Source organism: Cucumis sativus, chromosome 3 (genome assembly GCF_000004075.3).
Source record: "Cucumis sativus cultivar 9930 chromosome 3, Cucumber_9930_V3, whole genome shotgun sequence".
In the NCBI taxonomy this organism is placed as follows: Eukaryota; Viridiplantae; Streptophyta; class Magnoliopsida; order Cucurbitales; family Cucurbitaceae; genus Cucumis; species Cucumis sativus.
Window position 1 is genome coordinate 7,473,757 of NC_026657.2, and position 103,799 is coordinate 7,577,555.

The following is a 103,799-nucleotide window of genomic DNA, read 5'->3' on the forward strand; positions in this document are numbered from 1 at the left end:
AAAAACTGAAATTGAACAAAGTTCAAAGTACACGAACTCAATGTTATAGAGTTAGGTTAGTTAACAAACATGCACTCAAGCGCTAATATATACTATATGTGAGTTATACTCGCTTTAGCTAGTGAAGTTTAAATTACAAATGATATCTCTTTAATTGGATAATGTAGTTGCAATTACATGTCACACTTGTAAAGCAATCTTCATTCAATAGCAGCTGACATCCTTTTTTCAACATTACCTCTTGTTTTCATGATTGTTGTACTAAAATAATTACGATAACCTATACTCTCACACACTTTTTTTTCTTCTTCAAATACAAATTTGTATTTTCAAGATAATCATATATTAAAGAAAACATAAAGTCATACAAGTATATTCCTTTAGTTTTACTTTTCTAATAAGAAAACTTAAATTATCTCAATTAGTTGAACACAAATAAATAAATAAATCTATAATATAAACATAGAAACTAAGGATTGAGTTATAAACTAAGATATAAACCTACTCTTTGAAATAGATGCATGTGATGTGATCCAATGCATATAGGGGAGTACCCAACTAACTTAGCCAATAAATAACATCCTTCCAAACTCTCCATTCTCTTCTCAATTATTTTTTTACAACAACTTTCTTTAATTTCTCTCATTCTTATTTTTCATATAACTACTTATTTTGTGAAAAAATTATTTATCTTCAACAAAATTAGGAAATAAGTATTTTATAACTTGACAATAAACGAGTTTCTTGTCAAATCCATTGATTCGTTATTGTATTAAATATAGGAGAATTTTATTTTATTTCTTAATAAAATCTTAGAGACTAACAAAATATTTTGAAATTTTTAAGGATAAATATATAACCAAATTCAAAATTACGAGGGTAGAATTAAATCTATATTATTGAACGAAAAATACTAAATATATATTTTTTTTTAAAGTAAATATTTTAGTCTTTTTCGAGAGATATTTTGGTCAAAAACAAAAGAAATTCATAACAATGGGCCCGGGTAGTCGGGTCGACCACGATCATTATAAATAAAGCAATTATTCCATGTTAATGCAATCTTCAAACGGCGACGTTTCACGTTGCCGACACCTATACAATCGAATCTGACTGACGTGGCGAAATTCAATTGATTACCACGTTTTAGCTGTCCATAAAGCTACGATTAAAACGCGTAGTCGATTCCAACGGATCGTCGATATCATCAGACAACACTAACCGTCAGATCAAAGATTGACCACAGAACTCACGTACTCTAACAAATCAACGGCTGCTACATAAACGCCGCATCGAAAATAATGGACCTCACCTGCAAAACCCACTATCAGTTGTAAAGTTTACACCACCACCGTTTTTTCATTAGCTCTTTGAGCTCAGAGAGTATATATATAGAGGCCCACAACGGATAGAGATTATCGTTGTTGAAATTTTTTGTAGAATTTTCATTTTTTGAACTTTTTTTCTTTTTTCTTCTTTTTGAGAGGTAAGAATTTTGAGATCGATGGTTACGGCACCGGAAAATTCCGTTTCTACTCCGGCTCCGACTCCACCGCCGGCGTCAGTTCCGGCTGGAGTTCCGAGTGAGGCTGTGGAGGATAAGGAAAAAGCTATGGTTACAGTGCCTATCGTTAATAGTAAACTCTCTTTCTTTCTTACTTACTTTCTTTCTTTTTTTTTCATGTTTGTTTGTATGTGTTTGTGTCGATTTGTTTCATTCTGTCTCATTTCTTTCCTTGATCGGAGATTTTGATGGTGAATGATTTATTACACAATATTAGATGCTAAAGTGTTTGAATTATACACGCTTAGGTGAATTGTGAGATTCGTTTTTCTTCATTGAGCGCGAGCTGTGCATAGTTTAAGAATTCAGGCCGTCGTCGTATTGTTCCTTTTCTCGCTCTGTTTTATCGTTTAGAAATGGATATAGTCGTAGGGAGAAAAATCTGTTCAAATTTGATGTTGGCGAAAGATTCGCTTAGTAGAGTTGTCTTTTACTCTGAATTAGAACCAGAAGGAGTAAGGAACAATTGAGAATCTATGATTTTTTATGTCATCGGCAGGATCAAAACACATAGGAAAGGTAAAATGTCAATCGAACGCTGTTTTTTGAAGTAACTTACATGTTATTTCTTCTTTTCTTTTTTGAGTGTTGAGTTCTTCAAATTTGTATGTTAAGTTATTGTCTACTACTTTTAGTTCTAGTACTTTCTATCCTGGATAGAGATTGGCGGTGACGTTGATGTCTAAACATTTATTGCAATTCAGATTGAAATGAACTGTATCATATTGATATTCTATCTCAATTATATTATCATCTTTCCGATGATGGCGTTGCGTTGGGAAAAGTTAAATGAAAGCCCATCGCCTTCACATGTATAGAAGTTTTGAATGAGTACCTGTAATCCCCGTATGGGAAAAATTGTCTTATTCAATAATATGCTGCAAATGTTACTTTAAAAATAGTATCGTTGATCGTTCGTACTTTTATCTTTCGTTCTTAGTTTGTATCTTTTTCTGGTTCATCTCTGTTATTTTTTGTTTACACTTCTATTGCCAATTACAGCATAATAATACTCACGGAAAGTCTTGTTTCACAATTTTTCTGAATTTCCAGAGAGAAGAGAAATATGTTTCGCGCCCCTTGAATAGCTTTTCCTCCCTTTGTTTTCCTATTAGTGAGATGTGCTGTACTGGGTCCACTGGCGTTTCTTCTATTTCTTAATTTTTTGTTTTCAATATGCGTAAAGTTGTAGATAAATCTTCTTCAAAAAAGTTTTAGATAAATTGAAGATCGTGTTTTCGCTTTTGATTACTTGCTTCCTTTATCGTTGTAAAGGAAGATATTTTTCAAAAAGAAACTATAAACATATACTAATTACAGCTTTTTCTTAAATGGTCATGATTATTAATCAAATAGTTGTTTGGGTAAGGTGGAATCAAGCTCTTTGTCCTTATATATATACTTTTAAAGATGCTAATGATGCATATTACAGCTGTCTGTCGTCACCTTGAAGAAAGACATCTCATCTTTGCCCTTTATGTCATTTGATTCTTTTTTATTCATCAAAACTGGTCAAAAAATTCTATTATATTTGTTTAAGTTTCAACTTAACAACAGTCTACCCTAAGCTTTTAACTTGCCATCTATTTAATTTCCTTAGTAAAGGTGGGTCATACCGATCTTTTAATTGTCAATTCACCATTGAAGTTTCTTTCTGGTTTTTCAATTATCATCAAAGCATGCATGTCATAATTATCAATTAACCATGAATGAACAATGTTTCGCCATTGTGGTGCCAAATTTACATGGAAATGAGTGCAGGGGAGAGAACAAAAGTGATTTCACGCAATCGGCGAACTTTTAATAATAGTAAAAGTTAACATACCATTGCTCTTTGTCCCACCGTAGTAACTTTATCTTTCAACTTCTATTATGGCTAGTGTGATTTTCCTTCCAAGTTCAATGGCTTTACATTGTTTGATACCGTTACCTTTATTGCTTTAATCAGCCTGAAAACTTTTACGATGGGAGTTTTCTCATTTAACCTCTTTTTTGCTCCCTCTATTTTTGGATCTTAACAGAAACTAAAGAAGATACTGTACCAAAGAAGGCTTCCGGTGGATCTATTGATAGGGGTGAGCATACAACACGCATCTTACTCATTCTATATCATCTAATTTTACAATAACAATAAAATATTTCAAAATAATGGTGTGGAAGTTCCAAACTTACAAGACTGACCCGATCCTCATTTTTTTAATTAGATATTGCTCTTGCTGAGGTTGAAAAGGAGAAAAGGTTCTCCTTCATCAAGGCCTGGGAAGATAGTGAAAAATCCAAGGCTGAGAATAAGTAAGTCTTTAAATGAACTCATACTATTTGCTAACAACTTAGTTAAGTTTCCGCAATGGTTGTCATTTGTGGATAAGACTTGTGTTTGATATGGATTTTAATTCCCAACATTCCTTGCATTAAATCCCAAACTATCATCATAGAATACAACTTTTTGCTGTATCACATAACTATTTGTCAATTCATGCCTGTCATGATATGAACTTAATGATAGTTAATGACAAAAATATCTGTGTCTTCACTATTTAATAGGGCACAAAAGAAGCTCTCTTCTGTATTGGCATGGGAGAACAGCAAAAAAGCCAACCTGGAAGCCAAGTTGAAAAAAATTGAGGTAACCATTTTATATATTCCTCAAATTAGGGAAACCGACCTCTCGCAATAAATAGATTGGTTCTTAGGTCAAAAGTTAATAACTTATGTTTCGGAAGCATTGTCTTTGTACTTGATCGTTTGAATGAAGCTAACAAATAATAGATTCAAGGCATAACCAATGAGTGGAATTGAATTTTCAATACAGGAAGATTTGGAGAAGAAAAAGGCTGAATATGGAGAAAAGATGAAGAACAAAGTGGTTTTGATACACAAAGAAGCAGAAGAGAAGAAGGCGACAGTGGAAGCACAAAGGTCAGAGGAATTGCTGAAGGCAGAGGAAACAGCAGCAAAATTCCGAGCAACTGGAACCATTCCAAAGAAATTTTTGGGATGTTTTTGATAATGAGAGGTTTCATGAAATTTATTGTGAAGCTTTTGTGTTGTTAATGTTAATGTTAATGTCACGTACGTATTAATATTCATATAAGTAATTAGTAATGTGCCATTGTCCTAATGTATTGTGTTTATTTTGTAAATGTTTGTGCCTTTGGTTGTGGCCTTGTGTTGTTTGTTTTGTTTTGGCCAACAAATCTTCAACTGTTTATTATTTCTTTTGTTTTTGTTTGTATAAAATGTGTGAGAGAGAGTGTGTGTGTGTGTGTGGTCTTTGCCATTTTGTTTATGTTTCTTCTTCTTCCTATAGTATAGTTCGATAGTTCAAATTTTAGAGTTAAAAATTCAAAATTCTCGACCTTCTTGCATTTTTAACATTATACTAAATATACTCCAATCATGAGATTGTTTTCAAAACAAAAAAAAAAAATCATGAAATTTAGATTGAGATTAATATTAAGGTTCTCCAATTTTATGTTTTCTATTTTTAACAAAGCTTATAATCTTTTATTTTAAACAAAGGTTATCTTTCTTTAGTTCATTACTTTATTGAGATTAATAGTAAGGTTCTCCAATTTTATGTTTTCTATTTTTAACAAAGCTTATAATCTTTTGTTTTAAACAAAGGTTATCTTTCTTTAGTTCATTACTTTATTTGACCATGTATCAAAAATTTTGTATCAATTTTAGAAATATTTATTAAATAAATTATAGTATTTTTTAAAAATTACAAATATAATCAAATCTTTAAAATAAATTGTTTTCTGTCCGATTTTTTTAAAATGTTATATATGTCTATTCAATCTTGAATAGATGTCGAGTGTTTTTAAAATGTCAAATTTACTTTATATTTCTATCAATCTTGAATAGATGTTGAGCATTTTTAAAGTGTAAAAAATGAGTTTTGAAAGTGTAGATATGTTTGAAAAGTGAAGAAAGAGTTGTTTATCGATTGACTTTTATTTTATTTTTGTTTTTCTTTAAAGAATGTCCATGAACATTGCTTTGATAAATTGAGACCTCTCAATTCTGTGTTTAGTCTAAATCGACGTTTTAAACGATCTTGTATTTGGTTGGGAAGGAATAGCTTATTTTCTATGTTCTCTTGAAACACTACAAGAGGTAAAAGTGGAAGAGAAGTCGTAAAATAGTGTAATAGGTAGATAGATAGATAGAGTTAGAATAGAGGTGTAAAATACTAAACAATAATCACTAATCAGTGTATCATAATTCATAAGGCCCTGATTTCAAAACCATATTATATGATTATCTACATACTTACTCAACAATTGCTGCTCACTAGAAATCCAAAATCCCCTTTTCAATTGCTTTTATAAGTAGCAATGGAGATAACAACCTCTTTCTCTTAACACAGATTCCTTCCACTTTAAAGCACAAAAAAAATTGGTTTATCTTACCAAATAGTTTTGCTAACAAACCACAAAACTTGGGACCTAAACTACCAAAGAAACTTGAATCACTATCCCCATCGAAGAAGGTTGATGAAAATAAGGCTCTTAGTAGATCTACTAATGCAGATGCTGCTGTGTGATTATGTTGTCTTCTTCCAAGAAGCTCATGTCATTGTTAATGGGGAAATCCAGAAGCAGTCCTAATGCACTATCCGATGACTCCTCGAACTCGTTTGCACTGGAAGAATCAGATTTAGACATCACAATGTCAGTCATGGATTGGAAGTTTTTGTACTCTGTTTCTTCGTTTTCATTGTTGCTTTCCATGGCTGAGGAACCGGTGTAATCAACTCTGTTGTGAGTTGCAACAATGAAAAGTGATTCACATTTAACTGATGAGGATAGGGGGCTTAGGCTTTGGCATGTGGTTTTGTCATCTCTGCACCTACGGAATGATTCGCCAACTTCGGAGTTCCATATTTGAAGAAAAAAGTCGGAGTCGGTTGTTCTTTCCATGAGAAGTGGGGTGAAAAGAGATGACTCTCTTGAAAGCCGCGCTTCAGCTTCGAGCCGAGCACTCTCCCACTGCGCCATGTGGCGGGTGGCTGGAGATGCTGGTGCTGTAGAGGATGAGCAGCGAGAGTTGAACGGTTCGTGCGTCTGTGGATCAATGCCAATGCAAAGAAGACGTTTCTTTAGGTGAGTGTTCCATAAGTTCTTGATTTCATTATCCGTCCTTCCTGGCAGTTGAGAAGCAATGGCAGCCCACCTGCAAGAATTTGATCAGTAAAACTCCATCAAACGACTTCCATAATGCAGCAAGTAGTTGAAGACAAACAATCTCCCCATTGCATCCTTGTTCAAGAAGTAGAAGAAGATCGATTTTTTTTGCTTCAAACCTCAGAGAAAGCAAACAACCAATTAACATGATTGGCCTCCAGATTCTACAAACTACTATTTAGAGTCAAAGACTTAGCCTCAAGTTTTTTTTTAAAGTGGTTCCAATGGCCAAACACGGACTAAATATCTCTCTCTAGAACCGAAAGTCAGGAAGAAAGACCACTAAACGTAGTTAGCTCTTTCCAAATATCTCATTGTTGCTCATTTGAATTGAATTAGTATTTTAAAGGTGATCAAAGGAATGATGACATTAATTTAATCAGTCAACTTTATGATAACATCCAGGAAGAAACAACGAGGCATCACCTGTTTCCAAGAATTCCATGAAGCTGAATAACAAGCTTCTCTTCCTCAGGGGTGAAGGGACCACGTTTGATATCTGGTCTTAGATAATTTGTCCACCGTAAACGGCAGCTCTTCCCACACCGTAGAAGACCTAAAATAAACAAATCATGCAGACAGACCATTCCATCCAATGTGAGAGACAAATAAGAAAAACGTAAGAACAAAGGATAAAAATTGTACCCTCCCAGTTGTGCATGAAACTTTCTAGTGTGGAATCTTATAGATTACACTGGAGGTGAAACAGGAAACTAAAGATAAAAATAAATAAATAAACCAACTATTCCTTATTTCGAAGGATAGTCGAGGCAGGCAAGCATTCCTTGACAGGAGAAGAGTTTTCAGTGGGAAAAATCAATTATTTTATGTTCAACATCATTTGCGGGGAATACAGAACGATTATGCAGAAAATAATTCTCAGAACAAAAGATTTAAAATGATGCCAAAACCTTCTCCGGCACATTGTTAGGTAACAAAGCAGAGACATAGCTGTCATTAAATCTATGGATCGGCGAAAGGAGAACGGTGGGGTATTGGGAAAGTGAGAAGGGAAATGGCAAGGTAAAGGACTAACTACACAAGCTTCGTCTTCCTTCTTTTCCTTTTTTCTATCATTCCATTTACAATAAATTTCGAAGTTATGAACGAAGGAACACTTTCCAGAAGTTAAAATAATAAAAAGAGAATGCTGAATGAGAGATGACAAATGGGGAACTAGCGAAAATTTTGGATCACTAAACCTGCAAGCTTGGGGAGAGATCTCCAACTACCGTGGCCATTGTTTTCCCTAATATAGTTAATAAGGAGTTCATCTTCTTCCGATGTCCACGGCCCTTTCTTTAGCCCCTTCTTATCACAACAAGGTGTCCTCCCCATCTCACAGCTTTCACTACCAGAGGCAGAGACACTCCTTCAAGTGGCCAAGAGTGAAAGAACAAAATCCAGATCCTTTCTTAGCACATCAATTTCTTAGAGCGAATTCACAAATGGATGAGGAAAGCCATGTGAAGGGGTTATCTCAATGAATTGAAATGAGAAGAGGGAAATTAATGGCTATGTGAGTCTGAATGGGAAGGACAAGGATCAGCTAGTTTCAAGCTGGTTCTTGCAATAAATACTGACATGGTTGAGCATAGTAAGAATTGAATCATCATTGAAAGTAAAATTTGTCCAAAAAAATTGAGGGAGTTAATGCAGAGGTTTCTTATTCTGAGGTTTTACAATTACGCACAACTGATATAAGAAATAAGCGAATAAGGAGAAGAATTTATTGCGGATTCTCACAATGCAGACGAGCATTTATTGAACAGAGAGAGATTTGAGACGCATTTATTATGATGAAAATGACATACAGAGTACGGGACATACCATGACAAGACCAGGCCTTCACCACTGTTCCCTTGTGGGTCTTCCAAAACTCCCTCTTCCCTCTTCCCTCTTCCCTCTTCCCTCTTCCAATCTCATGGCTAAAAAAGAAACAAACCAAACTTGATTTCTTCAACTAGATATTCGTAATCAGTAAACTTTCCTGCTTAATTTTAGTAGGAAACTCTAAATTGTGAAAAACCTCCCCTTGATTAAGATAATGATAAATTACAAAACATATGTATGTGTGCCTAAAATAAACAAATACATCGACTATACCTTTTTCCTATCTAAAATTGGACAGAATTCATTTGGGCATATGCTATTTAAGATAAGATTAAATCTTAATAATAGAAATTATTCATTGATAGTATCCGCCACTATAAACAGAAGACAATAATTCACACGAATTCAACAATAATCGAGGTCAAAATGAGTCTAAACTAAAATAGATAAATACTGAAACAAAACAGAGTTACCTTTATCTCACTGAGCAATTGAAAGTTGTGATAATAAATGCCTCGGAAAGAGAGAGAAAGACAAAACAAAATGTCATAATATCATTACTCCTTTTAGAAATTAGGTAAAGGAGTTGAAAAATGAAATTGAACAAAAGCAGAGAAGGTAAAGAGTGAGAAAGCTGAGATTCGAGGGCATCAGTTACAAATTCTGCTAGCATCGAACTGGTGAATAGAAAATAAACCAAAAATTGAAAGAAAACAAACGAAATCTTTTACTTTTTGTATGGATTTGAGGAGTAAGAATGCAGAAATTTGACTCGCCACTAAAAACAGGAGGATGAGGAAGAAGACGATACGATTACGATCAAGCCCTAAAGCCATTTGAAAGACTCAACCGCGAGTAGCTCTTTTAACCCATTGTTCGTTCCAATTTTGCGCCATAAAACACTAACCCGAAATTTGAATCTTTTTTGTTTTTATCTCTTTTTCTTTTTTTCTTCTTTCCTTTTTCTTTTTCACATTTTACAAACTAATAAAATAAGCCAAAATATTTATCAATTTTTATATGTTTTTTTTATTGATAGAAACTAATTATTTTCTATATTTTATCGATATTTTTACTATTTTACCCTTCGTAATAGTTATTGTTTTTTCACATATTTTTTCAAATAAAAAATAGTATAAAATATAAAAAAAATTATTTTATAGAACAAAACCACCTAAAAACAAAATTTATTTGCTAAATATACAATTCTTTTAGAGATATCCTTAAAGGTAACAAAATAATCTAAAATATTTATAACATATGAATTTTATTATTGAAGTATATTAGTGTCTATCAATATTTATGATCAATTAAATTTAAAATTTTACATCAAATTTCTTTTTTTTTTTACTATTTCTCTTTTAAATTTCTACATTTCATTTTTCATATTAGCTCTATATATTATAATTTATCGATTTGTGTGCCATCGTCATCTATTGTTTTACCCATCAATTTATAACATTTATTATTTATTTATTTTCTAATTTTGTAGTCCAATTTTTTTTTATTGTATTCTACTTTTGGGTAGTGAGGTACAAATTAAAAATATCAATATTAAGAATATTGCATATCAAATCACACCGAACTAATTTTAAAGTCAAAACTACTAAAATTTACTATAATAATAATAAACATAGTTTATATTCACCTCTACTTATAATGAATGATTTAGAGCAAAAAATAATTTGGTAGAATTGTTTGTGGAGATTAATTTTGTTATGAAAAATGAAGGCATTTGAGAATTTGAAAAAAGCATTCACATGAAATCACTTTCCAAACCATTTTAAGTGGGAAAGTATTTTTGGCCGTACACTTAAATACTTTTGACAATCAATATCATTTAAAACATTAATTAATACTCACATACAACATTCTCATTGTCCATCTCTTCTACAATTTTTCTTTTCTTATCCTTATCCTTCATCGACCCATCCCGATCAACTTTATTCTAAAATATAAGCTCGATTTAAGATAGGATTGACGAGCTTAAAACACTATTTGAATTTTGGTTTCGTTGACGACTAAACGTTAGAATTTAGCTTAGTTAAATAAAAGCTTTAGTCGAATTGAGATTTTACTTTGATCACCCGAAGGGTTTTTAAAATTTAGTAATTGATATTTTTATATAGTTAAGATACATAAATGGGTCGTGTGATTCCATGTCTATTTTTATTGCTCTATTAAACTGTATAGAATTATCATCTACTCATAATTTCAACCGTGGATGATTAAATGTCTCAATTTAAAATTTTATTGTGTTATATACCTCACTAAAAACTATATTTATTTTTGAAAAAACTATCTTTAAGTCCTTAAGTTTACGTGAATATGTGTATTTGGTCTTTGAGTTTTAAAAATAGACATTTTTAGTCATCGAGTTTATATAAGCAAACTTATTTAGTGTCTGAGACTTCAAGATAAACCTTTTTAGCGTTTGAATTTTTAAAAGTAGGTTTAAAAGTTCTCTCAACTAATTTTATAATTTTATTTTAAACAATTATTTGTCGTTTTAAATTAAAAGAATAACTTTCCAAAATCATACTCTATAAAATTATTTTTTTATAATTATAAATACCATATAACTATTTTTAAAAACGTTAAACATAAAATACTTTTAAAGCCCTGTAAACATATTTTTAAACTGACTAAGAAAGGTATATCTTGAAAACTCGATAACCAAACATGTCTATTTATATAAAGTTGGAGCTAAAAAAGTCTATTTTTAAAACTCATAGATCAAAAGAACGTAGGGATGAGCATAAGTCAAATCAGTTTAGGTTTAGTAAAGCTCCAAACCGACCTCGACCATAAAGGAGTACTATAGACCAACCATTGATCGGTAGCATTTGAAATTTATTCAAAGCATTGTCAATTTGAATTTTTCTCAAACCATAACCACAACTATCAAACTTCTTATCTTCAATCGATCACCTTTGATTCGATTGACTCAACTTATCGATCCATCATGTTCATTCCTAGACAAACTTTGCCAAACATCTCGAAAGCATATCTATATTTTATTCTCATGTAAACATGTAAAGAAAGTAAAATGTAATGAAGAAATGTAAAAAAAATGAAATGAGAAAGAGCATTATTTGATTAGATGTCAGCAAAGGTGAAAATATGGACGAAGGACAGTCAATGGTAAAGTCAAAGATCTGTCCCTTCGCATTTACTCCTAAATCCCAACCTCTTCCTTTCTCTTCTCTTCTTTTCTTTATCCTTTCCCTTCATTTCACCCCAAAAACAAAAACAAAAATTAAAACTTTTTGTAAAAATAGTAAAATATATATATATAATAATAAATAAATCTAACAAATTTAAAAATAGATAAATAGCTTTTTAATAACTATTTGATAGTCATATCATATTATTGATTACTTGTTATAGTTGTCATATTCGTAATATGAAGAAAAAAAATGTGTTATGGACTCTTTTTTAATAAATGTTTTTGTCGTGTGATTCAATTTCATAGCTTGGATGTAATTTTCACATTATTATATTTTGTTGTTGTTTTTTTACATCTTATGTACGAGTATTTTTGTCGCATTTGAATTGTAATTGAGAGGTTGGTAATTTTACTAATTTAAACCATGAACTTTTGTATCTCTGGCAATTTATACTCTCTAAATTATGTTCGACCACTATCGTAAAACTTGTAATTTTAGTCAATTAAACTTCTAATTTTTCATATAGACTCTTCGTTAAAATTATCTTTGATACATTAATCTTTTCATTTTTTTTTTTACAATTGTATCAAAAGAATGTGTAATTTTTTCTAAAGAAAAAGTGTAATAAAACATATAATATATTTTTAACCTAACCTTAAAAAGATGACATTTTACCCCAAATTAAGATATTTTAAATGGCATATTAAACACATAATAATTAAGCTGTCAATATTATGGTTTTGACCTATGCTAGATTAGGTCTTTTGAAATATATATAAATTGAGATATTGCTAATTAGTTCAACCAAAAGGTCTGCATTTCTGCTCAATAAGTCATGTAATTATTGAGATGCTTTTGTCCAAAATTGCAAATAATTATTTAGCAAAATCACATTCAGTATGGTTTTTCTTTTAATTTTTAGAAATAGGTAAACACAAAAGGTATAGCTACGTTACACCATACATTAATGGTGTACCCTAATATCCAACATCTTTATTTTCCAAGGTTCACTTGTCACGCACCATGTTCGTTTTTATTGGAGAATAAATCTCAAATGATCTCTTAGAAATGGAATTTTTTAAAAACAAAATTTTCCATTTTCTTTCTGTTTCAACCTTAAATTTCGGATGAGCCTTTTAAAGTTAATTTTACTTAATGACAAGGTGGGATGACATTATAGCTTTCAATTATAAAAGTTCAAATTTGGACCTCCTTGGGCTATGAAGAACATTTTCAAAACTTGAAAATGTTAAAAAAGAATTGAACTATTTTAAAATCACTATCACCATGAAATTCAAAAATATAAATATATATATATGTATGTATATATATAAAAGTAGATAAGATACCAAAAAAGAAGTGGGCAGTGGGGGATGGGAAGAGCAATGAATTCAACACCCAGAGAGCAGTGTCGGGGAAAGGTTGCGTGAAAGAGAAAAACGATCAGCTTTTCTTACTTCCATTTCTGTCGGCGGCAACCCTAAAACCAAAAGCAACCCTTCACCACCACTTCACTTTAATTAAACACCACAACATTCATTTCTTTGTATATATATATACACACACATATGTATAAATCATTAAATGATACACTGACTACATAAATATTTCTCTTTTTTTTATTGTTATTACAAAAACAAAACCAAGTTTAAAGGGGCAAACGATGATACAAACAGAATACATTCAAGTGCCAGATCTCAAATAAAGAGAAACCCATTGAATCCTCATACCATGCAAGAAAAACGTCTTCAAGATTTATCCAAGACAACGAAACCAAATGACTTCAAATGCTTGAAAACACTTTCTTTTCAACACGATTATGAAAAGATAAAACAAAGAAACTGTGACCATTAAACTTCAAGAAAGTGAAACAACTGAGAAGTTGGGGAGAAAAGGTTCTAAATTTAGGATTGGAAACTGCAGTCTATAAAGAAACGAGAGAGTGAGAGAAAGAGAAGGGGGGAGAGATTACAATACATCAAGAAAGTTGGAAGAGAGCAAACGAGGAGAGAAAAAACAAACAGAAGAGAAAACAAACAGGTCAGTTGTTTGATAAAAATAAGGCAAATAACTGGGACCCTGAATTCATCCATCTCGGATTTTCTTCCTTTTTTTTTTTTTTTATATAGAAGGAACCAGTCTACATTCTATCCTAATCTTCTTCCTGTTAATGTCTTCAGGCCTATTGCTTTCTAAACTAATAGTAGAATTCCCAACACAAACACTCTGCACAACCTGAGTCTTCCTTCCATCATATTCACTCAGAAAACAAGCCTCCTGTCGTACCCAGATATCCTTCGTTCTTCCGAGGAGCTTCATTGCCCTTCCAAAGAAAACACAAAATGAATAACCAACGCATCAATAAATTTCTTACAATTATTTCTTCAACACTCTAGCAGAGGCAGCAGATATATTATTATAAAACAACATATCTAGGACAGTAACTAAAGGCGCTTTAATTAAATCTATACAATCTTATTGTGTTCAAACTTTTCACATCAATGCTGCCAACCTCAGATATTTGTACTAGTATGGTCCTTGGATCAACGTGTTGTAGGAACTCCTTTTCTTTTTTCCTCTCTTTTTTATAACCTCAGATATTTGTACTACTGATATTGATGTTTAGTACGAAGGTCAGCAACGGGTAATTAATGATCCAATAAAATAACATGATATCAACCAACCTGCTGCCTAAGTGCCTGCTAACTAATAAATATCACAACCCATAAAACTAACAAAGTAAAATAATACTTCAAAAACTAGGTTCGTAGGTATCAAAATTTTATCCATTTTGACAGGTCAATAAGGATTTCTTTGGTAGATTGATACTTTACATCCATTTTTTAAAACAGCTTCAGAAATTTATGATTAAAGAAGTGCAAATTCTGAAAACTAACATTTTTATATTTAAAGTGTATCTAGGTTTTGAAATTTAAATCACTAAATACAAAAGAAAAAAATACATTTTAAACTATTGCATTTATTGTACAAAACTTATAACCAAGGACGTTTTCATAAATTAATTCTAAACAGTATACTCAACCTAATTTTTAGTGGGTGACTATGAGTGTTAAATGATTCATAAACATATAATTAAATGCGTTTAAGACAATTGTAGAAATTAGAATCCATTTCTAAATTTGGCAACACATATCCAAAAATAAAAATACAACTACATATTCATTGAATCCTTGTTTTTAGTTTATTTATTTCCTATCAATCAGGTCACAAGTAATCGACTCAAACATAGAACATTTTATGCTGATCCTATAGTATTATTATCTAGAATCAAGATAAAAAACTTGTGTGTAATGATAAACCACCAAACAGGTAGGTTATGAAAGCACACACAAAAGTGACTGCTTTTGCAACCGTTCACACAAATCCTCATTCGTCACAAGGGCTTCAAAGTATATAACTATAATGATAACAAATAAAGGTACAGATAAGATACCCAAGTAGTTTGAGGAAGCTCACTATTGAGTGAACTCAACCCTATTCATTCACTTCCCTCATTCTATTTATTATCGTCTCCTTAGCTAATGAATAATTTACTTGTATTCTAATAATTATGCTAACATCCCTATTATAGGGGTACTTTTCGTTTATTGCACATGCATATGCTAGTGTGTGTATATATAATGGAGGACTAGGTAGCACAGTACGGGTTTTACCTGCAATTTTTTTACCCCTAGGATCCAGTGCCCACCACAAATTACCGGCAGTAGATTGCCTGGTCAATATGGGGTGGTATTTGTTTTATTTCAGTTCCAAGTTCTTGCTCGATCCTGTACCTGTTGTATGGAAAATCACATTTCAGCGTATCTGAATGTATGATGATGGCAGTCATCAAATAAAACATCAGTAAAAAAAACATACAAATTGAAACGATCCTCATAGGTGATTAAATTCACGGCCAACCCAAGGTGTCCAAACCTTCCAGAACGTCCAACCTGCAAGTGAACAATTTTGAAATGGTCAAGGAAAGGTAAAACTCAAAAGATTCAACAGGAGATGAATGTGACACATACCCTGTGTAGATATGTCTCTGAATTCTTGGGGAAATCGAAGTTAATAACGACGTTTACTGCTTGAATGTCTATTCCTCTTGTAAATAAATCTGTAATTACATCACGTTTAAAAAAATTAATTCAGGACAATTGGGATAGTTTAACAGTTTTTCTTTTGCTATGCTGGGTAAAAGATGTGCTTTTTCAAAAAGAGGACTAGAAATTTGTAGAGTTAAACAAGATTCAATAAAAGATGCTTAGATGTAATAAATAAATAAAGGTCTGATTATCAGCTATGTAAAAATGAACAATTACGCACATACAAATAACATACCAGTGCAAACAAGGTTTCTACATGCACCATTTCGAAAGTCATGAAATACTCTGTTACGATGATCTTGCAGCATCTTTGCATGAATATAGAAACAGGAATAACCAAGTTCTGTTATTTTCTTGGCTAACAACTCAACTCGATTTACCGAATTGCAGAAGATAATTGATTGGTTAATTTGTAGCTGCAGATAGAAAGATTAAGTTTGTTATTTACAAAGAAAAAGAGACCGTAGGGGAGGAAATTAATTTATTTTAAACAAAGCACGTTTGCAATCAAACCTTAGAGAAAAGAGTATTAAGGCAGTGAACTTTTTGTCTCTCTTCAACAAATGCATAGAATTGGGTGATACCCTTTAGAGTGAGCTCGTCCATTAAGTTTATAACATAGGGCTTGTGAAGATATCTATCTTTGAAGTCCTTCACAGTTACAGGAAAGGTAGCGGAATACATAAGAATCTGCCGGTTTGTAGGCAGAAAGCGAATCAGATGCTCTATTGAAGGTTGGAACTCTGGAGACAAGAGTTTGTCAGCCTGAGAAACAGAACAAAATGGTTAGCTTTTCACAATGAGTTAACTATGCAGATCCTCTCCAAACTATAAAATACGATAATACATGTTTCAAATTGTTTTTGTTGTATGATCATGTTGAATTACTCCTCAAACTAAAAACTTAAGCAAGTGGACTAAGACAAAATTAATCAATAGGTATACATTTCTGAATGTGGAAACCACATCTTCTAGAACTACCCCAAAGATTTAAATTTACACAGAACTTGCAAAAGATAATAATAAACAGAAAATTAGAACATTCAGTACCTCTTAAATATAAACATAAATTTACACAGATTTAAACTTAAGTCTTTCTTTTACTAATCAGCTAATAGCAACACATGGACTACCTCTTTGGGGAAGATCGTAACTTGCATAAGAGAATAAAAACATAAAATTAGGTACTTCAAACTACTATGTGCAACATGTTTAACAGACAAGATAATGGTTCAGCACGCAAAAGGGAGGATGACTATACAGTGAGAAAATAATCACAAGCAAAAGTGAAAGTCACCTAGGTATGTCAATGAAAAACGGCCATGCTGAAAATAGAAAAATGATTAAAAATATTGGACCAATTATAAAATGGGAGAAGTATTAAAACCATAAATCGTGATTGAAAACATTAGATGTATTACATATCCTGAGAACATTTGATTTCATGTGGAAAAATCAGTAGAACGGAGTAAGAAAAAACATCATGCTGAGTTGTATTTCTTACACTGTATTCCATTGAGTACATTAGGGTAAAAATGCAATTAGTATTTGTCGCCCATATCATTGTTCAATGATCAATCTACAGTAATACAATCATTTTGCTTGCATTCCCCAACTACTCTAGTATTACAAGAAAATGCAAAATAACACTGACAACAAAGCCACTAATATGTGACCTCCAGAAACGGAGTAAACTTGTGTTCATATCTCATGTAATTACCTCATCCATAATAAGCATAGAACAGTCTTTCAGTACACAAACGCCCTTTTTTGCAAGATCTAATATTCTTCCAGGAGTTCCAACTAATAAATGAACTGGTTGATATAATCGCATGATATCATCCTTTAAACTGGTACCACCTGTCGTAACCATCACTTGAATATTCAAATTCTTCCCAAGTTCCTTACAAACTTGTGAAGTTTGAAGAGCCAACTCTCGAGTTGGAACAAGGATAACAACTGTCAAAACAAGTGAAGAGAGCAAAATGAGATAGAAATCAACAATGCCATAGAAATTAGCATAACAGCATTGAGAGAACATGAATAAAAAGACAACCACCCATCCCCAGTGCCTTACAAGAAGAATGATATGATGTGTAAAAATTGAAGTCCTAGTTTAAATTAATAGAGCACAAAATAACAGTGGTTGAAAACGAGTAAGCAATGTGCAAAAATTCAAAACTTTTCACTGTGAGGGGGAACATACTAAGTAGGTTGACGCAAATATGAAATAACTCAAGAGGTTAGTCTTATCTTGTGGAAGGGTTTTTGGTGGGAAATAATAGAATCAATATCATGAATTCACAGCTTGAAAGTGTCCTTTTTTTTTTCTCCCTTTTGGGCATTGACTATATATGATTTTCCTTTCTCAGATATATCCGGAGAGCTCAAATATGAGATTCAATATGAGCACCAGTTTTGTGGGTAAAATTAATGACCTGGTCGAAGGAAGGGGCAACACAGCAAGAATGTTGTTGTGTAGAATTTCTAGCCTCGTGAAAAACCTAGGGATAACTACAGCACATTGAGAATGTTTGGGCTTTCGATGGCATTAATGCTATTTAGAATTTGGATAATGAATATAAAAGGAAACTTGTCGATTCGGAATTTAAAAAATGAATCTGCTTTTTAAAAATAATATAAGATTGATGAGAACGGGTTAAAAACAAACCTTGGATTACATTGTTATCCTGATCAATCTTTTCCAAGGCAGGAATACAAAATGCGGCTGTCTTTCCAGTTCCGTTCTTTGCTCTTGCAAGAATATCACTACCAGTTAAAGCAATTGGAATACTTTCTTCTTGAATGGGAGAAGGTCTTTCAAAGCCTTTCTCATAGATTCCCATGAGTAGTTCACGTTTTAAAAAATAATCCTCAAATTCATTTCCCTTGGTAGCCGTCACATCCTGAAAATGGATAATGTGCAAGTCAGATGCTAACAAACTTAGGCATGTTCTTAAGTATTTCCAAAACACATGAACTTTACAGAAAACAAACTGAAGATGAGAATATCACAATAACACTAATATGCATGCCTGTGCAAGCGGATAAATCAGCATTCAGCAGTCAATATTTTATGAACTGGTTGTAAAACATCAAGAAGATAGTTGAACAATACCTCTGTTTTATAGCGTGTATCAGGTGGTGGAATCTTTAGCCTTGCCTTCCAATCTTGTGAACTGCAAGAACAAGAAAGTGAATAAAGGATAATGATCAGTTATTGCGCATACCAAGCAATACAACTTACCAAAATTCAAAACATTTCTGTTAGTACGGGAAATTTGAAAAGGTAAATGTTTCGTAACATCAGAACATCCGAGAATGTACAAAATCCTCCTCAGTCACATGAAATATGTGCAAAATATCAAAAGTGGCGCTCAGAAAGAAAGATTGAACAAAAACCAGAGACTCCATAAATTTTGACTGTGTCTGATGCTTTCTGCGAATAGAATCCACCATTTTTATGTGCCCCCTTATACAGAAAAACAAGCATACACTTTAACCCAATTCCCAAATCACAGCTCAACCCCCATATGAGCTTACAGAAAAATGAATCCAACCATCCTATATAAATGCCCATACAAAATAATGCATATATAAACAGAGACACAAGGTCAATCGTGTATTTAACACGAACCTCGAGTCGACAGCCTCCGACTGCACGGTCTTCTCAACCTCGTCAACGTTGGAATCAGCAGGACCGCCACCTAACTGGTTCCTTTTCAGCCACTGTTGTTGTTGTTGAAGCTGTTGGTGTTGGTGCTGTTGTTGATACTGCTGATTGGGCACCAAATTTCTCTGTACGTATTGCTGCTGGTGTGGCCTTGACTGAAACGAAGGGTTCGCATTCACGCCTCCCCCTCGTCCAGCGCCGATCCCAGGTGGATACCTTCCCCTATTGTTCATAACTAGTCACACTGATCGAGACTCGAGATACCCTAACGACGTTCAAAAAAAAAACCGGGAGCTAGGGTTTCCGATCAAATGATTGAATGACGACAAAAACAAAGAAGAAATCTAACGAAAACTACCAAGATCGAAAAATAATCGGGGCTACAAAAGGGTTTCGCTCAAGTTCTTCACTAACAAATCCTACAATTTATACATGAACAAAAATCCACCAGCTCTCGTAATCCCAAGGCGGATATAGAGCAAATCTGAAAACCAAAAAAAAAAATGTAACAACAAAAATAGAAGAAAATTTGTACAGATCTAGGTCGAGAAATGGCAGAAATTGCAGCAATAGAACAATTTACAGAGGATTGAGATAAAGATTTTGATCTTAATAAGCTGCGGCGGATTCAAACGTAGGTGAGAGCGGCCGGATTTTTCTTCTCGTCAATGTTTTTTTCGGTCGTTTTTGCGGAGAGAGAGAGAGACGATGGAGTGGAAGTTACTATCGGAGAGCTCTTAGGGCATCCGAGGATGGAAGTGGGGTTACAATTTTTGCAGAATGGTCCCTGCTATACTTTTTCTTTCTATATAAGGACAAAACTTTTGTTTTTATTTCAATTTATTTTCTGTTTTTGTGCTTTTTTTATTGATTTCTTAACTTTTCAGGGGCCTTCGATGAAGTTTCGGAAATGGAAGACTAATTTTAAATCGGTCTTCAATAATTTGGAGAATTATTCCATTGTCCTTTCGTTTTCCCTCCTAATTTAGCCCTCATGTTATCCTTTGTCTATTCAAATTAACAACTTTTGGTTGTTTCCATGCTATCCTCCACAGTAAATTTTGTTTTAAAACTTTTAATTTAGGACGTCTTTACTATTTCACATTGGTCATTTTTGCATTTATTATTACATTATTTACTTTTTTATTATTATTAAACTAAAATAATTTATGATCTATAAATATTCATGTTGACAAGCAAAATTTACTAATAAAAAAAAAAAAAACTAAATCGGGTCGGGTTAGTATTCTTTACATCTTTTAGATAATTTTTCATATTGTTTTTCAATATGTCAATAAAGTGTTATTTAAAGTGCAAAATGACATAGGTCTGGTTTATTATTTCAGGTTATATATATAATATCCATAATCGGGTCGAGTCAAGTCAACCAGCTCCTTACTTCCCACCAACTTTAACCTTACTGTTAAACTTATAACATAATAGAGATTGATCAGATTATCAATTTTTTTAAATCCTTATGTAACACCCATCAAACAAATACTGTTCCGAACTAAAATAATTTATATCCAAACACAAGCTATAATAATTTATAACATAATAGATAAATTGCAATTGATGTTCATTTTATGAATAATAATTAAGGATAAAACAACATTTAAAAAAAATTGCAAATATAACAAAACTATCACGGATAATCTTATATAGCTGTATCGGTTACAACATGGTTTATCGGTGATAGATTTATATCATTAATACAATTAGATTCAAAATAATTAAGTATATAACAACATTTTAAAAAAATTGCAAATATAGCAAAACTTGTCAAATTCTATTAATGATACAAGTCTATCACCGATAGGCCATGTTGTAAATATTGGTATATCATTGATATATCATAACAAGTCTATCAACGATAATTTTGCTATATTTGTAATTTTTTTTAAATGTTGCTATATCCTTAATTATTATTTCTCAAATAGCTATCAATTACAATTACTCTAATTATTTTGAATCTAATTGTTAATTTTGCAACTATCTCAATATAATAACTCAGAAAAATTGCAATTGATCACTATTTTATGAATAATAATTAAGGATATACCAATATTTAAAAAAAAACTGCAAATATATCAAAACTATCACTGATAGACTTGTATTAGATTTCATATGGTATATCAGTGATAGATCAATATTTGCAACATGATCTATTAGTGATAAACTTGTATCGTTAATAAAATTTGACAAATTTTTTAAAATTGTGCTATATACTTAATTAATTTAAATTTAATTGTTAAATTTACAACCATTCAAATAAATTACTTTTAAGCCCATACCCTCCCTCAGATTGTGTCTTTTAGAGGGAAACTAAATATATACTTACGTACATATAACGTACATATATATATATATACATGCATCAATCTACCCACCATAAACGGCTTTAGAGATTATATCAAATTAAACATTCACTCTTAATATAGTAACATACAATAAATTTTGCATCTTTGAGAGGACCTCGAGAAAAACTCAAATGTATCAAAACTCTTAAACAACGTCGACATTACAATAACATAAAGTATTCATTAAATATAAGAAAACCCCATAAATCATAATCATCATGTTTTGTCTAAAAATCAATGTACATCTATAGGCATGATTTCATCAATTTGAACTAAGTTTTAATCCTCTCGAGTTCAACCTTCGTAAACTTTCAAATATAGTAAACAGAACCAAAACATTCGCGATATATACATGCATCATCTTCAACAAAAATAATAAATTAATTCTCTCACACTTTCAATCTATGGCTCCCCTGATGTCTAAGGTTGTTGTGATGGTGAATCGCAACGAGTTCATCAACCAGCGGCGTTTGAGAAGATGCTGAACGCTCAGTTCCATGGCTATCAGACTTACAAATTTGAGCAACAGCAAGCAGAATCGGAAATCTGTTTTTGTTCATAACGTTTGTGACAGTTGTTGGACAAAGGATTTTGAAATGCCGAGGATAATTAGTTTGTGTGATCACACCATAAGCCTCGGCAATATTTCCAACTTCTGCAAGAACTCTACAATCCTTAAGAACATGAGATTTTGGTAATACAAGAGTATCGTAAATACAAACCATATCATCCATTTCTGCCCAGTTCAAGATTTCACAAACATGGCTACAAACTGCTCCAACAGGGCCTCGAGCATTTCTGTTTCTGATCAACTCCATCATCACACTTGCTCTTAGCGATACAGAACTTCCAAGCATTCGTTTAATTATGAAAGCAGCGTTAAACTCCACACAAAAATCATCAGTCGGTCCCAGATTTCCAACGTAACCCACCGCTGCTTTCAATCCAATGGCTCTGTTTCTCATTGAGTCTTCGTAAGTCACTCTATCGTTTATATCCTAAAAAAGATTAAGGATAGCTTGAGCTATGAGAGCCAAGAAGCGATGGTTTTCAATCCAAGGCATTACAGGATTTCCGGTAGATACCATTTCTGAAAACCCGGTTCGATTTTTCATATCCAACGAACTTCATTACAGTGTTTCCCTACATAAAAAAGAGAACGGAACAGAGAAGATAACGCTGTGAGGTAATTAGCACAGATCTCCGCATGGCTAAGTCCATGGATGTTGCACCATGTCAAGGCTGTGTAGCCAATTTGCACAGTGCCTGAATCGTCGCAAGGGGTCTTATACATATCCAGTAGGAAGATCTCGAACTGTGGGTGTTGAGTCAGTGTTGCACATTGGACGTTCAGTAAATCTATGCATGGGGAAGTCATCCAATCTTCTCAAAGCCATTGTGAAGAATGATAATGTGATGCAAAGAACGAGAGACTGTGGGTGAGAGAGGAGAATTTAAAAGACGAGAGACGAAGAACTCTTTCGAATTCTCTCGACTCTCGAAGCTCGTTGGGTTTCCATATTCTTTATTTACGCTGATCTTCCCAACATCCTAATCTCTCTTTCTTCTCAAGTTCTTATTTATCTTAATTCAACTTAAACATAGTTTTTAATACAATACAATCATCCACTAACCACTCTCTAATTAATTCTTCTTACTTATTCACAGTTAATTGTTTTCGATATTGGCATGACCTTCTAAAGAAGTTAAAAGTTTAATCTCGACACTCTAATTGTTACTTACTCCACACTATTACTTCTTGTTTAATCTTCGACATCTCTAAAATCCCAATCCAAAGCATATATACTTCATGGTTTTTCAAGCAACGATCAAGCTCCCCACGTTTTTGCTTGGATGTTAGACTATTTATCTTATCGTTTGTTATACTAATTACCACTTAGTTAAGTTGTAATATTTAAAATGTTCATCAATATTATTGAAAACGTTAATCTAATCAACATTACAATTTACAACCTCGTCTCTTAGCTGAAAAGACATTCTATTACAAAGAGAAATAAAGCCTCAATAATTGATCTTTCCCACGCTCTCAATATGTAAAGACCATTATATTATGCATTTATCTAAAACCTGCCATTATCTTACACCAACCATACCTTCTGCACCAGCCGCCATGGACGATGCCACCTCCATTTTCAGAGTCTCCACTTTCTCTTTCAACCCAGATGCCTCTAAAGCTTCAACAATCTTCTCCTTTATTTCAGCTTCCACCCTCTTAACCTCTTTCAGATCCAACACATTCGCCATTTTTGCTTTTAATTCCTCAATTTTCTCGCCAATCCCTTCCACTTCTATGGCCTTCTGAATCTCTCCATTGATCTCCTCTTTCAGGCGCTGCACCTTCTCTTTCACCTCCTCTGTTGGGGCGGCTGCACTCTTTTTCACCACTCCAATGACTTCTAAATTTGCTGTCTTTAAGATATTGACAAGCTCTGCTTTGACTCCTTCGAGTTCTTCTATGAGTTCTTTGTCAATTGGGGCCCCATTAGAGATGATATTGTCCCAAGTATCCTATTTCTTGAAGTTTTATTAATTAGCCCAGCAATTATATAGGATGCACTATTTCTTGAAGTTTCATCTCTCTCAAGGGAATGAAGGTTGAGTTGAAACAGTTAGATAAGCCAAAAGAAGCTGTAACACATCTTAATAGAGTGATACACCGACAAAGAACTGTTATACCTGGCCATGTTTTCTTCCATTTATCAACTATCAATTGTCTAATTGCAATCGATCTGCAACTCTTACTCTCCCATCTCTCTTGCTTTACTTGTTTCATAAAGCGACAAAAGAAAAAAGGACATAGAGCTTACAGGGATGATACCATCCGCAATTTTAAGCTTATAATGTTCTTGAGCTGTGATCCTCAATTTCTCTGCAGCCTACACGCGTAGAAACTTCGTGGGTTAGACAAAGTTGGTCTCGTTGTCAAATACGTCCAATCATCAATTCGATTAAATTACCTTGGGAGTTTTTTGGGAGGATTTCCACAATATTGCAGCACAGGCTTCAGGACTGAAAAGAGAAACAGGTGCAAGAAACATCTATTATAGGAGCTACAAATATTGTAAGAAAAGAATATCATCTGGCCAAGGATAATCACGCTTCCTCCACTTTCTAACTTTTGCATTGACACAAAATTTGTTCCTACTCTTAAACCGGGGAAATTTTGGATCATCCAACCAAAACCCATACCCTCTTCTATATGAACTTCTAAGGAGTTTACCAGCCAAAGGACCTTCCGCAAAATACAGACGAGGAAATTCCAAGCAGCAATCTTTGTTTACAACGTTTCCGGATGCTAGAGATAGTGTTGTCATCTTCATGGAAAGTCAATATATTACTACAAGTACATCCAATAGTCCACTAGCTGTATTCCTGCTCTTGTGTTTCATTTAAGCAGAATAGCGTGGCAAATACCATTAAAAGGCACTGTTCATTATGCCCTGTCCTAAGAACAAAAAGTAACGCAGTGTCACTAAAATGGGAAAACAAACAGTAGCGTGCCATGGAGAGAGAAACAGAGAGACAGTTGCAAAGCAAGAAGTGAATCTTCATAATGTAGCTTTACAAAGAAATGCAAGGAAATATTCTTTTCCATTAACTGGCCGACAGGAAATTTTAATCCAATTTTACTGCATGAATAAACATTAAGAATACATGTAAACGATTAAATATGTACTTTACCTTATCAACTTATGTTTTTTTAGTTCAATGATAGTCCAACTTGATAATATGAATAATGCGTTCAAAATTTAGGCATGATGATTTCTAATAGCCATTTATTGAGTCTTGTGTGGATCCTGAAATACATTTAGGACACACACGCACGCACATACTTTCATTATAACCAAGTTGCAAACAACGATCTAAGCAGAATGAAATAAGAACTTTTGCCTTTCCTCCGTTCTAATTTTGTGTTCAAATCATCCTCGATAACAAGATCAGTTTTCTTTCCAACATGAATGAGTCTAAGTTGCATCTCCAGCATACAATTACTCCAATTTCGATTGATTTATGTCACACATATATGAACAATACACCCTAATTAATTCGCAGATACTTATAAATTTAGTTATAGTTTTCCAATAATAGTATTTTCCAATTTTTCCCCAATCGTTCTTCCTATATTTCTCACATGTTTATTTAGACCTTTCATGCAATCTCTATAGCACCTATACTCAAAACTAAACAAACACTTCTACCATTCTAAATTACAATATCCTCCGTTCATAGTTCATGGAAAGACGGTAATGAGGCTCTACAAACATACCCACGTTTACTCGACAACAACTCCTTCCATTAGTTTCAAGTTTCAACAGTATATGCTGAAAATACAAAATCAGCTGAGGTTTCCTCAGGAACCAAACAAAAAATCAAAGTGAAGAACAAGAACAAAAGTACCTGAGATGAGTGCATTTGGATTTTACACAAGAATCTGCTAGAAACTGTTAGGGAAACAAATGGAATTCAGAAAATGCAATGCTTTGCCTTTTCGGTTCTGGACGAATCCGAGTGAGAGAAAGAAACGCCACGTGGGTGGGAGAAGGGGAAGGAGCGCGAGATTTCAAATGCGAAAGTATGTGATGTGGCAAACGTTGATTGGTTGTTTTTATATAACGCGCTTTTAGAGTTTTGAAAAAGGGGACAGGTCAGCACAAATGTGGATAACTTTTCCCTCCAAAATGGGGTCCGCTTGGATTTATAATCCTCACATTCCTTCCAACGTGTCTCCCTATTTTTTTCCACTGCTTTGTTTCTTTCTAGTTTCCATAGCCACTCGAAATTGGGGGGGTTTTGTGCAATTTTACAAGTTAGAGGGGCCACTTTGAAATCATGGTAAGCTTTATGGTTTTTGTGCAATTTTACAAATTATGGGGTTGCTTTGGAATAATTATGGTGGGCTTTGGTGGTTTTGTGGAAAATTTTAAGAATTTGAAAACGTGATGGTCATGGGGTCGAACATGATTAAAAACGACTTGCTCGTTTCTAATTGCAATCCCCATCTCGCTCTTGCAACTTATTCTCATGTCAAAAATCTTTTCGAAATTTTTTTTTTGTAGTTTAAAAAAGACAAATTAAATTATTTACAAACTATAGAAATTTTTTCAATATATTTTATAAATAGTTTTAATATTTTAGTGTTTGATTCAAATTTTTAAATTACATATACATCAGAAGAATGAGCCTTTGATTTGACATTGTCATGACTAATAGTTAATGAGATCAGTTTCATATATATTTTTTTCACTTAAGTTCACCAATGTGAATGTGATGATTTTAACATGATTTTCTTCACCAAGTAATTAATGTTATTGATGGGTAAATTTATTATAAAAATGAAGAAGTAATTACTCACTTACTTCACATTGAATAACAAAAACCTGACCTTATTTAATGTGCAATCAATACGCCATGGACGAAAATGAAATATGGAATAAAATTTTAGAAAAAAAAACTTAGACTTATAGATGATGTGTTCTTGATTTTGTTTGTTCCCTCTCATTTACTCGCGTTTTCACATTAAAAAAGAAAAGAAAAGGGAGATAGAAACAGGAAGCAACATTATCCCTCCAAAATGATTGAAATAGCATTAAACTAGATATACAAAGAGCCAATACTATCATTGTCTTGGAAGCTCGAAACCAAAACGTCCAAGTAACCTTGTTTTTAGCACGAGTGCACAACAAAATAGTGAGGATACGGGTTCGATCCTCCCACACCTCAAAAAGATCATGCCAATAACCATTTAGCGATGCTGATTTTGGCTTTAAGAATTGATTCAATAGACATACATTACACTTCTAAAACTTTTATCACACTAAAATGATACACAAACTCAGTTGAATCTTCATTTTTTCCGATCTTGTTAGAAGCAACAACATAATTTTGCCTTGCAAACACATCAACGACGAAAAGGTCGAGAACAAGAAAGTCTATCACAAGTATGCTAATCTATCTCAAGCAAGGTTGATGATAATGTCCTCTAAGTTCTAACTATCTCAAGCAAATTGAAGTCAATTCCTGCTACAAATTTAAGGGCTCTTGTACTGTAACCTCTCATGTGGTGATCATGTTGAACTGAAACCTGGAAAGCTGCTGCGGTATCGTCGAGATAACTGGTCCATATCTCTGTGATCAAGTGTGAAAAACCGAAAACTAATATTTAGCTTATAGATAGCATGATAAAAGGCTAATGGGATTTACAGGAACTATCATTTTCATCGAGCATCCAGAAAATCAATCTACAATTTATTTTTCCCTTGATATCAACCAGACCGCATATTCACCACACTAATTGCTTATAGATCAACAGGTAACGTTGTCCAACACGATAAAATAATTAATAGGCACTAAATTTGTTTATACTAAGAAAAAATGCAACATACCTGCACATTGTCATAGAGCTCAAACAACGGAACTGCAAGCAGCTTCAAATTTTTAGGAACGGCGAAGTACTCTCTTTCAGACAAGTGAACAATGAAGAGCTTTTTGCATTCCTGGATTATCCAAAACCTTGATTAAGATTTTCTCTTTTTCCGTATGGAAATGAAAAAAAAAATAAAGGAAAGATAAAAAGCTGATTATTTTAATAGGATTTCTGCTCTCTCTACAATCCTAATCGAAGTAAAATGGAAGGAACGGGAAAATAGGGAGGCCATATGATCAGCTTGTATAGTGAATTATGGGAATTTTCCACAATCCTCACACACAATGAAGGTCGAAAAAAGCAACAAGCAGAATCCATTTAAAAAAGAAAGATATGTATTAATATATATATGGTACCTATATTCTTCCCTATCAAAGTCAAGGTATTAAATTTCCATACACATAATATCTTCACATGCTCGAGAGCTCAATACATAAGGGGCGAAACAACATTTCCACTATAGCAATAAGAGATTGACGTAACATATTTAAAGTAACAAAATGTTGATGTGCATTAGATGATATGAACAATAAGCCTTTCTAATTTATTTGAGAAGTGAAAAATGTTTATTTTATTAATTTAAGTAACTTTTCTTTAATATAAGTTTTCCAGAAATATCTATCATTTAAACTTTGATCGAAGTTACCACCCAAAAAAAAAAAACTGTGGTGGGAAGGAATCCACATACCTTGGGTTTCGTAATATGAGGGGGGCAATAAGGATACATGACGGTTTCAAAGTTTGGTCTCCACCAAATCGCCACACATTCACCAATCTGCAGGAAATTTGAAATGAAGAAGCTAATTCCCCGTGGGAACGTATATAATTTCAGAAGATAAATTTGAACATAAAATAGAAGAAATGATTTGAACCTGCCAATCAGGCTGGAGTGAGGGCGAATTTGCACCCAGTTTGCTTGTGAGCTTCCTCTTTAAACCTTCAATTTCTGCAGATGTTAAAATAAAGATGAGAGAGAGATTTTACTCAATGGGATGTCGGGGGACTTCAATTGTACATAAAATCTTACCGTTTTCTCCTGGCTTCAACCGTCCTCCAGGGAGCTTGCAGAAGGTGTTGCCTATTTGCAATAGTAGAATATGGGGATGTTTATGTTCTTGCACCTGTGGAATTGAAAGGGGAAAATATGAAAAGAGAAAGTGATGCATTGTTGAATACCAGTTACTAAATTGCACCAACTAAGGAGAGTGTTTATGACTATAAAAAACATTCAGTGCCCCACTAAAAAAAAAAGGCAGAAAACTAGAAATCTCTTGTCTAATTCTATTGAAACCGCTATTTTGAAATTATAGGGTGAGAGAAACTATTGTATCTTAAAAAACAAGTCTAAGGGGTGCAAAGTGGGGTGGGATCCTGCGTGTCAATCCCCTGGGCTATACTGTAAGAACGTTGTTTGTTGTTAGTGTGGCTTGTATAATTGATGTCCTATTCTGCAAACCTCTTTAGCTTTGGGACTGTACTGCTTACCCTCCTGTTTCTAGGCTCCTTTTGATTCATCAACATGTTTTTTTCTTATCAAAATTTGAAAGGTTAAGCTGCCTGTCGGTTGCAGGCCGCTTGCCCCCTGTATTTCAGCATTCAACAGACTTCTTTTAAAATCAAGCTTCTAGAGACCCTCCATTTCCAATTGATTGTATATACATCTAAGGACATCCAGCAGCATTCTTATCTCTCTTGGTCGCATTTCACCTCCCCGATTGAATCCATATTTCTACATCACAAGTAATCGAAGTCCTAGTCAATCTCCAGCTTGCCAACAAGGGTCTGGAGCACGACTGAGATAGCAGCAAACGTTCCAGATTAATGCTGGCTTCAAATGGCACAGCACCTTACTCAGAATCTTCAACATCAGTATTATAGTAGCCACATTCAATAGAGATATAATCAGCACATTACAATTGATTAATCTTGATGGCGTTTCTTATAATGTTAACAACTAGAAAACCTAGCAGTAGGCTGTAATCATATCCAGCATTCTACTTAGCAAAGTACAGCTCTCATTGATTCAAACAAAACTGATTGAGGCCAAAATTGATGCCAATTGATCGATGCTCACCCCTAGGCATTGCCTTCGAAAAACTTGGCTTTTCCTTTCAAGTTACACGTGTGAATACCTTCCATAAGCCAATCATCCACTTCCTTAGGGAAACAAGAAGACACACCTAAATTCCTAACCAAGTAACTCCACTATCTTGAGACAAAATTCAACAATTGAGTAAAAGTTTATCAAGGTTTTCCACCATATGCAAGCACATCCTACAACTCAAAGGCATAGGAGACAGCCTTCTAAAAACCAAGGATGAAGGGAAGATTTTGATCTTTTTCAGGGATTTAGGCTTCCAAATTCGACTTGTTAGAGTCGTATTGGCCCTAGGACAATTCATAGCAAGGTTTTGAAAGGTCGAATTACTAGAATACATACCAAAGCCTTCAAGGTACCAAAGAACTAATTCACGCCCTCTCCTAGCTAAATGGAGTTAAGTTTGCCACAAGGCCAACCCAGCTATCCATCTCACAATCAACCATTGTGGGTTAATCGAGAAGTAGATGAAGGAACATAAAAGAGCCGAAGGGCTAAAGGATCACAGGTTCAATTCATGTTGGCCACCTACCTAGGATTTTTTTAGTGTATATATATATTAGTACAACTAGGATGGGCACCAACTATCTACGATTTGATATTTTAAAAGTGTCCTTGACACCCAAACGTTGTAGGGTCAAGTGAGATTAATCGAGGTGTGCGTTAGCTGACCCGGACACTCACAGATATAAAATTAAAAATTAATAATAATGATAAACTATACATCTCACAATCTAAAAGCCCTATTTAAGGCCATAGCCACACACCTAGTAATTTCCGTGCAAAGAATCAAAGACATTGGCCTCCTTTTGAAAAGATACAGTGTGCATGCTAGAATAAGTAGTCTTTCAAAGGATCTTGTTGACACAAATATCATCCCAAAAGTGAATGTTTCTGCCATAACTCCCCTTGAATTTGGAAAAACAAGCAAAGAAAGATTCCTAAAATATCCACTCAAGGATTGTTTCCTTTTTTTCTTTTTTTAAGTCAGCAATAATCCAACCAATGAGTTTGACACCATAAATGTTAGAAATCTCCTTGTGCCACATCGAACTCTTGTCTAAAGTAAATCTCCAAATCCATTTGGTGAAAAGAGAGGTATTTCAATGTTCAAGAGAGCCCACCCCCAAACCCCAAGGGCAAAGGGGGGTGTTGTCCAAGCTCATATGACTAAGTTACTGTTGCACTCATAACCACCATTACACCAGCATCCCACACGATCTTTGTCAAATATTTTCATAGAAATTGTAATGTTCTTCGGAGCTCTTAGGAGAGAAAGTGATATCAAGGGAAGCTATTGGGGAGGGATTGGGGAGGGCAAGGGTCACCCTACCAGCTTTAGAGAGAGTGAGGCACCCCTAAGCGTCAAAATTTTCCAGTGGGAATCAAATACAAGCTGGGAGATCCCATGTTAAAGTATACAAATATTTCATGGGATGCTTATTTTTTGTATCTAAAAGATGACAATGATCGATTTTCCAATTTAGACTTCTAGCATCCTTGACTTTCAATTCAATGCGTACCACTCAGGTAAAGAACAAATAGGAGAATAAAGGATTCAACATGTTTCTTTTATATAAGAAACAGAACTTCAAAATGTTAAAGTATATTTTCTTTTTATAAGAAACAGAGACATATACCCCGACATCCAGCTAGTAACACTACGTTCTAATGATCTATTTAAGTGGTACTTAAAAAAACGAAAGAAATAACAAAGCACGGCCCTGAGTACATTGAGATGAAACTTGAAGAAGGTACATACTAACCAGCAGAATTGCTTCAACACTTGTCCTCATGCCTTCCTTCATATAGCTGTGAACCAAACACCAGTACATGTTACTCATTCAACTTAACGCCCCTCTCCAAAGCCAGTAAATGGAATATGAAAAAATAAAAAATGACAATAATGCATTAAACTCGCCAATGAAGCAACGGCTTGAATAAGATATACATATACAATTCAATCCAAAACTGTGTTTCGAAGAATTTAAATTCACGACATTATCCACCCCACCCCCAAGGAAAAAAGCCCTCCAGGCTCAGTCGTTTTCCTGAGATCAGAAACACGTCACATACGCGGCTCTATACTTCATGTCATGTAATTTCATAAAACCCTCTAAGATCAAATCTTGCAACAAATGGCCTAGGATAGTCATAAACACACATCATTTCCCACGATTCAATGTAGTGATATACACATCAAATGTAAAATGACCATGAATCCACAACACGAAACCACCATAGTTCCTAACTTTCAAGAACAGCAAAACCCCAAGACGTTGAGAAACAACAAATATTAGGGTTTAAGGAATCAAGAAAATTGGCAGTACTTGACTTTCATGCGAGCAAGACGATCAGCGACAGAGGTGTCCTTCTCGAGCTTCGGCTCTTTGGTACCGAAGGTATAGCTGGAAAGTGGATACGTGTTCACCACCGGCGACGTCACCATGGCTGTGTTCACTCTGCAGCTGCCGAGCAAAGCCGGGAAGAAGTAAAGAAGAAGAAACCTTGGTGACGACCTGCGATCAGTTCCTTGCGAGCTTTGCGGGTTAATTTGTTTAAATGTCAGGCAATTCGATAAATGTTCCTCGAAATAATTTGTTGAGTTAGCTCTACTTTTGGAAACTAACCCTATTTTGAAGTTTGATAGAAAGCCCTTATCTCAAAAGTATACTTAATTTAACCAATTATTTCGAGACATTTGTAATCTTTAATTCAAATATTATACTAAATTAAAGATTCTTACATCAAATTGTCGATAATTATTAAAAAAAGTTGCTATATTTTGTAAATACATATATATATTTTTGTTTCCGAGGATAACTTCTTTACTTTTTTTTCCCTTTGAAAATACATATCGGGCAAAGTAGGGGCAACTATCAAAGAACTATTGGTTTACAATTCATTTTAGGTCAACATTCAACATTCATAAAACCAACTTCCTCCTCTTTTATCATATTAGTTGCTTATAAAAAATTAGTTAAGCAATAAACTTTTTTGGTATCACGGTGTACGACAACTTTTAAAACTATTTTTTATTGTCATAATTTCCTCAGTAGCAACATAATACATGTCAAACGACCGAGTAGCCACACCAACAAAACTTACACTCGAGTCTCTAATTATTGCACTCGTATTACGGGGAAAAGTTGTATTTTTAGGTCTTGTTAACATTTAGTTTGAAGAAGACACCAATGAGTTTTTGCCATATTTTTTCTCGAATTCCTTGTATGTTTAAGTACTTTCTAGTCGACTAGGTTTCTTATTCATGGATTGATGTTTTATGAATTATCTGTAATAATATATGAATGTCAATTTGCATTTAACAAAGAGATATGTTGTTTGCTCATTCACTATTGTCTTATTCCTATCATTTTAAATAGCTCAGCAAGCAATTACTATAATGTTCGATTTCTTCAAATATCATGTATAATTTAGATAAATATATCAATCCTTAAAAGCTTTCATCCAAATTTATTTGTAAACTGAATTACAATAAAGTTGATCTTATATATCGTTCAATTTAAGCAAGCGATACATTCATTCCAATTGACTGTCACATCAAATGTAATTTAGAGGTATATACACACCTCATTCCAACAAGTTGTAATCAGTGAAAACAACTACAAATATAGTTAAATAGTTTTGATCAATCCTAACAAAATTACACCTGATAACAAATATATCACATCTAATCATATAGCTTTGTTTGGTTGTAAACATGACCGTATAACCCACAATCCACAATTAGAATAATAAATTGCATAATTTGTGAGTTGACATCTCAACATTTAGACACTAATTTTGTTTAACTCATTAATTAGTTGAAAATTCATAGTAATTAGAGTGTCACCCAATCATGTATTATAGGATTCCAATTAGGTCATCAATGCAACAAGTATTATTTAAACAATTTTACTAATTTTTATTTTTCTAGAATGGGTGATATTATAAATTTGTTTATTTATTATTAAAAATAGATATTAGAGTCAAACTAAAAAAGAAAAATAGTTACAAATATAATACTCAATCAATCATATAAAATTAGATGTTTTGTTAAGTGTAAATAGTTTATTAATTTTTCTATTTTCGAGAAGAAATGCGCAAAAATAACAATAGATTGGAGATGAAATCAATAAAGGGTAGTTTTGGAAACAACAAAGTCATCTATTGAAAATTTACTATTCAAGGCTATTTTGACAAATATGATTGTAGAAAGTGATATTTAGCCAAAATTATTATCGTTCATTCCGCTGACTACTGAGGTTAGGACTGGGCAACAAAACTCTCATTGGAGGCAAAGCTCGTTCTTCCCGAAGGCAGGCTCTGAGCGGTAATCGGGTGTTCATAATCCACGCATTGCGCTTTGTCAATTATCCTTTCAATCGAAGATTAATCTGTTCTTTAAGGTAACTATCATGTTTCATCTTGTTGGCTGTTGCTGCACTTATTGATTTTTATTGTGCTTGTGTTTGGGTTCTGGGTGTGTTGTTTTGATTCGTAAACCATGCACAGTTAGATAACTAGCTTCAGAATCTTATTTTCGGTTTGGAAATGGATCATGGTGCTTCGTACTGGTTGAGTAACTGGAAGAAACTTGTACTATGAGTGAGGAATATGTAACTTAAAGATAATGCACAAGGCGTTGTCATCTCGTTTGGTTGAGTTGCAACTTAAAGCTAATGGCTTCTTTGTTCAAATAGAGAATGTCTTTGGAATCTCCCTCTGCTTGTTCAGATTACTTGTCTAATTACGAGTTGCCTCTTTCTGTGCAAAACAGGAAAGGGCGTGACTAAAGATTTTCCGTCTGCCATTTTTGCGTGTGAAGCCATGCAAATGTGCAGCGTCCCAATTCGAACCCCGTCTTGGTTTTCCACTCGAAAGCTCTTAGAGCAGAAGCTTTCAGATCTCCACAAGTGCACAAACCTCAACCAAGTAAAGCAACTCCACGCTCAAATCCTCAAATCCAATCTTCACGTCGACCTCTTCGTTGTTCCCAAACTCATATCTGCCTTCTCCCTCTGTCGCCAAATGCTTCTTGCCACTAATGCTTTCAATCAAGTGCAATATCCAAACGTCCACTTATACAACACTATGATTCGTGCCCACTCCCATAACTCCCAACCCTCTCAAGCCTTTGCCACTTTCTTTGCTATGCAACGTGATGGACACTACGCCGATAATTTCACTTTCCCGTTTCTTTTGAAAGTCTGTACAGGGAATGTGTGGTTGCCTGTTATTGAAAGTGTACATGCCCAAATCGAGAAATTTGGGTTCATGTCGGATGTATTCGTGCCAAATTCTCTAATTGATTCATATTCCAAATGTGGGTCTTGTGGAATTTCGGCAGCAAAGAAGTTGTTTGTGTCAATGGGGGCTCGTAGGGATGTTGTGTCATGGAATTCAATGATCTCTGGATTAGCGAAAGGTGGGTTGTATGAAGAAGCTCGAAAGGTGTTTGATGAAATGCCCGAAAAGGATGGTATTAGTTGGAACACAATGTTGGATGGGTACGTTAAAGTTGGCAAAATGGATGATGCCTTTAAATTGTTTGATGAAATGCCTGAGAGGAATGTTGTCTCTTGGTCAACAATGGTGTTAGGGTATTGCAAGGCAGGGGATATGGAGATGGCACGGATGTTGTTCGATAAAATGCCAGTGAAGAATTTGGTTTCTTGGACTATAATTGTATCTGGGTTTGCTGAGAAAGGGCTAGCTAGAGAGGCCATTAGCTTGTTTGATCAAATGGAAAAGGCTTGCTTGAAGTTGGACAATGGGACGGTAATGAGTATTTTGGCTGCTTGTGCTGAGTCTGGTTTGCTTGGGCTTGGTGAGAAAATACATGCTTCTATTAAGAACAATAATTTCAAATGTACTACTGAAATCTCCAATGCTTTGGTTGATATGTATGCAAAATGTGGTAGGTTGAATATTGCATATGATGTTTTTAATGACATAAAAAATAAAGATGTTGTGTCTTGGAATGCTATGCTTCAAGGGCTTGCAATGCATGGACATGGCGTGAAAGCACTTGAGCTTTTCAAAAGAATGAAAGAAGAGGGTTTCTCACCCAATAAAGTTACAATGATCGGAGTCTTGTGTGCTTGTACGCATGCAGGATTGATCGACGATGGCATTCGCTACTTCTCTACGATGGAAAGGGACTACACCCTTGTTCCTGAAGTTGAGCATTATGGCTGCATGGTAGACCTTTTGGGTCGCAAGGGAAGGCTTGAGGAAGCCATAAGGCTCATTCGCAACATGCCAATGGCACCAAATGCGATCATTTGGGGAACCCTTTTGGGGGCATGTCGCATGCATAATGCTGTTGAACTTGCGAGGGAGGTTCTTGATCATTTGGTTGAGCTGGAACCGACTGATTCGGGTAATTTTTCCATGTTGTCTAACATTTATGCTGCGGCAGGGGACTGGAATTGCGTTGCCAACACGAGGTTGAGAATGCGGAGTATTGGAACTAAAAAACCGTCGGGTGCTAGTTCCATCGAGGTCAACAATGAGGTTCATGAATTTACAGTTTTTGATCGATCACATCCAAAATCTGATAATATATATCAGGTGATTAATGGATTGCGTCATGAACTTAAACAAGTTGAGTGCTTTTCAAACATGTGTTAATAGAGTTTGGGGTAGCTATAGAATTGTAGAAGATCTCTACTTAGAGATGTGACGTGATCTTGAAATGTGACAAGTAAGTAAAGACTAATTTGTAAGAGGTATGTGATTGTTTTTTTTTTCTTTTCCTTGAAAAAACTTATCATGTAAGTTTTCACTTGAAAAGAATTAAGAATTAGTTGCTCTTGTGTTATCAGGTTCTAATGGAGGGGCATGGTCAAGCTGACATACATGACTGCACAATTAAACTGGTTCGGATTCTATTCTTAATTTCTCATTAATTTTTTTGTTAACAAGTTGATGAAATAATTGTTAGAATTAAGGCTTCAGTGTCTATTTACAGAGAGTAAATCCTCAAAAACAGAGAGACAAGGTGTGCATTGGCTGCGGTGCTGGATTTGGAGGCGATAGGCCAACTGCGGCTCTTAAATTGCTTCAGAGGGTCAAAAATCTAAACTATCTTGTACTTGAATGCCTAGCAGAACGCACTCTGGCAGATCACTATCAAGTTATGTTGTCTGGTGGTGATGGTTACGATCCAAGGAGTATGCCCTTGTTTAATAATCATATTTAGCCTACAATTTTTCTATCAATTATATTTTTATCATTTCTTTCTCACATTCATACTTGAAAGTTCTTAAAATTGTTGAGATGGTAGCTCTTTGTTATGAAGCTGGCAAAAGGTTCCTTAGATTTGTTAGAAGTATATTAGTATTTCTAAAAACATTGAGCTCATTTTCATGCATTGACATTTGGATACTGTGATTTTGGTCAAAATTCGTTCTATCTTTTGTGCAACAAGATTGTTAGTTTATGCCGTACTCAGATTGCAGTCTGACTCCTCATCTTGCTTTTGTTTCTAGTTCAAAGTTTACTTTAAATCCATACAGTTGAATAAGCAAAAACTAGTGGATAGTTAGAAGAGAACCAACAAGATATACCAAGGAGTAGGAGATTGTCAAAATTATTCAAAAGAGAAAGGACATTTTTGCAAAATACACAATATAAAAAGAATAGAAATTGGAGAAAGTATTTTGAAATGATGCAAAGATCAATTACCTTACTGTATTGGTATTTCATACACTGGTTAGACATCTTCTTTTCACATTCAATTGCTGGATCTGATGTTATTGAACCGCCAGGAAGCTAGCCAGATTTTTATGGCTAGTTACTGACTGAGTTATCTTGTTTGTTAAGTTATTGCCCTGGAAGTTATCTTGTATTCTTAACATATTCTAGTTTCCCCGGAAGTTATCCTCTAGTTGTAACATAGTCTACTAACTGTAACGGGTTGAGCAAAAGGGAATCATTGAGTTGAAAAAGAAAAAAAAAATGTACTAGAAATTTACCCAAGAAGGTTCTCTTCATGATCAGTTATTGAACTTCAATCTCAGTAGATATTTTCTTGTACTCTATGTCCACTAATACCTCTCTTGTCAGGTAAGTTTTTGCAAGCTCGATGCTTTGCTCTTGACTATTATTTGAATTGCTATAGTTGCAGATTGGATGAAATTGCTTCTTCCCTTGGCTATGAAGAGAAATATTTGCATAATTACCAACATGGGTGCAAGTAAGATGTTAAAGTCCAAATAAGTTTCAAATTTTTATTCTGCTTAGTTGTGAGAGGTGGTTTGATCTGGTGGTGGTGGTTATTACTTATCTATCATCTCTCTTTTTTCCTGGCTAGTGGACCCCCCTGCGGCTCAGCAAAATGTTATAGAAGTAGCAGGCAGTCTGGGGCTGAATGTTTCAGTTGCAGTTGCTTATGAGGGTTCGGTAAAAGAGTCAGGTAATTGTTCTTTATTATTTTTAGAAGTTTATAAAAGTAAGTTAAATATTTTGTATTGGTACTCATACCAAGTTTTGATCACAATAGTCGTGTTTGACACACTGTTGTTTATTGTAGACTCCGTTTTAGGGTCCTACGAAGTGCATTTCTTTTTAGCTTTAATGTCAGTTGAAAATAATGATGATATTCCCTCCTGCATATTGGGAGAAAAATTCAGTTCTTTTTCCCAGTTGATAATCGATATTGTATAACATGACTTCACAAAATATAAATTACAACCAATGCTGGTAGTTTGTTTCTCTTTTTTGTTCATTAACGGTGTCTTCTAAAGGTGTGCTCATCGTTGAGTTGATCAATGAAAGGAATTAGCACGTATATGGGAGGAGCACCTATTGTTGAGTGTCTGGAAAAGTACCATCCAAATGTCATAATTACTTCACGTGTTGCAGATGCTGCCCTATTTTTGGCTCCAATGGTAGGAAGTGATTTCTACATGATACTGGCACGATCTTTTAGAGGCATTCATACTTGTGTTTCTTTTTTCAATACAACCTTTTTTGCCTTTAGAAACAATGCTGTTTTTAAGGAGAATATCAATCACTTTAGAGAAGTTGCTTTGTTCCTCCTTCAGGGAAGGGAAAGCTTTATTGGTTTTTGAGATTTCAGCATCTTTCTTGGGGTTCAACCAAGGAGTTATAGAAAATATCTCTAGTTGATCGTGATAAAAGAAATGTCTTCTTTTCTTTTTTTCCAAAGAAAAAAATATTGTTAGAATTTGTTAAACATTTATGTTTTATTTTGAAAAAAACATCTAGGATTATATTTAGTCGGGGCAAAGATAAAGGATGTTAGAGAGATAGATTGTATTCATTTTTTTAAGTGAAAATAGTAAACTTAATGGGGATCAGATTGGTAGTCGACTTTATGCTTCATGCTATCATGAACTATGATTTATCATAATATAAATTTTAACTCTTTAGTTAGGCTGTTTCAGTGTTTCTCAGACAATGACTCCATAACAATGTGCATACATTTAGGTCTATGAACTTGGTTGGAACTGGGATGATTTTCCATTGCTAGCTCAGGGAATACTGGCTGGTCATCTTCTGGAATGTGGCTGTCAACTTACAGGGGGATACTTTATGCATCCAGGTCTGCTTCTCCTTCATTCCCACACAAACCCCAGTTCTATGTTGGTGGAGCATGGAATTTATTGTTGTAGTTTGACTTTATGATTCAAACTATCTTTAAATGTCATCTTCCCCAGGAGACAAATATAGGAGCATGTCTTTCCAACAGCTTCTGAATATATCACTCCCTTATGCGGAAGTTGAATGTGATGGAAAGTTAACTGTAGCCAAGCCAGAAGAGAGTGGAGGTCTTTTGAATTTCAGTACATGTGCCGAACAACTTCTATATGAGATTGGCAATCCATCAGCTTATATCACCCCTGATTTGGTAAGTCAGATGTATTATAGGACTACTTTGTTGGATTGAATACAAATATAACTGGCCATGATTGCAGGTGGTTGACTTCAGCAACGTTTCGTTTTGCTCTATATCCAGCTCTAGGGTTTTATGTTCCGGAGCAAAACCGTCTATTCAAGGGGTGCCTGAGAAACTCTTGCAGTTGGCTCCAAAGGTTTTTTTTTAAGTAAATTTATTGTCATGTATGTCTAAACATTTTAACACATGGATAAATGAGTCATTTGCTTTGAGATCTATGAGTGACAATACCTGGATGATCAATAGGTTAACTTTAATTTGAACATGGATTGGTTTAAAATAAACTAAAGGAACAATAGGAAGATCTACAATTTTTTTTTAAAAATAAAAATAAAAAAACAAAAGAAGTAGATGGAGGCTTGGAGTTACACACAAGTCAAGTAAAAAATTCCCAATTTGGAAAGCTAACTTATCAGGTAATCCTAAATTTTCTTGATGACTAGCTGGAAAACATGCATAATATTTGTCCCCCACGCATGATTAGAGCCAAGCCAATATTGCATATTCATCTTCTGCTCAATTAGAGTGCTTTTAGTAATGCGAATGGGATATTACCCTGGAGAAGAACCTTCCTTTTTATTTTCTATCTGTACAAGCTAATTCTGGATGTGACATATCAGGACTGTGGATGGAAAGGATGGGGAGAGATTTCCTATGGGGGACGTGAATGTGTTCTGCGTGCTAAAGCTGCAGAATATCTGGTAATTCAATAACCAACTTTCACATTGTTTCACTCTAATTTTCTATCTTTGTCTATTTTTTTCTCTTTTATATAATTTTGATTTATATTGGCTTCTTGAAATGACTATCCGTGCTAGCCATTAGGGTTAAGTAAATTAAGACTCTTTAACATGACTGGTTTTATCACACTTTTCTTGTTTTTCCTTTTACAGGTTCGGTCATGGATGGAAGAACTGTTGATTGGTATTAATCGGCATATAGTTTCTTACACAATTGGACTTGACAGCCTTAAAGCATCCAGCAATGGTAGCAATTGTGTTGAAGATATTAGGTTGCGCATGGATGGACTCTTTGAGCAGAAGGAGCACGCTCTCCTATTTGTTAAAGAATTTACAGCTTTATACACAAATGGTCCAGCTGGTGGTGGCGGCATCAGGTTGATGCACACTCATAATTATTGCCCTTTCCTTAAGTGTGACTATCTGAAGTTTGTTTATATAGTTATTTCCTTCATATTCACGGTTGATTTATCTAACTGGATTTTCCATACTATATTATACACAAACCACCTAATCACCAATGCCAAATATTTAAGAATTAAATCTAACCAGATGCCAAATATCCACCCCAACCTCTCTACCTCACGAAAACTTCTACCTCTCAAGCTAAATGGCTCCACAACAAAGCAAAGAAATAAGATTGCCAAAGATCCCTCCCTTTGTCATGGAAGGGAGGAATCAAGAGCGCCTCCTCAAACATTGAACAACACCTTCTATTATGATTCGATGCAACCCGCTAAAAGACTTAAAGAACCGATTTCACTAAGCAGAAGAAATCACAACCTAAAGCAAGTGATCAAGGTCCTCCTCCTGTCTCCTACCATTGAGGTCATAACATCATGGAGGAAAGCTTCTGGGTACTTTCTTTAGTGTTCACTTTCTCAAGCAAAGCTTGGAAGGCGAACAATTTCATTTCTTAGGAATTTTAACCTTCCAAGGAGAGTAAAATTTAAGGGTGCTCTGAGGGGGAGAAGGGGCACAAAGAATATGAAGAATACATATATTGGAAAACCTTTTAGAAGGGCTTCTGAACTCAAGATTTAAAATTTTTTCTCCCCACACAAAAATTATTAGAAATAACAGAAAGGAGTTTGACCATCTCACCAGCCTCAAAGTCTTTGAGGGGCGACAAAAATCCAGGAAAAGAGAGGAAAGCCTATCGGACAAGATAGAATAGAAGCCACCGAATGCAACCTCTATTCCAGCACATGATAAAGTTGAAGGAACAGAGCAAACACAAGGTTTTGGATTTTGGAACATAGGAATGCTTGAAATACTAGCACACTGAGGACTTTTACAAGAAGCCTTAAACCTACCACCTGAGACCCACTCAAAAAGGGTGAGGTCCATTCTTCCTGACAATAATCCTCCGCACAAAATGTCAGGTTCCAAATGGAAATACCTTTCATGTCTGGTAGATTAGGTTCATTATACAAACTGAATGAGTAATATGGACAGAAAGCCATGTTTATTTACGTAGTAGAACAAACATCCAAACCATTTTTATTGATCATCAGGCTTAGTTGAAACGTTTGGATAAAACTTGAAGTTGGACGGTAGCTTTTGTTTCAACCTCAAACTTGTCTTTACTAGATATGAAGCTTGTAACTTTCAGAAACTTGTGTGAATATCATTTTTATGGTCCATCTTTGTGCTGATGCATTTTCCTTGACGATGACATGATTTCTGTTCTATTTTGAACTGCAGCACTGGCTACAAGAAAGAAATTGTGCTTGAAAAACAACTGGTAATACCTCTTTTATTTCTCCCTCGCTTAAGTTGATATTTGGATTAACAGTATTCATTTTCATTTGCACCTAGTTCGCCTCTGTTCTTTTGTTCCATATGTGCTTTTATCTATCCCTTTATTCTTCAACGTCCTTTCCGCTTGATGGTTTTCAAATTAGGTTGGGCGTGAAAATATTTTCTGGCAAACAGAAGTGACATGCACTGAAGCAGTAAAATTAGACAGCCAATCAACAGATCTTCAAAAGGATCCAGCAGAGGCATGTTCTTCGCCTCGAGTAACGTTGCCATGTCCGATATCTGATCATGCAGACGAACTTTGCACAGGCTCCTTACCACCTGAAATGGGTCATTCTCCTATTCCATCTGGCCAGGAGATTGCTCTTTACAATGTAGCCCATAGCAGAGCTGGAGACAAAGGGAATGACTTGAACTTCTCTCTCATTCCTCATTGTCCTTCTGATATTGAGCGATTGAAGATGATCATCACGCCTGAATGGGTTATGAGAGTTCTCTCGGTTCTGCATAATTCGACTCGGTTTCATTCTTCGAATGCTGATGAGAAGAGAAACGAGTGGGTAAGTGAAGATGTGAAGGTTGAAATATACGAAGTTAAAGGTATTCATTCTTTGAATGTTGTTGTTCGTAACATTCTTGATGGTGGCGTAAATTGCTCGCGGAGAATCGATCGCCATGGAAAGACCATATCGGATCTCATCTTAAACCAGCTAATTGTTTTGCCACCTGAACAATAAAGTATCTTGCCTTCTGCCATTGGATTACTCTATCTTTTCTTAATGCTAACGAAGCTAGTTGATTTAGGCTCGTTTCGGTCGTTACTATAAAAGCTTTAAAATCCAAACTTTGTTTTCTAATGTCTTAATCCTTTGTGACCAAGTGTGGATTATCCTTAAATAATACTATTTGTTCTTACAAGTTACATTTGCCTTTGCTCTAAATCATTTAGATATAAGTCGTATTTACACGATGAGATCAAATGTTAGTCCGTATATTATAATTTTGGATTTTTATTATTGAGATCAAATGTTAGTCCGTATATTATACTTTTGGATTTTTTTTATTAAGCATTTTTAGAGCTAATAGTTATTATTATAACAAACTTTTAAGATTATAGAATCTATTTTATCATCGATAAACTTCTATCAACAATATATTTTATATCTAAATTTTGTAATATTTACAAACTGTTTTTTATTATGCTATTTCTACGAATGCTTTGCATTTGATCAAATTGCAATTGTTAAGAAAAATATATGTAAAGCTTTGGTGGTTAGATTTTAATCTGAAAGTATTATAATTTTACTTTTAAGATTTAAATTTTGTTTTAATTTAATTTTAAAGTGTCGGATATACATTAACTTTGTTTTTTTGTACAAAATATTAATTTTCAATTGAAATAATTATGAAACGATTGTTTTAAATTTAATTTCACTTGTGACTAAAATAGATAGTGCGCTTATAATTATTTTAATTAATTTAGATGCATGTTAAAAGCTAAAAGTAAGTATTTGATGATCTTGAACCCTAAAGTCTAACATTAAAACAAAATTTATTTACTCCCTTACAACCAAACTCAAATCTATCTATAAAAAAAACTTTCGTAAAAATATTTACAAAGTATAGCAAAAGAAAAAAAAAAAAAATTCCTCACTTATAAATTTCTACATGTATTTATAAATACATCGATAAATATTGATAAAGTGATAAAATCTAAAATTAACTATAGTTTGTCAAAAAAAAAAAAAATTGTTCATTCTATTATATAAAAGTAGTGAATCAAAATATAACAAACTTTCATGTTCTATTTGTGATAGACACTCATTTGATACATCTTCAATAATCTCATTAAAAATGTATTTAATATTTTCCAAAATTTTATATTTTATGGCATACAATAAAAATTTAAAATTGGGAAATTTTTATTGATTAAAAACCAAAAACTAAGATTTTCCGATTAAATTATCAACTTCACTTTCGGGTCAGAAGCAAACAAAAACGGCGTCGTTGAAGCGATGCTAAAATAAAATTCCGTAAGAAAAAAAAGAAAAGAAAAAACCCCGGGAAACGCTGTCTTCCATTCCAACGAACACAACGGCGAACCACTCAGATAATGGAAGGCAAATGGCTTTCATCTCTCTCTCTCTCTCTCCACCCTCCATTTTTGTTCTCACAAAAAGCTCGACGAGTTCCTTTGAAATGGTCAACCAATCCCCCCCCCCCTTATTTTCCTCTGAAACAACCCATCTTCTCCGAAATTGGAGCAGATCCATCTTCTGGTTCACAGTTCTGAAATCCAACATTTCCTGATGTATAAATTTGCTTTTGTAGTTAATCCTTCGAAGCCTTCCATCTTGTCCAGTCGCATTGTTTATTAACTGATAGACGAGGCTTCGGACGGCTTGGGGTTTCAATTGCCCTGTTTTTCTTCGTTTCTGGGGGTGGTTTCTTTCTTTGCTCTTACTTTTTTTTGCTCTTTCTCCAAGTTCTTGCATCTCGGATCAAGAATTCTTGTAAAAGAGTAAATTCTTCATAATGGCTTTCACCGGAACGTTGGATAAATGCAAGGCTTGTGATAAGACTGTTTATGTCGTTGATTTGTTAACCCTTGAAGGGAATCCTTACCATAAGAATTGCTTTAAATGTAGCCACTGCAAAGGCACCCTTTCGGTTAGAAGTGTTCAATCTCTTTTAATTTATTTCAATTTGAAATCCAATTACTTGAATTTGGCGGATTTTATCCCAATTGTTTGTTTATGGCAGATGAGCAGCTACTCGTGGATGGATGGTGTTCTGTATTGCAAGACTCATTTCGAGCAGCTCTTTAAGGAATCTGGGAATTTCAGCAAGAACTTTCAAAGTAGTAGTACAACATTTCTTTTTTTGTTTCTTCCTTTTTACTTTTCCTTATTTTCTGACATTCTCTCCTTTCCATGGTTTTGTATGACAACAGCTAAATCTTCTGATAAGCCAAATGATCTGGTATGATCTCACTCTTTTCACTTTTCTTAGGCTAGGTCGGCTTCATTGTGACTAGCAATTTTATGTTGGATGTATCTGCAAAAGCTTGGTTGTTAATGTTAGGCCGATGCAAATTTCCGAATTCATATCTAAAGGTTATTAGGATAAAGTCAAATTTTGGATGCTTCATCCAATAATTTCTCCCCCAATTCATGGTTTTGAATATACTATTCCTAATATTTTTATAGAAACAATCTGGCCTGGGAATTCTTGCACCTTTATGATAGTGGTTTTGTTCCTTATTTTAAAGCTTGCTCTTGAGTCCAATGGGGTTATAATATGTCATGAGAATAGGAAGGGTTTAAAGTTCCTATGATGTCATTTTATCCTCATTTCATATTTGGTAGTTTATGTCTTAGGGTTCATGAATCAAATTTAACTTTAGGAATTTCAACATTGTGCTCTCCATGCAAATGCTGTAATTTTTGCATATTATTACAATTTTCATAACTTTTGATAGACAAGGACCCCCAGCAAACTGTCCTCCATGTTCTCTGGAACTCAAGATAAATGTTCTGTTTGCACCAAAACAGTTTATCCATTAGAGAAGGTATGTAGTTCTTCACCCCCTCCCCCTGCCTCCTATTTTGTATAATACATTTTTACAGTATTGTTAGTCTTTAAAATGTGAAAGAAACATTATTCTGCAGGGTTTTCTTTATTTGTTTGGAATGACTTTTTAAGTATTTATAAAAGTGTTTCTAAGTGGAAAAAAAAATGTTTTCAACATTTTAAATGATGAGGAGAATTGTAAGATATTTAGTTCTTAATTTCGATATTAATATTAGCTGATTTTAGGGTTGTGATAGAGAATGCTCCCTCATTTCTAAGGGATGGATTATTTTTCATGTTTGGCCATAGATTTGGCCTAATACTTAAATCTGCTACATCAAAATGTCATTTCAAATAGCTGATATATGGTTAGGAGAATTGAAACTGTATTATTTTTGTTTTTGGGAATAGGTCTCTTTGGAGGGGGAATGCTACCACAAGAAGTGCTTTAGATGTGCTCATGGTGGATGCCATTTGACACACTGTTCTTATGCTGCTCTTGATGGAGTCTTGTACTGCAAGCACCATTTTGCTCAGCTTTTCATGGTCAAAGGCAACTATAACCATGTCCTTGAAGCTGCAGCAAACAAGAAAACTACCACACCCCCAGCCGATCACACCGATGAAGATGCCGAGCCTTCACCTCGATCCGGGGAACAAGCGGTAGAGCAATCTTAAAATACCTTCTCTGCTCTACCAGCATTTGAGAATTCTTCTTCGCTTTATTCAACTTATAAAGAAAACAAAAATTATTCTGTTTCAAAAGAGAACCCATTTGTTTTTGTTCACATATTCACATTGGTTTGTTGTACTTGAAGACTCAAATTATGTGAGCTAGATAAACAGACCTTTCAAAGAATTGCACCATAGTTCTGTGTTGAATGAGAAGCTGGAATAAAAAGCAGATTTGGTGCAATTCCATATGGTCACCAAATATATTTTAGAAAAATATGATTTGATTGCATGAAACCTTAATCTCTCATAGTTTCTCACCCATACAATCTGACATAGCTTGATTACCATTTCAAATATTTCTCAACTCCACAATTGTTAAACACGAAAACTAATGTATGTATTGTGTTCTCGTTGGGAAAACTCTTAGATTCTCGACGTTTTTGATAGTTTGTTCAAATCCGGCTGCACACATATTGGATTAGGATCTGATGGAAATCGTATCATTGTCGACAAGGCTATGTTTGAACAACATAGATTCGTCGATCATTCACTTATGTAGTTACTGCTCGAATGTGTGCCTCTGTTTGCTCCTTCCACTAGTAACTTTTGCTGTCTAATATCCATTGTCAAACGTACTTCTATGTATTTATAATTCAAAAACAGTTAAAATGGTGTTATAATCTCATAGACCATGGTTAATATTTGTTCAAACAAGATAACACTTCATATTTGTTTTTCTATGTTAATTTGTGCTATGGATATAGTTTAATATTTTCGCATATTCCCAAACAATATTCTTTGAAGCAATTTGTCCCACGAGCACCTTTGGCTATTATTTCATGTCTCTTCTAATATCTCAATAGACTGTTTTGGATTTTGTTGATGATTGTGATTGATATGCAGTCTTAGAAATTGGATTTTTTCTTCTTCTTCTTCTTCTTGATATTAATATGTAATGAATTTTATATCATATTAAAAGACGTTGATCTTACCTACAATATGCCACTACCGACTAAAATTCCATCGACCCATTGATGATTATTTCATAAATAAAATACTCAATCATATTGATTTGATTAATATATCCATTCGCATGTAACTTAGACAATAAATCAATACGATATTGTAAACGATTTTTTACGTTAATCTAATTCATTGTTTGTCATAAAACAACTTTTTAACCTTTTATCCTTGTGTGTTTAATAAATACATGTATTTTTTATTTTTAGTTTCTTATGCTAGCATTAATAACGAGAAGAATTACAATCTGACCTTCTAATCAAGTATAACTTGAAAAAAACACTTCTTGGAATAAAGAACACCCCACACGATATCCACAACTTTGTAATATAAATTTGTAAAAAATACAAAGATAATTACTAATGTGGTAAGTAGAGTATCAATCAAGAGAAATTATAACTAATTAAAAAAAATGTTATATATAGTAAAATAGATTTTACAAACCTAATAGAATTTTATTGATTTTTTTTTATAGAGGGTGAATAATTTGTTTTTTTAATATTAAAAAAAAAACCCATCAATTTATTACAAACCCACAATCCAAAAAATGGTAAGATATTAAACTGTTTTTAGAAAAGCGTAGGAGTATTTATTGAAAATCTAAAAAATTCCAAAATATTTTTGAAATAATTAGTGTTTTATAATTATATCGTTAAAAAACCCTAATTTTTTTTTATTACTCTTAAAAAAAATCTTAATTGTATTGTTTAAATTTAAATGTAAAAATATTTAATGTTTGTGCACTTTTGTGAAGCTTTCAAATATTTAAAACCTTTTACTTTCTAATTAATTGTTTGCATTAACAGTAAATTAAAATTAACTCAGAAAATGTGTATTGGGAACAAAAGTGCAATTTCTTAACCATTAAAATACGTTGGCTGTTTCCTTACACCATCTTATTCTTAAGTTGCATTTCACGCGCGTAAGGAGCGCGCGTCATTGAGCGATTCGGAATATCCAACACACCGCAAGCGAATCAACGATGAGCCCATCGACCAGCGAAGGGCCATTTCAGTAAAATACCCCCGAAATATCAACCTGAGAGCTTGGTGGCTCTTCTCGGCCAATTTTTCTTTTTCATTTTCCCACCAATCCAACGCTAAAACTCTAATTCACTCCATAAATTTTCCTTCTAATTTCTTTTCAATTTCTCTCCATTGTATGTAACTACTGGACTGTGATTACCCGGAGCTTTCTCAGTCGCCGCCGACGTTTCATCATTGGTTTCTCAGCCTTTAACATCGGTTTGTTCGTGTTTTGTGTTGAAGTATAGTTTTAATATGTGTGGATACTTCGTTTTTGGATACAAACGTTTTCTGAATGTGTTTTTGTAGCTTATGTGTGTGGTTTTCTTAATCTACTGGCTGCGGTTTGGATTTGATTGTGTTACTGTGTAGTTTTGTGCTCCGTTTGAGCAGTTGTATGTGTTCTAGATTGATTTGTTTTGAATTGAATGCATAAGTGACTGATATGGATTAGTGGAATGATGTTCAGGTTAACGATTTAACATGCATGCTTATGGTTTTAGGGTTGTGGCAAGGTCTGGTTGATGGTTTTTATCTGCATTTCATGTGCGGTTATTTTTTATTTATTTATTTTATTTTTATTTTGTTTGACCAGGTGTTTGACTGATTGTCAACGGTAGTTGAATGATTGGCATGAGTATGTAATCGAACACTGGGTTTTGGAAAGACTTGACTCATATTCCTGGAACCATGGATTTATCTTGTAGTACTTGGAAGCAAAATGTGTTACGTGGTAGTGAAAGAACATATTGCAAGACGTTGGAACAGTTTGGTCCCAGCCGTGTGCTTAGAAATAGAATTTTTGATGCTAAGTTGACTGGTGGTTCAAGAGTGAGTTATAAAGTGCCTAAGAAGAGAAACAGAATTGTAGCTTCTAGTGATTCCAATCATCTGAGTCTGGTTTGTGCCACCAAGTTCGACAGGGCTTTGCAACTTTTTACGCACAAGAGATTCTTGAACTGGAACAATAAGATAAGTGGACGGGGGATGGGTATGGTTCATTTAGAGTGCCAAAACAATGATTCTTTAGCATTTATTGATGGAAATGGCAGAAATATTGAATATGTAAATTCTGGTGATGAGGGGTCCAGTTCTGGGCCTACTGATGGTGTAGGGTCAGCTGGTTCCAGAGAAGTGGGTGGAGAAGCAGAAACAGTTGAAACAAACATACCGACTGTTGATGAGCTCAGAGAATTGCTGCAAAAGGCCATGAAAGAACTGGAAGTTGCGAGACTTAACAGCACAATGTTTGAGGAGAGAGCCCAAAAAATTTCAGAAGCAGCAATAGCTTTGCAAGATGAAGCAACCATTGCTTGGAATGATGTGAACTCTACTCTTGATTCTGTACAACTGATAGTGAACGAAGAATATGCTGCCAAAGAAGCGGTTCAAAAGGCAACCATGGCTCTTTCATTAGCAGAGGCAAGGCTTCAGGTGGCAATCGAGTCACTGGAGCTGGCAAGAAGAGGAAGCGATTTTCCGGAAACATCAATGGATATTGATGGCAACGAAGATCAAGAATCATTGTTAGTTGCTCAAGAGGACATCACAGAATGCCGAGCAAATTTAGAAATCTGTAATGCAGAATTGAAGCGCTTACAGAGTAAGAAGGAAGAGTTACAGAAGGAAGTGGACAAGTTGAACGAGTTAGCTGAAAAAGCACAATTGAATGCATTGAAAGCTGAAGAAGATGTGGCAAATATAATGCTTTTGGCTGAGCAAGCTGTTGCTTTTGAACTCGAGGCTGCCCAAAGGGTCAATGATGCTGAAAGAGCATTACAGAAAATGGAGAAATCTTTATCAAGTTCTTTTGTTGACACTCCAGACACCACTCAGGGGTCAAATGTAATTGAAGAAGTTGAGAACGAGGATAACAAGGCAGTTCTAGAATTTTCTGGTGATATTTCAGTTGAAATGGATAGAGAGTTGCCACTTAATGGTGATTCCTTATCAATCAAGTCTCTGCCAGGTAGCCTTTCAGATTCTGAAGGCTCTGATCAACCATATTACTTAAGCGATAGCGAGATTGGAAAATTAAGTTCAGACTCTGCAAAGGAGGTTGAATCTGGAGCAGAGAAGTCTATTGTGAGTCAAACAAAAAAGCAGGAAACACAGAAGGATTTGACAAGAGAAGGCTCACCTTTAAACTCCCCCAAGGCTCTATTGAAAAAATCCTCTCGCTTTTTTTCAGCATCATTCTTTTCGTTTACAGTTGATGGGACAGAGTTCACTCCAGCATTAGTTTTCCAGGGTCTCCTGGATTCCACCAAAAAGCAATTGCCGAAGCTAATTGTTGGAGCAGTACTATTAGGAGCAGGGTATGTGCCAACATACTCCTTAACCCTTATCATTTCTGCATTTGACTCTAAAAGAGTGTGAAGGCTCCTAAAGATTGTTCTTACAAGTACATTGCTAATTGCTCAGTTTAACAAGTATGTTTCATCATATTGATGAAAGCAAAATATTGCACCAACATTCTTCTTCTCCAGGAATCGTAGAAAGAAAATATTTTTGTATCTGGTTTGTATTTGAAACTGTAACTGTGGTTGACACCTCAACCAAAGTAAAAAACAAAAATAAATTTATGAGCCTTTTCCTTTTTAAAAAACCACACTGGCTGCATAAGCATGGAATATTGGTATATTGGTTCCCATTGTGGACAATACTATGCACTTTTGTTTTGTTGTTGTGTACAGAGAAGAGATTGCTTCGCATAGTCACTAAATGTTAAATTTATCACAGGATTGCTATCTTTGCAAATCGACCAGACAGGAGTTCTCAGATGATTCTGCAGCCTGATGTTGTCACTATTAGCACCGATGATGTTTCCTTGGACACAAAGCCCTTATTTCAACAATTGAGGAAACTTCCTAAAAGAGTGAAGAAGTTAATTTCACAGATTCCCCATCAAGAGGCATGTATTTCACTCGTTGATATGTTTCAGAGTTGAGAATTTTGGTGATAGTAACTTTTAGTGTCATTGTCTATTTAAAATTTCAGGTGAATGAAGAGGAGGCTTCACTGTTAGACATGTTATGGCTGTTGCTTGCCAGTGTCATATTTGTGCCAACATTTCAGAAACTTCCTGGAGGTGAAAATGTTTTGCATACTTTTCTTTGTAGATTTGAGTTTCCTACTTGTCTGCTGGCTTGCTATTTTCTTTTTAAATGTCCTTAGGTTGACTGCTTTGAAGTTTTTGGTTTATTGAATATTGATATCATGGAAGAATTTTTTTTACTTGGCACCATTTAACTCAACTTTTGTGTGAGTCTACTATGTGTTTGTGACATCAACTTCTGTTTCCCTAGAAAAAGGAAAAAGAAAAACTACTTGTGGAGACTAAGATAGGGATGGGCTTGTAGATTTCAAACTCTTTTTGCTGGAGTTATAGACATAGAAAATGTTGCTGGCTGTTTCATGATAAATTTTGTAGATGCATTTGGGTTAATTTATGTAAGGCTTTTTGGACAAGTTTATTTACACGTTTGTCTCTTTATATTCAACCAACTGTGTATTTTGTTCAATGTTCTGTATAGGAAGCCCTGTCCTTGGGTACTTGGCTGCTGGTATTTTAATTGGGCCATATGGTCTCTCCATAATCCGTCATGTGCATGGAACAAAAGCAATTGCTGAATTTGGAGTTGTTTTTCTCCTGTTCAACATTGGGCTGGAGGTGTTCCTTTTAATGAGTTGACTTTGTTTCTATTCCTTTATTCATTTACTTGCATTGTACTTTTAGAAGATTGAATCCAAGTTATTGTTTTTTCAGTTATCAGTTGAGAGGCTAAGTTCCATGAAGAAATATGTTTTTGGGTTAGGGTCTGCACAGGTGAATGTGAAATTCCATTCTTTTCTGTTATAGGGCCAAGCTTGGATCTAGTGTCTAAGTGATCTACCTCAGGTATTTAACTCTGTTCACAAATGCAGGTTTTGGTTACAGCTGTAGTGGTTGGCCTGGTAGCTCACATGGTCTGTGGCCAGGCTGGCCCAGCTGCTATTGTCATTGGAAATGGATTGGCTTTGTCATCCACTGCTGTTGTCCTTCAGGTGTGATCATGGATAAGTATTTTTAACTTTGTAGCATTTTCTTTTATTGTACTTTTAACATTTTCACTTGGATAATAAAATTTTATGTCGTGTAAATTGGGATTCTGCTATAGTTCTTGATGGAGTCGTGCCTGAAACTAACTTTGACATCATTTAACTGAGTCTATGCCCATTGCCCAAGGACAAAATATTCTTCCGTGTCCATTGCTTATCTCTATTTGTTAATCTTGTGCAATTTTCTTGAATTTTTTTCTTTGCAATGGCTTTATATCACAAATGTACGAGGAAAGAGCATCAACCAATTTTTGTGATCCCAATATGCTTGAATTCTCAGCATTAAAAGAATGTGCCCGTATTTTCTCAATCATTGTATACAAATAGTTATAATGTTTGCTAATCAGCACTTCTGTTAGTTGGGTGTTTTGGTGGGCTGGTTTTTCTTGTAAACTCTTGTATTCTTTCATTCTTTCTCTATGAAAGCAGTTCAATTCATAAAAAAATGTTTGCTAATCAGATGTCATTTAATGTATATGGTCCATTAGCTCGTTCTTTCTGAAGTCTTCTACTTTTACAATGTCTAGTTACTTCTTGGGCTTTTTGTTAACCTAAACCACCTTTTGATCTTATGCTGATTTATGCATCCCTTCTCCGGAATTTAGGCAAATATTAACTCTCTTCTTAATTGATATTGTAGGCTATATACTTATAAGCCTACAAGGGACATTTTGGATGATATCAGCTTCGTTCATGGTCTCTTTTTGCAGGTGTTGCAAGAGCGAGGTGAGAGTACTTCACGACATGGGCGTGCCACATTTTCTGTCTTACTATTCCAGGTATCTTGATTATTTGATTATTTCAATTGCCACGGTGGATGAGTTTATATCAAAACCTACTTGTCTGAAACTGAATAGGATCCTTACAAACACAAATACCTAAGCTTGTTTTGCTCTTTAATTTCAGTGGTCAAACCTACATGAACTACTTCTGAAGTAAGAAAGTTTTGAACTGAGTGCATAATATGCAACATTTGGTTTACGGTTACTGTTTCGTCCTTCAATCTATTTTTGAATTTTGTTGTTGATGTGGAAAATCTGTAATATGAATGTTATCTGTTTCGATGGTCCCATGGCTAGGCCCAGTTTCTTTGTGTTTTTGGAAAAATAGAATTTTAATAACTAATTAAGAGATATGAGTTCAATCCATAGTGTCTACCCACCTAGGAATTAATTTTTTATGAGTTTCCTTGACACCCAAATGTTGTCCGGTTAGGCCGGTTGTCTTGTGAGAATAGTCGAGGGGTGCGCAAATTGGCTCGAACACTCACGGATATAAAAATAAAACGTCATAATGTTTTGTTTCTACTGTTGTTCTGGCTTCAAGTTAACTTTTTTTCCCTTCTGTCCAGGATTTGGCTGTTGTGGTTTTGCTGATTCTCATACCTCTAATTTCACCTAATTCATCCAAAGGAGGGGTAACAACTTCTAATACGTCGTCTTATCCAGTGCATTTTTTTCCATTGTAACTTTGATAACCTTATTACTCAGTAACAGAATTCAAATTTTACACTCCCTTAGCACTCTCTTGTTATATAATATATATATATTAAATTGATTTATTGATAGATTTTCTTAATTTCTTTTAACAAGAGTAAACAACCATTTTCTTAATTTATTAACTGAAGCATGTAAAATGTGAGATGCTGTTTGAATGTAGTTAATCTAAAATGTATTTACCTAATGACATTTGTATTTGTCTGCTTTCCACTGCCGTCTATTTATTATAAATGGGAATCAGAATCAAGGTCTTCCTCCACTAGTATCACTTTGGGTTCTACAGTTATTATATGCTATTTATTTGGACCTGAATGTACATCTCCTACATTTTGGGAACTAAAATAAAACAAATCTGTACACCATGCTCTTTTTCAGATTGGTTTTCAAGCCATCGCCGAAGCTCTTGGCCTGGCTGCTGTGAAGGCAATTGTTGCCATTTCTGCCATAATAGCTGGTGGGCGTCTGGTAGGTGATTCTATTTCTTACTAGCACGGAAGCTCTTATCCTCCCTGTTGTATATGGGTGTTGTTGAGATTGTATGATAGTCATGGTCTTCCCCTGGTAGTCTAAGAAACACCGCCAAAGTGTGCTGTAATTTGCATTTCGTTTTCTACTTATTTGTGTCATGGCTGACTGGAGTTTACTGATTTCATCTCTACCCCTCTCCCCTTTCTTTCACGTTTTCTTTCCTTTACATATTTTTAACATTTAAAATGCATGAAAACTAACCTCTGGATTGTTGAGCATTTCAAGTCTAGAAAGTATATCTTGAAAGTTGAAACCACATTTTCTATCAAATAGCCAATTTTAATCTGGACAAGAATTTACCTTACTAGTTACCTTCATGACTTTGAGAAGAATGATCTGTAACTTCTATTAGACTCTTGTATTCAGCAAATTATTTTCTTACTTAAAAACAACAATTGTTTATGATATCCATAATAAATCTTGTGCCTTGTTTTCTAATTACTTCTTGTTGTTTCTCCTCCTAATTACAGCTACTACGACCAATTTATAAACAAATAGCTGAAAATCAAAATGCAGAAATATTCTCTGCCAACACACTACTTGTCATTCTGGGAACTAGTCTACTTACTGCCAGGGTACTGATTTGCACTCTTTAAGATTTTTTTCAGTAACTGACTGAAATTATATTTCATTTGCTCATCTTCTTTTTTCTTCTTGGTTCCATTTTTGCATCCTCTGAGAGTAGGCCGGACTATCAATGGCGCTGGGTGCTTTTCTAGCAGGTTTACTTCTAGCAGAAACAGAGTTCTCCTTGCAGGTTGAATCTGATATTGCTCCATATCGTGGCCTTCTGTTGGGTCTCTTCTTCATGACGGTAGGTACTTCATGTTGGATACCTTTTCAGAATAGTTAATGATGTCCTTCTATTGGACAGTTTAGGATGTCCCCCTGATGATGGCCTGCGTGCAAAAAGTAGTGGATTTGAACACTTGGATCTTAGGTTCTTAGCTGTATTAAGTTTGGCGGTAGTATGAGGTTTTGTTTACAAGAGACGTGCTATTAGAAAATAAACATGAATGAAAAAAGAAAAAAGAAGGGTCGAATGGACAAAGATAAGACATCCTCTTGTTTGCCAAAGCCATATAAATTGCCGCATGATTTTGAAAATGTAATAGTGAAAAGGTAATAGTCACTGCACATCCTATGGAGCAACCTTATCAGAGCTTTCTTCTTCTTCCCACACTCTTTCTTTCTCTGTTTTTTTATGACGAAGAAAACAACCACTTTTTTTATGACAAGAAAATATTCTTTTATAGCTGTTTGATTCATTACTTTTCTTAGGCTGTGATTTGGTGTAAAATTTGCTCTCATTATTTTTTTTAATCTCTTAATTTTTCGTCCTTTTTAGGGTCATTAGGCAATCTGCCCTTATTTGTAACTTCATTGCATCAACAAAATTGTAGTTCTTAAAAAAGATCAATGGGGTTATGGTTGTTTATGTTCCTCGTTATTATCTTTTAAAGGAGAATAAATTCAAAATTCAATAGCTAAAGATCTATAAGCTAGGAAACAACTTAAATGAAAAATGGTTTTGACCTTTCAACTAGACACCAATAAATTTTTCAATATGAAATTCTATGTTTAAATTCTTGTATCTTATTTTCTTCGTTGTCCACATGTTGAGACTTGTGAGAAAAACTAGTATTTGAATTTATACATAAGGGTTGTTGAAAAGAACAGGATAACTGTTTGCTTTTACACTTGGTGGTGATGGAAAAGACTTGGACTGAGGGTATTGTAAATCTGCCTTAAACGTTCTGATGTTTGAATCCCACCCTTCAATGTTGAACTCAAAAAAGGGAAAAAGAAAAAGACTGCGATAGAGTATGTCAGGATGGGGAAAACAGACATGTAAAGACTATAGTGGTCTTGCCTGTTGGTGTCATTATAGCAGAGAGAGATAGTACATCTTCGGGGGAGAGAAAAAATGGATAGCTTTCTCCCAAATTTTCTGCTATGCTGAGCTTACCATTGGTTGGAGACCAAGGAAGAGCTTGATTTTCCATGAAGTTCTTGAAAATTTCTACTGGGTCAGAAAATGACATAGGAAGAAGAAAGATAGATTCTGAAATCTTGAAACAAAGACGGACCTCTTGGAGTTTGTATAATTTTTTTAATTATATTATTTCCCTTGATTTGTGTCAAAACTTGAAAGATTCTCTCTGCCTTTGTTTTTTCAAATTTTTTATCAAAAGGGGAAAAAAAAGCAAAAGAAAACAAATGAAGGTCAATCACGAATTCTTGGCCTCCACAGGTATCCATGTCATCCAAGTGTTTGTGTAAATTAATAATTATCGAGATCCTTGAGGAGGTTTTGCCCCTGTTAGGTTCCACATTGCTCTTTCTCATTACTCTTTAGATCTTGTTTTGCTTGGTTGGACCTTCGTTTAGCTCCTAGATTGGGGTGTTTTTCCTTCTTTTAATTTACATATATTATTATTATTTAATAAAATTAATAAAATTGATATGTTTTTATTTCTCCTCCATTTTTATGGTATTAATTACATCTTTCTCTGCTGAAGTTTGCGAAAAGTTATTTTAGTCTTCAATTACTGAGTAGCTGAAAGATATAGTACTGAATTGATATATTCTCACAATCTAGTGAAGGTGCATTGTCACAGTACAACATTGTGAATAATTGGTTTAGCTTCATATTGAAGTAATCTAATGATATGTTGGTTGTCCTTATAACATTACTTCTGCATAGAGATCTTTGGTCACTAATCTATCACATTTTCCTGGTTATTTTTTACTTTCAGGTCGGGATGTCTATCGATCCAAAACTTCTTTTTTCTAACTTTCCAGTTATCATGGGGTCTTTGGGACTTCTTATTGGTGGCAAGACTATATTGGTTGCGCTGGTTGGTAGACTTTTTGGTATCTCAATCATATCTGCGATAAGAGTTGGGTTGCTTCTTGCTCCTGGTGGAGAATTTGCTTTTGTGGCATTTGGTGAAGCTGTCAATCAGGTTATGTCCACATAGCTCACACGATTAGCGGATTCAAATGCTTAGCTTTATTATCCACAAACAATTCTTCCAGCTATTTTTTGATTTTTATGAAAAGCATTTATTGCAAGCCAAAGTTGGTAATTTTCATAAAAAGCGAAAGATTGGGTCGTTTCTCTAGTTTCATCCCCCCCACCCAAAAAAAAAAAAAAGTCGTTAACGAGTGTTTTCTACAGGGTATAATGTCTTCTCAACTATCCTCTTTACTGTTTCTTGTTGTGGGAATTTCAATGGCCCTTACACCCTGGCTGGCTGCTGGCGGTCAGTTAATTGCTTCCCGGTTTGAGCAGCATGATGTCCGGAGTTTATTGCCTGTTGAAAGTGAGGTACAATACTAACGTGAAAAGAGATTTCCCTTTAAAAGTCGTGAACCCTCACGGGAAAGTTTTTAGGCATAGTTTTATATCCACTTTTAAAGGTTTCTTCCTAGGCGAGGCACATGTTGATAGTGCCAATAGAGTTGGCCGTTTATCATGTTATATTATTTTTTTTAGGGGAAGTAGTGTTTTTTTAGTTTTCTTTGTTTGAGGTCAATTTATCGTATTATTACAACAAAATTTGAAATTGTGAGAAAGGTGAATACATAACATTTTGATTCTTGATATTATTGCTTAGCCTGCTTCCAAACTAACCTTGGCTTCTTTTTTTTTTTTTAATTTCACCAGACAGATGATTTACAAGATCATATTATTATTTGTGGATTTGGACGAGTTGGTCAGGTCTGGATCTTGTACTTAGTTGCTACATTTAAGTTATTCTAATAAATCTTATTAAGGGGGTTCGGTATATTATTAATACAGCATTTACTACAATAATTTACCATCTCTTTCTTTGTCATCCCCAGATAATAGCCCAGCTTCTGTCAGAGCGACTGATTCCCTTTGTTGCCCTTGATGTGAGGAGGTATTTGGCACTAGAAAATAAATTTTCTTACCCGGTCTTACGGAACCACTAAATCATGTCTTAATCCTGCATATTGCATTACAGTTACATGCTTGACGTCTGTTGACCTAATTAAGCACCCACCAATTAAATCACGTATTTTAGTATATTCTGCGGTAGTTAATTGCCACCAATTAAAGCAGCCAGTTGTAAGTTTTAGTAAATCCTCAAGAAATAGATGACACGTTTCTAAGCAAAAAAATCCGTTACAAATAACTAGTCAACAATTTATAATTGTTGGAATTCTTTCCTTTTTTTCTAGGCTTTTTCCTTGTTAGAATCCTAGAATAATTATGGAAAGATTATGGGAATGTATTCCTTATTTTCCTAAATCTTTTCCTTTTTTATTCCATTGTGTACTCTATTTATTCTCCCTTGTACCTATTGCTTTATTCATTAGAAAATAATAACAACACAAACAATCGTGGTTTTTCTCCCGGTACTCGGGTTTCCACGTAAATTGGTGTGAACTCGTTGTCTCTCTTTTCAATAATAATCAGTGTCAATAAACTATTTAACAAGTGAAGAATAATGTTAAATCTTAAGTTCATATTTGAAAGCACCTTTGAGAGGCCTAGATAGGAATATATTCCAAATAGCAAGAGATTACAATATCTATAGCCTTTTGAGAGGGTCATGTTTCCCAAAATTCTCACAACTCTAGCATACCAAAATCTTTCCTCTAAGGTGACAATTCCCCTTATTTATAACTAAGACACGCTGACAAATTACCTCTAGGCCGTTGCTATTATCCTACTAATCCTACTAATATTTTCATTATATTCCTTACTACTTACTAGGACTCTTACGTCACCCCATCCTACTTACTAGTACTCTTACATTACCGAACTCTTCAAAGACATGTCCTCAAGAAATGTGTCACAACTCAATGTTAGAAAACAAAGATAACTATATTGCAAATTGTATATCAAAGAAACTATAATATCAATTTCCTTTCAGGAGAGCTCTCTCTCTCTCTCAAAGTCCCACAATATTTCAAATATATTCTTTACTAGTATTCTCACAACACCAGTTTGAGCTTTTATATATTAAACTTTTGTGTTTTGTTCTTTTAGTGATAGAGTGGCCGTAGGACGTGCCTTAGACCTTCCGGTGTATTTTGGAGATGCAGGAAGTCGAGAGGTAAATAATTTCATATGAGAAACAACGTTCTTGGCTTTCTTTGTCTCTTAACACGTTGTATGTTGGTGCAACTAGGTTTTACACAAAGTCGGTGCTGAAAGGGCGTGTGCTGCTGCAATAACACTGGATACACCGGGTGCAAATTACAGAACTGTTTGGGCCTTGAGCAAATATTTCCCTAACGTTAAGACTTTTGTTCGAGCTCATGATGTTGATCACGGTCTTAATTTAGAGAAGGCTGGTGCTACTGCGGTACTATTTTTGAACCCTTTACTATGTGATGCTGAGTCTTAAATTTTAAAGTGTGATATTGATATGTGATGCCCGAGACTTAAAAGTTCAACGCGTAATGTTTCTTATGATGCCTTTTGCTTTATTTGTCTTGAAAATGATTAATTTAAAGGATAATGAGTCGTCTGGTTAATACTTCAGAATATGTTGCAAATTCAGTGACATCTTTGTCTATACTGGAAAACACTTGCAGGTAGTTCCCGAGACGTTGGAACCGAGTTTACAGTTGGCTGCCGCTGTTCTTGCTCAGGTAATTGTGTTATTGTGTTTGGTCATACTTCATATTATGATACTGTTGAAAACCAAATTGATGAAGCTTGGTACTTACCTTATATCAAATGTACTATGCATCATAGTTGGAAGAGATTTAGTATTCTTCTAAGTTGTGGAACATATGATGTAAGAAGTTAACAAGACATGAAATTGGTATTTTCTTAGTCATAAGGTCCCACGAACTCCTTTGGGCCAAACAAGGATCGGTGTTCACAATTCCACTCCCCAACCCCGACTTCTTGGCCAAAAACCCCCTTAAATCTACAAGATCTTGATTTTTTTCCAAAAAGTACCGATAATTGAAACACCTACCAAATCATGAATGGAGACTTTAAAATTCAATGCACCATCTAAAACCACACTAATGAATTCTACGGTGACAAATGAATTCTGTGTAATATGTTTGGAGTTTTCTTCATGCACTCTGGATCCCAAAAGTTGATTTGTTTTCCTTTTTAGGCTAAACTACCCATGTCAGAGATTGCTGCAACAATTAACGAGTTTAGGTCCCGACATTTATCCGAACTTACCGAGGTAATTTTCCCTACTTAAACTTATCATCCATGCATCATCTGCTGAACCCACTAACCTTACAATAAACACTAGTAAGATAATACGGGTAGGACTTGAACTCACAGTTTTAGCCTGCATTTGTAGCTATGTGAAGCCAGTGGAAGTTCGCTCGGATACGGGTTTTCTCGAATCATGAGTAAACCAAAAATCCAAACCTCTGATTCTTCAGATGAGAATCAAGTCACTGAAGGAACACTGGCCATATGATGATAGCATTTGGCCATTGAGTTTCAATAAAAAGGAAGGGTGGGGAAGATGTCCAATTTCCCAAAACCAAGGTATGAGCTTTGGACTAACAATTTTACATTGGTGTAAAAAAGAAAAAAAAAAAAAGTTGTATAGAAAACTTGATGTTGAAATAGAGGGTTAACTTCAATTGTTGGTCACCACATTTTGTTATATAATTTTGTTTCATTTTTCTTTCCCTCCCTTGAAAAATGTTGCTTCCTTGTGGCTGTGGACTTATTGAGAGAGGAACCTTTTTTTTCTTAACCCTCTTCAAGACCCATAGGAACATGACAATTCAATTAGACCCCAAATTTAGATCAATCCACTCTCAATCTTTTATTGTATAGGGTTTTGAAATATGGTTAGATTCTAAATTTAGATCTTATATTGTGATTTTGGTGTTTAATTAATTTAGTCCATGATTTTCAATGTTTTTAATTCTCTTTTTGTGATATGATTTGATAAGTTTAGTACATTATCTTTAAAGTTTGAGCTAAGATATTATATTACAAACATACTCATCACACCTAAATTAATTAACATAAACCCGTTTCTACTACTAAGTCATTTTCTATACTAATTCCAATTTCCTCAAGTTTATTCCATTTATTTATTTCTTACTTCGTTCTAGGATAAAGACTATTTTTAAATATAACAAAATGATTCAAAATATCACAATATATTTACTATTCACCATGATGGGTCAATATAAACAAATTTGTGTTTATCTATGTTGTAATAAATAAAGATAGTATTCTATTTTGATATATCGTTGTGATTTATCGTGTGATATCACAAATATGTAGTGATATTTTAATATATTTGTAAAATATTTTTAGAAATTTTATCATCTAAAATAATTTACTAGGGTATAATAGTTTATATTGTTGAAATGTGTTAAACATTTTTATATTTAAAAGGATTGAAATATTGTGTATTGAAGAGTACATGTATATCATTTATTCATCTCAAAATTAGTGATGAAATGTATTGACTTTGCTTGGAAATTATTTAATATGTATAATGTTTATGAAACACTTAAATATAGCAAAATTGTTAAAAGTAAACAGTGGCAAAATTAGATGTTAAATCGCATATGTCGATTGTTAGGTTGGAAGCTCTAACCAAAAACAAAAATAATAAAGGTTTTTGAAAAGAAGATGAAGGATCCACCTATCAATTAGAATTAAAGAATGTTATGAGGGTAACAAAGCTCACTTTTTGATGATATAATCAATAACAATAATATTTAAAAAACGAAACGACGACGTTCTGATCAATATTCACGCGCGCTCTAGGGATTCATCTTCTTTAAGCCAACGCGTCCGTCCCCTTCAATTTCTCACCCTCGTAAGCACTGCGACGCCACTCCTCCGCCGTATCTTCCGCCGCTGCCGTTCCTGCTCCGCACTGTACCTCCACAATTCCTAGTATTCAACACAACGTGTAGATTTTTCTTACGCCATTTTCTAATGGCGTCGTCGATGAAATTCACTGATTGCTCCCCTTCCACTACTGTTCGTCTTTTTCCCTCTGCTCGAACCAGGCTTCCGAGCTTCGATGGCGCTGTTCTCTTTCACCGCCTTCTTGACCGTTCGCGCCCTGCCTTCCCTAGAACTTTCGTTTCTCGCTCTTCGGCTTCAACTTTGCCTGTCATCTCTGGTATGCGTCTCTCTCTCCTTTTCTCCTTATTCGTTTTTGTGTATGAAAAAGTTTATTGATGATTTTTTTAGAGCTTCGCGTTTTGAGGATCCGCCTTTTCATTTCTCATCTAATTTTGCTTCTTGAGCTTGCGGAAACTCTGGAATATTTTTGCGTTCATTTTAGGTGACTTCAAAGCTTTCTAGCTTTTAGAGTAACTGATTCTGAAATGGCGTTTAATTGTTTTAGTTTTCTATATTGGCTTGTCAACTTCCAAAGAACTTCTGTGTCTAGGCATGTATGGTGTTGTAAGAATATTCTGGTTTGTTCATAGTTTTCTTTTTTAATGTATTTCTGTCAGTAAAAATTACCTCGGAAAAGCCAAATCAGATTGTTTTTTCTTTCTTCGAGTAGCGGAGATCTTTTCGTAAGGGATTCATGAGTCATTGACTACTGTTTTCTTTTTATTTCAGCTTCAATTTCAACCGAAGCAACTGCAGAAGTGATTGATGGAAAATTGGTGGCAAAGCAGATCAGAGAAGAGATTACTGCTGAAGTATCTCGAATGAAGGATGCCATTGGTGTTGTTCCAGGCTTAGCAGTCATCCTTGTAGGAGATAGGAAGGATTCTGCAACTTATGTACGAAATAAGAAAAAAGCTTGTGAATCTGTGGGTATTAAATCTTTTGAAGTAAACTTACCCGAAGATTGCACCGAGCAAGAAGTACTCAAGTATATATCTGACTTCAATGATGATCCATCCGTCCATGGAATTCTTGTTCAGTTACCTCTACCTAAAGTACGTCACCAAAACTCCATTTCTTTTGCCAAATAGTTATCTTGTCACAATTTACTATACTATCTTAGTATATCAAGTATATCACGTAGTTTAGTTGAGATGCACATAAGCTGGTTTAACACTCACTGTCACATATATATCTATATATATATATGAAGCAACCTAAATGTAAATTATCTGTTATCTTAAATAAGTTGTGGGTCTCGTCTTTCTGCTTGTTTTATCGAATTAATTTTTAAAATAGTGTCTTCATTTTGTGCCCATGCCCTTTGTTCTATGGTTTATGTAAATGGAGACGAGAGTTTGAAATTGGATTTTGCCTTGTTTCATTTGTAACTAGAACATAGGTGTAATGGTCTTATGGCACAATGCTCACTAATACAATAGCAATTGAAGGTCAAGGATTACATGTTTATTGACTTTATGTTTTCATTGATTTGACAGCACATGAACGAACAGAATATATTGCATGCTGTTAGTATTGAAAAAGATGTAGATGGATTTCACCCACTAAACATCGGTCGTCTTGCAATGAGAGGTGAAGAACCATTGTTTGTTCCATGTACGCCAAAAGGGTGTATTGAATTGCTGCATAGGTATAACATTGGTATCAAAGGGAAGAGAGCCGTTGTAATTGGGCGAAGCAATATTGTAGGAACTCCAGCTGCTCTTTTGCTTCAAGTGAGATTTTATTTGTTAATCAATCATCTGTCTATCATTCTCTCAACTTCAATTACCTACTCCAATATCTACAATGCTATTGGTTTTAGATTTTGTCTTATAACATTTGTCATTTCGAGTAGGGAGAAGATGCAACGGTCAGCGTCGTTCATTCTAGAACCAAGGACCCTGAAGAGTTAACAAGACAAGCTGATATTATCATATCTGCAGTTGGCAAAGCCAATATGGTCAAGGGCAGTTGGATAAAGCCCGGAGCAGTTATTATTGACGTCGGAATCAATCCAGTAGAGGTGAGCAAAATAGTTTTTCTCAGAAGGGAATTGTGTACATTCAATATTTCATTTGCACTACTAATTCATATATCTTTGACCTTTTCTGTGAGTTTATGTACGTTCGATATTTCACTCTGATTGTTCTAATTGTGTGATAGGATGCAAGTAGTCCTCGTGGATATCGGCTAGTTGGAGATGTTTGTTATGAGGAGGCCAGCAAAATTGCTTCAGCCATAACTCCGGTACCTGGGGGAGTTGGACCAATGACTATAGCAATGCTGCTTTCAAACACACTTACAGCAGCCAAAAGAACACATAACTTCCAGTAAAATGTTGGAAGCTTATTATAATTTCATGGAAAGCTTCCGTTTAGGAAGGACGAAGCGGTAGAATAATAACCCCCCATGTGAGTGAGCTCATATCTTTTCAAAGTCACATTTTAACTTATTTTCTATTGTGAGAGTGAGTTGTGGAGAATGGAGATCATCATTTTGTTTGTGTTGAGTATCATCAACCCTTGTAATGTGTTGGGTACTTTCTATTCTGAATAACCACAGGGGAATAGGAATACACATTTTGCAGTTACATTGTGTATCAAATCTAGTCAGGGGTATAAATTATAATGAATGAACTTAACTGACCAAAATTTCGATTTTTGATCAGCTTGATGGAAATAAAATTTGCAGCTATATGTGAAAGGTAAATGGGCAGAATGGTGACCACACTTAAAAGGTATTGTCATAGATAAATGGAAAATATATGCTTTTGGTCTCTTGGTGGGTTTTAGATTTGAAAATGCTACACTTTTACTTTGCGTTTAATTTCTATTTGATCTTCTTGATTTTGTATTTAATACTATTAACTATAATTAAATTAGTTTTCACTAATTTTCATTACTATTAAGATTGATTAAAGAAATGTAAGTTAATTTCAAATACCAAAGTGAGCCTTAGTAAGAATTTGAGGGTAAAAGTGAAATGATGAATGAAAAATAAACTAAAAAATAATAATTAAATTGTAAAAAATAGCAAATTTCAAATTATTTTTAAAAAGGTTATAATATTTTTAAAAAAAATTAAGAACATTTAAAAATGTAGGCTCAATGTAAAGTTGGTTTGAAATAAACTTATCCATTAACATAAGAAGTTATCCAAATTAAAGAAACCAATTAATTCTTTTAAATTAATACTTAAACACAATCGACCAAATTCACAACATTCGAAATTGAACTTTTGTTTAATAACTTTCCCATCGCAACCACTCAATTGTTGCGATGCCCCAATCACCTCTTAATAAACTATAGTACCAAACTTCACTTCTTTTGATTTCGGTGTATCCATAATCACCACTCAACCCAAATCCATCCAATCAATTAAAAACTAAAACCTGAAATTTGACGTTGTAGACATAGTAGCATCCACGAACACCACTTAGAATAGCATCTGATCTGAACCTAATTTTTTAAGTTCAGCATCTTCAAATTGTACTATAATAAGTAAAACAGCATGAAAGTTCTAACAATTGTGACCTTTTTTTCTCTGTGGAATTGAATCCTGATGGAGAAAGAGAGAGCATTAGGTTAATTCTTGAATTTCCTTTCTGGGTTTTATTAGAGCTTCCCATTGTCTGAAAGATCTATACGTGCTTCAAAATGATCAATTCCCAGCTTGTTGTTTTGCTTTGTACTCCGCAAAATGGACACCTAAGACAAGAAAATAGAGAGCCTCATATCAACCGAAGTTTTATGATTGTTGAGGCAGAATAATCTCAACACTACATGATAACGATTGTTTTAGTTTCTATATTTTGAACTGAAGTGTATGTCTTCCAAAACCTCGTTTTTACCTCACAGAGTACCCTTTTTCTCTAACATTTCTTTGTCTCCATCTACCTTTCTCTAACATATCTCTCGCTAAGTTTTCTCTCTAAAATGTTCTCTGCTTCTTCTAACCCTTCTCTCTCTCTCTCTCTCTCTCTCTCTAGAACTTCTCTATTCTTCCAAGGGATGGATTTTGTAACTTAAAGGACTTTTGGCTCTTAAACAAGTTGACATGATCACGGAATCAGACAGTCTTAATAAATACCTTGGGTCGATCCATAGAGCTTGCAAAGTAGCCCATTCCAAACGAAAGGGAAGAATAAGCAGCAGCAATCTCCACAGCTTTCAACTTCTGTTGATTTCCTGGGGCCTGTGGCAACAACACTTAGATACATAATCATTGTTAAATGAAATGACAAGAAGTGTGTTCATTCAGTAGGTCACCAATTTAGAAGCATCGGCCTGGACAAGTAAAATCCCAGCACTCTTATCTGCATTATGTTGACTGCTTTCTTGAACAAAATTGCGTAGAACTTTCATGCAAGCAGAGGCGGGACCTGCCTGTGATCTGAGTGAAGCGTATATAGCAATGTCAAACAAAAATAACAGACTTTACAAGGTTAACTAGTCAGCACATATTTAAAATGTTTCATGTGGAAACAGTAAGACCCTAATAAAAAAAAAAAGGCAACGAACGGAATGATATTCAGATGGACATTTTATCTTATCAACCATATATTTTTCTCATTAAATAGTGGAATTTAACATAAACTGAACTTAATCATGAGTGGTGGACAAACATACAGTGATAATGATACACAGCATTCCCTAGCTGCAAATCCTTTCATGAGATACTCTCCTCCACCGGAAACACAACCCCCGACCATGAAGGGAGCCCCAAATGGACCTTTTGAGGAAGCCCAACAGCCTGAACCGTACATTGCTGCTAATCCCACACGTCCACTGACCTAATAGTTAAAATTATTCTTATATAATCAAGAAAATACATTTCTAAGTAGTAAGGGCAAGGCTGATAACAACTACCTTCATTGCAATACCACCACTTGAGGCACCAGATGCAACATGTCCTTCACTGTCAACACATATAACACCCACTGTGTCCATAGTACAATCTTCTTCTTCGTTGCTTCGTGTTGATGACTGGCATGTGGTGCCTTCCGGTGGATTGTGTGATTGGAGTTCTACACAATCAAAACCAAAAAAGTTAGTAGGAGTAAGTGAAAAGGATGGATAAAATAGGATAAATTTATTAAACCATCACAAATAAAATAGATGGCTAAACCTGATATTCGAGCATTATCTTGAGGACTAGAAGAATGTACTACATTAGTAGTTCCTTTCTCTTTTTTTGCACGTTCAACCATTGACTTGTATCTTTTCCATTGAGCTTTTGCCCTTTCTGTCACCAACCACTATATGTGTAGGCAAAATATCAGATGACTCACACGACAATGTCAGAGATCGATGAGTTAATAATTATAGAGTTTTAAATAGAATGCTTAGATTAATCACACAAGATATGACTCAGTAACTCATATAACCTCATTAGCTTCTGCAATAGTTTCTGGCAAACAAATGCCTTTGGTCTTTGCCCATGTACAAGCACCTTCACCAACTAGGAAGCTGCACAAGCAAAACCTTCCTGGTTACGAACATGAAGCAGAATACTAGTTGCTGTTGCTACATACTGTACAATCAACCTTCAACAGCAATACTCATATCTTGATATAGACAAAACAGTGAGTAGTTTGTCACAGTTGTTGGAAGTTCGAAGTTGGAAGAATAATCAAAGCAGAAATAATTTTAAAATGTCGATGGCAATGGCATTTGATCATGAGAAGACAAGACCCCAATGCTTTTCGAACATGAAGAAGACAGGTTGCAAAGGAGAGGACAAGGTAAGGATTAGTTAGTTGGAGACTATGCTTCATGGGTGTGTGTTTTGAGTGTGGACCTGATTTTGTAATAGGGTGACATGATAATAGGCCACATACGTATCTTGGACATAGAGTTAGTAAGACCTTTTTGCCTGGACCCTGCTCTAGGAAGGATACAACTTGGCCTCTGGATTACTGACTGCTGAGACTATATTGTGTTTTGACACTAATTTTCTTTGTTATTACGTGGCACCGATCAACTAAGGTCTATCACATGACAAACAATATCCTGTAGTAGGAAAAATGCTCCACTGGAAGAAAAGAAAATGAAGCAATGCAATCTCACAATAATAATTACATCGGAGGTATAAGGCCCAGCAGAGATGATCCCAGTATTTGTTCCTTTGCTAGTAAAGTAGCAATTTGGATAGCATTTCGGACACCTGGTCTAGAACATATTATGATAGATATCAATTAAATTAACAGAATAAGTACATTGCTATTAAAATTTTGAAAACAAAGATGCAGTTATACATAAATATCCGAACATCAAAATGACCCAGAACCCAATGTTGATGAGAGATAACAAAAAGTTTCATCATTAGAGAATGATAAACCTGGCACTGCACCAACAGCTCCAAAAGCACCTGTATCACCATCCATAATACTAGCATCACATTCTACTTGACCATCATCCGTCAAATTTGAGCCTCGTCCAGCATTTGTCGCTGGATCATCCTACAATAAAATTTTCTTTGTAAATTCAGGAATTCAAAGGCATGTTTATCCAGCAGAAGATGAACAACCGGTACCCATGTTAGAGAAAACAATTGGAGAATTAACACCTACAAAATATGAAAGCTGTACCACCAAAAGACACAATCCTAGTAAGACTGGTACAAACATTTTTTTTCTCACTAGATAATCTTGTATGGATCACTTTGTCATGTTTTTGAAATCACTCTGTAAACATACTTTTAATCACTCAACACTTTTCAAGATCATTTTCTATACTATTCAAATTTGTTTTGCTCAAGAAAAACAAAGGCACAGTCCTTCTAGATCTTGAATGTTTAAAAACATTTTTTGAGTGATTTTGAAATTGACAAAAGTGATTTTCATGTTATTGTACAACAACCACTTTTGAATAGCTATTTTTATGTTGCAAACCATAAATTTCCGGTGGTAAAATTACACTAAAATACTAGAAAGAAATAAAATGAAGGAGATATTTGAAAGGGAAAGCTACCTCTAGAACTTTTATAGCAGCGGAAACAGCATCTAAACAGCCGCCTGAACCCTAAAACAAAACAACAACACCATAAGAATTTCACAAGGCTACAACGAACTTCAAATAGAAACTACTCGAAAATAAAACAGTAAATGACTGTAATCCCATGAACTTCTCCAAAACTCTATACATTCCAACAACACATTAAAAAGAAACACATTTCTATGATCACGTCGAACAATGAATCTAATTCGCTTAGCACATTCAATTGGATTGAGAAAAGCTACGGATTCGGCAGTTATAGTTTCAATTTCTATGGAGAGAAAATTCAAAATGCGTCGGTCTTTGGGAAAAACGAGAGCGAAACAAACCTTTCGAAGAACTACAGCGGCAGCTAAACAAGCGCGTTTCATGGCTGATCTGAGGGCTTTCTCGTTGGAAGGAGCATGAAATCCCGCGCCAACATGAACTGCAACGAAGAATCTATGAGCTTCGTCTTGAGCCTCGGCGGCCATTCTCTGACGATCAAAGAGTATGTAAGGTGGAAGAAGGAGTTCCGGCGGGAAAGGCAGGCGTAGTTGAAATCGGAGAGCCAAACGCCGGCACTGCACGTTTATGAAGCGACGAAAATTCCATCTCCCACCCTTCAGTTTCCTCTTTAGTACACTCTTCATTTATTTTTTTAAAAATTTTCATATAAAATTTGGTTTTCCAATAACAATAATAATAATAAAATATACATTTTTTTTTAATATAGTAAAATAAATTAAAATATTTATAAGATATAATAAAATTTTAAATTCTATAAATAATAGCGTTATATCAGTAGCATATAGATAGAATTTGTTAGGTAGTAAATATTTTGTAAAATCTACTCTTTAAAAAAAATTCCTAAAAAAACAAAAACTATTTAGAAAAAGTCTACTAAAAAACAAAAACTTATCGAGTTAAACTATTTTTTATCATTCTTAGGTAGAATTTTGGCCCAATATAACAATTTACCTTTAAAAGAATATGAACTTTGTAAGTGTTCTAAAGAAGAAAATCAAAACTTGAAACTGATGGGATTATCCAAATTTTTAACCTAGGTTATTTTATTTGTTAAATTTTATCACATTAGACTAAAGTGTACTTTCACATTAATCCTTGTTCTTGATAAGAACTAAGTCCTTTTCTCGATCTTCTAAATTAAATCAAAACTAATACATATGTCTAGTTTACAAAATAACTTTTTAGTTCAATGAATGAGTTATTTTTCTAATATTCTTCACTCAAAATGAGAGTGAGTTTGGAGAGGAAAACTCTGTTGTGACGTATCTTATAAACTAATTTAATAGACAATGTGTACTTGATTATCATAGGAGGATTTGAGTACATGACAATAGACAATACACTAACTATGATGTTACCTGTTTGAATCTCTCCTCACCTACATTGAGATTAGGAAAATCAATATAACGTATCCAAAATCATAAATATAAAACATATACACATATACACATACACATGAGAGAGCCATATCTCAGACCGATCAAAACATTAGTAATCTCACAGAGAGAGAACGTTTTAAGTGCATGACTGCAAACAAACTATGGTGTCATGTATATATATAATGATAAAGTAGGAAAATGATGATCAAGATAACTAACACAAAACAATAAGACTCAAAACTTATATATATATATATATACACACACATATGTCAAAACATTAGTGGCCCCAAAGGGAGAGAGCCCAGAGGAGATTGGAGTACATGACAGGAAATCATCGTCAAGATAGCTAATCTAAGACTATGAAATTCAAGAAAGGTAAGATAAAATATATATATATATATATACACATGAGAGAGAGGGAGAGAGAAAGAAAGAGAGTATTTTGGACAAAAAAAGGGGAAATTGTCTTTAGTGATTGGGAATGATAGCAATCTATGTGCTTTATTCCAGCTTCTCCTCTCACTGACAGAACAAACTATGGTACATTGTTTTCTATGCTCTGATGGCATACAAATAATGCTTTGAATTTGCTTTAAAACGAAAAAGAAAATCACAAAATGGTAATGAAAACTTGTTACAAATGAATTTGAAAACAAAAGAGAAAGAGAGACAAAAAAATTATAAGATAGCCAAGGATTCTCAAATTTATGGTAGATGGAAAGCAGAAAAATCCATCTTAAGTTTGCTCTACGGGTGCTTCATCGGCCTGCGGCTGAGCTTCGGTGGCGCCCTCTTCTTCCTCTGCTGGTTCGGGAGGCGGCGTGGGAGCTTTCTTGTTTGCTGCAGCTTCAAGAACATGGTTGTAGTTTCCTTTGATCATGAAGAGTTGAGCAAAATGATGCTTACAGTACAACACTCCATCAAGAGCAGCATATGAAGAGTGTGTTAAATGGCATCCACCATGAGCACATCTAAAGCAATTCTTATGGTAACATTCCCCCTCAAGAGTCACCTTTTTTTTTTATTTAGGAACCAAAAAAAAGCTTTTGATCAGTCAACAAATCTAGTAACATTCTACCTGTATATATATATATATATAATTTTTTAGAGAGAAAAATGAAGAACTATAGACCTTCTCCAACGGATAAACCGTTTTCGAGCAGGCCGCACATTTGTCTTGAGTTCCAGAGAACATGGAGGACAGTTTGCTAGGAGCTCTTGACTGCTACACGTTTCGAAAGTTACAAAGTTATACATCTAGTTATGATTATATAAATCGCAGGAGATCTAGACCCCTAATCTACGCAAAAGTAAAATCTTGTACGCATTGTGACATGTTTGTGAGTGATTTAAATACTAAAGATCAAACCGTTATCAAACGAATGCTAACCGCACGAAAAATGAAAAGAATGAGAGCATACCAGATCATTTTGCTTCTCAGAAGGCTTGGCTGTTGCCATTTCAATATAATGAAAACGAGAGAATGTTAGGAAGGTTTTTATTTTTTCCCTTACAAGCAAAAGGTTTATATATAATGAAAAAGATATGTTTACCATTTTGAAAATTCTTGCTGAAATTTCCAGATTCCTTGAAGAGTTGCTCAAAATGAGTCTTGCAATACAGGACACCATCCATCCATGAGTAGCTACTCATCTGTCATAACCATCGACTCCGAGTCAAATTATCGATATCATAACGAACGACACATAATAAGAACAAATGAAAGAAGAACATAAAAGCATACCGAAAGAGTGCCTTTGCAGTGGCTACATTTGAAGCAGGACTTATGATAAGGATTCCCTTCAAGGGAAAGCAATTCAACCACATAAACAGTCTTATCACAAGCCTTGCATTTATCCAATGTTCCTGTGAATGACATCTTTATTCCTTCCTCTGTTGTTTACGACAACAACGAACTCGAACCGAAAAACGGTAGCTTTCCGACAAACTGCAAAAAGGGGATGATTACAAAAGAACAACAAACTAACAAACAAATACAATTGTTTACCAAGTGTGTCTGAGGATTAGATCTCAGACAAGATTATGAAAAAGGAAACGATAGAAAAAGAGAATGGGAAAAACTTTGGATTTGTGTTTACAGGAAAAGTAAATTTAAATACCAGATCATGTTGGAATTAAGAGGTTTTTTTTCTATCCAAATGAGGAAGAAACCTCAAATTTACTTGTTGGAGATGCTCCAATTTCGGATATTGTACTATGCCTTTTGAGCAAAACAAGGACGTTTTTGCTCTGACCATTTCTAAATTACATCGATTTTCTTTAAGAACTAACTGCTTTTTTTTGTAATTTGCTTGGTTGACAGTTATGTTAGTTGAATATGATATCCCTTTTTTGAGCACCATAAAGTTGAGTTTTTTTTTTTTTTTTACTTTAATTTTTAATGGTTATGAATGATTAGCTCTTTTTCTAGTTTTTCTTATGGATTTGTGGTTATAGAGAACAATGAATTTAGAACAGAATTTCCATCTAATTAGAAGACTTGATTGTATGAAATCATTGGACTTTTTATTTTATAGAATGTTTGGGGGGTTTTGTTGTATGGTTTTCTTTTCTTCTACATCTTTGTGATTACATTCCCTCTTAGAATACAAGTTGCTAGGTTTTACATGGAGTAAGAGTTACCAAAATAAATGACATGTAAATTTATTATTGATGGCTATGGAATTAGGTTTAGGCACTTAAAAAAGAAAGAAAGAAAGTGGAGACACGAGTAATACGGTCGAATTATAAAATGGGTATAGTGGAGCTAACATCTAGGAGGTACTATTAACCTAGAGGTTAAGGTCTCTTTATTTTTTTCGATATTCGATATGTCCTTTCAAGATGGTGTCTCTTTGTATTAATAATTTTGGATTAAATAACCATTTGGGTTCAACTCCGATATTATTTTAGATTAATATAAGGTGTCGTTTTAAATCTTATAAAGATTGTAATATTTAGGTAACCCAAAGAGTCACCATTGTAAGGACGTGTTAAGAATTTCGATGTAAAGACTTGATAGTTTTTATAGTATGAGGAGAATGTTGAAGATCCCACGTCAAAAAGATGAATACCTGACAATTTTGTTCACGGTATAAGTAACATTGAGGATCGAAAAACTTGAGAAAGGGAGGTTTTTTGTTTTCCAACGAACAACATGTTTAGGTGTAAGGTCTACCGAAGAACATAAGATATTGTTAATTTGTTACAACACACTTTAGGGCAAAAAATATTCATAAGCAAATTATGAATGTCACCCTTGATTTTTAAAAGTACCCTTAGAAGTTTACACTTCGTTTTTTAAAATAATATCATTCTTTTAAAGTTGGAATGTTACCTTTTTTAACTTTTAATAATTGTGTAAAATATAATCCAAAAGTGAAATCTATTAGGATATGAATGGAAATGGAAATGAGACTTGAAACGTGAGTGTCCCAATTGATCTAACACTGACCACCTCTAATTTAAAGGACTCAGTTTTTCGGTCTATCATGTTCACCTCTTGATATTTAAATAATAACGATGAAATAAGTAAAGATTCTTTTAAACAAACTCTGAAATAAACATATCAAAGAACCAAAAAAGTTTGGTATTTAAAGATATTTGGGTTGGTATTGTATCAATATCTTCTACACCTGAATTAGTCCTGAAGCCCTGATTACTACAATAACTTGCAATCATTACCTGTCCTGATGTCTCTAACTACAAATCTCAGCTTCAGAAATTAACAGAATGTGTAAGAACAAGAAGGGCAAGCAAATATGAACAATCTTTCAATTTGGAAAGGTTTTGAAGGGGGAGGGATCAGAACTGATGCATTTACTTTAATCACTTTTTCGAACCTCTTTTGCTAGAAGGACTAGCTAATCCGAGCTCTTTGCATTGTTGTTCATCTGGATGCAGGCTCCCAGGGACGGCACCGAAAACTCTTCGAGAACCCTCAAATCCAAGAGACATGTGATGTATATATGCTGTCGCATCATCAAATTTTCTACCAAGTTGCAATGATAGAGATAGAAACTTCTTTGAACGAGTTTTTTGGGGTTTTCTAGCAAGAGACTGGTCAAGTTCAGCAGCCTTTAGGAAACGTTCTGTTGCTGCTTCCCACGAGAGCTCGTGTCTTTGCGCATCTGTAAGCTGTTCCGGCTCTTCAAGCAGTGCTTTGAAAACTGCCTTAACAAAGCCATCGTTGTTGTCATAGAGAAGGCAGTTTGGAAATTGCTTGAAGAACTCATTGGAGGGATGATTAGCGCATACAACGAATTTGCCCATTGCTAATGCCTCAGCTGTGGTAGTGCAAACAACGTCTGTGGTGCTTGGATTCAGGAAGACTTTATAACTAAAAGAAAAACACAAAAAAAGCTTAAAATCAGCCAGTGGACATGTATTTAAACAAACGGAGGAAAATGATTCTAAACAGTCATGCATTACGGCAAAATTCATTCATAAGATGCTGCAGTAGTGAATGCCTCCCTTGATCTTTTATTCATTTTGTTTTATTTGCTTTACTACAGTAGTAAATTCATAAGCTAAAAGAGGTTCGTACTCGTGGAAGATAGGATCAGTGTGATCACGACCAGGATGAACTTTAACAGATACTTCCAAGTCTTGAGTAGCTTTCTGAACTTCGTCAGAATCCTCTCCATTTCCAAATAAATCAACCTCAAGCTCAGCAAAGTCCTTTTGGTAATCGCTAAGAAGTTTAACCAGTTCCCTGTACCCCTTGCTCCATATCATTTTACCAATATAATAGGCACCTTTGCCAAAAACTTGCCCCCCATTTTGTTGCTGTTCCATCTTCTTCTTGCCTATCTCAAGGAATTTGGGATTGACTCCATGAACATTGCAGATAATGGACTTTGGATAATCCTGGGTTGCAGCAGATAACCTAATCACCTGAAAGCTTATACAAGAATTGATGAATAAGCCATCCACTTTATAATTAAAACAACCTATTTACACTCCATAGAAAAAAAATCATTAAAAGACAAAATTCTATTACACTCCACTGAAGTGAAGTAAGAAGACTGAAACATTGATTGCAATGAACAAATTGTAGTAACACATAGCACAAGTACCTTGTGGCAATAGATATGAACAACCCATCTATTTATATATTCAAGAAGAAAAGCTTCAACAGCCCCATTCTTCTCTCGCTTAACATATTCCAAGTAGTTGGTATGGATAATTCCTACGACCAATGTAAATTTGTTTTTCCACCTCTTTCCATGATGATACCATGTTAAATGCTCAGGCTCCTCAAGGACAGCAATATCTGATTCGTGGTCGGGAATAATTTCTGAAATATCACCAACAGGGAGAATGCTCCTTTTATCCACAGCAAACTACAGAATTAAGTGAAATTTCAGTTGCCATAACTGAAGTAAGAGTACCATATCTAAGACAAGGATTGTAATTCAATCATGCTACACAAACAAACACATGTAAAGAAGCATCATGTCTAAGACAAGGATTGTAATTAAGACATGCTACAGTTTACCTTCCCAGGATAAAATAGGAGGGTGAAATTGAATTTTGATCCTGTCCTTTCTTCTAGCCATTGCCGAATGTATTTCTCTTGTTGTGAGGGTAAGATGAAGGTTGTGTTGCTAGGATATACAAGTTCTTGATCCCTTAAAGATAACCAAGGAACCACCAGTGTGACCTTTCTATCCCCATCCATAGAAAGATAAGCAGCACGAAATAGAGGGTTTACTGCAGTTCCAGTCATCCATGGAAGACATGCTGTGGTAAAAATTGCAATATGCTGCTTCCTATCCATCGAGTTCTCACATATAAACAGAAAATATGACAATCACCGCATTCTCTTTCCGAAATTTATCAACGAACCTGAGTCTCAGTTAGAATAAACTAGGTTACAACCACAAGATTACAATTACAGGGGCGAATAGTTAAACAATTAACCAAATCAAATAGAGAAAAACTTCCATTCAATGCTATTTCGATTCAGGACCAGTCTTTATCAAATAAAAAAAATACAATTGGCATTTAAAATTATGAGGTACCATAACAATATAGCTTTAGTTTCCTACAATTCAAACAATACGTCGAGTTGAAAAACAAATAGCTCCATCTCCCAATTCGAGGGTATTGCAAATATTACAAACGCAGCATTCCTCAACCATGTGCATTTACTCTTTCTAAACATAGATCCCGTTCTCCTTTCTACACGAAATTCCATACTTCCAGCCAAATGCACATTGAATATAACAAGGTGTTTCATATACAGAACATAATTAGGTGATAGAGAAAAGTACCGGGAAGACGACCAAAGCTTAAGAATGAGCAACGGAGTAGAAACGGGAATATAGCATGAAATTAGAGAGGTGATGGAAGCGAAGAAGATGGGAATATGAGTTGCGGGAGGTTGGAGCGTGAGAAAGGTCTAGTGATGAAATGGGGAGAAGGATCAATGGCGGAAACAGAGGGAGGCAAAGGTAAGGAATCGAGGAAGAGGAAAGAGAAATGGGAGCGAAAGACCACAGGGATTGTTGGTTACTATTTTGCAAACGTCGAGTTAAATTCGCTTTCTTCCTTCCCCATTAGCTGTTTGGAATTTTCTCATAGATTATATTATTCAAATTCTATTTTAGTTAAATTACCATTTTCATCCTATATTTAAAATTTGTTTAATTGGTTAATTTTTTTAAAAATTGAAATGGATTAAATAATCAAATTTCAATAATTAATTAAAAATTAAAATTGAATTAAAGTATAGAAACTAAATTGAAATATTAGAATCGTTTATAACATTATAAATAAATAGATTAATTAAGTTAGACTTATAAATTTAATTATTTATTTAACAATTATATTTATGGGAATGGATTTGCATTTCTTGAATCCAACGTAAATATTTTTTGGTTAATACAAATTTTCTCGAATTTGGGCAAAAATTGAGAGGAACAATGTTAAATATGATCATTCAATCAGATGTTAATAATTATAATTGATTAGCCTTTAATAATGGATTCCCGAATGGTTCTTTGGCGTTTAAATTATATTTGATTACATAATGTTAAGAAGTTTAATATTTGATTATGTACTTTCTTTGGCCACAGAAAAGAATATGCTTTGAATATTCCATTATTCTCCTCATACAAACAAGTGTTTTAATCGCTGCTATTTTATCATTTTGAGGTATCATCTCCAATAATACATGGTTCGTCCTATTCTTAATTCAAAGGAAAAAAATAAACCCCAATTGCATGAAATTGAATCCCCGTTCCAATTTGATTTAGAAGGGTTTGATAAAATCATTCAAATCAGTTTCGATGATGACCAAAAAATGAAAGTAAAATTTTCCTGTTTCATGATAGAAACATAATTTTTGTGTTAAAACCGAAGCATGATTCTTGCAATGGAGCACAAATGGAAAACTAGAAGATTTTGAAAATGCATTAGAGAATGATTAAGAATGGAGAGATCAGAGTGTGCTAATATGGAAGTTTCAGTCACGGTTAATTCAGAAACACGGACCAATGTTGCTCATCATATCTCAACCAAACTACAAGAAGATCGAAGAAAATCACAAACTAAAATTTAAAGAAAAACAAGAAGGATTGGAAGAAAAACAAGTGAAAATGCATTTGTAAAAACTTGCGGGACAAAACGAAAAGCATCAGAGATTTAAATATTAAAGTAATCACGAAATACATCGATCATTTTGTTGCAGTTAATTTCCTCATCCTCTGCATCACATTCTTTATCCCGCTACAAATAAACAATGAAATTGAACACAATAATTATAAAGTGATGAAAATTCTGACCACCGGAGTCGGTACATCGACAATGAGAACGAAGCAAAATGAGCAGAGAAAGAGAGAGACTATCGAATGTACAGATGAAGGTTTCTTAGGGTTTAAAGCTGTATTTATAGGATTCTGCTAGTAAACCCTAGAAATTTGTTGCGTTTTATATGGGCCTTTTTATTGGGCCCATCCCAGCTCTTTTCCACGGCTTTAAGCTCATCATACGATTATATGGGCCTAGCCCAATAAAGAAAATGATGATTTTTTAAAATTTGAATTGGGGAATAGTAAAAGATAACAAAATGGGTAAAATATTTACCCTCACAAAATCAATTATAATGATTTTTTGATGATTTATTTACTCAGATAACAAAATAGGTAAAATATTTGTTAATTACATCCTAAATATTTTAACATAATCTATTTATGAATCATTATAGACTAATGTAAAACACAAATAGTATAGTATAGTCTTTGAAAATAAGTTTTATGTAATGGTTAAGAGAAACAGAATATTTAAATTTGATGGCAAAAAAAATACACAAAACGACGAAAACTAATTTTGGTAGCATTTGACCTAAAGGAAGAAGCCATTATCCGCTATTAACTTTTCGTACGAAAATCGAGTGGCAACATAGAAGGCAGTTGAGAGGATCACCAATGGCGAATTCTTCTTCTTCTTCGCCAATCCCTTCCTTAATCTTTGTGTCGCCGACGATTCAGATAAAGGATATGTCTGAACAAAATTTAATCGGAACTATTCAAATGTTCAATGAATTGACCGGCTCCGGCGCAATTCCGGACGATTGCGACACCAAGGCCTTTTATTCCCACATCACTAACGGTCATGTCCGCCAGCTCCACCGTGAACGAGGCCGTCTCACCTACCTCCTTTGCGTCAAACCTGCTGTAGCGGTAATTTCTTAATTCCCCTTCCAAATTTGTTCTCTGATCTGAACCGAAACAATGTCTTATCGAGCTTCCGATGTCTGTGAGAACTTGAAAAATTCACGATTCATCATTATTTGTTTTCCTATAAACGGTGGTTTCGGATGTGAATCGAAATGATATAATTGGGAACTTGAAAATTCGCTGTTCGTCAATGTAGTGATATGTTTGGTTGCGGAGATAATGTGGTTACTGATTTGAATGTAAACAGTATCTATGGAAACTTGAAAACTAAGTATTCATCCTTACAGCTAAGTATTCGTACTTATAGTAGTCTGTTGGATTGCTGGGAAAACGAGGTTTTTCAAATTCTCATCATTTGCATCTATCACTTTCCAGTCTCTTGTATCAATCAATATTATTTACATTCACGTTAAAGAAAGATATATGTTGTGAAATTTCAGAATGTTTATGGGTTTTTACATGGAGGATTTGTTGCTACGGTTGCGGAGCTCGTATCAATAGCTTGTGCCAGAACTGTCGTGGGTGAGGATAAGAAATTATTTATTGGGGAACTGAGCATTTCTTATCTCTCTGGTGCTCCGGAAAATGTGAGTAAAATTTAAGTTACTGTTTGCTTCCTTGTGATTTTAAGTTGGGGCCTGTGAAGTAGGATAGTTAAGCTGACAAAATTGTCTACCAAATTGACCAAAACTGAGTCAAAACTCGAACCAACAGAACCAACCAAAACGAAATGAACTAGTAGAACTAACAACATCGGAATGGACAAACTTCGCCACTTCAAATTTAATGAACCCAATTGGTTTGTTCAGTTAATTTTCTTGGTTTTTCTTTTCCAGTTTAGAAAGCTAAAAAGTTTATAGTAGAAACTGAATGTTTAGATTTCTCGGACGTTAGAGTCCTGAGATTGTTTTCGAGGGCACTGCATTCTCAAACTTTTGTGTACTTAACCATACATGGGCTGGAAGGTTGCATGAATCTATCAGTGTCAATGTTTTATGAGTTGGGTGTGAGCATCAAGTATGCTTTATGAAGTATTTTCAATAGGTTTGTTCGCTTTAGCTCACTTTCAAAAAACCTCACACTCATAATTTATGGAGAAGTACCATTCCTTTTCCTTTTTACGGGGATTAAGAAGAAGTGCCCTCATCCAAATCCTGAGTTTTCTATTTGAGAGATTAAGAATTACATTGTCACGCTTTACAATCTTCTTGGTGTGGGATCAGTATTATATTACCACCACAATCTACATCAGAACCAGAACCACAAATGGGACTGAGTTAGGTTGACTGTTCTAGGTCGGATATCGAAGTAGTTTGGTACAATGAGAATAAGAAGAAACTTATCTTAACAGTAAAGATTGAAATTATACAAAACCGAAGCTTGAATTCAAGTAGGAAGCCACTCATCCATCATTGTTTGCATCAAGTCTTCAATTCACACGTCGGTAAAGATGGTATAGCATTCAGGAGATAGTGAGCAGATGTTTTATGATCCGGGCAGTGTGTGTGTGTGGGTTAAATACTTATTAAGGATATATCTCAGTTTTACATACATTTTTATTCAATTATTTGTCTTTTCATCCCACATTAGAAAATTCAGGATTTCTTTACTTTCCATAGAAGATACAAATTTCAAGGTAAAAATGGAGCCAAGAGCTCTTCAGACGGAATTAACATTGTGAGATAAATATTGTTGTATTTCTCTCTTTAAAGTTATGTAGCTATCATTAGCTATACATGCAAGGAAAAGGGAAACCCTATCATTAGCTATCATTGTATTTGTTACTTCTTGTTGACCGTCCTTCATTGGAAAGCTGTGAATTGATTTAATTCCTCCTCAACTCCCTGTGTCAATTGTTTTCGAGTAGAAACTCGAACTCCATGATTATTATTAATTCAATTTTCAGACCTTATTTCTGAGTTGGGCATAAAAATTTGTTGGTGCAGGCAGAGGTTATAGTAGAAGCTTCTGTTTTGAGGAGTGGAAGAAGTTTGAGTGTGGTGGAAGTAGAGTTTAAACTTCAAAAGACAGGTAAGTTGGTGTACACAGCTCGTTTTACCCTTTATAACATGCCAATGGCAAAGCTATAGAAATCCTTGGTTCGTTCTACCTAAGATCAAAATTTGTCAGCAACCTAAATAAAAACCCCAATGCTTCGAGTCGAAGAATCGTGTTGCTCAGTGTAATGTTCAAAAGAGTAGGGAATGTGTATGGATTACACACTTGATTATCCTTGTATACTATATATATATATATTTGCAAATTATAGAAAATAGTTCAGTTTCTTGCTTCAATATTTTGTATAGTCACGTTCATGTATGGATTAGATTAGAATCTTTACTGTCATTTTGTTTTAGTTTTTTAATAGTTAGTAAAGTTTTCGAACATTTTATTTTGCTAGATAAAAACATACATTGATGTTTACATAATTGAATTAAATATACCGTTCCTTCTTTTTCTTTTTTTTCTTTTTAGTTTCCTCCTCTCTTCGTCTTCTCATTTCTGTAATTGCCTTTTCGTGTGTTTAGAGAGAAACACAAAGAGGCGAAGATGGCTGGCTGGGTTATAGGTATTGAGTATCGAGATTTGACAAAATTGCTAATTTCGTACATGTTAATTTTAAAAATATGCTTAAAAAAAAGACAAACAAGTAACGAGAAGCAAGAATGAGTAGCAAGATTTTGATAGAAAAATGTGTTTTTAGATAGAAACATTTTTTTAAAAAAAAGTTACAAATTTATTGATCATAACAAATATAACAAATAAACCATATCGATACATCTTATACAAATTTATTAACAATATTTGTCTTTCTTTTTTTTAAATGTCATTATACACTTAATTTTTAGGAACTACCCAATATAATTATGCAGGTCGTTAATTTGTTAACTTAAAAATATTAAATATAAGATCCATTTGGATTAGAAATGATTTTCAAAAAACGCTATTTTGTTTAAACTAATTTTTATAAAAATGGTTTAAAATATACCTTACAAAAACTTTTGTTTTTTTTTAAAAAAATAAATTATTTTTAAAATTAAACACTTCAAAATATAAACCAAACACATCTTAAAACTTTCAAACTTTCAATTACATATGAGCTTTGTATATACTTTGGTATTTGATACCGTTCTGTGATGTGCCTAATAGAAACCATATTAAAAAGTGAGTATGTGCACATGAAAATCACTGATAAGTTGCTTATAAAAAGGTAGGATGAAAATTACAAAATTACAACACAATACATTGTAAATTTTGGTATTTAAAATAACTTAGACCTAAGTAAATTTAACAAACTTACATATAACATGTGTTGGCTTCAGAAGAGATCAAACTTCACAACAAGCAGGGAAGGAAAGTCAGATCACCTTCGATGATGGGCATGCCAACTCACATCAATCATCAATGACTATTTCAAAATTGCTTTCTCAAGTCACAAAATATGTGCAATAATCTTCTTCTTTGCCTGACCATTTCTTCAGATTGAACAATCATTTTGATGATCTATGCATTTTTCAGGGCATTCTTCATTTCCACTTCCTCATCAAAAACCATAAACTTCTCTTACTTCAATTTCAAACTAATATTGTGGTTTCCACCCTATGGGATTGTTTGGGGGTACAAACAAGTTAAAAGGTTAATAAATTTGTAACGGCAAAAACATAAAATATTTACAAAATGTAACAAAATATCACAGTGTATCTATCTTAAATATTTGTAAATATTTTAAAGAAGTTTTGTTGTTTAAATTTCAAAACACTATCATTTAGTTTATGCATGGTTCTAGAGAGTACTAATTGGGTCACTGATATTAACGGTGCGTTTGGGAGTAATTATGAAATAGTTAAAACCACTTATAATCACTCCAAAACATAACTGTACTCTTGAAGGTGTAAGATTAAATATTAAATTAATTTTGAGTGATTAAAGATGCTTTTCGAAGCAATTTTAAATATGAAAAAGAAGTGATCTTAACAATTACCGAACAGACTGAGTTCAATGATCGATGACGGTGCCTCTCAATCACTAACTTCAAAAGGAATGCTAGCAAATTATGAGATAATGGTTACGGGGAGATACTGATGATAGTGATAGTGATACTGACCTTATTGCACAAATCATGAAAATATGGCATCAACAAAGGCCTCTGGATCAAAAGGTTGAAGATCTTCTAACCCTTCACCAACGCCAACAAACTTTACAGGAATTCCAAGCTCGTCAACCACACTGACCTGAGAAAGAATGATTGTATCATCAGAAATAGTACGACACGTAAGTAGTCGTTTGAAGAAGTTGTAAAGGTAAGAGTTTCAAGACATACCACACAACCACCTCTTGCAGAACCATCTAGTTTTGTCAAAATTAAACCAGTAATTCCAACTACCTGTTACACAAAGCCAACAAGCTTGTCAATTGACAAATTCTTGGTGATTAAAAGCAGCTTGCAACAAACATTCACACTTCTTCTCATCAGTACACAACTAAAAAAACCCCATTAGCTATTATGTTTTACAAAAGATTGAAACAACCAGAATATGATACATTAATATAATAATCCAAATGCATGATTTGTACCCAACAGATGATGCTAAATTTAACATTTGGAGAAATCATGAATGTTATGGATATATTAGAATTTGTTAGGAAGGAAATATTAGTAATTAGCAAGGAGGTTGTTGGGGTTTTTATTCTACATAGGTTGTGGTACCAATGTAGGATGATTTTAGTTGAATTTTCTATTGTGGATCTCGAAAGGGTATGTTATATTGCAGTTGCTCATTGCAGCCTAACTAAGAATGATTTGCAACATGCCTCAGAAATGATTCATCGTGTAAGAAATATGATTGTAGAAGGGAAAGGATGGTAAACGTTACATCATTGAACTCCCTTGCTTGTGGCAGCATATTCAAACCAGTCGTACCATCTAATACCTGCAAGATCTCCTGTAATTGTAATGGAACTCTTAATCAGTATAACATATTACAAATAGTAGCACACAGTGGCTAAGAATTTCATAATGATATAATATCCAACTTGCATAGACTCGTTCGTAGCTGCTTCAACCATAAATTTCATAGGAGGTAGTGTAGAAGAAATCTCATGAACAAGGTCGTGCTCACCACAGGCCCATGCTTAATTATGATGAATATCAATTGAATGCTTGTGTGATGCAAGTGTGAGGTGAAAATTCCTACATCAAAAGTTTCAGATAAACCCTTTGCAGTTGCACTCGTTGAAATCTTGGCAAGAGTCTCTACATGTTTTATAAATAAAATAACCAGCAAGAGGCTATATATGTTATCTACTGTAAAACCAAGAGAGAGCGATACATGTAAGAATGTAAGATGATAAAAAGGAAGAATCCAAAGCGGTGGCTTTATCCTCAACGATACAATCATTGTGTGATCAAGCCAGATAAGCCCAAGGAAAACTTTGATGAAAGCAAGAGTCTATACGTTATACATAATAATTCTTTACTGCTTAGTCAAGACTTCAGAATTTAACTTACTATTGGGTAGCAATGCACTATAATATTGAAGGTAAATTGAGTGGTTTAGGCAGCTATAATACTGTAAAAGCCTACACATGTGGCTTTCAAATCTAGAGCAATTCAACAAGGTTAGAGGATTGAAATAGTAATGCTTACATTAGGTGCCCCTGGAATAACTTTGGCCACAGCTTTCTTACATGCTATTAACTCTTCCATCAAGCTATAATTTGTATGTAGACCTATGGGAAGGAAAAAAAAAAACAATTCCAGATTTCAGTCTAATAAGAAGACACAGGAAAGGAGACCAACAGTAAGAACCAGTAGTAAAGGACATGACTTACGTCCAGATGTATCGCATAAAACAATGTCAAAACCACCTTCCTTTCCTCTCTTTACAGCCTGTGATAGAACTATCAGAAAAACACTTCAAGATGATAAGTTAGCATCTACGACGATAAATGATATTGACTTCCAAAAAAATTACAACGTCAAGAAAAAGACAAAGCACTATAATTACTGCATACCTGATGACGCTTTGGCATTCTCTTTTTCAGCAACAACAATCTCACATCCAGTTCTATCTGCCCAAATTTCCAGCTGATCACTAGCAGCTGCTCTAAATGTATCACCCGCTGCCATTAATATCTACCAAAATAAATTGAAAATTATTATATTTCCATCTTCTAATATATTTTTTTAATAAGAGACAAACTTTCATTTAGAATATAGGAGAATAATAAAGAGATGCCACACAACAAACAAGACCACTGTATGGATGGATGGCTAGCTGGTCTACCATTTTCTATGAAAGTTGGTTTCTATATTTTTAAAAAAGGAAAAAATAAAATAAACACTAGAGACGCAAAGAAATTTCAAATTACAGGCGAAATTCTTCGTAAAAAAATTAATAAAAAGGAGAAGAAAGAAGAAAAAGAACTAAGTTTCATAATGCTGCAGTGCATCATATTCTGTAATACAAGATGAGTCTCTCACAGTCTCACATGCAAATCCACTCTCCTCTTTAACCCATTAAAATTACAATATAGGGCCTCAAAACGAGTCTCTCTCTCTCGGGTCATATAGCTAAAACGTCATTTTCTAAGAAATACTACTGTATGTAGAGCTACCTCTCTTTCACAAGTATAGAACTACTCTAAACAAAAATAACGTTGATAAATGCCATCTGAAGTAACATCAATTCAACAAGAATAGAAAGAAGTATCATCTCACTTTGGCCCCTTCGTTTTTCAATCTAAAAGCCAGCTTTCCTGCAACATAGAGTTGTAAATATATTATTTGGTAGTTTGAGTAATAACAGTGCAAACAAGTATTATCCGATTGAGCAAATGGACGGAGATGTAGGACGGAGATGTAGATAGTTTGTAACATACAATATTTAACAACTTTTTAAAAGGAAATAAACTATGTTTGAGTCACATGTACGTCGAAGCAAATAGTCGTCTACCGTTTTTTAAAAAAGAAAATCACAAGAACCAAGGTTTGAACCATGTTAACTTCTTTGGTAAAAGAAACGTTTCATTAACAAATGTAAATGGGGAGGAACCCCAAACACCAAAAGGTGATTACATCAAAGAGTACCAATTACTGACTAAAAATATAAGCTGTATCGAGTAAAAGTGTGCTTTGTTTTGCACCAAGAAAATGAACCATGTTAACTCTAGGTCTTACCAAGGGATGTTGTCTTTCCACCCCCGTTAACGCCAACTATCATAATCACAGCTGGTTTGCTGATGACAAATTAAGAATAGAATCAGAAACAGTGCTTGAAATGGCATGTTTAGTTTGATAGATTGCACAAACTAAAAACCATAAAGAAAACACACCGGAATCCAAGTTGAAGGTCAGTTTTGCTCCCCTTCCCTTTCAACAACTCCAAGACATTCTTCTTTAACGCTTCCTAGGATCATTTTGATCAATGTATAACAAGTTTGATCGAGCGCAACAGATTATTTGGAAATGGAAATATCAAACTGAAAATCAATGGAATCTTCCATCAAATTGCCCAACCACAACCAAACTGACCCTTCAAAATTAAATAAAAAACTCCATGATTCAAAAACCAAAGCAGTGCATAAAATTGTTGACTAAAACCTATATGAATATAAAATCTTTATATGTAGAATTTCTCCATAGTGGAAAGACAGGTAAATTTAGTGCCCCACTAGTGCTTGATTTAACAGTAAACCTTTCTTTCTATCTCAGACAACATATGAACTCATTACCTTTATTTCACTACCAGATTTAAGCTTCCCAGCCAATATGTCATCACGCAAGCTGTCCACGATCTTAATGGTGATCCTTGGCCCGAAATCAGAAACCAATAATGCCTACAAAATTTCAACAACACGATTAACTATAGATTTCATTTGCCTTACATATGATTTTTCGAAAGACTCCAATCTCCCGAAATAAAAGGAGTACCTACTTATATGGATGAACAAAGGCATATCCAAATTACAAAAGCAATACAAATTTCAGTAATAAGAGAGTATAGGATTTAAACTCATTCTAGGAAAAAAAAGACCTGAGAAAGAAGAGATATAAGTAAACCAAAACAGAATTACATTTCTATTGAATCCACATTCTGGAAAACAAAACTTAAGAGAATAGTGGTTAAGTGCTGACAAATTCGGAGTTCGAACAATCCAATTCATGAACAGAACTGCTTTCCTTTTGCGGGAAATGCTTCCTTGATTGAGACGAAGATAAACCAAAAGAGACAACAGAAAAGGAACAGAAGATAAACCTCTTCGAGTTCGTCGAGAACTCTATCGGTTTCCGCGAGGTTCCAATACAGAAGAAGCTCATCGATAACAGCAAGGTTGTCTCGGGTTTTTGAGAAGCCTGAGAAGACCTTCTCCACATCACTTTTGGCCTTCTCCTTCAGCAGCCTGCCAAGCCGAGTGAAGAATCCCGTCTGACCGGCAGAGCATCTGAAACGAGAACCATCGCCGTGGATTCGCCGGAAAGGAGTTGTTGGCCGGAGCGATGGAACAAATAAGCTTCGGGGTGAAGGATTTGAGAGAAAGGATAGTTGAGAGAGTGAGGCCGCGGCCATAACTTTTTTCCAGCTCCGAGAACGGGAACGCCAGATGGATAAACTACTCCTAGAAATGTGATAAACGACGCCGTTTTGATTGGTTAATCGTACTCTTCGAACGTCGTCGTTTTGTTTTAGAAATAGGACCAAATTCAACACTAAGGCTCAAATCATCGCAAAGTCCATCAAGATTTGTAAGAGCAAGAACTCCAAATAGGAACTCCGATCACTACGCCGCCTCTACTCCGGCAGAATGCCGCCGTCTCCGCCACTGGAACTCTAACCGTTGCTTTTGAAGCGATCGCCGGTTCCGAGTCCGATTCCAGTTCCTTAACTCTCACTGAAATGTTAACGATTCCATTTCGTTCACCATTTCCATCTCTCAATCTATAACTCAGTAAATGTAAATAACTTTCCGGCCTATACCGTCCGAGAAAATCCGACACCGGAACGTTCGCAGTTCCAACGATCCTGTTCCTCGAATTAGAACAATAATGCACCTCGATCGTCAAGAACACTGTATCCACCGGAATCTCCAACCCCATTTTCTCATTCCACAACGGATAACTGCCGCCTCGTTCGTCAATATTTTCTGTACTTCCACCGCCGCCGCCAAAGCTCTGGCGATCGAACTTGACGGTCGCGAATGTCTTCCTCTTCACAGGCTTCCTATCGATTCGCAAATCCTCCCCTGAGACGACGGTGATTTCAATACTCCGGAACGACGTCGTCGCCATAGTTTAGAGTACACTGGAAACCGATCGGGGGAAAAAAGTTGAAAGGAGTGAAGTAAAGTGACCGAAACCAAGGAATTGAAGAGTGGGAAGTGATCGGAACAAACATTTTGTTGGCGGATATAGATTGAAGGAAGTTTATAGGCGATTTCCGATTGGAAATTTTGGAGGAAAAAATGATCAACTCGCCTTCCGACGTCAGAATGATGACGCTTAAACGGTGACAGACTTTTTTTCTTTCTTTTTTATGACAAACGAAATTGTGAATAATTTTGTTTTAATAAATTTTAAATTATTAAATCAAATTTTGTAATATTATAACTGTGGAATAATGAATAAAGTTTTATTTTATAATTATAAGTATTTGACAATTATTATTTAAACCGAGTATGAGTTGGTCGAACCGTTAGGTCGGTTTTTACTGTGATTTCAATTTTTCCTAAATCCACCTCTTACCAACCTACCTTCTTCTTTATGGTTCGGTTAGTTCGGTTCATTTTTTTGTCTACCCCTATTTATGTCGTAAATAATAAAGTGTATCATATAGTTTGTTAAATGAACTTAGTATATTGTATAGTTTGTAAATAATAAAGTGTATCGTAAATGTGAATTTAGCTTAACGATAATTAGTATAATCTTTCTCCTAAATGTCAAAGATTTAATCTCTCAAATTGTTGTGTTGATAAAAAAATAAATGTAGTTACATATTAGTTTTGATTGAAATTTGTATCTACATTTTTAAAATGGCTTCACTGTTACCGATGCGTTTGATTTGCCTAAAGTCATAAATTTAATCCCTCTAATTTTTGTGTTAAAAAACTTAAATGCAATTACGTATTGGTTTGATTGAAATTCATATATCGAATTTAGAAATCTTCCTTTTCAATATAGCTTCATTACTTTAAAAATCTGACAATAAATCTCTCTCTCCATATGTATATATAATTTTTTTAGTACAACAATTACATGGAACAATATAACTCTCGATTTTATTCTTAAAATCGATCGATTATCAGTTAAGCTCAAACCGACATAAAATTTGATTTTTTAAAAAGTCTAACAATATTTAATTTATATAATTAGTCAAGCTTAAATTTATGCAAATTTTGGTATAGAAAGATTTTAACTAAATTGAATTGAATTAAGTTTACACCCCAATTTAAATAAATTGAACTTTTGTGTTTGGAATTTCTAGAACTCGACAAAAAACTTATATTATTGAAAAGAAAAAAAGTGGCGTGAAATTGGATTTAGCTACAAATTGAATTGCCAACTGTCTTTTATTAAGGTCAATAAAAATCAAAGTGGAAAATAAAATAGTTACATTTCTAAAAATATATAAAAAAAAAAAATAGAATCGATACAAAATATTTACGCTTCATAAAAAAATTATTATTTTTCTATAAATAATTTATCAAGATTTTCTATATTAGGAAAAAAAAACTCTTTAGAGAAATATAATTTGGATAATAAATAATAAAATAGTCTTAAATTGAAAATTTTATCCCTTCTATTTATAATAAATTTTAAATTTAAAGTTAGCCTTCTAGCTAGATTAATTTTTATCGATATTAGTTTTTGTGTCGAAAAAGACATCATGTTAATATATTTCCACAATTTGGTCGGAGAATGTTCATAAAGATTAATTTTTTTCTCCAATAAACTATGGAGGATCTAATTGTGAAATTTAAGAAAAATATAAGAATTAAAATAAGACCATCGACTAAAAAAGTATTGTTATGTTAATATCTATAATTTTAGAAAAAAATTAAAATATTACTTACCAGTCAACTTAAAATATAATTTATTTGAATATAATATCAAATACTCATTAATAAATGGAAACAATATTGACTTCATTTTAGTCATGTCCAAATGTCACAAGGTTTTTTTTTTTTTGTTAATGTTGACAAGTTTAATAAACTAAGACTTATGATGAATTTAAGTAGAAATATTGAAAAACTATATATTAAAATGAAAGGATATTGAGTGGCATAAATAGTGAAATGACATTGACTTGATCAATTAAAGTTGTAGAGCTAAGCAAACACGTGGGGGAAGAAGAAGTCAAGATATGAAAGCCAAAAGAATTTTGTATACTACCTTTTGGATTTGTATTATACCAAGTCAACAAAAATGTCCATCAAATCAAAAAACTTGGATTGTTTTGATTTGGTCAATCTATGATGTTTCGTTACTATGACCTAATCAATGATATCGATAACTCCAACTTCATTCCATTTTAATCTTTAAACACATAAGTTGGTGATCAATATCTTTCGTTAGTTGGCTAATAACAACGTAAATTATCTGGAAAGAAAAAAAAATACCTTTAACTGTAATGTTATTATTTGTTTGCTCCCTCACTCCTTCCTTTACATGGGATAGAACATCGAAAGTCCCCTATTGTCGACGTGCTCCATTTGTTGGCATTGACTGCATCGGGAGTATGACATTTTGACGCATTTTCATTGCGCGTTGTGAATCCCTCTCCCGACGCACTGACGCCGACTTCCTTCTCAACGACACCATGTACGTCGGGAGGATTTGCCCTAACGCCTTTGTGTATATATGCCGACGCGTGATAGGGTCGGAAGACCACTGATTTCTTGTAGTGTTTCATTTGCCAGTCTTGTGATTTTCATTTTGTTCTCTATCCTTTTTGACGTGTGACGGCATCACGAGACCCCCGATTTCTTGTAGTGTTCCATTTGTTCGTTTTGTGATTTTCATTTTGTTCTCTCACTTGTTTTCTTATGTACAACAACAATTGTAAAGTGAACATCTGATCTATAAAAACAATGGTCATGTCAATACAACTAAGTTGAACACCAACACATGATCGACCATCGTATTTCGCTAAACAATACATTTGTTGTCTTAATAACACACAATTAATTAATTCTTCGATTATCCAATCTTAACTAAATACTTAGCCATAATTGGGGAAGTTGTTTGGCATCTCAAAATCTTCACGGTAACCTTAATTGTAAATGACGAGAACTTGCTTAACAAAAAACAAAACAATTAAAGGAAGCCGCAAGGAAACGTTTTGATCACATCACACTCTAACGTCACATTCCATACGTCATTGTTACCCATAATACTAAAATTCCATCTAATTAACAAATATGTAAACATATTTAATTTCCTTTTATTTTATTACTTGCCATATTATAATTAAAATGATTTGATTACAAAGGTTTTAATCAGAGGACAGAATTGGCTATGGTAATGTATTGGGTTATAATTGATACTTCCTAGGGTTGCATAGTCCATATGAGGAAAAGTGTAAATTTGAATTGCATATTGTTATTTTAATCTTAGGTTTATAAAGTTTATGTGTTTGGTCGTATAAAATGTAGTACTTCACTTGCCATAAGGTGAGACTTAAATTTATATTGTTCATGCATGTCCCATGCAACGGTCAAAGTATAATTTTAAATTTAAATTGGGTTCACGTAATATATTATATTTCAAACCAAGTAGTTTGTTAGTATAGTTTTTATACTGAATACGAACACTCTATTATTACCATGTTACATATAATTAAGCTTGTTAATGTGGTGGTTTGAAGCGAGATGTGATCTATACTTTAAACTTAAATTTTATTGTCAATAAATCTTAAACTTAGCCTTCAAAATCCAATTTTCATAGAAATTGGTTTCATAATAACGTGAATATAGATTATAAAAAGATAAAGAAAAAAAATATATAGAGGTTGTTTGGGAAATAATTATCTAAGATAATAATCATCTATTACTACGATAAATACTATTTCAAAAAAATTTACTCGTTACTATAATGTTTATTATTTCTTTATCAAACCAAAATAACTTACACGCAACATACTATTATAACTCAAACTAAAATTAATAACACATACCCTTCAAACACAAAACAATATTCATATTCGTTGTTGCTCCAAAAGGTACAATAACGAATTTTTATAAAAAAGATATTTATTGATGGATAGAAAGACTGAAATTAAAATTGACCGAGATACAACAAAACAAATGGAAAGTAATTACTACATTGATATAAATCCTTTTGCATGCATTAAATAAGTTGTTTGGGAACATTTTCTAGGAAAGAATATGTTAAAGATTGAGATTGTTTCATATAAAAAAGAAAAGAGAGAAAATACAAAAGAGGAGAGTTTTATCCAAAATTGAACGAGTCTCTTACGACTTGACGACTTGCGTCAACCAACAAAATATTCTTATTCTCTTTCGTAATTAATAAATATTCTTATTAGTCATCATTAGTCAATAATTAATTAATCTCATATATATATATAAATATATTTAACTTTAATTACTCTTTAAGTAAAGAAATGGTAAAAGCAGTTGTGAAAATAATAAGTCCTAAACTTTAGAACATTTAAATATTGTTAGTGTTACACACGCTTATTAAAAATATGATATAGTTATCCATAGTCATGTGATTATATATAATTAAAATAAGATTTTAGCTTTTTATTTAATTTGATAAATTATTCACTAAATATTATAAAATTTGAAATTTTATCTGGATAATGATATATACTTATATGATATAATAGTTTATTAGTATCTATCATTGATATAATATAAATTTTTTTTTGTTATATTTTAGTTTATTTTATTATATTTGAAATTGTGAACCATTTTAATTTATCTAATTTTGAAGAAAGAAAAGATACAATTATTTGTTTTTAAAAATTAATTTTTAGAAAATATGTATGTTGGATGATTTACTTCTTAGCTTTTTAAACAAAAAAGTTGTTTTTAAAATTACAAATAAAAATTGAAAATGAAAATAATAAATTTTGTTTTTTAACAAACAAGAAACAAAAAATAAGTTAATATTTCATCAATTTTTTCATATTATCAATATCTTATTATATACGACAAATTCTACCATTAATAAATTGCGATATTTTGTTATATTTATAAATATTTTAAAATTTTATCACTTGAAACAAATTTTAACTTTATATTTAAATATAATACATAATACATGTAATTACAACTCAACTATGATATTTAATATTTATGGATAGGTCGATATTTTCACAAAATAAATGATCAAATCATTAGTTTTTGAGAAATTGCGTTAGATGATCTTAACATTTTTTTTAAAAGTATTACAAATTTGATAAGTATAAGTGATAATCGATGATAATTAAACGATAATCTACTTTTAAATTTGTTATTTTTGTAATTTAAAAATGGTAGATCGGATGAAATCTAATTAATATTTTTTGCTATTTTTATAAAGTTTGATTTTTTATTTTTAAAATTTTTGGTTTTATTATATGAACATTAGTTTCATCCAAGTTTCCATATAACCTATTCCCATACGTTGGTAATTGGTTTATGAAAAACAACCGTAGATTACGTTTTCATTTTTCCCCTCGTTTCTCCCAAATTCCTTCCTTATAAATTATCCCCGAACCCTAATTTCAAGAACAAAATCGATTCGTCGTTTTCTCTCTGTTTTCTCTTCACCTCATGGCGTCAATAATTTCAAGAACTCTCGAAATCACAGTGATCTCAGCCGAAGATCTCCACCGTCATCGGAAGCCGATAAAGAAAAACTCATTCGCTTCCGTTAAAATCGACTCTCAGAATCCCGTCAGCACTCAAATCGACGACAAAGGCGGTAGCTATCCTCTCTGGAACAACAGATTAGCGTTGGAATTGCCGTCGAATGTAAGTTTCATGACTATTGATGTGCATTCCGGAAATTTCTCCAGACATAAGATCGTCGGTACTGTGAATGTTCCGGTATCGGATTTTTTAAGTGGTTTCTTGCCGGAAAGTTATCTGCATTTCTTGAGTTACCGATTGAGAGACGGTAAAGGTGAGAGAAATGGGATTGTTAATATTTCCGTGAGAGTTTTGGTGCATGATAATTATGTTGCTTCGTCCAGCTCCTCTTCACAGTCGCAAAATGTTAAAATTCCGGCTGAGAAAAGTAATATCGGAGGCGGGGGCGGCGTTGTGATCGGAATCCCTATTCGGAGTGGTGATCGTATTTGATTTGACGAACGCACAAGTGTAGGTTTAGATTTAGCTAAGCTACGGTTGATTTTTTTCTTTTCCTTTATATGTAAAAATCCTAATTAAATGAAAATAGTCCAATTAATTTTAATTCTTTTACAAAATATACCAAAAACTATAATATACAATTTTAATTGTAATTATGATAAATATATAACTATTGTGATTATTATGAATGCTCATTTTAAGAGGGTTTTTTTTTTTCATATATAAAATATTTAACAAAGTATAAAATTAATTTTGAAAACAAAAAACTTAATAATATTAAGAATGGATAAATAATTCTATTAGTTGGAAACTCGGAAGAGAAGTGGTTGACTTGGGGTGGAATTTCCAAAAATACACTTATGGATAGGTTTGTTGAGCTTTGTTTAATTATCAAAAACAACTTGATATTCTAAATAAAATTATCAAAATGTTCGACTTTTAAAAGTATGAATAATATTTAAATTGAACATAAACCTAATAATTATATTCTTAAACACTCTACTGCCACTTTTGCAAAATTTTGAATTCTATAAAGATAAAATATGATAAACTTCTATTACTGACTATCGACATTGATAGAACATATTAATGTATATAATTTAAAATATTTTACTAAATTTGCTATGTATGGTAAATATTTTACTAAATTTGCTATCTTTTACAATTTTCTTAAACTTTATCATCAATTTAATTTTCAATTCAACACATTAAAAAATACTATTTTAATCATCGTATGTCATTACAAAATTTAAAATTTTGATTTTATCATTTTTTCACTGTACATATCATAGCTACGTAAAAGCAATATATTTTATCTCTAATATTCGTTTTTTTATATTTGACTCACGTTATTTTAAAAAGTTTCAATTTAATTAAAATAATTAAAATTACATACCCGATTAATGGTTATTTAAGATGATATTAAAACAATACGATCTAAGGTGGAGGTGGTTATTTACCTTTATAGCAAAATTGATTTGGGATAGAGTCATTTAAAATAGTTTACCTTCTTTTATGTATAATTGAATGTTTCTTTATAATCATTTGAAAAACCACTTTTTATTTTGAGAAAGTTAGATGAAATGAAAGAAAAAGTTGATGGATGATTAGGATGGAACGTAGAAGTGAAGTTTGCTCCAAGAGGAGTGGTGCTTCCAAAACGCAAAAGAAATTTAATAGGAAAAGAAGAAACAAAGGAAAGAGATTCCACGAGGGAATTCCATAGGAATTGGGAATACTTTGGGCAAATGGAATTTTTTCAACGTTAACAAAATATTTACAAAATTTTAGATGTACACGTGTTCGACTAAATTTTGCTAATATTCTTTACATTTACAACGTTGTCTTTAATTTCATTATCTCTAATTTTAATTAATCTTTAATTTTGTCGTGTTATTGTTTTTAGGAGTGATCATCGGTTAGTTGAAAATTTAGTGATATTGATCTCAATTTTTGTTAGGTCGAGTCTGTTTAACACTTGAAAATATTTTATCTAAAGAGTAATATATTATATTATAAGGAAAACGTATTTATTTGGAAGAGTACTTTCTACACGGCGAATTTGAATTTGAAACACGGAATGAATTTCCATTTTCTTTACCTTTCAAAAATTCTCCCGCCAACTACCATCGTTTAACAAACAAAACAGTCCAATAAGACTTCGACTCAGTGCCACGTCGTTCGTCAGTCATTTGTATTAACCCACAGCCAGGTTTGTTTAGTCTTCGTTGAACCAAACACGTGTTTTCCCGAAACACCCTCTCTTCTTCTTCCTTCTTTCTCCCAACCTTCCCTTCTTCTTCTTCGTTCAACGAAAATAACTCTTAAAATCCCTAATTCTCCATCTCCGATTCTCTTCAAATTCTTCATTCATTCTTCTTCAAATTTTCACATTCCTTCGTATATGGCGTCACGAACTGTAGAAATCACTGTCATATCAGGAGAGAATCTCCAAATCCGTGGAAAGCCGATTAAGAGCGATTTGTTCGTCACTGTTCGATCCGACCTTCAAAGCGAAAATGGCTCTGTTAACACGAAAATCGATCGCGATGGTGATGGATTCCCGCGGTGGAATGAGAAGCTGGTGATCGATCTTCCAATGCACGCTGCGTTTGTTGTTGTGGAGGTTTGTCGCAGTGCATCTTCGGGACGGAAGGTTAAGATAGTCGGAAAGTCTAGGGTTCCGGTGGCGGATTTTGTTGCTGGACACCTGCCGGAAAGTCATTTGCAGTTTTTGAGTTATAGGTTGAGAGATGAGAAAGGGGAGAGGAATGGAATTATTAATTTGTCGGTGAGAGTGAAGTTGGCGCCCGGAGTTGAGAGGATTGGAGTTCCGGTTCCGGTGGCGATGCCGGCAAGAACATTCCACGGCGGCGGCGGCGGCGGAGTTGTGACAGGTATTCCGATATGGAATGTTGGATATCAAGAACGATTTTAATTAGGAAGAAAAAAAAACTGTAAATCAATTCTTTTGATATAATGTATATAAATCATTCTTTTGATTTCTTGTGTTTATATTTTTAACCGAAATTCCAAAGGGAATGTTCATATTATTCTTTTGAATTGGAATTAGGAACAAGGCTGATTCAATTTATTTGTTTGAAATGATACCGATTAAGTATGATATGATCTACTTTGCATGTCAAGACTCTCATGAGTTTATGTTTGATGAGAACTTCTACTCCTACTTCCTTCTCTTAATCATCAAGAGATAAACATATTGCAATCTTATTAAATGATAATACAAACAAAACTATAGATGTTTGATAAAATTTTACAATAGCAAAAAAAAAAAAAAAACTATCAACCAATTCAAACATCTTACACTCTATCCAAATTTTAACGAACTAACAGTTTCTAGGGCAAAATTTTAAAAAATACCTAAGTTCAAAGAACAAAGAGATAGGGCATACGGGAGCGAGATGCCGGCAAGTAGAATAACACACTAAGAGACCTTTGACAATTAAAAAACACAAAAACAATTAACCCCTAAAGCAAAATAAAGAAAATGAGAAAGAAGAATAATGGCTTATTGGCGGCGAGGGGCAATGGACGACGAACGGAAGAGAAGACCATACGGTGGACAATGATGGACGATGAAATTTTGGAATCTATTTCTATCTCTCGTTTTTTCTGGGGTGTCTACCTTTATCTCGTCAGCAGTTTTTAGATTTGTTTACAAATATTAAAAATAAGTTTTAAAGGAAAACTCTCGACGCATGTGTAAACGCGTCAAGAGAAGTTAAATATATTAAAAAAGTTATAATCTTCTTTCAACGCCATACATAACAACATCCCGAGAAGTTTGTAATCTTTTTATTGAATTACCTTATATTGACGTGTCTTATGTCATGTCGGGATAGCCAACCTTCTTCCAACGAAACTCCTACGATGTCGAAAGAAGCTTTTTCTCCCAACGTCCGTGTCGTATGTCGAAAAATACCTATTTTCTTATAGTGGTGTTGGGAGAGAAAATTGAAACCTTGGTTGTTTAAGTTTGATAGTACAGCCAATATACAAGTCAATTTAACAACCAAAATCTTTAAAATTTTATTTTCAGAAAAATACAAAATATCGTACACATTCATTACTAAGCCCACAAATAAAGAACAAAAACACATTATGCCATTTTTTACCATTTTCAAAATTTTAATTATAAAACAACAATATATAAATATATAAGTATATATATATATATATATAAAAGTAGGATTATTTAAAATAATTATTGTTGTAGTTAGAAAAATTAAAAAAAGATTGTTATTAAAAAAAGATAGAATGAATAAACAAGAAGCACCAGTGGTCTAGTGGTAGAATAGTACCCTGCCACGGTACAGACCCGGGTTCGATTCCCGGCTGGTGCACTTGTTGTGAACGATCTATGATGTTAAATAACGCAGCTAGTGATGGAAGGGTTCATCACGCCCATCTGATACTCAGATGATAAACATGCGTTGCTGAGATCTTCTTTTTGCTGTTCATATTTTACATACCTAACCACGAAACAAATGTCATCATATATGAAGGTAAACTCCTTGTCTAACCCATCAACTCTACTAACAAATACTCAATGGCAATTTCTGCTTATGATTTTCAATGATCTTTGTGCTCCTTAACAAACTGCCTCTTCCAACATTAATATATATTATTCATTACAACAGACTCCAAAACACAGTTCTTTCGAACCAATTTACAAGACTCGTAAACATAAAACTCAGTACTTGTTTCTTCTCTTTAACCTAATTAGGTAATAATAATAATACAATATAATAGATATGTATGGTAATAATAAACCATACAAAAGCAGCAGCTTCCAAACAAACTCTCTGCCACCTGCAAGAGACTTACAAACATGGTCCCATTCTCTCTCTCTCTCTCTCTCCATGGCCATCAAAGCCAATACATTATGTTTTTTTTTTTCTTTTTTTTGGGGGGGGTGGAGGATTTTGTGTTGAGTTCTGTATTCTCTGTCTGTGTTTCATCGTTCTTACATTTCGTTCACACTTCTTCGCTACTGGAACTGTTTGGCTTCAAGATGTTAAACTTGCAGAGTGGGCAGGTGGCATTCATGTGGAGCCATTTGTCGATGCAGTTGCAGTGAAAGTGGTGGTTACAGGGAAGTTCTCGTAGCTCTGCTCCATTCTCGTAAGCGGAGAGGCAGATACAACACTCCTGATGATAAGATTTCGTGTTAGAAAAAAACGAGGAAGTTTGTTTCATTTTGTGCATTGTTAACTCCTATGGTGCTTTTGGAGCTTTTGAATGGCTTCTACAACATTTGGAGAACTTTGAATCCTTTGAATTCTTTTAAACTTTTAGAAAGAAAACTCAACCAGGAACTTACAGAATCTTCGGGGCGAAGAAAGCGCTCCGTAGGTGCATCGGTGTCACAGTTAGACATTATTCCTCCGCTAGATTCTTGAATATCACCATTCACTTTCTCAACATCACCCGTTCTATTGAATGTGTACTTTGGTAAGCGTTCGATCTCTTCCTTTGTAGCTCCTTCCTAGTTTTTGTGGACAAGGGAAACGAAATAGGGTGAGTTGACAAATACCAAAATGATACAAAGTACCGTATACCATCACGAGCAGTAAAGTCAATTCTAAAATGTCAAGCAAGATTACACCATAGCACACGAGCATAACCCGTAAATAACTTCAATAGAACCTATCCGACTGCTTTCTATGGATCAAATACTGACTCGATTCTAGAAGGGAATATCTTAAAACGTTAACCAACACACAACAGAACGAAAACATTTACTTATCACAACAAGTGAAAGACCTCTAGACTAGATGGCAAGATGTACAAACGCTAAATTTATGAACTCATAACCTATTAAAGTGTTCTATACAAGCTAATGTTTCATCGATGAACAACAATACACAATAAGATTAGGTATTTACGTCCATTTAAAACAAGCCAAGTTAAAGAAGTAGGGAATTGAAACCCCAATGATTGAACCAAAGCTCATCGAAACTACCTGATCGGTAACTGCATACAAGATGGCAATGATGCAAGGGAGACAGCAGCAAATAGCAACACCAACAAGACAAGCAATTGCAACGCAAATTAGAACAAACACGACGTCAAATGCAAGGAACGTAATAGAGAGCCTGCAATGTATAACAGCACATATCAATAAGAAATGGAACAAATGGAATGTTAAAAGACCATTGGTTGGAAAAATTAACAAACCAGTATAGCTGAGGTGAACCCTCTATCAATTCTTGGCCTCCAGCAGTTACCCAATAAAAGCCCAACAGCCACCAGATGAAAGAGAACATCGTGTTTGCAGACTCAATATGCTTCACAAGATTGCTATTCAAAATGTAAGAGAAAAAGCAAAACCTAGATTAGTGATCAAGCACCCTTTAGTAAACCTAGATAAGCTCAGCAGAATGAAATGGTAAATGAACGTTGCCTTTACCTAGATTCATCTTCGTTCACGGTCTGCTCGGTCGCATAATCATCTCCATCACTTCCAGAAACCGAATTCGAATCCTCGCCGCTCGTCCAGTCACTGTTACGGTCCAATCCCGTGGGTTCTCTCGTAGAGCGCCGACGCTTATACTCAACAGCAACGCAGGACATGTGAATTATACACTGCAAAGCATATCCGATGATCCAAAACCTAAGAGGCACTGAAGGCTTTTCACTCGTGCTAAGCCCTAGGACAGTGAAACTAATGATGACGAAGGCCAAATTCCATAGAAGGTCCAAGAGAATAATGGGTTTGGAATACGCCCAATCGCTCTGCCGCTCCTCGAGCTGCTCGGCGGCGGTCTCACGGACACGAACAGAGGGCTCTCGGAGCATCATCTGGCGACCACTTGCACGGCGGAGAAGACGAACAGCGCCACGAAGAGGCTGAGGCGAACGGCGAATAAACCCTCGTGAACGGAAAAGGCCATTGGTGACGGAGTGGCCAAGCAGAGGGGAATTATCCACCGCCCTGAAGGGAGTAGAAGGGTGTGGGATTGAATCACGCATTCTAGCGATTCGATTACTGGGGATCTCTAGTCTGGGAAGTTTGAAGGGGAACTCGGAAAAACCTTAAGAACTCTCAACCCCGAAAATTAGGTTACGCAATCAGAAAACTCCAAACGGATTGAATCATTGAGGAAAAGAACAAAAGGGGTTATGCGAAACGAATCAAATTGAAGTTATCGTGAAGAATCAAGCTGAAATTCGGGGTTTGACAGATCAGAAAGAGGAATCAGGTTGGAATCCCTAGAAGAAGGAAGAAGGAAGAATCAGAGGGGATTGGGAAATTGGAATGAAATTGATTGGAGGGAATTGAAGAAGTTAGAGAGAGAGAGAGAGAGAGATTTATGATGAATGAAACGGAAAGGAAATGGAGATCAGGATAGAAAAGAAGGAAACTTTGGACGAAATTCACGAGAATTTGGACATCTTTCTGTGGTTCGTTGTATTGTATGATGAAGATGATGAATCAATTTGTCAGTTTTCAGTCAACGCGGCTGAAACAACAACTAAACAATAATCCTTCAAATTAATACTAATAATAATTAATCAAACTTTAACTCTTTCTTGAATATGTAAAAGATTAAAATCCAAATAAAATTTTGACACTTTCGTTATAATATAGCATAATAAACTAAAATATTTACTACATGTTGTAAAATTCTGTATTCAAAAGTCTATAAATGTTTATCGTTATGACTAATAGAATTATATTAGTGTTATTTTTTAGATGTTTTGTCAAATTCGTTATTTTTTACCATTTTTCTAAAATTTACTATTTTCTAATATTAATTGATTTTCTTTTCTTTTTTCGAAGGTATTTGGGAATATAATTGAGGAGACAAAATAAAATGATAAGTTGTAATCCAAAAATTTGCTGGTTTTCGTTTATGTAGTTATGTTTTGTATTTATGTATGGTTGTTTATACGTTACGAATGATCTTGTAATGAATTTATTACAAATCTTAACGTATTGATGTCGTACGTGTATGCGACAAAAAGTTCATCGTACAATTTCGACAAACACAAAGATTAAAAGATTCTTTTCTTTTTTAATGGATAAAAAGTTACTTACACATTTTTTTTATAAAGGAAATTCAATAAATCTTTTTCATGACATTTGCAATCTTACCTTCTTGAAAAAAACGTGTTCCAAATTTTGGACAAATTTCAAAAGTAAAGTCAAGTTTTTATTATATATAAACAAAACAAAACTAGTTCTTAATTTTGGAATATAACTTATTTCTTCGAATTATGACAAGTCCAGTAATGATCTTCACAATGATATGATATTATCCACTTTTAGTATACACTCATTATTTTACCTTTGTTTTTCTTATAAAAAGTCTCATATAGAGATAGTTGTTTACACTTATACATCTATGATCGTTCCATTTCCTAACTCATTTGAGTCATAGTGTGTAGGTTTAGCCCACGTTTTTGTCTCCTTTTTCAGTTGAGTCATCTTTGACTTCTCCAAATGTACATTTGAGTCCAAAATTACCCCTAACAAGCGATATGTTGATTTCAAGAATTGTTTAAAATGTCATGTTGCTTAATAAAATGAAAAAGGAAAAATCTTTTAACAACAAATATTAAGGTCAAGATTTAAATTTGTTTTCTCATAATGTCGTAATAATACTTTGATATATATTAAACATAATCTATCTTAATGAATCATATCAAATTGTCTAATCATAACTTGTCAATTATTAAATTTTACTCTTAGTTTTTATAAATATTTTGATATCTTTTTTTATATAAATGGTGAGAAGG

At 34.1% G+C, this 103,799-nt stretch overlaps 19 protein-coding genes and 4 non-coding genes across 33 annotated transcripts; 11 read left to right on the top strand and 12 right to left on the bottom strand.

Annotated features, from left to right (window-relative positions):
- Window positions 1-1,326: 1,326 nt before the first annotated feature.
- Window positions 1,327-4,915, top strand: LOC101203690 (uncharacterized protein At3g61260). Its single transcript, XM_004133823.3, has 5 exons — window positions 1,327-1,637; window positions 3,586-3,639; window positions 3,769-3,856; window positions 4,109-4,190; window positions 4,377-4,915. Exons 1-5 carry the CDS (start codon window positions 1,505-1,507, stop codon window positions 4,569-4,571), a joined length of 552 nt encoding a protein of 183 aa, XP_004133871.1. The 5' UTR covers window positions 1,327-1,504; the 3' UTR covers window positions 4,572-4,915.
- An 838-nt stretch (window positions 4,916-5,753) lies between these two features.
- LOC101203440 (transcription factor MYB17) lies at window positions 5,754-8,546 on the bottom strand. Its single transcript, XM_004133822.3, has 3 exons — window positions 7,959-8,546; window positions 7,183-7,312; window positions 5,754-6,745 (listed from the first exon to the last, which is right to left on the bottom strand). The coding sequence occupies exons 1-3, from the start codon at window positions 8,092-8,094 to the stop codon at window positions 6,094-6,096; spliced, it is 918 nt and encodes a 305-aa protein (XP_004133870.1). The 5' UTR covers window positions 8,095-8,546; the 3' UTR covers window positions 5,754-6,093.
- Window positions 8,547-13,581: 5,035 nt separating this feature from the next.
- On the bottom strand, window positions 13,582-20,268 carry LOC101203201 (DEAD-box ATP-dependent RNA helicase 8). Its single transcript, XM_004133821.3, has 10 exons — window positions 19,506-20,268; window positions 18,987-19,047; window positions 18,540-18,774; window positions 17,589-17,827; window positions 16,382-16,633; window positions 16,104-16,284; window positions 15,791-15,879; window positions 15,639-15,712; window positions 15,434-15,553; window positions 13,582-14,082 (listed from the first exon to the last, which is right to left on the bottom strand). The coding sequence occupies exons 1-9, from the start codon at window positions 19,772-19,774 to the stop codon at window positions 15,475-15,477; spliced, it is 1,479 nt and encodes a 492-aa protein (XP_004133869.1). The 5' UTR covers window positions 19,775-20,268; the 3' UTR covers window positions 13,582-14,082; window positions 15,434-15,474.
- A 1,821-nt stretch (window positions 20,269-22,089) lies between these two features.
- On the bottom strand, window positions 22,090-26,465 carry LOC105434816. Of its 3 annotated transcripts, XR_968881.2 has the most exons (3): window positions 26,321-26,465; window positions 24,880-25,367; window positions 23,803-24,798 (listed from the first exon to the last, which is right to left on the bottom strand). XR_968881.2 is itself a non-coding variant. In XM_031881933.1 (2 exons), exon 2 carries the CDS (start codon window positions 22,864-22,866, stop codon window positions 22,291-22,293), a length of 576 nt encoding a protein of 191 aa, XP_031737793.1. In that variant the 5' UTR covers window positions 22,867-25,367; window positions 26,321-26,465; the 3' UTR covers window positions 22,090-22,290. The 3 variants fall into 3 exon arrangements, 2 of the variants coding, with proteins under 2 accessions (XP_031737793.1, XP_031737794.1); XM_031881933.1 differs by having other exon boundaries at window positions 22,090-25,367; XM_031881934.1 differs by having other exon boundaries at window positions 22,090-25,362; window positions 26,321-26,462.
- Window positions 26,466-27,484: 1,019 nt separating this feature from the next.
- Window positions 27,485-33,033, bottom strand: LOC101204180 (pre-mRNA cleavage factor Im 25 kDa subunit 2). Its single transcript, XM_004133825.3, has 7 exons — window positions 32,775-33,033; window positions 32,211-32,256; window positions 29,374-29,467; window positions 29,219-29,292; window positions 29,035-29,121; window positions 28,306-28,416; window positions 27,485-28,048 (listed from the first exon to the last, which is right to left on the bottom strand). The coding sequence occupies exons 1-7, from the start codon at window positions 32,891-32,893 to the stop codon at window positions 27,977-27,979; spliced, it is 603 nt and encodes a 200-aa protein (XP_004133873.1). The 5' UTR covers window positions 32,894-33,033; the 3' UTR covers window positions 27,485-27,976.
- Window positions 33,034-34,699: 1,666 nt separating this feature from the next.
- LOC116401641 (pentatricopeptide repeat-containing protein At3g29230) lies at window positions 34,700-37,902 on the top strand. Its single transcript, XM_031882616.1, has 4 exons — window positions 34,700-34,853; window positions 35,225-37,178; window positions 37,275-37,328; window positions 37,421-37,902. The coding sequence occupies exon 2, from the start codon at window positions 35,275-35,277 to the stop codon at window positions 37,078-37,080; it is 1,806 nt and encodes a 601-aa protein (XP_031738476.1). The 5' UTR covers window positions 34,700-34,853; window positions 35,225-35,274; the 3' UTR covers window positions 37,081-37,178; window positions 37,275-37,328; window positions 37,421-37,902.
- On the top strand, window positions 34,717-43,887 carry LOC101212841. Of its 4 annotated transcripts, none has more exons than XM_011652457.2 (13): window positions 34,717-34,853; window positions 37,275-37,328; window positions 37,421-37,622; window positions 38,573-38,647; window positions 38,765-38,866; window positions 39,229-39,341; window positions 39,904-40,018; window positions 40,134-40,324; window positions 40,392-40,508; window positions 40,993-41,073; window positions 41,266-41,489; window positions 42,820-42,859; window positions 43,020-43,817. In XM_011652457.2, exons 2-13 carry the CDS (start codon window positions 37,281-37,283, stop codon window positions 43,611-43,613), a joined length of 1,902 nt encoding a protein of 633 aa, XP_011650759.1. In that variant the 5' UTR covers window positions 34,717-34,853; window positions 37,275-37,280; the 3' UTR covers window positions 43,614-43,817. The 4 variants fall into 4 exon arrangements, with proteins under 4 accessions (XP_011650759.1, XP_004134329.1, XP_031738474.1 ...); XM_004134281.3 differs by lacking the exon at window positions 34,717-34,853 and adding an exon at window positions 36,953-37,178; XM_031882614.1 differs by lacking the exon at window positions 34,717-34,853 and adding an exon at window positions 37,086-37,178 and having other exon boundaries at window positions 37,408-37,622; window positions 43,020-43,887.
- A 1,041-nt stretch (window positions 43,888-44,928) lies between these two features.
- On the top strand, window positions 44,929-47,424 carry LOC101204422 (LIM domain-containing protein PLIM2b). The gene is made up of 5 exons (XM_004133826.3): window positions 44,929-45,546; window positions 45,640-45,736; window positions 45,830-45,858; window positions 46,358-46,447; window positions 46,861-47,424. The coding sequence occupies exons 1-5, from the start codon at window positions 45,412-45,414 to the stop codon at window positions 47,125-47,127; spliced, it is 618 nt and encodes a 205-aa protein (XP_004133874.1). The 5' UTR covers window positions 44,929-45,411; the 3' UTR covers window positions 47,128-47,424.
- Window positions 47,425-49,143: 1,719 nt separating this feature from the next.
- On the top strand, window positions 49,144-62,140 carry LOC101213081 (K(+) efflux antiporter 2, chloroplastic). Its single transcript, XM_004134282.3, has 21 exons — window positions 49,144-49,388; window positions 49,765-51,487; window positions 51,912-52,083; window positions 52,170-52,260; window positions 52,706-52,842; window positions 52,939-52,998; window positions 53,097-53,216; window positions 53,981-54,049; window positions 54,622-54,687; window positions 55,145-55,234; window positions 55,768-55,872; window positions 55,983-56,111; window positions 58,057-58,266; window positions 58,482-58,631; window positions 58,971-59,024; window positions 59,150-59,208; window positions 60,324-60,390; window positions 60,466-60,642; window positions 60,875-60,931; window positions 61,414-61,488; window positions 61,612-62,140. The coding sequence occupies exons 2-21, from the start codon at window positions 49,860-49,862 to the stop codon at window positions 61,732-61,734; spliced, it is 3,639 nt and encodes a 1,212-aa protein (XP_004134330.1). The 5' UTR covers window positions 49,144-49,388; window positions 49,765-49,859; the 3' UTR covers window positions 61,735-62,140.
- Window positions 62,141-63,048: 908 nt separating this feature from the next.
- Window positions 63,049-67,719, top strand: LOC101213328 (bifunctional protein FolD 4, chloroplastic). 3 transcript variants are annotated; one of them, XR_004215393.1, is made up of 7 exons: window positions 63,049-63,417; window positions 63,870-64,195; window positions 64,640-64,876; window positions 64,999-65,166; window positions 65,307-65,554; window positions 65,812-65,880; window positions 67,132-67,719. XR_004215393.1 is itself a non-coding variant. In XM_004134283.3 (5 exons), the coding sequence occupies exons 1-5, from the start codon at window positions 63,228-63,230 to the stop codon at window positions 65,475-65,477; spliced, it is 1,092 nt and encodes a 363-aa protein (XP_004134331.1). In that variant the 5' UTR covers window positions 63,049-63,227; the 3' UTR covers window positions 65,478-65,794. The 3 variants fall into 3 exon arrangements, 1 of the variants encoding a protein (XP_004134331.1); XR_004215392.1 differs by lacking the exon at window positions 67,132-67,719 and having other exon boundaries at window positions 65,812-65,944; XM_004134283.3 differs by lacking the exons at window positions 65,812-65,880; window positions 67,132-67,719 and having other exon boundaries at window positions 65,307-65,794.
- Window positions 66,304-70,774, bottom strand: LOC101213566 (putative threonine aspartase). Of its 2 annotated transcripts, XM_011652459.2 has the most exons (11): window positions 70,468-70,774; window positions 70,115-70,165; window positions 69,483-69,603; window positions 69,224-69,308; window positions 68,530-68,611; window positions 68,271-68,400; window positions 68,012-68,169; window positions 67,772-67,935; window positions 67,412-67,535; window positions 67,233-67,337; window positions 66,304-66,850 (listed from the first exon to the last, which is right to left on the bottom strand). In XM_011652459.2, the coding sequence occupies exons 1-11, from the start codon at window positions 70,768-70,770 to the stop codon at window positions 66,758-66,760; spliced, it is 1,416 nt and encodes a 471-aa protein (XP_011650761.2). In that variant the 5' UTR covers window positions 70,771-70,774; the 3' UTR covers window positions 66,304-66,757. The 2 variants fall into 2 exon arrangements, with proteins under 2 accessions (XP_011650761.2, XP_011650762.1); XM_011652460.2 differs by lacking the exon at window positions 70,115-70,165 and having other exon boundaries at window positions 70,468-70,752.
- Window positions 70,775-71,969: 1,195 nt separating this feature from the next.
- Window positions 71,970-73,473, bottom strand: LOC101213804 (LIM domain-containing protein PLIM2b). Of its 2 annotated transcripts, none has more exons than XM_011652462.2 (5): window positions 73,274-73,473; window positions 73,083-73,182; window positions 72,951-72,979; window positions 72,662-72,751; window positions 71,970-72,541 (listed from the first exon to the last, which is right to left on the bottom strand). In XM_011652462.2, exons 1-5 carry the CDS (start codon window positions 73,406-73,408, stop codon window positions 72,266-72,268), a joined length of 630 nt encoding a protein of 209 aa, XP_011650764.2. In that variant the 5' UTR covers window positions 73,409-73,473; the 3' UTR covers window positions 71,970-72,265. The 2 variants fall into 2 exon arrangements, with proteins under 2 accessions (XP_011650764.2, XP_004134333.3); XM_004134285.3 differs by having other exon boundaries at window positions 72,662-72,754.
- Window positions 73,474-75,089: 1,616 nt separating this feature from the next.
- On the bottom strand, window positions 75,090-78,175 carry LOC101204668 (digalactosyldiacylglycerol synthase 2, chloroplastic). Its single transcript, XM_004133827.3, has 5 exons — window positions 77,808-78,175; window positions 77,030-77,379; window positions 76,608-76,874; window positions 76,076-76,425; window positions 75,090-75,868 (listed from the first exon to the last, which is right to left on the bottom strand). Exons 2-5 carry the CDS (start codon window positions 77,309-77,311, stop codon window positions 75,358-75,360), a joined length of 1,410 nt encoding a protein of 469 aa, XP_004133875.1. The 5' UTR covers window positions 77,312-77,379; window positions 77,808-78,175; the 3' UTR covers window positions 75,090-75,357.
- Window positions 78,176-78,972: 797 nt separating this feature from the next.
- On the bottom strand, window positions 78,973-79,050 carry LOC116403012. Its single transcript, XR_004215741.1, has one exon. It is a non-coding gene; the product is annotated as a small nucleolar RNA SNORD18 (small nucleolar RNA).
- Window positions 79,051-79,166: 116 nt separating this feature from the next.
- LOC116403016 lies at window positions 79,167-79,248 on the bottom strand. Its single transcript, XR_004215745.1, has one exon. It is a non-coding gene; the product is annotated as a small nucleolar RNA Z199 (small nucleolar RNA).
- Window positions 79,249-79,831: 583 nt separating this feature from the next.
- Window positions 79,832-82,637, top strand: LOC101204908 (acyl-coenzyme A thioesterase 13). Its single transcript, XM_004133828.3, has 3 exons — window positions 79,832-80,216; window positions 80,654-80,800; window positions 82,160-82,637. Exons 1-3 carry the CDS (start codon window positions 79,962-79,964, stop codon window positions 82,301-82,303), a joined length of 546 nt encoding a protein of 181 aa, XP_004133876.1. The 5' UTR covers window positions 79,832-79,961; the 3' UTR covers window positions 82,304-82,637.
- Window positions 82,638-83,385: 748 nt separating this feature from the next.
- LOC101205155 (cell division protein FtsY homolog, chloroplastic) lies at window positions 83,386-89,673 on the bottom strand. Of its 2 annotated transcripts, XR_004215235.1 has the most exons (13): window positions 88,472-89,673; window positions 87,948-88,052; window positions 87,549-87,622; window positions 87,394-87,452; window positions 86,935-86,972; window positions 86,229-86,349; window positions 86,046-86,114; window positions 85,861-85,943; window positions 85,334-85,404; window positions 85,088-85,156; window positions 84,535-84,597; window positions 84,319-84,445; window positions 83,386-83,813 (listed from the first exon to the last, which is right to left on the bottom strand). XR_004215235.1 is itself a non-coding variant. In XM_004133829.3 (12 exons), the coding sequence occupies exons 1-11, from the start codon at window positions 88,781-88,783 to the stop codon at window positions 84,332-84,334; spliced, it is 1,107 nt and encodes a 368-aa protein (XP_004133877.1). In that variant the 5' UTR covers window positions 88,784-89,661; the 3' UTR covers window positions 83,388-83,813; window positions 84,319-84,331. The 2 variants fall into 2 exon arrangements, 1 of the variants encoding a protein (XP_004133877.1); XM_004133829.3 differs by lacking the exon at window positions 85,334-85,404 and having other exon boundaries at window positions 83,388-83,813; window positions 88,472-89,661.
- LOC101214051 (BON1-associated protein 2) lies at window positions 88,951-89,502 on the bottom strand. Its single transcript, XM_004134286.3, has one exon. It carries the CDS (start codon window positions 89,500-89,502, stop codon window positions 88,951-88,953), a length of 552 nt encoding a protein of 183 aa, XP_004134334.1.
- A 5,321-nt stretch (window positions 89,674-94,994) lies between the features above and the next one.
- On the top strand, window positions 94,995-95,525 carry LOC101214294 (BON1-associated protein 2). The gene has a single exon (XM_004134287.1). It carries the CDS (start codon window positions 94,995-94,997, stop codon window positions 95,523-95,525), a length of 531 nt encoding a protein of 176 aa, XP_004134335.1.
- Window positions 95,526-97,437: 1,912 nt separating this feature from the next.
- LOC101214532 (BON1-associated protein 2) lies at window positions 97,438-97,971 on the top strand. The gene has a single exon (XM_004134288.3). It carries the CDS (start codon window positions 97,438-97,440, stop codon window positions 97,969-97,971), a length of 534 nt encoding a protein of 177 aa, XP_004134336.1.
- A 1,355-nt stretch (window positions 97,972-99,326) lies between these two features.
- Window positions 99,327-99,397, top strand: TRNAG-GCC. Its single transcript has one exon. It is a non-coding gene; the product is annotated as a tRNA-Gly (tRNA).
- A 12-nt stretch (window positions 99,398-99,409) lies between these two features.
- LOC116402979 lies at window positions 99,410-99,498 on the top strand. The gene has a single exon (XR_004215711.1). It is a non-coding gene; the product is annotated as a small nucleolar RNA snoR114 (small nucleolar RNA).
- A 122-nt stretch (window positions 99,499-99,620) lies between these two features.
- Window positions 99,621-102,480, bottom strand: LOC101205399 (E3 ubiquitin-protein ligase At1g63170). The gene is made up of 5 exons (XM_004133830.3): window positions 101,467-102,480; window positions 101,235-101,357; window positions 101,020-101,152; window positions 100,378-100,542; window positions 99,621-100,205 (listed from the first exon to the last, which is right to left on the bottom strand). The coding sequence occupies exons 1-5, from the start codon at window positions 102,027-102,029 to the stop codon at window positions 100,032-100,034; spliced, it is 1,158 nt and encodes a 385-aa protein (XP_004133878.1). The 5' UTR covers window positions 102,030-102,480; the 3' UTR covers window positions 99,621-100,031.
- Between the last annotated feature and the right edge of the window lie 1,319 nt (window positions 102,481-103,799).

Excerpts from the sequence above, each read along its gene's own strand:
- LOC101203690 (XM_004133823.3), top strand. The coding sequence starts at position 1,505 with ATGGTTACGGCACCGGAAAATTCCGTTTCTACTCCGGCTCCGACTCCA. Across the intron at positions 1,638-3,585 it reads TACAGTGCCTATCGTTAATA|AAACTAAAGAAGATACTGTA; the intron begins GTAAACTCTCTT and ends GGATCTTAACAG. Across the intron at positions 3,640-3,768 it reads CGGTGGATCTATTGATAGGG|ATATTGCTCTTGCTGAGGTT; the intron begins GTGAGCATACAA and ends TTTTTTAATTAG.
- LOC101203440 (XM_004133822.3), bottom strand. The coding sequence starts at position 8,094 with ATGGGGAGGACACCTTGTTGTGATAAGAAGGGGCTAAAGAAAGGGCCG. Across the intron at positions 7,313-7,958 it reads ATCTCTCCCCAAGCTTGCAG|GTCTTCTACGGTGTGGGAAG; the intron begins GTTTAGTGATCC and ends TGTTTATTTTAG. Across the intron at positions 6,746-7,182 it reads CATGGAATTCTTGGAAACAG|GTGGGCTGCCATTGCTTCTC; the intron begins GTGATGCCTCGT and ends AAATTCTTGCAG.
- LOC101203201 (XM_004133821.3), bottom strand. The coding sequence starts at position 19,774 with ATGAACAATAGGGGAAGGTATCCACCTGGGATCGGCGCTGGACGAGGG. Across the intron at positions 17,828-18,539 it reads GGATAACAATGTAATCCAAG|TTGTTATCCTTGTTCCAACT; the intron begins GTTTGTTTTTAA and ends TTGTTTTGACAG. Across the intron at positions 16,285-16,381 it reads TTAATACTCTTTTCTCTAAG|CTACAAATTAACCAATCAAT; the intron begins GTTTGATTGCAA and ends TTCTATCTGCAG.
- LOC105434816 (XM_031881933.1), bottom strand. The coding sequence starts at position 22,866 with ATGAGAAACAGAGCCATTGGATTGAAAGCAGCGGTGGGTTACGTTGGA.
- LOC101204180 (XM_004133825.3), bottom strand. The coding sequence starts at position 32,893 with ATGGTGACGTCGCCGGTGGTGAACACGTATCCACTTTCCAGCTATACC. Across the intron at positions 29,468-32,210 it reads GTGTTGAAGCAATTCTGCTG|GTGCAAGAACATAAACATCC; the intron begins GTTAGTATGTAC and ends TCAATTCCACAG. Across the intron at positions 29,122-29,218 it reads CACTCCAGCCTGATTGGCAG|ATTGGTGAATGTGTGGCGAT; the intron begins GTTCAAATCATT and ends AATTTCCTGCAG.
- LOC116401641 (XM_031882616.1), top strand. The coding sequence starts at position 35,275 with ATGCAAATGTGCAGCGTCCCAATTCGAACCCCGTCTTGGTTTTCCACT.
- LOC101212841 (XM_031882614.1), top strand. The coding sequence starts at position 37,291 with ATGGTCAAGCTGACATACATGACTGCACAATTAAACTG. Across the intron at positions 38,648-38,764 it reads AATTACCAACATGGGTGCAA|TGGACCCCCCTGCGGCTCAG; the intron begins GTAAGATGTTAA and ends TTTCCTGGCTAG. Across the intron at positions 40,019-40,133 it reads GGGATACTTTATGCATCCAG|GAGACAAATATAGGAGCATG; the intron begins GTCTGCTTCTCC and ends CATCTTCCCCAG.
- LOC101204422 (XM_004133826.3), top strand. The coding sequence starts at position 45,412 with ATGGCTTTCACCGGAACGTTGGATAAATGCAAGGCTTGTGATAAGACT. Across the intron at positions 45,737-45,829 it reads TTTCAGCAAGAACTTTCAAA|CTAAATCTTCTGATAAGCCA; the intron begins GTAGTAGTACAA and ends GTATGACAACAG. Across the intron at positions 46,448-46,860 it reads CAGTTTATCCATTAGAGAAG|GTCTCTTTGGAGGGGGAATG; the intron begins GTATGTAGTTCT and ends TTTTGGGAATAG.
- LOC101213081 (XM_004134282.3), top strand. The coding sequence starts at position 49,860 with ATGGATTTATCTTGTAGTACTTGGAAGCAAAATGTGTTACGTGGTAGT. Across the intron at positions 54,050-54,621 it reads TTTCTGTCTTACTATTCCAG|GATTTGGCTGTTGTGGTTTT; the intron begins GTATCTTGATTA and ends CCTTCTGTCCAG. Across the intron at positions 60,932-61,413 it reads CTGCCGCTGTTCTTGCTCAG|GCTAAACTACCCATGTCAGA; the intron begins GTAATTGTGTTA and ends TTTCCTTTTTAG.
- LOC101213328 (XM_004134283.3), top strand. The coding sequence starts at position 63,228 with ATGGCGTCGTCGATGAAATTCACTGATTGCTCCCCTTCCACTACTGTT. Across the intron at positions 63,418-63,869 it reads AACTTTGCCTGTCATCTCTG|CTTCAATTTCAACCGAAGCA; the intron begins GTATGCGTCTCT and ends TTTTTATTTCAG. Across the intron at positions 64,196-64,639 it reads TTCAGTTACCTCTACCTAAA|CACATGAACGAACAGAATAT; the intron begins GTACGTCACCAA and ends TTGATTTGACAG.
- LOC101213566 (XM_011652459.2), bottom strand. The coding sequence starts at position 70,770 with ATGAAGAGTGTACTAAAGAGGAAACTGAAGGGTGGGAGATGGAATTTT. Across the intron at positions 68,170-68,270 it reads AGATAATGCTCGAATATCAG|AACTCCAATCACACAATCCA; the intron begins GTTTAGCCATCT and ends TTGATTGTGTAG. Across the intron at positions 67,536-67,771 it reads TGCTGTGTATCATTATCACT|ATCACAGGCAGGTCCCGCCT; the intron begins GTATGTTTGTCC and ends CGCTTCACTCAG.
- LOC101213804 (XM_004134285.3), bottom strand. The coding sequence starts at position 73,408 with ATGTCATTCACAGGAACATTGGATAAATGCAAGGCTTGTGATAAGACT. Across the intron at positions 72,980-73,082 it reads CAGCAAGAATTTTCAAAATG|CCAAGCCTTCTGAGAAGCAA; the intron begins GTAAACATATCT and ends AAATGGCAACAG. Across the intron at positions 72,542-72,661 it reads CGGTTTATCCGTTGGAGAAG|GTGACTCTTGAGGGGGAATG; the intron begins GTCTATAGTTCT and ends TAAAAAAAAAAG.
- LOC101204668 (XM_004133827.3), bottom strand. The coding sequence starts at position 77,311 with ATGGATAGGAAGCAGCATATTGCAATTTTTACCACAGCATGTCTTCCA. Across the intron at positions 76,875-77,029 it reads TCCTATTTTATCCTGGGAAG|TTTGCTGTGGATAAAAGGAG; the intron begins GTAAACTGTAGC and ends TTAATTCTGTAG. Across the intron at positions 76,426-76,607 it reads TTCATATCTATTGCCACAAG|GTGATTAGGTTATCTGCTGC; the intron begins GTACTTGTGCTA and ends ATAAGCTTTCAG.
- LOC101204908 (XM_004133828.3), top strand. The coding sequence starts at position 79,962 with ATGGCGAATTCTTCTTCTTCTTCGCCAATCCCTTCCTTAATCTTTGTG. Across the intron at positions 80,217-80,653 it reads GCGTCAAACCTGCTGTAGCG|AATGTTTATGGGTTTTTACA; the intron begins GTAATTTCTTAA and ends GTGAAATTTCAG. Across the intron at positions 80,801-82,159 it reads TCTCTGGTGCTCCGGAAAAT|GCAGAGGTTATAGTAGAAGC; the intron begins GTGAGTAAAATT and ends TTGTTGGTGCAG.
- LOC101205155 (XM_004133829.3), bottom strand. The coding sequence starts at position 88,783 with ATGGCCGCGGCCTCACTCTCTCAACTATCCTTTCTCTCAAATCCTTCA. Across the intron at positions 87,453-87,548 it reads GACCTTCAACTTGGATTCCG|CAAACCAGCTGTGATTATGA; the intron begins GTGTGTTTTCTT and ends ATTTGTCATCAG. Across the intron at positions 84,598-85,087 it reads AAGCAAGGGAGTTCAATGAT|GTAGTTGGAATTACTGGTTT; the intron begins GTAACGTTTACC and ends TTTGTGTAACAG.
- LOC101214051 (XM_004134286.3), bottom strand. The coding sequence starts at position 89,502 with ATGGCGACGACGTCGTTCCGGAGTATTGAAATCACCGTCGTCTCAGGG.
- LOC101214294 (XM_004134287.1), top strand. The coding sequence starts at position 94,995 with ATGGCGTCAATAATTTCAAGAACTCTCGAAATCACAGTGATCTCAGCC.
- LOC101214532 (XM_004134288.3), top strand. The coding sequence starts at position 97,438 with ATGGCGTCACGAACTGTAGAAATCACTGTCATATCAGGAGAGAATCTC.
- LOC101205399 (XM_004133830.3), bottom strand. The coding sequence starts at position 102,029 with ATGCGTGATTCAATCCCACACCCTTCTACTCCCTTCAGGGCGGTGGAT. Across the intron at positions 101,153-101,234 it reads GGTTCACCTCAGCTATACTG|GCTCTCTATTACGTTCCTTG; the intron begins GTTTGTTAATTT and ends TATACATTGCAG. Across the intron at positions 100,543-101,019 it reads TGTATGCAGTTACCGATCAG|GAAGGAGCTACAAAGGAAGA; the intron begins GTAGTTTCGATG and ends CACAAAAACTAG.